We start from the raw sequence: 144,179 nt of genomic DNA, 5'->3' as shown, positions 1-144,179 counted from the left end.
GTCAGGGGAAGAGGCAGGCAAGAGCACAGACTGTCCAATCTCAAGTATAGTTAACTCTCCAATTGGGCCCGGTGAAAATCCATTATTGCTATTCCTCAAGCCTGTATAATTATTATAATCAATGAATAATGAAGTAATCCTAGCCTAATAAAACATAATATTTATACATTTCTTAATAAAACCAGTAAATCCACCATAAGTGTACCCTTTCAAAACCTTATCTAATAAAGACAATGAGTCTTATGCTAAATATATGAAGTTAGGACTGAAGGACAGCATTTTTTTAGACCCCCTCCCATGTATCCAACATCTGCACCTATAATGTAAATCACAACGTGGTCCTGTCCTATCCCGTGCTAAAGAAGCCTAAACACTTAAAAGAAATGCCTAAGGGACCAAATACTGCCTACAATGAAATTCGTAAACCTTTTATTAGGATAAGATTACTTCATTATTAATTGGTTAGCTTTGAGGGTTTTAGTAGCTATTTGAATCCTATCTTCATTTATTAGCTATTAGAGACACTATTTTCTTCTACATATAATTATTATAAAACTGCTTAAATTTCACACCACCATCACACTACCCACAGAGGTGAAGAACATCACATGCTACTTGAACACTTCAGAAGCAGTTGGACTTGCTTTCTCCAGACAAATTTAGTTTTGGCAAAGAAGCCAAGCAAGAGGTTGATTCCTGACCTGTCCGTTTGTCTTTTGTGTTGCCTAAGAAAGGCCTCCCTTGTTCCCTGTCTGGTGAATGATGTAGTGTGTTAAAATACCTAAAAATAATAAAAATAAAAAACAAAACAAAAACCCCAACTATTTACCACACCGCTAAATCCCTTAGGAAGTGGGGGATAAGGTCCATCCAAGCATCCTCTTGGTGCCAGGTAGGGCTCCCACCAGTCCCACTTTGACCGGGGCATTTTCAGAATAAAGTAGTAAGTGCCAAGTCATGGATTTCCTGGAAATCGGTAGCCTGGTAGTGGTCTCCGAACAGAGGGGAGAGGAATGTTTAGCAGGGTCTCATAACATAGAGCTTCATGACTCTGCAGTAGCAGCATGGCAGCTAAAACCATGGGCAAGTTGAATTGAAGATAGGTTGAGGCTTCAGGTTGAGTGTTAGCTTAAATGTGTCTGTGTGTGTGTTAGAGTTAGTGTGTGTAAGTCTGCATTTCACTCCTTTTTCCTCTCCTTTCAATTTTCTCTATTCTGTCTTTCTCTCTTCCCTCATACCACGTTTCTCCTCTACTTTTCCACTTCTTCTTTTCTTTCTTGTCTTTTTAACATCTCCTCTCAGTTCTCGTCTCACTTTCCTCTTTCTCTCTTCTGTCCTTTCTTTCCTATCTTTCTTTTCCTTTTTGCTTTATTTCATCTTTTTCTCTTCTCTTGTCCCTCTCACTTTCTCTCTAATGAACATTTACATTTTTGCTATAAATTACGGTATATAACTACACCGTCTGGTCACACACCTGTCGTAGTAAACTGCAACCCAGAAGTAGAGACTGGACAGCGGAGAACCAGGATGTGGAACAACTGATAGCCGTATGAAGAGGCTAGGTCGCAAACAGTCCAGGTCAGGAAATGCAGAATCCAGCAGAACAAGATCAAAAAGGGTAAGCTGGGGTCAGCAACTGGACAGAGCTAAGCTGAAACAATGCATGGAACTGTGGTCACAGGAACAAACTGAGTCAGGAATACATTGGACAAACTCACCCAGAGAAACCAACAAAAGACAAAGGGAAAGTGTAGGCCTGAAGTTTAAAACTGGGGGTGATGGGGCGATGACAAAGATTTGAATGTAGTATAAATCCTGTTCTGAACGATCTGCAGTCTGTTTGTCACATTTAGCTACCATCCTTTGTTCATTTTGGATACTCGAAGGTTCTATTCTACATTTTCTCTTGACGTTCTTAATGTAACATGCTAAAAAGTGATGCAAATAGTGGTAACTTATAAGCATTATTAGTGTTATTGCTGAAATCACTGTCTATGCCTACAGCACTGTGACTCCAAAACACTTAATGTAACAGCACCTATGTTTCCACAACCCAGTTTAACAGGTTTTTTTTCCAGTGACTGGTTCTCTGTACCAAAGACAAAAGTTTTGAAAATATGCATTTACTGTGTTACATCACGGCTGATGACCTTATTTCTTTAAAGGTTTTTTCTGTGTTCATCGCCACCTTTGAACAACTTTCACAGCGGAAAAAAAATTCTCAAAACGCTCCCACAAGTCCCAGTTTTTTCTGGACAGTCTTGATTTTGGGGCCCAATCCTGCGCCCCAAATCATCTTCCCTGACTGCCAAGGAAAATATTAATTCAGTGGAACAACAGCAAAACCCCCATTGCAGCTCCCACATGGCCTCCTTATGACACTCTAAAGGCAATAATATATCCTGCCATTTAAAAGAAATGTATATATCAATATATTAATTAAAATTAAAACTATTCATATTGTGCAGATGAGAGCATTGTGTAGGCTGACAGAGTTTGGTCCGTTGTTACATTTTCGGTTGTCTTTAGTCCAAGAAACTATGTTTTCCTTTCATTCACTTTGCAAGTTTCAGTTTCTGAGACATTCTTGTTTCCACTCTATGTTTTTTAGGCTTGTAGATACATCAGGCCACGATACACAAATTGCCTGTTATTTTGGGCTGGTAGTCACTTTCCAAAAAATGAGTTTGTTTTTGCAGTTCCATCTGTGTATACCATGTAATTAATGTATGTGAAAACCCAATCACCCGATACATTTAGATTCTTCCAAAAGAATGAAATGAGTGACATAATGAATTTAGTATAGCACATATATTACAGATCAAAGATGTCTTTGAAGTGACGAAAAACCCTAATCCATAAACTGCTAAACTACTTCCTTTCCGTCCACAGCAGCTTGTTGTCAAATAAAATGGAAGTTAAGGAAATTATGTTTATCTGAAAGTGCCCAAAAGAAGCCATCACTTAATGACAGACTTGTCACACATGACTATTGTTAGGAAGGCGAGGCCTAACGATTTAAGGAATAATCTTGGCTGGGCGCACTAATCTGGTCATGCGACTCTACACTCAATACCAGTCAGATGGCAGTGTGAAACAGCGAGGTCTTTGTCAATGTTAATGGAGACTCGAAGAGCTTCTCCGTCATGAATATGCATTGCCAGCCCTACAGACTCTTGTCAAGTATAGCCTACAAACACAGACAGTCTTAAGCGGACTAACCTAAAACCCATGCCAAAATGCAGGGAAATAATGTGAGCCCATGCTTCTGGAAATCAAGCTGGGGGGAATCCTTCTCAACCGAGAGCTTTCACTCCCTGCTTTTATCTGACTTCTATTGTCGGCAGCCCTTAGGAAGCCTCTCTGTGAGGCGGGGGACCCAAGGGACACACGACAAGATTAAACCTGCCAAAAACTTTCACTCTTATTTGCCAACACAACAGTGATTGAATAGTTTTTTTTTGTTCCCTGCTTTTATGTTTGTAATTCTGTACAAAAAAAAAACATTTCTACTGAAATAATCTGCTTTTTGAAATTAGAATTTTTTATTTTTTTTTAGTTTTTTAGGGTTTTGCCAGTTTAATTTGTTTTTTGTAGGGCTGCAACTAACGATTATTTTAATAATCGATTAGTTGGCCGATTATTTTTTCGATTAATCGATTAATCGGATAAAAAAAAACAATATGCAAATTTTTTGTTTATTTAAAATAATTTAATGAACTGGATGTTAAAAAACAACTTAAAATTTACATTAACATTCTTATTTTGTTATGATGTAATAAAAAAACAATATTTTCAAAGTACAAAAACCCAAACACAATATTTATGAAACAAAATAACCCCAAACATTCTGAAAAGAGGTGGACTATTACTGTTCAAGAAACTTTGCACCCGGCACTTTGCACCCGGCACTTTGCACCCAGCCCTGGCACTTTGCACCCAGCACTTTGCCCCACCCCTGGCACTTTGCACCCGGCACTTTGCACCCGGCACTTTGCACCCAGCCCTGGCACTTTGCACCCAGCACTTTGCCCCAGCCCTGGCACTTTGCACCCAGCCCTGGCACTTTGCACCCGGCACTTTGCACCCGGCACTTTGCACCCAGCCCTGGCACTTTGCACCCAGCACTCAGCACTTTGCCCCAGCCCTGGCACTTTGCACCCAGCCCTGGCACTTTGCACCCAGCCCTGGCACTGTGCCCCTGCACCCAGTCTCCAACTCTGCCCTGCACCCCCACTCTGCCCTGCACCCAGTCTCCTGCCCTGCATCCCCACCCCCTGCCCTGCATCCCCACCCCCACTCTGCCCTGCACTCAGTCTCCTACCCTGGCCTGCCCCCCCACCCCCACTCTGCCCTGCATCCCCTGAAACCCCACCCCCACCCCCGCGAATCGCTCTGTGCCAGTGGCTCCGTTCGCACAGAGCGGTTCGCTCTGTGCGAACGGAGCCACTCGCACAGAGCGGTTCGCTCTGTGCGAACGGAGCCACTCGCAAAGAGCGAACCGCTCTGTGCGAACGGAGCCACTCGCACAGAGCGAACCGCTCTGTGCGAACGGAGCCACTCGCAACTAGAAGAAGGCGGAGAGTGCAGCGCGTGTAGCGGAAGCGGGGAACGCTCGTGGAGGTAAGTAAAAGGAGCCGAGTGCTCCAACAACGAATCGATCACTCGATTAATCGATAACGGAAATCGTCGACAACGATTTCCGTTATCGATTATTATCGATTTTATCGATTCGTTGTTTCAGCCCTAGTTTTTTGCATTTTAAGTTATATGCTATATACCTTATTAACAAAACATATCCATGTTTGTGTGTGTATATATATATATATAAGAGAGAGAGAGAGAGAGAGAGATTTATCAATATTGTAAAAACTGAAAAGTACAAGCTACAGGTTGTTTTAATTAACAATTTGATAGAGCTAAAGTCTGTGTTGGTGACTGTTGTTCATGTCATTTTAGAAATTGTGTACGTTTTTTACAGCTAGACATAGAGTAAGCTATGCTCCCCACTGTGCAAAGGTGGACATGGGGCACTAGAATGGAGATCTTGTCTTGCAACAACCATGGTTGGTCATGCAGGTGCATCCAGTGAATAGTGAAAGGTACCAGAAGCAGACAAGGGTTAGCGAGGGTGACACGAGGTCCATAAATGAAAAGGGCACAGCAGGTGAGTTTCAAATCTAGTCAGAAAATAAAGCAAGGCCAAGATTACATTAGTTCATCCAAAATTAATATCACACTTTAGGATATAAGGAACTGGTGTGTGAGAACAGACATGTGTGACGCTGCATAACGGAATCTACGTACATTGTGTCCTTTGCATTCGAACCACGTGCACAGCATGGACTATAGCCCGAGGACTAGCAGAGATCCTGACTGCCTAACGAAAAAATATGCAATATCTGACCTTTGGAAGGAATATAATTTTCCAATGTAACATCCATATTAGCAGCCATATTTATCAAGGGAAAAATACAATAATTACTCGTATAGCACATAGAACACGAGATTTTTGCAGCTGAATTTTCTCACCCCTTCCACTGCCATTAACAGTATTAGTTAATGTGTACTCCACTAGATGGTGCTCTGCAGGTTCCAATTATGAAAAATAAAGTTATGGTGGGGGTAAAGGCGATGGAAAACCTCTCCAAATTAAGGGGGTAGCAGAGGCATTATTAAACACTAATCTACATCCACCAGGCAAGCCAGAACACTTGGTTTTTCCCACAGAAATCTTGTAGTTCTGCCACAACTGCAAATGACTCTCAGTAGGTATATGTAGATATGTCCAACAATGATCACCTTTTGTCTCTATATGCACTTTATACGTGGATCCCTTGGAGCAAATGTCCATTATACTACACAGCCTTTAAACAGCCTTTAAGTAGCCAGATCACCACTCATGGACAGCGGTTTCATTCTTTATGGGACTCATCAGCATGGGGTCGTTATACTGGCTTACTGCATGAGGCTTGGAGCAATACCTGAAGCACACGCAACATATGTTATGGTGGGTAAAGGAGAGGGAAAACCCCTCCACTTAAAATTAAGGGGGTAACAGAGGCATTATAGAACAGTGAAAGATTATCGGGTCAGATAACCTACTCATCTTCCTGTAGGACTTTGTACTTAAGGACAGTCTTTCGATAAGAAAATACTTCAAAGCGGGGATTAAAAATTAACTACTCTAATGTCTGAATAAAAACTTTACTTTTACCCATTTTTATCTATAATAAATCTATTGTGCAAATTACAATCAGAACTGGCATACTGTCAATTAAATTTTAATTTAGGCATAGAAATGTAAGAATTATTGGTATAATCAGACACTTGCTGTAAATCTATGACAATAACATATATGTCCTCAATGAGATTAATAGAAAATAAAATATATTATTTATGTTTTTACTGTAGGACTTTGTACTTAAGGATAGTCTTTCGATAAGAAATTACTTCAAAGCGGGGATTAAAAATTAACTACTCTAATGTCTGAATAAAAACCTTACTTTTCCCCATTTTCTATAATAAATCTATTGTGCAAATTACCATCAGAACTGACATACTGTCAATGAGATTTTATTTCTATATGCATAGAAATGTAATAATTAGTATTCGTATAATCAGACACCTGCTGTGAATCTGAGCAAATAACATATTTCCTCAATAAGATTTATAGTACATAAAGATATTGTTTATGTTTTTACTGTTTTTCTGGGGATTTTGTTGTACTTATCCCCACTTTGTGGGTGGGATTAGGTGACCACAAGCATAAACATTTTAACCTGCTGGAATAAGTAGGGTATGATGAAAATTATGATTTACCAAAGATCCTTGTGCCTAAAATCATAATAAGTAAGGTCGCTGCAGATGCATGGTAAATCAGACTGTTTTATACCCCATTCTGCTCAATCCCAGACTATAAAAAAAAGAATGCTGAACTGTTATATGATATAGAATTGAAAGATATATTTTGAGATCTATGGACAAGTAATCCATTTATATTCAATATTACTTAACATTTTAATTTCCTCTCCCTACCCTTATGCTAACTTAACCTCATCTACCAGCCAATTGTATTTTGATGCTTTTGTATTTGTCGAAATATTATAATACAGAGATGGGTGGTACGCTGATTCCCTGCAGCAATAGCGACATTGTCCTTAAACCCATTAAAAACAATGCATTGTGAGCTTTACACATTACAATGTGGAAACAGAATACAAATGTGTAGACGGTGTTGTGCAATAAATAAACAAGGTGATATAAAATAAACATACCTAATGAACATGAGGTGTATAACATCCCTGTTCTCGAAAGGGTTAAACTCATAAATAAGGAGTTTATACTGAGCAAGGTATTTGTAAGCAGACAAGTCTTTCCTTTATGCCACACTGCCACTTTGTGGACGAAAGGCATACTGTTCAATTTAAAGGAAACATTGACAAGACTTATAATATAATTAACAAGAATTATAATAGTGTTAATACTACTGCTACTGCTACTACTGATAATAACAAATGTATATGTGGCACAATAAAGTCAAACTAAGGAGCAATGTAGTAAAACAAAAAATATGAAAAAGTGAACTATAAAAGCAACCAGCAATTGCAGGAACATTTGTGTATGCAGGTAATGCAGAATATACTAATTATTGTGACTTATTATTTGTGACACTTGATACACTTATAACCACCAAACAGTCTGGGCGCCTAGAAAAGGGGAACATCAATGAAGGAAACAAGGACAAAAAGGTATCTGGGCCATGCAGGGATTCTGTCTCTCCTTAATAGGGACACTTGAGAGGTATGCTATTACTCTAAAATCCTAATTTCAAGATAAATAACTGACTTTATTGAACATCATACTTGGGAACTTCTAGGCTCCAACCACCTAGATTCAGCCTTTACCGTCCAAGATGCTGCCAGAGCCCGAGTGGAATGAGCTTTCCAACTTGTAACATTTACGAAGAGCTTGAGTAATCCATCTCGCAATAGTGAGTTTAGCAACTTTTTTAACCTTCCTGGAATCCGAAAAGGCCGGCATAACGTCTCAAGGGCTGATTCCTAGACAAAAAAATCTGCAGACACCTTCTAAGATCGAGAGTGAAGAACACATTCCTTATAATTCTTGGGAGATGGACAAAGTGCAGGGAGGATGATTCATTAAGATATATGAAAGGACGACACTATTTTGGGTCTTAATTCTGGAGGCAGCCTAAGGATTACCTCGTCCTCATGAAAAACCAAAAGCGACTCCTGAATAGACAATGCCTGCAGTTTGCTAACCCTTCTAGCAGAGGTGAAAGCCACCAGGAAGGCCGCCATTAGGGTTAGAAGGTGCAAAGAGGCAGTGGCTCAAATGCCGTCAAATGATCCAGGACTAGATTTAGGTCCCAGGATGGAGATTGTACCGTTAGTTTAGGTCTAAGTCTGAAGGTAGCCAGAAGAAAACTCTTCACCCAAGGAAGTTCTGCCAGTCTGGTACCCTGCAAAACCATAAGGCAGATACTTGGACTCAAAGCTTAGCTGGTTGCAGACGCATCTAGGATCCTCATTGTAGGAAATCCAAAACATGAGCCAGGGAACATAAATCAAGCAAGACCATGTGAGACCTGCACAAGGAAGAAAATAGATTTCAGATCTTAATATACTTCAAAGAGATGAAACAGTTTCTACGACTGTAGAGAAAATACATTTTTTTTGCCTTTAGGGCAATTTCTGTTGAGTTTCTAGGCCATCAATTTCACCATCCAGCCCAGTCACTGGAGACAACAGTCAAATGATCTTGCAAGTGTGCAGCTCACACTGCAATGATGAGCCATGCGTAGACGTAAGGGGCTAGCTTTATTTTTTGTAAATCATAGATTTCTTGCTACTACCGAAAGGATTTTCTTAAAGATTTGGGGGGCTGATGAGATAGTGAAGACCTGGAAATGAAGCTGCGAAATTCCAGAGAGCGCAGAAACTGCCACCCTCAAAAACTGCTGGTGGTGGTGGTGGGGCTTTCAGGACATTGAAATATACGTTCTGTCGAGCAAACAGTTTCCATTTTGAAATGGACATGGCGTATGAAGCAGTTGACAAGACTCTTTTCTCTGCCACTCTTTCAGAAAAAATGCATCCCAGGGAACAGGTCTTCCACTGTAGCCAAAGCTTCATTGATCTTGCGCTAGAGGCTGAGGCTATACTCGGACAAAGATTGCTAGCAGCTGCCTCAAAGGCTTGTCAAAATGCCCTTTCAGCCTTTAGAACCATGGTGTCCGGAAGGTGAGAAGCATCCTCCAAGTGTAGGGTAGTACAATGATTATCTTTAACAACAACGGCATCTACTTTAGAGATCTCCTACAGCTCAGACTACATCTTTGTAGTACGTCTGGACATACTTGGTGTCTTTTCGGTGTACTTCCAATCATCCATGATATGAGACAACGCATCATGCACAGGATAAGTCTAGTAACCATAAAAAGACGGTCAACCGGAAAAAACTAGGTCTCGTCTGAAATCTCGTGCTCTTCGGAGGAGGAGAAATCATTGCTGGAATAATAGTCCGGATCAGAGGTCACAGAAAACCTTAGGAGGCTGCAGTAAAAGATGAGAGCCCATACCGTGGGTACAGATAAGAAGAAGGAAAACCTCTGGGGATACTGAAGATGGATTCAATTCAGGGGATGATGGTCTTGCTCCTACTTGCAGGTAAGGCAGGAAGAACGCTGGATATGTGGGAGGGAAGGTCCATTTTTTATAGTCTTGCTCTTCCTACCCTACTTCAGATGAGAGGAGACACAACTGTGCTGACATGGAAACGCCGCAACGAGACACAGAGATTTCGCTCAATGACCCGTCGAACCAGTGCTTCACCTGAAGAGTTCCGAGGTATGATCTAAGAAACTATGAACAAGTTGTAATCTTTTCAATTAGCCTTAGTAAACAGACCCATTTTGTGTTAACAATATATTGGAAAAATGAAATTCATACGCTTACCTCATTGGTTGTCATTCAGCTGCTTTCATTAGGAGCTGCAATGCTTGGCTTCCATTTTCTCCGCACATATCAGACTTGACATAAAAAAAAAAAAAATTAGAAATGAAATAATTAATTTACAGATACATGTTTTGTTCCTTATCCCACTTCACTATTTGTCATCAGCTGTGGTCTTGTAAAATTTGTATACACTGAGGATGCTTCTGTGTTTTGTTATTTTAGACTTTTCAACATTGTTTGAAACCTTAAAAATATATGTATCATATTATGGCTTGTCTCTGGGTCATGGATCTCCTGAAAATGTACACATAAGCGAAAGGAACAGTTTACAGATTTCTCGAATTTCTTTTTTTACCATTGTGGTTTAGCTTCCCTACATTTTTGTAACCAACCACTTCTCTTTTCTACACAATGTAATGACTAAGTGGAAAGTAAAAAAATAAAATGAACATACAAAGAATTACAGGTCGTGGTATTAGAGCTGTCAGTTGCCAAATCATTTTACAGCATTTCTTTATTAAAGAAAAAAAACTGACTCAGGAACTGAAATTCTGCTTGAGTCGGCTACCAGACAACTGGCAGCGGCAGCGATAATTCCCCAAACTAAACTCCAAGTTACCCAAACTGTCTCCATGCTGTCTTTCTTGACTTATATCAGACTAACCTTTAACCCTTTCCGTGTCAACCACATATATGGTCAGCAAAAAAAAAAAAAGGCCCAGGAAGCAAATTAAATACCATCTTGTAGAAAAAGAACACAAAAAACACTCTACTATAGAACGGTGGAGGTTGCGAACTGGCTCCTGAGCAGTCATCTCCTCACCTACCAAGGAGTCTTCTGGAGAAAACATAAAGCTGCACATCTGTCATAGACCAATTGGCAGCTTTTCTAATTATATAATAATAATAGTAGTAATAATAATAATAATAAATAAATAAGATCTAAATGAGATAAATAAGATTAGGAGAGTGCTCCTAATCTCAGCTCATTACCCGTATAAAAGACACCTGGGAGCCAGACATCTTGCTGATTGATAGGGGATCAAATACTTATTTCACTGAGAAAGATGCAAATCAATTTATAACTTATTTGAAATGCGTTATTCTGGATTTTTTGTTGTTATTCTGTCTCTCACTGTTCAAATAAACCTACCATTAAAATTACAGACTGATCATGTCTTTGCCAGCGGGCAAAAGTACAAAATCAGCAGGGGATCAAACAATTTTTTCCTTTGCTGTACTTTGCTGACACTATAATCTCCTTGTGGTTTGTCGCATTTCCTTCCATCTGTTTACACTAATTACACTTCTCCATTCTAGATACTGCTACTCTGTCCTTCCTCATCCCTGGCCCTCTCATGGCCCCCCATCTCACGGGTATGTCTCCAAAAGCTTGTAGTAACATGCCTATGTTTCACCAGATCTTCTGATCCCACCAACCTTGAATCTTCCGGCACTCAGCATTACAAGCCGGCACCGAGACCGAACAGGGAGACTCGCCGCAGAGGAGAGAGAGAGGGGCACCGAGCGGGTACTGACAGCTTGGTAAGCGAAAACCACTCGGCGCCCCTTTCTCTCTTTAGCTTTTTTTTTTTTAAAAAAAAAGGGCTTGGGGCGGCAAAGTGCCGCCCCTTCAAAAGTGCCGCCTGGAGCGGTTGCCCCACTGGGCTCCATTGTCGGGCCGGCCCTGCCTCCCAGCATTGAAACATCTCAAACCCCACTTCTTCAGAGAATACCGACTCAGTACCCAGAATTAACCTGCCGCTAATACAACCTCCACACTACCTCTCCCCTTTCTCCATACCTTATCTAGCTCCTGCTAGATTGTAAACAGGGCCCTCTCCACCTAATGTATCGATAATAAATAAATAAGCACTATATAAATAAAAGATAATAATAAAAATAATAGGAGCACATGAAGAATCCAAGTGCGGCATAAAGACTGACTAAAGTCATACATATATATATATATATATACACATACATATATATACAAACCACTGGTGTATGTGGAGTTACAGGTAGAAACTATATGAAATGAGAAAGGACTTCAGTTTGGGAAATCATTCCACGTATCTGACTTGGGTGATATTTGACATCACTTGAAACTAAGAAGTTGCTGCAAGTTGCTGTAGAGCTAGGGCAATGGGATGTAACGGGGCTTTTATTATGCCAGTTTAAGAGTAACAGGTACATGTACCGATAAGGTTTTTTTTGTTTGCTTGTTTTAATTAATGTATTAATTTTTGCACCTTTAGGGACCTCTTGAACATGTTATGCATGCCAGTGATGTCACAGCGACATCACTTAGCTCACTTTATTGCTTATTTTTTTAATTATTTTATTGATTGATTAATGTATTTTTTTAAACTTTTTGGGATAAATTGGGAAACATTATTTCTTGTCCTCTTCCCTGTGATCCCCATGAGCTGATCACACTGTGGTCACCAAGAAAGTCTCCAGACGATCGGATATCACAGCTGGGCCTAGAATGACCCTGCGGGGGGGGGGGATATCCTGTCAGAATAATAGGCGTTATCGCTGGTGCTCAGTATATGTGTGTGGTCATGTGATTCTGTAGCCATCATTTAATACTACTATCATGATCATATCATGATTAAGATATTAAACGATAGCTACGGAATCACAAACATAATCTTTGTATCACTGAGACACAACCACAGTGTTTTCTGATTGTCATGACACCCAAAGTTTCACTCTGCAAGCAGTGTTAAAGTCCATTTCCTGCTTTTTCTCTATTGTTTTTGGCGCATCTCTCACTTTATCAGTTGATTTGTCCGTGTTTATGTGTTACTAGGTAGGGACACAATTCTTTTTATGACGCGACATCTGACATCATCCAATGGCTTCTTCTAGACCAGGGGCGTCCAACATGCGGCCCGCGTGACCTCGAGGTGCGGCCCGCTTGAGATCGGCAGCCAGGATGACAAGCCCTGCCGCTTACTTGTGGGAGGGTCTATTCTCTGCTCCAGTCCTGCCTCCTCTGTGGGGAGAACGAGGGAGGCCGCGCCCCCTGCTGAAGTCTGTGAGCGGCATCGAGAGCTGTAGTAGGTAAGGGGGTGGGGGAGGTTGTTGTAATGAGTATGCCTGTGAGGGAATGAATGTGTGAATGAATGAGTATATGAATGAATGAGTGTGTGTGTGATAGCATGGATGTGTAAGTGCTGGAACCTAGGCATGATGGGACTGTGATTGCTGTTAACAATCACACTCCTATCATGCTAAGTCAGCCAGTACATGCTGAAACCTGGCTAGCTGTCCCCCTTGTGTATTGATGCTGCCAGCAGTATGGGGTCTAGGCCCAGAAATCAGTGAGAGGAAAAGTAAAGGTTTTGTGTCATTTAATTTATTTTATTCTGCATATATTATTAAAGGCCATATTTTCACACAGTGAAAAATGAGTGCGGCCCGCACACGTATACAATTCTGATGAAGTGGCCCACTGCAGAAAAAACTTGGACACCCCTGATCTAGACCGTCTGTTTTTAGGAAATCGGTCCCAATTTCACTTGTAGGGCAATAATGACAGATATTGCACCATTCTGGAATTTCCTGCTTTGGGTTTATAAAACCAAACACTGCCCTCTAGTGAAAGTTATTTGTATTTCTCTTCAACATGACCAACATACTCCTCTGCTGATATTCCCCAAAGTTTTAGTAGTGAATGGGAGTGTAAGCTGCGTCACCACCGCAAACGACTGTGAATATATTTGGATACGGGGGTTTATTGACGAACGCATCATTTTGGCAGAAGAGTTCAGCTGATTTCGACACGCTAACTGCAGAGCATTTCTCCAGCAAGAACAGCTGAGCTGGCCCTGTACTTTTTTAAAGTTTAATCAGCCGGCTCATGTCCCAACAAATAAACAAAGAAACAGAACGACACACAAATAAATAGCGTCAATAAAAATAAGACCACAAAACGGGGGTTCGTTAACAGAATATGTGAAAACCATCTGAACACCTTTAGACCTCCTAAGCATCCCACGTCGTCCTTTCTTTTCTGAAACTTTAGCCATTTACTTTGTGTTCGGATGGCATTACACGCGTCTCCTAACGGTTCCTGTATGTTTAGGTGATGCCAGGCAAGGTGACCATAAAGCTTGTTTCCTAGAGAGCTAGAAACCTTAGGACAAGCCCTGCTGGAACACGGGTGAGATCATCAACTGGCATCATCTTTAACCCAGCTAGACGCAAAGTGTTACAAAAAAGAATAGATTGTAAAGAAGAGTTATGCAGGGCCCTCTGCTTCCAGCTTCTGCTACAGGAAGAGCTTGGAGGGCCCTGTATCATGTGTAGTTAAATTGGTGAGATTTCTCCCAGCTCCACACTCATTGAGTTATGTATGATACAGGGCCAGCTCAGAGACTTGCTACAGCTAAAACTACAGCTCTCCTGCCAGATCTACCTTTTAGTGAATAGACTCTGTTTTGAACCATTACAGACCATTACAACAGATTACATCACATTCCAACATTCTACACAACCGAATAGACTGCTCTGGGTGTCGTTATTACACCAAGAACATGAAGAATAATGCCCAAGAGCCAGCACTTGCAGGAAGGGGATTTCCTCTACAAAAGTCACTCTACGGTCACGTGTCCCCCCCCCCCCAATCCCGTATCCCCCATGTATCAGCACAGTGTATATACATACAGGGGATTGTGGAGTCCGTCTCGCTATAAACACAGCTGATTTCCAGTAAAGCTCTTCTGAAGGCGGAGCCCCGGGGGAAGAGCAGGATGTGCGATCACATGAGAGGTGGCCCTCCCAGGCTCCCGTATATCTTCTTCACTGCACGGGACGGCACCTGATAAGGAGATCTGTTATAGACTGGAAGCGGATCTGTGCGAGCGAGCGACTTATCTGGAGCGAAGGTATGAGGTTCCCAGATCCATCAGTTTATATTCTATTAGTGGTCAAAAAATCATAATGTGCGTTTTTGAGCATGCCTTTTTTTTCACTTTTAAAAGCAGGTCAGATACATTATTATTATTATTATTTATTGTTTGATATAGCGCCACCATATTCCGTAGCGCTGTACAGTGGGTAGATCGCACATAAGTATGTGAATAACATAATAATTTGACTTACAGAATCAACAACAGGTGAGGAGGGCCCTGATCAAAAGAATTTACAATCTACAGAGCTATAAGCCTTTTTTGTTAATTATTATAATTGAATGTTATAATCCCATCATTCTCATCTAGCAGCTGGACTGATTATTGCTGGGAGTTGTGATACTGGCATTGATTTGTAAACACTTAAAAAAAGTGTTACATTGAAGCACCCAAAAAGTGTTTTGTTTTGTTTTTTTAAAGAAAAGTGTTTTAGGCTTCACCGAAGTCTCCCCAAACACTTAAAAAACCCCAAGAAACCAGAAAATACAAAAAAATGTGTCTGTGACCAATATATACATATATGACCGCGATCACATCACACGTGTGCTTAAAACACAAATGTTATGTATGATGCGGTACAGTAGTGTACAGTATAGTCAACTGCCAATGAAAAGAACACTACACTATAGTTATATCTGTGTGTGCTTTTTATCATTGTACAGCGCTGCAGAATATGTTGGTGCTATATGAAACAAATAATAATATTGTACACTATGAACACCACATAAGGATGATTGTGTGTGTGTGTATTAGTGTTAACCCCGTGTGTATGTACTATTTACAATCCACTTGCTTGCGTTGTGTGTTCTGTAAGCGGACACTCTACCCTCTCTCGCCTGTATATTCTTTCATGCAATTGCTGAAGAATGTCTTGGAATTTCCCAAGGTGGGGGAGGGGGAGTCATCGGCTGTCTCAATGTCTCAATGAAGCTGCTTAGTAGTTGGTTTTTGACTCCATAGTTCAGCCTGGTGTGAACGACTTCGTATGTTAAGAGTAGTTGTGGAAATCCTGTCCCCGCTTATCGGCATTGTACTATTTACAGAACAGGTTCCTGCTGGCTAGACTAAACCCGTATCATTAATTGGTCCTGTCTTAGATTTAGAATATGCCATGCATGTGTAACTTTCCTTGCTGTGTAAACCTCTACCGCTTCTGCTGGGAGGCTGTTCCACTTGTCTACCACCCTCCCGATAGACCCTTTATAAGACTCCACAGTGAAGCGCACCGGTGGAAGTGTCCTGCACTACCTCGCAATTCATAAAGAAGATGTTCTGTTATAAAGCAGTTCAAGCACTGATATATATATATATATATATATATATATATATATATATATAATATAATATAATTAGTATGGTATGTATAGTATATAGGTTTTTGGACTTTTAGCCTGTAGTGTTTGCTATTCGAGTTGAATAACGCTGTTTCGCCTTTACCTGGAACATATGGAACATATCCAATGTAAATGTCACTTATTCCAGTAATGCCGATACGGCTGGACCTGCCGGCGTGTCCGTGCTGCCATCCTTGAGATTGCTTTATTATTGGTACATGAAATGTTATCTTTGGCGCTCGTGACTCGAGTGATTGTTTGAACTGTGGAAATAAAAATATTCACTATTTATCTACTTGCTATCAGGATTCAGCAGAGAGAGTCTGGTTGTAGAATCTGGAGTATTGTTGTATACTCCTCCGGTTTACGTGGGCACATTTTTCTTACCGTTGACTTATCTCATAGCGTCGTACTCTTGGAAGGTTCTCATTCGGTAGGAAAGTCCGCTAGCTTACTGGTGGCTGCTAGCACAGGTAAGCTAGCGGCAAGCCTCCATGAGGAACGTACTTGCCCATTTCACTATGCGTTATGAGCAGATCCGAGCCATTGGGCATGGTGGCCAAATGCCACCATAAGTGGTCATGTGTATCCAGTGGCTGGCTACACACGTGACAAATAGCCTGCTGGCCTTAAAAGGTTTCATTCTTATCCCCAGTCTTTTCCTGGTCATGAAAGGCCGACCTTGCTGACTTTCTCATGCAGAAGGAACCAGCTCGCCCGGTATACTGCATTGTTCAACCCCCCTTATCTCTCTCTAATTTACCGATGCTAACCAAGGTCTCCTTAATAACATGGGATGTTTCCCCTCTCTCTTTTAGGAATGGCGCAGGCACCACTGACCAATGATGCCGAAACTGAGCAGACCCTGACCTGCTTACATCTAAGAATGTACCATCCGCAGCAACACGGCAAACAGATATTTAAGTCCATTAAGGTAGGCCACAGACAAGAAATAAAGGCAGAAGAAGTAGTGACCTTCGGACGAGACTTCAAAATTTGTAGCTACCCGTTGCTTAGCAGTACGGCTTCCAGGATTCAGTTTGCGTTGGAGTTCTTCAAGCCGTTTCAAAGCGGCACGACAGCTTTTGCGATCAAAAACCTGAGCAAGAAATCCAAGCTGTCCGTTGACCATTTGGAGCTGGAGTACCTGAACAAGAAGGACCTTCCAGACACGTGTCTGATTCGTTTTGGGGAGTTTCAGATCCTGGCAGAGAAAGAAGACGGGGAGTCTGAGAATATGTTTGAGATCTGCTGCGAAGTGTCACGCGCTCCACTCTTCCAGGAACACGTAAGGGTTCCCATACCTGAAAACGGTGCTTTGAATGGTGCGGCTCCAATCGCAGAAGAAGTTGATGAAAATGAATTGTAAGAAAAGGGTCTGACCCTAAAAGTAAACCTGGAACTTGCCGTATTAAGGGGCAGCCTCCTGCACGCCAGGGAGTTGACCAAAATTGGGTTTCTTTTGTAAAGAAAATAATATGTAAAGCAACCAGAATATTTCACGATCCCATCACAAGGTTTTAGAAACCATGTGACCAAAACAAAAATTGAGAAATGGACAATCTTTCTTATTTTTTCGTGCACTGTTCCAGTAAGTGTATCATTAACCACCACAACTTAATCCAGGGGTGTCCAACCTGCGGCCCTCCAGCTGCTGCAGGAATTCATCTCCCCTACTCCTCTACCAGGTCCTTAGCTAAAAGATCATTATGGGAGATGTAGTCCTGCAGCAGCTGGAGGGCCGCAGGTTGGACGCCCTTGACTTTTTCCTACGAACGTGTTGTGGCAAAATATAAACTCTTCCTGCGATGTTAGTTTTACATTTGCCATATTTACCTCTTATCGATTTAGATAGTTAACCGTGGCATGTAATTTGCTGTTGATCTACTGCGCCTATGATCCTCAATCACACCTGGGATAAGAGACTATATTGTATGTGGGAATGCAATTACTATATTAATTTTGTAAATGTTCATATCGTTTGTATATATAACAATTTTACATTTTTGTATCTGATTTTTTTTTTTTTTTAAAGCCGTATATGCTTGCCATGCATTTGTATATAAGTTTTAACGCATAGTGGCGATTAATGTACGGAGAGTCACACAAGCCATCTATATATCAAGATGTAGTTGGCTCCTAACCCCTTTTCGGGTATGGCCTTATAAAACATTTTTGGGGCAAATGTTAGAGAAAATGATATTTGAGGACCGTAAACTCATATTTATATAAAATCTCCATGACTTTTCTCCCATCATATTCTTCTTCCCTCTATCTGTCGGTGGAAGAGGAGAGAGGTGAATGAGTCTCAGCAACAGGATGTGTTTTTGTCCTCGTTGCCTCCAAACACGTATTTTACAATCAAACGTTCTACAAAATTAATAGGGGGGATTTAATAACTATGTATAAATATATAAGGGGACAGTACAGAGATCACTCCCAGGACCTATTTATACCCAGGACTGTATCTATAACAAGGGGACATCCTCTACGGCTGGAGGAAAGAAGGTTTCTACACCAGCACAGACGGGGGTTCTTTACAGTAAGAGCGGTGAGATTATGGAACTCTCTGCCAGAGGAAGTGGTTATGGCAAACTCAATAAAAGAGTTCAAAAGGAGCCTGGACGTGTTTCTTGAAAGCAATAATATTTCAAGTTATGGATATTAGATTAATAGGGACAGAACGTTGATCCAGGGATTTATTCTGATTGCCATATTTGGAGTCGGGAAGGAATTTTCCCCCTGGTATGGGGCAATTGGCATCTGCTTCATAAGGGTTTTTTGCCTTCCTCTGGATCAACACAGTAGGGACACAATATGTATATAGGTTGAACTTGATGGACTTTGGTCTTTTTTCAACCTTATGAACTATGTTACTATGTTACAAAACAAACATGTCTGCGTGTTCTTGAACATCTACAAATCCTTTTTTGTCCAAACAACTCCTAGCCTACCTAGAAAAGTGTTTGGAGACCACATGGTGAAGACGGGGACAACGACCAATCCTGGACTGCAAGTCCCATCCAGAGATGATGACTTGAACCGTTGTCTTCATGAGATGTACCCCTAACTTTTATTTCATATAGCTTGTGCTTTTTATTTGTAAATCGGTGTAAATGGTTGTAGATATTTGGCTTTAACTTTTTTGTAGCGCGATTTACAATCTGTATATATTTATTAAACAGTAACAGTCTTCTATGTGGCGAACACCTGTTGACTTTTATATTTCAAAATAAAGATGCTAAAATGTTTTTTCTCCCATAATATGTTTTAATATTGCATATCTGAAACCTCACAGAACTCCCTGTTATATATTATGTAGCAAAACTGTGTAAATAACTAGTAATGTAACTAAAGAGTCCTCAAGTGTTTCCTCTTAAGCCTATCATGTATCCGTGAGAAAACAGCGGGCAGTTATAGTTCTGAAGGCTATACTGACTGCATACAATAAGCACAAAAGTACCCCCCCCCCCCTCAATAATCATGACAAAAAAGTAGGTGATGCAATCAGTCTGTTATACTATAAATAGGCATTGCATAAGCGAGAACAAATATGGGAAATAGTATATTTCTTTTTTAAAAGACAAGCGTCATAGCCAATGAGAATGTGAGTCTGCGATTAACTCCAGTACTGATGAAACGCGTGAGACGTTCTCATTTTCTTATGTCCTTGTAAATCAATAACGTTTGATATTTTTGGATGGACACGTACGCTTGGTGATTTCTGTTCCTGATGTCGCGCCCTATCTCTGCTTCTGTTTGTGGCTGCACCAGGATTGCCGACTCTGCTAGTTTACAACAAGCGGACAAAACCCTTACCGTTCGGTCTATTTCAATAAAAATTTTACTACAACTGTACTAATATGTATCAATTATAATTAATAATAAGCTGCCATTCGACTCCATTGCATGATCTTTGCTTGCAGTGCTTTCTGGCAAATCACAATTATTACACCATGGTATCGGTTTAATGACACAAGTCATTTTGGCTCGAAGTGCTATCTACATCTTAGTTTATAAAGTAATGACTATTAAACAGTATAAATCACTTGGCTTATTGATATTTATTATTTGCACTAGGCTTAATAATCAGTTTGTCTGGTAGATAAGGATGTTAGTTTTCATTCTGTGTATACAATCTTATCTGACGCTGTACTGACTACGGTAGGTAGAGCCTCTTTCATGGCGATAATAATTCTCAATGTGTGAAAATATTTTAGCGGGAAAAGAGCTAGCTGACCAAATCTTCCACATGGGATGAAGTCTAGGAGGGCTACTTTATCCAATGAGTCATTTGCCCATAGCCATATTTCAAGAAGAAAGACCATATTTGTGCTCAAATTGCATATAAACTCTGCTTTGTTCACAGGGACAGTCATGCTAAAACATGAACGGCTCTTGACCAGATGGTCACCACAAAGCTGGAAGCACAGAATCATGTAGAATATTATTGTAGTATGTCTCTTTACTGGAAATAAGGGCTCTAGCCTTAACTATGAAAAACGAGTCTGATCGTTATTACTCCTTCACTCCAATCTTTACAGCAGGCACTATGCAGTCAGGCAGGCAGCACCTGATCATTGTGAAGGCCCATAGAACATCGTTAAGACCCCAGTAGACGTCCACCATGAGCAATGTTGGTGCCTATTTCCGTTTTACACACTATGTGCTTCAATAATCAGCAACCCTGTTCTGTGGGTTACTCATTGGAGGCTAAGCTGTTTCTCTACGATATTTCCCCTTCATTTAGGACTTATAGTTAACTAGGGCGGTTCTAGAAGAGATGAAGTGACTTGTTGGAAATGTTGCCATATTGAAGTCACTGGTCTCTGCAGAGCGGGCCACTATATTGCTAATGTTTGTCTATGGAAATTGAATAGCTCGCCGGCTGTGGCAGAAATAGAAGAATCATCTAACAAGGAGGGGTACCTAAGTACTTTTGTCCACTCCTACGCCCTGGCCACTTAATGATGTCACACTTCACACATTCCAAGAGAGTGAATAATCGAGTGGGTGAGTGCGTGTGTGTTTGTGTGTGCGCGCGAATGAAAGCACACGAAACTGAAATTGAAACAAATATTCAGTGGCTACTCCCTGGCCACTTAATGATGTCCCACTTCACACATATCTAACATTGCCCCTTCATTAATCTTCTTCCTCAGAAGAGAGACAACTGGGTAGACTACCCTGGGAAGTTCACAAGTATGACCGTGAAGACAGCTTCTTAACTTTTAGCCCAACAAAATTCATTTTTCAAAGCTTCTACTTATTCTAGGTTTTCATCAAGATAAGTAAAGTGGAACTATTTTAAATCAAGGAAGCCAAGATTCAGAAAATATGGCTATATTAGCACCTCTAAAGAATTCCATGTCCTGTCCTTCTCCCCCTTCTCATCTCACCTTTAGCAAATGCTACCTGAACCAACTCATTAATCATCAACTTAAGACAATAGGGAAGAATAACTTAATGGGGAGGAATAATCATGCAGATACAGAGTAGGATGGTTGTTCAAATAGTAAATACAGAAGGTAGGGTTTTACTTTAACTTCTTCCTTAACCAAAGTATATAAGCCAGCAGTTTTTTTTTTTTGCTGTTTTACCATAAGCTTTAACTGTGAATCCCTTAATTTTAGTGTATCCACACAAGTTATATAGTTTTTGTTTTTAAAAACAAATAGAACTTTTACTGTTAGATGCATAGTGCAATATTTAATATGAATAATATGTTTAAAAATGAAATTATCTGCGAGCAGGGCCCTCATTACCCAACATATCGGTTTTTCTTTGAATATCCATTGCATGTATAGTACTGTGCATTTTTGGCAAGTGTGCTGTAAAGTAAGAATGCTTTCAAAAATAGACATGCCAATAGTTAATTTTTTTTAATCATTTAGCAAAGTACAAAGTGAGTGAACAGAAGAAAAATCTAAATCAAATAAATATTTGGTGTGACCACACTTTGCCCTTCTTCTAGGTACAATTGCGGTTGGCAGAGAAGACATTCGGAGAGAGTGAATTATTGAGTGGGCGAGTGTGTGTGAGTGAAAGCACACAAAACTGAAATTGAAACAAAAATTCAGTTGGGTCCCTTCTTGTTTTCAGGGGAACCGCACAAATTATTTTCATTAGCGACTCCCCCAAGATGTTTGTAACAGGTGCTGCCTGTGCAGTTTAGAACAGGTTCATGCTGGTGTTCGTTTGTGAACTTCTAAACTTGCGCAGAAAGAACAACGTGGGTGTTCATCGGTCATTCGAAATTATGCTAAAAATCTATAGCAGGTTTTTCCCCCAGGGTACAACGTAACTTACGTTTTTATCTCTCATGTTACAGTACATAAGCACCCCAAAAGTATGTGGACACCCCTCCTACCTACTGAATTTAGGTATATTAGCCACACTCATTGCTAACGGGTGTATAACATCTAACATACAGGCGAGCCATCTCTATAGACAAATACTCTATTGGCAGTATTGGGTCACACTGAGGAGCTCAGCGACTGAGGATAGCACTGAGGATGCCACAAGTCTGTTTGTGATGCTTCTGCCCCTGTCAACTGTAAGTTCCTGTAAAGTAGGTAGACAGAGGTAGACCATGCGCAACTTATAGAGAGTGACTGAAGGCCACATCACGTAAAAATCACCCGTTCTCTGTAGAATCATTCATCACAATGTTAAACTGCGTGTAGAAGCAACATCAGCACTGTGAGGCAGGAGCTTCATGAAATGGCTTTCCATGGCCGAGCACAAGCCAAAGATCACTGTGCACAAAGCCAAGCATCAGCTGGAGTGATGTAAAGCACACAACCACTGGACTCTGGAGCAGTGGAGACATGTTCTCTGGAAGTCTGATGCATGGATCTGGCTTTGGCGGATGACAGAATAGCGCTATCTACCGTAGGCACCATGCATTCTGGTAACGTTTGGTGGAGGAATATTAATGGTCACGGGGTGCTTGGGAATTGGTGGAATGGTATACATTTTGTAAAGCATGTTTAGATATTTTAAAGCCTTAGGAGGATGAGCAAAGACACTCCTGGAATCTCTTTTAGTGTAGAAAATAAAAACAAGCAGATTTCACTTAATGCACATCAACATCCTTCAACTTCACAACCACTGAACAGCCTGCCACCTGCAGTATCCTTTGAAACAATCAAAACTATCAACGATCACAGAGGAACGTAGGCACAAACACAACTTTTTCAAATAGTGCACATAGTTTATTAGTGAAACTGGACAAGTGCCAGGAAACCTTGAAACGTGACCCCCTTTATTATCAGTGGAAAACAAAACTTTGCAGAGGGTGATCAAAATTGCACTTACTATTTCATTTTCCAGTTACATATTTCTACTTCCTTATAATTTAAAATTAAAAAAGAAGGCTCCATTAAAATCTGTACATTCATTTCAACCCGTGAGGGAAAAAGATTAAGCTTTTTTGTTTTTTAAAGTTTGGTGATCTTAGGATTCTGTATCCCTCGTCTCTTCTACCTGTCCTGGTGATCTGCAGACAGTTCTGTGACTGGGTTTACAAACCCTGCATACTCAGAGTTCCCGTTATCATCCATCTCCGCGCTGACAAAATCGTTTTCCCACTCCAGGCCATTGGAATCATCGGAGGCGGAGGCGGTGTGACTCCCAGACTTCTTGCTGCTAAATTTTAAGGCTGCGCGCAGTATGTCCTCTTCGGTTTTTGAACGTTCTCTCATAGGAATTAATCGGTTTATTCCTAGGCAAGAAGGGAATTGTTTAATGGTAATATTTTGATAACCAAGAAGACATAGAAGTATGATTGGCTCCGAGCATTTGACAAATTAACTTTGGGACATTTCATACAAACCTCCAAAGGCGCACTCATTTTCACATTGCAGGGTTGGATATTTGGCACAAATATATATATTTCCGTGAACGTATAAACACACTTGACTATAGAATATCCGAGTGCTAAAAATAATTAAAAGCAGCAGGCATATCTATTGACTTACTCCATATACATGCATACAGGAGTCTAGCTGAAGTTGATACATTTTATTGGGCTAACATAGATAAAAAAAATGTAAAAGGAACTAAAGACGTCTTGAAGGCCATTTTCATTTTAGGGTTATATACATACTGTATCTACATGCGCTCCCCGCATATAAATACAGTTGTCAATATACTAACAGAGATGACCATTAAAATAATATGCCCATTGTATAAATCTTCTACTTAAATGTAAAACAGAATAGTGTGAACTGCAACTGTACACTTACTCGCTTTATCTCTTCACAGTATGATCCTAACACAACATGACGTTCTATATAACCAAACACACATTACATTTTCACATTCACTTCTTCGGGGAACAACACACCCTAACTTTTCCATGTGGACAATTATCAGAGACTAATAGATATTACATGCTGGGCATCTGACCTGAAGAATTCAACCTAGCGGAACACCGTCATGACGTGATTGGACTTCTAGTTAAGCACCACGCCACTTGACGGACAATTTTCATGGTCACAAGCCATAATATATTATATACACACACATTGTGGTTTTTAGTAATATTTTATTTTAATATATAAAACAGATGTGTATAATTTCTCTTCTATGAGTTGGTCACCATGAAACAATTATATCACCCAAAAGGTCATCAACCTACCTTCTTCATCCTCCCATTCTAGATCTAAGGATGTGCTATCATCATTCCCGCTTGTTGACTTTGTTTTATTAGTAAGATCACAACTGCTCTCTGTGTTGGGAGTTAAGATGTTGGCATCAGAAGAAAGCCCTAGACAAGAAACATACATAAAGATTAATGAGAAGAAAAAAAACACTATCCTGCCTATATCGGAATGGGTGTACACGGGACAATCTTCTGAGGGGTGAAGACAAACTTAATAGGACAAAAAGCCAGACTTGCACAAAGTCTTTGTCGCAGCCAAACTAGTAACATCTATAACGTTAATGCAAGAAGAATCGGGTGGCTGTAGGTGGAAACAAAATTGCTGGGGTCATGAAGATCAGTAGATTCTAACTGTTTTCTGATATAAATAAGACGGATCAGTTGAGAATTACATGTCACATAATACTCAAAGGGATCTAACCAAGCACAGGAAGAACGGTCCGAAAGGTGCCTGCTTTCACATTCTATGTTTTTTATGTTTATAACATTCCTCTTTTACAATCATTTCGATTGGGAAATTAGACATTTGACGGTTTTAGCAGAAAGTGATAATCGGAGGATATGTCGCAAGGTTTCCGTTCCATTGAATTTCAGAACACTCTCTCGGAATGTAAAATAACAAAATTAAAGCAAAAATAAAAATACGGCATGCTTCATAACAAGTAGCACTTTATCAGCTTTCTATACCCATTCACCCATAATAAACCCGAACAGTATGCCACCACATTATGAGTAAAGGTCACTTATGTGCTGTAAGGCAATAGGATGCTTAAAGATAACTTTACAAGATGTAACTACCAGCATGATAACCCGCCAGAAGTGTTTGTTAAAAGTTGGGGATCTTTAGCATGTTTTACTTAAACATTGAATCTTGCCGCTACTTTTCTCTGCACCCAATCTACCAGCAGCTCTTGCTCTTCCATCTAAGCCCACATTTATAATTAGCGCTACTAAAATGATAACGTGTATCGTGCGATTGTGGCTTGATCCTGCTGCGGACCAGCCGTATTGAGTCGAATGAGAATTAGATTTAAGGTCGGCTCATGTACATGATGTTTTACGTGAATGCCGCAGAGGGCTTGGGGAGTGTTTCTCTGTTAAGTCTTCATTATATGATGCCCAGACCCGTCCCAGATTCAATGTAAACGAAACTATTGTACCTATAAATCATATCAGATTTTTTAAATACCTAAAAAAACCTGAACATTTGACAACTTACTGCTACTTCTGAATGCTTCATATTGTGATTTCACACTCTGCAAATAGGATTCAAAATCCTCTGCCACGGAGCTGTAATAAAAGAACAAAAACATAACTCAATGCTGTAATAAAGTAGGTAAAACACACAGAAACACATTTCCTGTTTATTTCTTTATGTCACACATGGACAGAAGACGTACTGTTAGGAAACAATGTTATGTCTCCAAGGTCTTGAAGAATTGAAGGAATGCAGACTTGTTGAGTGATCATATACTGTTACACTTTGTTTAATGACTAACAGATTTCATATGCAAATACAGGGTCAAAAATTACCTTTTGGGATTCTCTCCACTGTTTGCTGCTTGAGCTCTTAGTCGGATCCATTGTAATCTGTGTCGCTAAAACACAACCAATAAGAGGTTAAGATTCGGTCATATCTTTTTATAGACCTGATCATGTCATTTTTTGGGTGACTTTTTTTTCCCCCCTCAAACACCACATTGATCTGATTCTTAATAGCAATCCTGATGAAGTCCATAGCTCTGTAGACTTTAATCACAAGGTAGTATAATAAGGAGTCAGGGTGTCCGTCTAGTAGATTGGGCTAAAACAACACAGCTACAACAAATGGCTAAAATAATACAGCTTCAACATATGATGCAAAAACTAGAATCGTCCTTTTTTTTTTGTTTAAAAAAAATGTAAAAAAGGTATTTTGAATCTAATCCTAGTAATGTAAAAATGCTGGGGGATCCCCTTTTAATAAACACCACAGAGTTCAACATGCAACGCTTACGGAACGGAACCAAAGGAAAGGTACATTATCCGGAAAACAAAGCGTTAGAGGAATCACAAACCAAAATTCTTGTTCCGAATACGGATCTAATTCTAACGGTGTTTAATAGAAATTGAACCTAATTATATGTTATATTCTAAACAGCCTGTGTTGTTACCCCCTGGTTGTATGAACACTCTAGATGTCTGACACGCTCTGCACCCGACGTCCTTTTATTGCTTGCAGGATATATTTACCGTGTACAGTTACACATGGCATTACTACACTGGGCTCGGCTCGCTAAGGCATGAGCTGACGGAACAGCTGTGCCTTCAACTCCTCAACTCCACTATACATTATGAGGGTCCAACTCCAGTGTGTTTCTGTTCCAAGAAGAGCTTTGCTGGCCCTGTATAATGTATAGTTAGGTCAAGGTGATTTCTTCAACATCCTCACCCTTTGAATTATGCATTATACAAGAGCAGCTCGTCCCTTTCCCGCTGGAAAAATTTGCTGGGGTCGGCGTATCTTAACAATTAGTGAAGGAGACAAAACAACAACAACCAGGGCCAGACTGGCCCACCGGGATACCGGGAAATTTCCCGGTGGGCTAGTCGGTCCGTGGGCGGCCCACAGACCAACACTTTAAAGTCTCCACCTGAAAATACCACTTCATATAAACTGGAAATATGTAAGCAAAATACCATCGTAAGCAGTCATGCATGCTGAAAATCACAGAAAAACAGGAACTGCTTTAAGACAGCATTCTGACATCACCGACGATACCACTATAGAGAATACTCTGGAGGCCATATACAGTTTTGAGATAAAGTGCTATATTTTAAGCAATAACTAGTTCTCCCCAATTAACCTGAAGCCCCCCCCCCCCCCCCCAAATAACACATATTAACCTAAAATGCAAGCAGATTCTCATAAACACAGTTTGAGGACAGGCATTCTGCAGCATGTGCACTAGAGCGCAACCGGATGAATAATTCATTTAATGGTATACTCTGCTTTAATGCAAAAGATGGCTGCCGGATCCCTTGAATCATTTTTCCCTTGTAAATACATTGAGGGATTCTGCAGAATCCCTCTTTTTGCATTTTCCTCTTTGCTTGCCCATTGAATTGTGCGTTATGGCAGCTCAGCTCTTCGTGCTAGAATGAAGGAGTTGATATCACAACAATTGGATGTATCCCATTATGTTTTGGGAACGTTAATATAAACCGCACGGGTAACATACCAAGATCACATTAATCAACACGCATATACATTGAAATGTGCTGCAGCATTAATATATGTTAAACAGTTAATTAGTAATGACATAACATACGTTATTACCCTTTGGGAAGCCTTACATTGTTTTCAAATGATGGCGTAGTTTTAACTTAAAAACGTTTATAAATGAGACCGTCTCACTTCTCCCCTACAAGTAGGGAGCATTTCTCAGAAGGCTTCTAGTACATGCTCAGAAGCATGCGGTCAAAGGAAGCTGGGCTCCCATTCATAGCAATAGGAGTAGCAGCATCCAATCAGATCTGAGCACTCATGTTTCTCAGCATACGGGTGATTGGCTGCTGCCACTCCCAACCATTTCAATGGGAGCGCATCATCTACGAATGGGAGTGCTGCTTGCTACGTGCAAGAAGTGTACACGCCAACATTTCCTCCCTTCCGTAGAGACAAAAAAAATCCACAAAATAAAGAGTTATAATTACACAGTTATAATTACTAGACTATTCGTTTAAATAAAACTTAACCCTCCGTTACTAAACGGAGCGAAGCATTATGGTTCCTTAACACATAAATCGGTTATCGTGAAAAACCTTTCAGGTTTCTTCTTGATGGCATGAAATGACAAACTCAAAGCACTAGTAAAAAAGGAATCTATAATTTTGGGGTTATTATCCCCTCACCTCCAAAAGCTTTCTTTGCTTGGCTGCCCTGGCAGCTTCACGCTGTGCAGCATATAAAGCCTCCTCTTCTAGTTTTAACTTCTCTTCTTGTAAGGCTAACTGTGTACGAACAAAATAATAAGGGTTAACAAAATACAGAACCTGTCTAGCTGTCCTCCATATTAAAAAATATTAGAAATCAATAAAAATAATAAAATGCACACACAAAAACAAATAGAAAATAAATCTTTAAAAAAAAAATCAAAACATGTAGTATACATATTATGAGCGACACATACAGTGAATCTAGACAGCCTGTAAATTATGCATTATCGTTCTAAATTGTATTAATAATTTGTATGATTATATCTAGAACACAGGTTTAACACTTCCAAGTTGATCCAAGGTGATTCAAGGAGAAATCCAAGTGCCTTTTGGAGTCAAGAAGGAATTTTTCCTCCTGATGGCAGAATTCGAAGTAGCTTAATTAGGGGTTGTTTTTTTGCCTTCTTTTGGATCAAGAGTAGGAAGGTTAGGTAGAAGGGTTGAACTTGCTGGATTTAGGTCTTTTCTCAACCTTACGTACAATGTAATTATGCAACTTCTTGCAAGAATCCCAGTCCATGATGACGTGACATTCAAACAGGATGTATACCTTCAGCCATGGAAGCTTTGGACATGCAGATGAATGAATGAAGAAGTGTGAAAGTGTATTTTAATAAGTTATTAATAAATGTCAGAGCAACCCTGCTTTTCCCTTCAGGAATCTAAACTCACAACTCTGAATGACAATTAGGGAAAGGCGGCTGATCAGGTTAAGGTGGCCAAAACCCACCATCTCTACCGGGAAGCGGTGCTTACATTCCTTTACCTTTATTCTCTCACAGAATCGAGGTCTACAATGTGCTAAAAAGAGCAAGATTATGCAGCGCAATAAATGTTATTTCATTATATTGATAAAGACGTCAGGAAATGCCACTTGTTTTGTTTTATGTATCTGCCAACTTAGAAAGAGAGCAGCCATTTTACTTACCAACAAAACTCTTATGAGGCAGCATTGCATGTAACTATATCCTTGCACTTGATTAAAGCCCCAACGTCCATTGTTCTTTTTTTGTCTTTATACTGCCAATTTGACTTACATATTGGGCTTCATACTGAATCTAATAATAATGTCATTAAATGTTACCACTGGGACCTGCTACAAAGAAAGCTTGTTGCAGACACACTTGGTAGGGTTTGGCTGACACCCAGGGTCAATGGTGTCAATGGATTTCCAGGTGTACCTTTTAAAGTACCCAAGAACACAATCTTAAGGCTTTATTCAATAGAAAGGTGGGATGAAGAATTGTGACTCCATCCACTACGCTTTATGCAGGGTCAACGTGTTTATGAGAATAGATTATGTTTTAACCAGGTGGGAAACTATGATACTCTAGCACCACCTAGAGGCACCATTTCAACATACACCCCCTTATTTAACCATTCACTCTTGACAGGAGTAGTTCCAGAAGACTAGAAGTTGGCAATCATAGCAGCATAGTAGGAAGACCCTGCCAACTACAGACCAGTAAGTCTTACACTAGTGGTTGGGAAATGAATGGAAACCATGCTAAAGGATGGAAAGGATCTGGAAGTAAATGGTTTGCAATATTAAAAATTAGCATTTGTTTACTTGATCTAGAGCAGTAGATAATGCCTATCTAGATCTCAGTAAGGCACTTGTCAGTGTCCTTCAAATTAGACTGCATAAATAAATTGCAGTGTTTGGATGTTAAAATAGTTGAATGGATAAGGCAGTTGTTGAGTGACAGGAGGCAGAAGGTTGTAGTTAAAGGTGTATCTTCAGAGGGAACACTTGTTACTAGTGGGGTACATCAGGGATCTGTATTAGGACCCGTACTTTTTTAAATATTTTATTATCAATATTACAAAAGGTCTTAATGGCAAGATATGTCTTTTTTTGCAGACCTGCAACAGAGTATATATATCTTGCTGGTGGAACATGTCAAATGGCAAGTAAATTAGAATGATCAAGAGCATGGCAACTGCACTTTAATGCTGATTAACGTAAAAAAATGCATCTGGGACGTAAAAGAGACAATGCAATAAAGCGTCGGCAAGCAGGGTGCTGGGTTGTATAGCTAGAGGCATTAGTTGCAGAAAGAGAGAGGTGGTTCTGACCCTTGAAATTTGGAATACAGTTGTGGAATTAAGACCCTCAGGGGTTCCCATTTCCAGAAGGCTGTTGTAGAGAGATCAGAGGAGAGCCACTAAAATAAATGACTTGCAGGATAAAAATCATCAAGAAAGACTAAGGGATCTTAATATGTATAGCTTAGGAGGGAGGATGTGATAGAAACATTTACATACTTAAAGGGAGTACAAGAAGGAAGTGTGTTTCAAAGGAGAAGAGTGTCGGAGATATAGATGTAATGAAAGAAAGTTTCGTTTTACTGAGAGAGTGGAAGATACATGGAACAACCTTCCATCAGAAATGGTAGAGGCTAATAATACAGTGAGGGAATTTAAACATGCATGGAAAAAGTATAAAGCTATCCTGAACCTAAGACGAGATCACGGACTGATTAAGGTCGGAGTCTCTACATCGGGAAAAATGGGCCAAAAGGTTCTTATCTGCCATCAAATTCTATACTTCTATGTTTACCCCACAGCCTCTGAGAATTGTACAGTGTCATGGAAAGAAAATTAGCAAATTTATTAAGAGGACACCTTTAATTGGCTAACCGCATTGCATTAGATTGCAAGCTTTTGAGACAACTTAGGGCTCTTCTTCAGGCATGTTGTTCAGAATTATGTATAACATGCTCAGTCATAGAAATAGTTTTTTATATTAAGTAACTTTTTTTTCTTTTCTTTAAATACCCTTTAAATACCTTGTGATAGTTGAGTAACAGTTTGTTTAGGAAACATCAACAACATGTTTAGAATTTAGCGTAAGCCATTGGTGATTGGTACTGGTGATTTTGTTTATAAAAACGTAACAAATTCTGTTAGAAGTTTCAAAATGAAAACATAGAAAGGGTATACTAAATACTGTAGTCTACCTCAATAATTAAAGGGGTAAAAGCTAATGGTCAAAAACGGGTTTCTGCATCTCCAACCAGCGGACTCTTGCTGAATAATAATGCTTTTCCCTTACTGGAAATAAATACCTTTGCAATTCTGGTCTTTTTACACAGTTTACTAATAAATAATGGAAAAAAAAACTAGAATAGCAATGAAATTATAAAATAATAAATTGTTAGGATATGATAGCTGGAAAAAGGGGTTATGTAGAAGAAGCCATTCTGGTGCTAGTGGTGAAAGTAAATCGATTTGCATTCTATTAGTTTCTATGGTTGTTGCCCCACACTTGAGCCAGATTTGAATGAACCTTAAAAATATTAACAATGAAGGATAATGTTTAGATTTTTGCCCTTTAGACAGACTAACTCACAACCTGTTTGTTCTTATTGGATTGTTGCAGAATTAAGACCCCCTGAGGCTTATAGGCATATTAAAAGATGATCCTCTACCAGGAAAAAAAAACCAAACACACACACTTTCTGATACCCATTTCACATTCAGCTTACCTGCTTCCCACCACTGAGTGGCTCCTTCAGCTGCAGTGTTACATTGTGACCAGTAGGTGGCGCTCTTCCATAACAAGGAAGTGTGATAAGAAGGTTGTGTGTTTGCAGTGCAGTATGCTTCTGTAAATCGCCGGGTGGCCCCCACAGATCTGGGGCCCAAGGGCATGTGCCCAATGTGTCTACTGTATAACCCTGCACTGTAATGGACTAATCAGTATACTCATGTTCTCAAACAACCATTTGTTATTGCAGACATAACTCTTTTACACTCATCTGAGGACAATGAGGGTGCTAAGATCGGGGGTTCAGAGTTAGGACTGCATTAAACTCTTATAAGCGCCAAATAATTTATATTTTCTATTAGGCTTAACAGATGGGCTTGACTATGTTTGAAGATAATGGAGGAAACCCCTTTGCAATACCCCTGCCAAAATACTGCACTATTGATGCACTAAGCAAAGCATTAAATATAAAGGCAGCCCCGTCAGCAGTTTATTTACTGATGCTGACCAAAGAGACATGCACCCTGCACTATTCTCAGGCACTGAATGGGTTAAAGCCCTGTGACATCTAAGAATGATGACATGGAAGAGAGTAGTTATTAGCAGAAATATTTCCATTACCTCATTTTGTATTCTGATGTCATCAACCCTCTGTCTCTCGGTGATAGAATTATAATGCCTTTCCTTTAAATCACCAATTTCTTCCTCGCTTAGAGGCCTGTGGATGTTAATGAAGAAGTCAGCAGGGTTGGCACTGCCACACAAACACCAGATTAAACAGAACACATAGGCGAGGCACTGAACAGCGTTAGAGGCCATGCAATTAGCAAACAAATTCAAGAGGCAAAAAAAACAACAAGGTTTCCGTTTTTATGTTTTAAATAGTGTACAATAAAGTTCACAGTTGATAGTGAGGCACCAAGACAGTGTTTTCAAGTTTCCACACCTGGTAACATGATGTACACTAAATATATATATATACCGTATTGGCTCGGATATAGGCCGCCCCCGTATAAAGGCCGCACCCTAAAAGTTTGGTGCTTTTTTAAAGAAAGTTTTTTTCTTTAACCCCTTCGTGACAAAGGCTGATTTTACTTTTTGTACCCTTCGTGACAATGGCCTTTTTAACATTTCTGCGCTGCTTGTGTTTAGCTGTAATTTTCTTCTTTCCCGTTTACTGAACCCACACACATTAGATATTGTTTTTTTCAGGACAAGAAGGGCTTTCTTTAGATGACATTGTTTTGATTGTATCATATTATTTACTACTAAAAAAAGTATAAAATATGGTGAAAAATTTAGAAAAAAATATGGTGAAAAAAAAAAATGACTGTTTCTAACTTTTAGTTGAAAAATCTTTTACTCATCTATAAAAGGTAATGAAAAAACCTGCTAAATGGATTCTACTATTTGTCCTGAGTTTAGAAATACCCAATGTTTTTATGTTTTTTTGCTTTTTTCTACCCATTATGGGGCAATAAGTACAGGTAGCGTTTTGCTATTTCAAAGCCATTTTTTCCAAATCTGGTAATTCTTTCCCCCATGTGCCATTTCGGGTATCTTTGAACCCGGCCAATGCAATTTACCCCATCAAATCATATATTTTTGAAAACTAGACAGCCCAGGGTATTCCAAATGCTAGTATTTTAACTCTTTCCATGCACCATATCTACCACCAGTTTTTGTCAAACTTTGTGGTAGTCATTTTTTTGCATTTGTTTTGTCACACACATTTTACTTCAGGTATGAATTAAAAGGTTCTCGTTTATGTCACTATCACAAAACACCCCAATATGTGTTCAGCAACATCTCCTGAGTACAGCGATACCTCACATGAATGATTTTGCCTGGCCGTTTGGGGGCAAAAGGGCCACATTTGGGGCATGCGCATTTTTCAATGTTGAACTTTGGCATTTGGGGATCCACTGCCCATGCCCTATTTGGTACATCTTTGAGCCGGGCCATTTCAGTGTGCCCAACAAAACCATATATTTTTCAAAACTAGACACCACAGGGTATTTTAAATGCTGGTATTTTAACTCTTTGCATGCACACATTTTACCACCAGCATGTTTTCAAAGTTTGCAGTAGTATTTTTGTGTGTGTATTTTTCCCACACACACCTACTTTATGTATGAATTTACAGCTCCTGGTATATGCCGCTGTCACACGACACCCCAATATGTGTTCAGCAACATCTCCTGAGTACAGTGATACCCCACATGCATGGGTTTGTCATTTTTGTGGGAACTAAAAGGCCACATTTGGTACGTGTGCATTTTTCTAATTGGAAATTAGGTGTGTGGCCATCCTTCCCCCGGTGTTAATTGGGACGTTGTTGAACCTGGCCAATTCAATTTACCCCATCAAATCATACCTTTTTTAAAAGTAGACACCCCACGGGCATTTAATATGCCAGTATTTTAACTCTTTCCATGCGAGAATTGTTTTAAGCTAATATGCTAATTTTAGGACTTGCTCACAAAAATATATTTTTTATTCCACTGTCCTCCTCCCCCCCGAGATATGCTGCCACTGTCCTCCCCCCCGAGATATGCTGCCACTGTCCCCCCCCGAGATATGCTGCCACTGTCCTCCCCCCCCCGAGATATGCTGCCACTGTGGTCCTTCTCCCCCCCCCGAGATATGCTGCCACTGTCCTCCTCCCCCCCCGAGATATGCTGCCACTGTCCCCCCCCCGAGATATGCTGCCACTGTCCTCCTCCTCCCCCCCGAGATATGCTGCCACTGTCCCCCCTCCCGAGATATGCTGCCACTGTCCTCCTCCTCCCCCCCCGAGATATGCTGCCACTGTCCCCCCCCCCCCGAGATATGCTGCCACTGTCCTCCTCCCCCCCCGCCGAGATATGCTGCCACTGTCCCCCCCCCCCTGACTTACCAGAGCAGACTCCCGGGTGTCTTGCGGGGCCGGCGGGGGACATTACGCAATACGCGTATACAACTTCCGGTGCCGGCACTCAACGGAAGTTGTATACGCGTATTGCGTAGATGTCCCCCGCCGGCCCCGCAAGACACCCGGGAGTCTGCTCTGGTAAGTCTTGGGGCAGAGGTAAAACGCATCGTGCGGACGGTCACCGGCTGCGGCGATGCGTGTAAACAACCTCCGCAGCCGGTGACCGTCCGCACAATGCGCTTAGACAACCTTCCGTGCCGGCACCCCCCGTGGAAAGTGCCGGCAGGGGAGGCTGTCTGAGCGTATCAGAGAGTAGGATGCAGGTCCCCTGCACCGCTGCGGGGGATCTGTATCCTAACCCCGCTGCCTGCCCGGCGCCCAGGACTGCATGTCCCGGGTGTCGGGCGCTAGACCCCGAATATAGGCCGCACCCCCACATTAAAGACTTAAAGTGGGGGAAAAAAGTGCGGCCTATATTCGAGCCAATATGGTATATTTTTTATTATTATTATTTTTTTCCCAACTGGCCTGATCATTTGTACAGCCAAAAGAATGTTATTAACAGTGTTTGCGGTTGCAGAAGACCTTGTTTATAAAAAAATCACAAAATAAATAATGCAGATTTTCTCATTTATAAGGTTAACAACATCTTCAACATCGCAGTGACAAGTTCTTCATATCCCTGAGAGTGATTAATGCTCACATCTGGGAGGCAGATCTCCGTCACATGCTACTCGGTTAACTACGGCCATGAGCTTAGCACTGACAGCTTGTTCGCATTTTCAAGGACACTTAAAGGCCACTTGAATATACTACTTTAGAAAGGGAAAATAGTTTATTTGCTTATTAAAACATATTAAAGTGAAGTTTTAAGACTGTTACAAACCTGGCATACATGGAGTGGTTTTTCACAAGCAGGAGAACGGAGACCTAGAACGGTCCCTTGCTAGAAGAATTGCATGGAAATTAAACTAGGGCTGCAACAACTAATCGATAAAATCGATAATCGATAATGAAAATCGTTGACATTTTTATTATCCATGAATCAAATCGATTTTTATCGATTATTAAAAAAGAGGTTTTTTCAGAGCAAATGCTCTGAAAAACTCCTCTCCTTATATAATCCGACCTCAAACAGAGATCGGATTATAACACTAGAATCCAGTTCCCCCGCAACGCTGCAGGGGACCTGGAATCCCCTCACTGTCAGCCAGTGGGTGTCCATGCGATGCGCACAGACAACTTCCATCTCTCCCCTCCGCTTCCGCTGGGGCTTCTACGATGCAGCGTCAGCATCACATGATGTAGAAGCCCCAGCGGAAGTGAAGGGTAGTAACGGAGGCTGTCTGTGCGCATCATGCAGACCCCCACCGGCTGACAGAGAATCGAGGTCTCCTGCAGAGGATCATCCTCTGTCAGCTGGTGGGGGTCTGCACGATGTGCACAGACAGCCTTCGTTACTGCCCTTCACTTTCGCTGGGGCTTCTACGAAGCTGCAGTGAAAGTGCCTGTCAGCAACAGAGGTTCACAAGACACCAGGGAGTCGGGAGAGAAGCAGAGTGGTATATGGGAGGGGGGAGGAGTCAAAGGGGTGTATGGGAGCCACCCTCCCATATGCTTTAGTATTTGCCCTTTTCCAAAGTAAGAGGCTCTGGCCTTTTAGTTTCATAATCTGGGTAAAAAGATTATATATTTAGGAAACAGAAAAACTGTAAAATGACCTTCAGAATACTGACCAGCGAAATGGCCACGTCGGCAAAATATAGCATATATTTAGGGCTGAAACAACTAATCGATAAAATCGATAATCGATAATGAAAATCGTTGTCAACGATTTTCATTATTGATTAGTCGAATCGATTTTTATCGATTTTATCCTTATATAATCCGACCTCAAACAGAGATCGGATTATAACACTAGAATCCAGATCCCCCGCAACGCTGCAGGGGACCTGGATTCCCCTCACTGTCGGCCGGTCTCTCACTTCCGTCTCTCTCCCCCCTCCCATACACCCCTCTGACTCCTCCCCCCTCCCATACACTGCTCTGCCTCTCTCCCGACTCCCGGGTATTTTGTGAGCCTCCGTTGCTGACAGGAGGCAGAGTGGAGTATGGGGGGGGGGGGGGAGGCAGAGTGGAGTATGGGAGGGGGGGGGAGGCAGAGTGGAGTATGGGAGGGGGGGGAGGAGGCAGAGTGGAGTATGGGAAGGGGGGGGGAGGCAGAGTGGCGTATGGGAAGGGGGGGGGGCAGAGTGGTGTATGGGTGAGTTATAGTGGTGTATGGGGGGTATAATGAATTTCAGGGAGTCAGAATGGCATATCTTGGAGAGTTAGAGGGGTGTATAGGGGAGGTAGAGTGGTGTATGGGGGGTATAATAAATTTCAGAGGGGGAGGCAGAGTGGTGAATAAGGGAGGATTTCAGGGTGGTGCAGGGCATTTATGGGGAGAGGAGTGGCATATCAGGGTGCACAGTGGCATATAGGGAGGTATAAGGCATAAATGGGGGCGAGTGGCATATTTGAAATTATAAGGCATATCAGGGGGGCATAAGACATATCTGGGGGTAAAAGGTATATCAGGGGGCTCAGTTGGATATCACTGGCGTATAAGGAGTATAAGGCATATCGGGGGCACAGTGGCATATCAGGGGGCACAGTGGAATCTCTGGCATATAGGAGGTATAAGGCATATATGGGGCAGAGTGGCAAGCTGGGGGTCAGATGTGCATAACTGGGGGCAGTTTGGTAAATATTAATATTAAATATGAAAAATAGTTAACATATGAATTAATATTTACTAATAACTTTGTATTAAAACCTAGTTTGAGAAACACTGTGTTTGGGTTCTTGTAGCTTTTATTATTATGTCAGTAAAATAAGAAGGTGAATAGCGAGAGGCCATTGCAATAAAGAGATGAAAGTGTAAATTGTACGTTAATAACTATATTTTAAATTAAAAAAATTGAATTTTTTATCCGATTAATCCAAAAAATAATCGGCCAACTAATCGATTATTAAAATAATCGTTAGTTGCAGCCCTACATACATTATTTAGATAAATCACTGCATTTTGGGAAAAATGTATACGAATTTCCTTGTTTCCTCCAAACTTAAATTTACAGTTTAACAAATATCTTACCTTTGACTACTTCCTGGGCTCTCCCCCTGTTGGAAACACAATCACAATGATTTAATACTGTATACACCATTACATATTTACTAGCTTTTCAAACAACACATTTCTCTTCACTATCTTACACTTTTAACATTACACATTGTAGTTACTTTGTGAAACATAGGCTTTGTAGTGGCAGTCAGCCACCTTCATTTCCCTAAAGATAGGTAAGCATGGCTACTGAAGCCCTATTATGGCTATTCCTGTTTGAGGGAGTCATATATGCCTAAATGTAAAAGGAAAAGATGACATTTTAACCAGACGTATTTCAGAACAAACATAAAAAATATTTTTTAGGGTCTTATGTGGATACGGTTGGATCCTTGTTTGTCCCTTTCTGCAGAGCTGAACTCAAAAGCTCTTTCATTAATCTCACTTTCCTTACGATCATCAGCAGGGACAGGTAAGCCAAACCTTCTCGCTCTCAGTAGGTAGAAATCTTAAACTGGCTAAGCATGAGAAAAAGAAGAACCCTTCTTTGCGAATGCAGTTATCTGCTGAAATGTCGGTGGCAATGTGTGGTTTTGAACAATCCCGATAAGGGTCAACTTATTCACAAATATTTACCAATGAGAACGTACTCGAAAATATAAAAAGCACTCACCTCATCACTGTCTACAAGATTTTCAAACTGTTAAAAGAAACAAAAACACAGTTATTTTCTACTACAATGTACATTAATCCAACACATGGGAGACTAGGTAGTCATACAACTCATACAAAGAGAACCTTAACGACTATTAACATTGTCCAGAACGCACAATATACACACTGTGCCATCTTATACACACACAGCAGGCTTTATTTCTTGTACTGAGCTCTGGTGGCAAAGAGCAACCATCAGAGACAACAAGCCGCATATCTGATCAGCCACGGTTGAAGCACAAAGAACATTGTTACGGATTTTTGTCAAGATACTGCCACCGCATTATTCTTGCCGATCGCCGACGACACCGTGCTTATTAGAGACCCACTGGACGTCATAACACTAAGGTTTGATTGTTATGTGAATGGGAGTCAAGAAGCAGCAAAAATGGACCATGTGAACCACCTTTGCAACAATCAGCTTGTTGAATCATTTGGCTTAAAAATATTTTGGAACAAGCCCTGAAACTACACATCCCATGAGGCATGGCAAAAAAAAAAAAAAAGGTAAATAATAAAGCTGGTCACCAGTTGGATAATCAAGTCCCACCAACAAATCAAACAAGTACTCCAATACCCTTTTATGGTATAATTCCCATCTTTTATTGAGTAATAAACTTAACAAAAATATTGTTGCCCAATTCTTCTCTGGTTTAGATTGTCTGTTTTTATTTCCATTGAACATTCCGTGAACTGCTTTAAGACGGTCTAATTTTTCGATGCAACCAATTCCATTCCATGCTTACCTGTATACCAAATAGATGCAAACAACACAAAAAGATGGCATCACTAACCTCAATAGTAAAATGCTCTCCTCTGGAACATGTCCTGAAATACTTTGACCTGCATAAGAAAGTAAAAACAGGGGAGATAACAATGTATGTGTAATATATGTATATATATATATATATATATATATATATATATATATATATGTATATATAGTATTCAAATTGGTATAAGAGATTGCTTTAAGGCTGTGTGCACAGTTCCTTCTGGTTATTATATATGTATACAATAGTGAGGGTGAAGTTAGGACATGCCAGACCTTTAACGTATCAAAGCATACAAAAAACAAATGCACCAGAAACCTAATGAACTGCGGTACCACGGAAGGCTGCAAGACAAACAATTACAATCAAAATCACTTAGCAGGATAACTGCCTGCAAACAAATATGAACCCCAAAAGACAGTGTTTGGTGATCACACACATTGGAACCTTAGACCGTGATATGTGTACATCTTATGAGAAAATTAAAGTATAAGCCCGGTACAGAACAATTAGACTTCTGCTTTATCCACTTGTTAATTCAAATCAGTACATTTACTTTAACTTAAATTACATTATTTTTATTATGCAGTGTTGTAGGTGTTTGTTCAGAAACCATAATGAAACACTAGAGCAGACCTGGGCAAAGCACGGCCCGCGGGCCACATCCGGCCCGCTGAATAGCTCGGACCGGCCCGCAAAGAGTGTCCTGGTGACTCACCAATGAGTCCGGTGTCCCCCCCCGCCCCGGTCACTTACCTTAAACTCCTGTGTTGGAAGCGTTTGTCTCGGGTGCCGGCGCTTTACGCTGGGCGCCGGCATATGACGTCAGACGCCGGCGATCAGCAGTGAAGCGCCGGCACCCGAGACAAACGCCTCACGCTTCCAACACAGGAGTTTAAGGTAAGTGACCGGGGCGGGGGGGAGATCCTGAGAAGGGGGGGTTAGGGAGTTAGAGGGGAGATACTGAGAAGGGGGGGTTAGGGAGTTCGAGGGGAGATACTGAGAAGGGGGGTTAGGGAGGGAGGTCTTACTGTGTGTGTGTGTCTTACTGTGTTTGTGTGTGTGTGTCTTACTGTGTGTGTGTGTATCTTACTGTGTCTGTGTGTGTCTCACTGTGTCTGTGTGTGTCTTACTGTGTCTGTGTGTGTCTCACTGTGTCTGTGTGTGTCTTACTGTGTCTGTGTGTGTCTCACTGTGTCTGTGTGTGTCTCACTGTGTCTGTGTGTGTCTCACTGTGTCTGTGTGTGTCTCACTGTGTCTGTGTGTGTCTTACTGCGTGTGTCTTACTGTGTTCATAGCTTATTCAGTTATTGTAATAAATATTTTAGCCCATTTTTTAGCTCAAAATATTTTTTCCTTTTTTTTCTCCTCTAAAATCTAGGTGCGTCTTATCAGCAGGTGCGTCTTATAGAGCGAAAAATACGGTATGCACTCCGAAGCCTTGTTCATTTTGTTCACTTCTGTGCTGTGCTAATAGTTATTCAGGCCTTACTTATTCAAGCACCTCTACCAATGACGTAGGCTTGAATAACTTTATTAAACAGCACATAAGTTAACAAAATGGACAAGGCTTCGGAGTTTGTAGTTTGTAGAGGTCTGGCCCTCTAAAACCATTCCAATTTCTCATGTGGCCCCATGGGAAAATTAATTGCCCACCCCTGCACTAGAGGGATGTGTCAGATATGTCTCCCAATTACCGTATTGGCTCGAATATAGGCCGAACCCGATTATAGGCCGAACCTCATTATAGGCCGCACCCTAAAAGTTTGGTGCTATTTTAAAGAAAAATGAATTTTTAAAGAAAAAATACACATTAGTGGATGAGCTGTTGAGGGAATGCCTGAACCAGCATCAGACATGCAAGGAAGATCAAGTGGAGGAAGTACCATGGCAAGCCAAGACCCTGCATGGGATGTACCATCGACAATTAGCGAAGGTGGCTGACATTGAGAAATCCTACCAGCAGCTGGACAGGGCTGTACTCAAAGACAGCACTGAGGCACTGATAATGAAAGCATACGAGCAGGCACTAAGCACCAGATCCATAGAGGCAGGGCCCAAGGTGCAGGCTATGTAGAGAGGCTTCTGAGACAGCCCAAAACAAAGATGCTCGCAGGAACAGCGATCACTGAACTGGCATTGTGTACGGGAACATCTGCACAGAGTATGGGCTAAACCCTCCAAGTCCAACTTGCAGATTCCACAGAAGGTTGTGGAGAATAGCAGGGCTAAGATCCTGTGGGATCCAGACGGACAAGCAGGTACTGGCCAATCAACCCAACATTGTGGTGGTAGACAAGGACAGCAGTAGTGATAGATGTAGCAGTGTCAAGTGATAGCAATATTACTGCTATGAGAACCTGGAGAAGGGCCTGAAAAAAGAACTAGAGAAGATGTGGAGAGTGAGTCATAGTGGTCATAGGAGCACTTGGGTCTATGACGCCTCAGTTGGTAGACTGTATCCAACAGATTCCGGGAACGACATCAGAGTGCAGTGCTAGGAACAGCTAAGTTACTGCGCAGAACCCTCAAACTCCCAGGCCTCTGGTAGAGGACCCGAGGTTGAGAAGAAGACATACCACCCATAGGGGTGAAAAGGGAATTTTTATTTTTTATACGCTATGAGCTATGGCTCCCAATATTATTATACATATCTGGTGCTCCGGCTTACATCTGTCTTCTGGATGTGGTTTTTAACCAATAATGAATAATTATTTTTAATTAATAATTTTTTTATCGCCTAAGTGCCTTTGCGTACCAAAAAGTGGCTTTTACCATACCGCTATATGTGCAACTAAGTGCAAAATTACCGTATTTGCTCGATTATAAGACGACCCCCCAAATCTGAATATTAATTTAGGTAAAAAAAAGAAAAAGCCTGAATATAAGACGACCCTATAGGAAAAACGTTTTACCAGTAAATGTATTGTTTTTTAAATAAAAGCTATGATTGAGAAAAATATTTTGGTTTTATTTCCTTCCATTTTCCAACCTGCCCCCCAGTTATGCACATCTGCCCCAGAAATGCCTTATACCCCCTATATGCCACTGTGCCCCATGATATGCCTTTTAACCCTCTAAATGCCACTGTGCCCCATGATATGCCTTTTGACCCCCTATATGCCACTCTGGCATTTAGAGGGTTAAAAGGCATATTATGGGGAAGGGTGGCATCTAGGGAGGTTTAAGGCATTCAGGAGGCAGAGTGGCGTATAGAGGGTTATAAAGGCATTTCAGGAGGCAGAATCGCATTAAGGGGGTTACAAGGCATTTCACAGAGCACTCGCCTCCAGAAATGCCTTATGCCCCCCCAGGGGCGTACCTAGAGTATTTGGCACCCGGGGCGGATCCTGTAAGTGGCCCCACCAAATGTAAAGACATCTACAAAATTATGTTAAGAATATTTATTGCACCAATTTGTAAACTGCATGTCAACTCTAAACGACAAGAAATCTGAAAAAATAAATAATAACTTATAAGTAAAATAAATACATTTAAATAACATTTACTGAACATATAATAGTGCTTTCTTTCATAACCCTCCCAAAAAAAAACAGCGTCCACATTGCCCACATAGAACCTGACCAGCACCCAAATTACACACACATAGGACGTGCCATCTTTGTTCCCAAACACCCGAGTGTACGCCATCTTTGTCCCATGAACACGCTACCTGTGCCATCTTTGTCCCATAAACACCCTGCCTGTGCCATTTTTGTCCCATAAACACCCATCTTATACCATCCTTGCCGTTTTGACAAATCAACTATACACCTATGATTAACACCAACACTTTTACAGTCACTCACTAATTCACTTTCATTCACACAATCATTTATTCTTTCACACAAATTATTTACACATATTTATTAATGCATTCTCACAAATTCATTGATTCTCTCACTCATTCACACAATTCATCCACACATTAATCCATTCATTTTCGCTCTCTCATTCTGACTCTTTATTTTAATATTCTTGCTACCCTCCTTTCTCCCTATCTACCCATTATCACCCCCTTCTGCCCTATCTACCCCTTCTCACTCCCTTCTCCCTATCTACCCCCTATCCCCCCGTCTCACTCCCTTCTCCCTATCTACCCCCTCCTAACTATCTACCCTCTGCCCCCTTTGAAGTTCACTTACCTTTCAGGAGTCCTGCGGTGGGGGTGCAAGGCCGCTGTCTCCCAGCTCTGCCACTGTATGGAACAGTATAGAGTGATGGGAGTTATGATGTACTTTAGAGCATAATTATAATGAAAAAGACATTGGAAATGGTACAGCATAACACCCATCACTCTCACACATTTACCAATCCAGATTCCACACATACCAATCCAGATTCCACACATACCAATCCACACATACCAGTCCACAGATTCCACACATACCAATCCACGCATACCAGTCCACAGATTCCACACATACCAATCCACACATACCAATCCACAGATTCCACACATATACCAATCCACACATATACCAATCCACAGATTCCACACATATACCAATCCACACATATACCAATCCACAGATTCCACACATATACCAATCCACAGATTCCACACATATACCAATCCACACATATACCAATCCACAGATTCCACACATAACAATCCACAGATTCCACACATAACAATCCACAGATTCCACACATAACAATGTCTTCTTACAGCAGTCTTCCTCTTCGCTCCTCTTCTTCTGTCTTCTTCCGGGTCAGAGGGCACTGTGGGCGCGGCTTCAGTGCCGCCGGGATCTGACAACAAACCCCGGCGCACAGCAGCAGTTGCCGCGCGGATCGCAAGGGAGCAGTATCGGAGGTCTGTTAAAGACCTCCGATACCGCTCTCTTGCGAGCCTGCTCCTCCAGCGGTGGACATTACTGTCCGTCTCTGGAGGGGTGCCGGCAAGTTGGCACCCCCCTGATGAGCGACACCCGGTGCGGACCGCCCCCCGCTAGGTACGCTACTGTGCCCCCCGTTTAACACTCCCCCGCCCCCCCCCAAACTTACTCCCGGGGAACTCTGATCTCTGATAGTCTGAAAGGTCTGCGCAGACAACCCCCGCTGCTAGCCACACCTCCTTCCTGCTGCAGCGGATGTTGTCTACGCGAATCGCGTAGACATCTACACGCTCCCCCAGCTACACACCGGGGACTCAGAAGTATCGGTGAGTGGGGCGCACGGGGGGGGGGGGTTGGAGACAGGAGGATCCAGGTCCCCTGCAGCTGCGGGGGATCTGGATCTTAGTCGTCTCATAGTCAGACCTATTTGAGGTCTGATTATAAGACGACCCGATTATAAGACGAGGGGTGTTTTTCAGAGCATTTGCTCTGAAAAAAACCTTGTCTTATAATCGAGCAAATACGGTATTATTTTTGCTGTCTTGTTAATAGGTCCTGATAATATTCAGGTCAAGGCATGAAACTAAATAAAATAAAAACAACTGGCCTAACTCATCCTTAAATTCCTCTTTGTAAATATGGTTATTCTACATGGTTACAAAAGGTTTTTATTTAAGATAATGAGTAACTGAAGCATTTGGGAATAATCAGTAGGAAAACCCATTAATTAATAAGGTACTTGCATAAACAATTAAAAATTCTAAAAACAGAGTAAGAGATGCAAATGTAAGCTTGACTAACATCAATTAAAAATATATATAATGGCATGTGACCCCTGCATGGGACGATTATCAGAATACCATAGAAAGTTATAGTTATTACTGCACACTAGTGCGTGCTTCTACGGGAATAATAGATGGATAGAAAAATGTTGTGGCTTGGCTTTAATTCATGCATTTTCAGAACATATTAGAAGGTTTAACAGGGTGTAGGGCTCTCACTGTTTTGACTTTAATAAAGTGGACTTACTATAAAGATGTGTCACCTTCCCTAATGTAACACTTAGCTGTTCCGTACATTTATAATTAGGTGGTGTTTGTGTTGTATGACCCACGGATGCAGCTGCCTTCATGTCCTGTTCTAAAAATTCACAAGGTTATTACCCCGATTATATTATTCCACCCTCTTGGTGGAAGCAGAAGCCAAAAGCAACACTGGGGACAGCACCAATGAAAAGCTGGAGGATAAAAACTTCAATAAAGAGCACTGTGTTCATTCTGATCAATACCTTATAGCTATGGTCCATTTTCAATTTATCCTTTATGATGTGCTATGTCATCTAAAGCAGTGTCTTGTTATAAATTAAAGTATCAGCACCACTGGTTGGGGTAAGATTATCACCAGCAGGAATTATATGGTTTATCTTGTGGATAAGGTAGATTTCTTGAGACGGGCAGGCTTCCAATAGGTGTTATCACAGGCTATTGTATTTATTGCCTCCTGCCATTATATGGAGGCCTGGATACAGGTACTAAACGGTTAAAAAGTGGTCCCAAATTGCTTAACATGTTTTAAAACTGCCTCCTTGACGAATGGAAGTATGAAATATAGTAATATTTCAAACAGCCGGGTGTCATGATTAACTCATATAATGTAGTGAATGCATAGAAGGGTAACCCAGCAGAGGTGGTCAGTTTCTTTGTTTAAGCATTCAATGAGTTAATCTGAGGTTGATTTAATGTGTTTCTTTGTGAATGCCCTCTGTATCTGTTCTGGCTAGAGGTGTCATCTTCCCAAAGGACCCCTGTGGTCATTCATGGCCTCACAGATAAGGACCCTGAGTTATAGGAATTCCATTCCTATCTTAAGTGGAGGGGTTTCCATCACCTTTACCCCACCATAACTTATTGGCACATCAAAGATGGGACCCGATTCTTGGGGATGGTGTCATATAATCAGTCATGTGGCCAGAGGGGCGTTTGCTTGCAAAAGTCTGATTTAGGGACAATGCAGCGACCTCAAAGCAGAACTCCATGATATACTCTGATCGGAACAACATCATAAGAAACCATCTGGACTTAAGGAGTTCCCACAGGCCTGCTTATTGGAGAAACTCGTGAGTGAGGGTCCTGTGTTTAAGTCCCATTGTTTTTAAGAACTGTTTGCCGTTTTATTTTTCTTTTGTATGTCTTGTTTTTTGTAATTCTGGCACTGTGTAATCTTTGTCTTTTTGTTATTAAAATATTCATAATCCAAGTCTGTCTTTGGGCTCTAGTATCGATATCCACGAACCCTAAGAGAGGATAACACGTTACCGTATTGTTATTAAATTCTACAGGATATATATATGTTGGTTGCCCAAGGTGGGTTGATATATATATAGAGATAGAGGTTCTAATTCGGATTTCTCACGAATCCGGTATCAAAATCGTGAGTGGTGGCAGACTACCTGGGGGGATACAGGCAGGATTTGGGGGTTAATTTGGTGTAAGTTATGCCTTGTTAAGGGGTCAAGTTAGTAAATCCAGAGGCCTGGTGCTATTAACCCCTTCATGCCCATGCCCTCCACACAGTCAGGGCTTGGCAAGTAGTCCTGACCGTGACACCGGGCAGCTGGATTTTTATGGAATCCGATGGCAATTATGGTTTTTAATGGAATTGAAATGTACTGTACTCAACTAAGTGTAAGCAATTAATTATAGAAGAGTAAAATGCACATTATTAACAGAAAATTATATGATGGTTAAATGCTTTTATGTGCAGTTAGGCAGTTAAAATGGTATTTCAAGAAGGCAGAGATGTTTCCTGGAAGAGTATGCACTACTGGTTACATTAGATATCAATTTGTTTTCCAGTCTATTCTTTGTGTGTGTGATATATATATATATATATATATATATATATATATATATATATATATATAGGTGGTGACAAGATAAGTCAAGATAAGTTCAAACAAGATATTTTACTACTCCAATATTTAGAAAATATAAAAGGCAGTGAAAGGCACCGGTCTTATCAATGGAGTACGACTGCAGCATACCTTGTATAACTGGTATAACTGTAGAAGCAACCTGCCTGGTTTCAGGGATTTATTCAAACCTCAACGACACAAAACGCTGTGAAAGATGTGTGTAATGGGTTGCTTAGTTAGGGTTATAGATACCCTATGAATCCTTCGTCTGTCCCTCAAGGATAGTCAAAAAACAAAATACTGTCTGCGCTTCTCACCCTAATAAAGTTGGCAACAAATATATAAACATAATATAAATGAGAGGTTTTGGTTATATGAATTGGCCAAAGCATAATTAAGCTCACCCGCCACGTCAAGGCACACTCTCAATAGGGTGAGATCTGGTAGGCCTCATATTATACATTTGTATTATTTGAGCCTGAGACTAGCTTAGCGCACCGACATTTTTTCTTTTCCCTCCAGGATAGTCTCCAGCCTCAAAAGGCTAATAGATGGATCTTTGTCTTAGATCACAAAAGTAGTCACGACCACCATGATTGTGAATAACAAATGGAACATTTTATTGTTGTAAAACATAGCCTTATATATCCACATAATTGAATTAACATTAACAAACAGGTACATGTAGACGATCCAACCTTTAATCCCCTTTGGCTACTGAATATCCTCCTGGCAGTAATCCTATTAATGGGATTTGTTAACACAATGGAGTTCCTGCTTGAGCCATGTTTGTTATGCAGCCAGGCCGGAGCCATCTCTGTCTACCTTGGGGCCCTGTATGACAGGTCATTCTGTCACAGTGTGCTTCTGGGTCAAAGTAAGCAAGGAACTATCTCAGAACGAAGCACACAAGAAAAATAAAAGGACATATAAAATGTGTCTCGGCTATAAAAATTGGTCCTATCTCAAACTCAGATTGCACCAATGTCAAAAAGTTTTGCCACAAGCCCACAACATTTTAATCAATTCACTACTTAGCAAGTGTGATTTTGTCAGCACTCCTCTAATCGTGATCCTCTCCTAAAAAATGATGAACTGCCTTAAAACCAGAATGAAAGTTCATGTTGCTGAAATATTTGTGGGTTATGCCAACCAAGCTCTCCTTGGAGGAAAATATTACTGGTATGGATCCTCCTTCAAGCAGCCAATCAGGGGCAAGAATAGTCGGACCAAGAAGGAGCAGCAGATTCTACCGAACCTAATTACTGGTACATATATTTCTTCCTCAGTTGGGCTGTTGGGGCCATTAAACTGACCCTTTAGCGATTTACCTCCCAGCGCAGCTAAATTACCTAATAAAGCAGATCATCTATTTTGAAGAGAAATTCACATTTTCCACCTTCCTAGCTCTCTATCCAACTTGCGGCCCTCCAGCTGCTGCAGGACTACATCTCCCATCCTCCTCTGCCAGCCCCTTAGCTGAAAGAGCATTATGGGAGATGTAGTCCTGCAGCAGCTGGGGGGCCGCAGGATGGACACCCTTGCCTAGAAGAGGAAGCACCTACAAAATAAGTGCTTCAAAGCTAAAAAGACAAGGGACGCGTGAGAATTTGCAAAGCTCGTAAATATATTGAGTAGAAGCTGTTTGAAACTACAAGGCTGCTTGTGAAAATGATAGTGATATAGATAAGAGTAGTAATTAATTATGCAAAACACAAACGAGAAATACTTTACACACACATTATAAACAAGAGATTTCACAACCCTCTAAAAACACAGAGGATTTTATTTAGGAGACATGATGGTCCTTCCTGTGCAGTATCTGGCCTACAGAATGAGAGCATAACCTAAACAACATGTTAATTAAATATTTATTAGTTCTGTCCCACAACATGACAAGCAATAGGTGATCAATCAGCTTTAAAATGGAATACCATACAACCTAGTTACTACTCAGGATCACAGATTTTGTAGATTAATGACCTGACCTCAATGGGTAGTAATACCAAATCAAAAGCCTAGGATATGACATATAACCTTTATTATGTGTACATTAATAAATCTTAGATATCAAAGTAAAAACAAAAATCTTTACATTTAGTGGACTCGTCTATCTAGCTCAGATTTTGAATGTACACATGAGAAGATTATATCATAGGATAGGATATTTTGGTGGGTTTTATTACCCCAGCCTTCCCTTGATTGAGCTTTACGTTAACACGTGTTCCTCTTCACTGTATAGGGTTATACTTCAATATAAACCTAATTTTAAAATGTATTGGAACTTGGACCAGATGTTATTAATAAGTAGTTATCGGGTAACAAAGTTTCACAAATAAGGTCAACAATGATCACCTTTCCCTCTATATCCACTTTATACACGGATCCCTTGAAAGTAATTGCCCGCCGTACAGGACAGCCTTTAGACAGAACTCGGGTAAGAGGTGCAGTAGCCAGATCACCACTCATGGACAGCTGTTTCTAAAGTGGATATATAGGCAAAAGGTGATCATTGTTGACCTAATTTGCATGCACCTACCCAGAATCCCTTGTGGTCGTGGCAGCACCATGAGATTTCTGAAGAAAAAAAAAACAAGCCTTCTGGCTTCTCTGGTGTCTGTAGATGGGTGTTTAATAATGCTTCTAACTACCCCCTTAATTTTAAGTGGAAGGGTTTTCCATCACCCTTACCCACCATAACTTGTTATTGGTATTTCAATATGAATAAAGTAAGTTAAATGGCGCTTCACAGGAAGAATACTAAGAAATGCTGCTTTACATGTCATTTGCAGTGCAGAATTTTACTATAAAGTATTAAAGGGATATCCTAATTAGTCTTTACGCTCTACCCATTTGGACACAGTGTCTCCAGGACTGTACACCCTATGCAAAGTCTGACCAGAACCACCTCCCTCCTCCCGCTACTAATGCCGCTAGCTATACAACCCAGCACATTTCTTGTTATTTCAGACATTTTATTGCATTGTCTGCTTACCTTAAAGCAACGATCATACAAGTTAAAACCATTAGAAGTATCTTATTTACTAGCATTAGGTATGGACACTTTAAATGGAAATAATGAATACATAAAAAAAAAAAAAAAAAATAAAAATCAATCAATACCCTTTTTGTTTTTTTTAACCATACAGAATATGATGCATACACATAAAGACACGCGTGAGCTATACAGATGTAGACACGTGTGTACGAAGCATCTCTTCATGCTCTTATCACTGAAGGGTTTCCAGTAATACAAACATCAGTCGTTTGGCAGATTGTATTTACGGAGATCTGTCTACGCTGTCTAAAAAAGTCAATAGCCAACCTGAAGTCAAATAAAATATGCAGTAAATGAAAAGCTTTCCAATACCTGAAGTCTATACCCTAAAATTCACTGTACTTGCCTTCACAACTCATTACTTTTTGCTTTCAAAAAGATTTGTTTGTTTGTAACTAAATATATATTATTTATTCTCCATGATATTTACAGTTGCATTATTGAATTTAATTTGGTGGTGGAGGTCAGAATGCCTGAATAAATATCTTAACTTTTTCACGGATAATTTTTTTACGTAAAAAAATCAGTAAAGACTAAAGGATCTTTGTACGTATATCATCTGAGAAAATAGAGAGAAGCGAGATATGATAAACATTTAAATTAAGCAAAAAGGGAAGTTTCTTCCAAAGAAGAGTTTATAATCTAAAACTAGAAGGTCAAAGAAAGTTTTCTGAAACACCTTTCATTACATTAATAATCATCATTTAAACTAAACTACCACTCACTATAAAAGTGACCATAAATATTACTTAAGGTGGCTAGTCAATTTTAAAAATGACATTTATTATGAATCATTCTTAAGCTGCAAGTATACCGAGTTCATATTTTATTCACAGAACAGAGCTTTTTTCTGCAAAATTTTGTAAAATGATTGAACTCTCTAATGTTAAATGAAGAGACGTGTTTCTATGACTAAGCAGGATCCAATCTATCCGACTCCTGGTCACTTTAAAAAATACAACATGAACTCAAAGAGGTGAATCACTGGCATGATCCTGTTTGCAGGAAACACACATCCATTGACAGGACAAGCCATGCTGCTGGTGTAGGGATGTGATCACAGAGGAGCACATATCCTGCTCATGGGCTAAATCTAGGGGCTAGTGTGCTCTGCCTGTCTGTCACTCACAGGACTAGGTGACATCTCTATGGTACCTGCCCATGGGCAGTGCTCCAGCTCAGGTGTCACTTCCAGTCCCCTGGGGGCCAACCTCCCTAGCAGCAGGAACAAAAGAGTCAGCAGACACAATGCTTCAGACAACCCAACCCCACTGGAGAGATCCATAAACCAGCCCTGCTTAACCCCAACACCGCCTGGACACAAGAAGCCACCACTGTCCCTCAGAGTAAAGCCCTCTCACCCACCTCCATTTACATCCAGCACCCCAAGAGGCGAAGATAACCGCCCACCACAATCCCACCTTACCCTCCTCCCGCTCTCTGTATGCGGGTGCTCTCTCTCCTGAAGAGGCTGCAGCACCGTGTCCAGCAGATCCCCATGGCATACTGACCGGGGCGCGCACCCTGCTGCAGCCCAAGGGACGCGGGAACGAGCACAGGCGCGCTCACCCACACTCAAGCAACGCAGGGAACGCGCCGTCTTACCCGTCGTTCGACTGGAGCGGACAGCCCCTGTCACGTGAGAGCCTCGCAACGTCATCCGAGAAAACATGGTCTTTCTGCATTCTGTGCCCTTATCAAAGATGGCGGCCGAGCGGGTGGCCGATGTTGGGACGGTAGAGTTGTCTTTTTAGGTGATGTCCTTCCAGCCTGGGAGGTTTTGCCGCCCTCAGGGCAAGACTAGCCAAGTGGCCTAGAAATAAAACACACCTTCTTACATTAGGCTGTCAACATTATTTCTATAATGCATGGAATCCCCATGAAAGGAGTACAGAGTGGTTCCAGTCATTATATAAATGTTGCCTAAAATCATTGTTACCATAGACACCACAGTGGCCATATGTAGAATAGCTGGCAAAACCACTGATGTATTTACTTCTGGTGTTGCCATAGGGCTGTCCTCTCTACAACAACCCAACTTACTGCTGAGCCAAGGGGTGTTCTAAGTTATAATAAGCTAATGATTTGAGATCGGATATAAGAGTCCCGTGATAAAGGGAAGAGTGCAATATTTTTTAAACATGTTTGTGCCACTTTGTTATTGTCTATCCATGTAGAGCCGAACTACTGAAATTATGTTGCCTCCAGTTCCAGGATTTTGAGGTTTTTCACAGAATTTCATTGTTGTTTTAGATGCAAACTCATACAAACACGCCAACATGAGGGTTATTTATTCAGCAGGGTATTGAAGAGCATAGCCTTTGGAAGCATGCATGTGACGCCTCCGGACTGTTTGCTTTATTGCAGGATGTCTGCAGCCACAACGTGTCAGAATGCACAGAAGAGTCACAGCCTGTTCATTTTCTTAACAGTCAAGTTACATAGAAGTCGCCATCTATGGGGTCTATTGACTAAAGGCTGATGGCTGATTTGTGGATTCAACTCCCTTCCTTCATTAAAAATTATGAAGGGCCAACACTGGCAAACTTCTCCTGCAAGAATGGCTAAAATGGCCCTTTGTGTAATCCATAATTTTGTACATTATACAGGGCCAACCATGCTGTTCCTGCAACAGAAACTTATCGGGTTAGTCCTTCATAATGTACCATGGCGGCAAGGAGCACAAACACAAGTCTGACCAAACTCTCCTGGTAGTTCTCCCTTTAGTAAATAGAGTGTGTGTGTACCCTGCATAAAAGGGCAGACTGTTACGTACTTCTTTGACCCTCATTTTATTCAGCAGTAACCCACACCATAAAAGAGATATTTTCATAACCAAAGGACGCTTGTATCACTCCATAAGGAGTTGAGGCTAAGGAGATTGTCCTGAAGTGTACACAAGTGGAAGTAGTATAGCTGGGGGTTAGCCATTAGGCTGACAGTGACAAGTGCCAAAAAGACTCCTTAGTGCCAGGGAGTCCAACATGAGGCCCACCAAACAATGAGCTGCGTCCTGCATGAAATCTGCAGCAGTAACTGCAGCCCCAATTGGTGGATCCATGGGGGGGAGAACAAGGCAATTCCGACTCAATATAGACGAAGACATGCTTCGATAGTAGGGATAAAGAAGTCCCGACACCTAGACTTACCTCTTTATCACCCTAATTTCCAGACAGTTGCATCAAAGACAGGCTAAGGCTTCGCAAGGTCAGTTGTGTGTGCATACATGTGTGTGTTAGTGTGCATTACACAGCTAAAGGGCCATATTTTCTGTCAATTAATGCACACATACATTTCTGATGAAGTAAGACACCCCTCCCTTAGTTTAAGTTTTTTAAGAGTTGGTAACAGAAATAAAACCTATTGGTGTGATATAGTTATCACAAAGTATATGTGTTTCATGTGCAAAATTGCACACCACTGTCAAGGAGTATCCGGCAAATCTACAAACGGCTGATTCTGAGGAGGATAAAACGGGTCATTGAGACCAGAACTACCGCAGATGGTGGAAGATTTGTCTTTTTTTCACCCTCATACTGTGGATGGTCCATAACAGTTTCTATCCAGTCAATGTCATTGGTGGTGGTGGAGTGGGCCTCGGCAGTACATATAGGATACACAAAAATACACAATACCAGAATATGTGAGGAATCAAGCTTTTTATTGTTACAAAACCAGTGTGTGGATCAAACAACATAACTGTGTATTTTCACTAAGGTTTCAAAATATATACCGAGTTTTCACCAGCGTTTGGTCAGTTGATCGATTGGCATTTTACATCTCAATTTATAAAACCACAATGACTGCCAAAGTGGCTCCTAATCACTAGTCGAGTTAATTATACATTATTGATGGAACTTGATAGGACCGAGTATGTAACAGCAGTCAATGAATACAAATCTCAGCTAGCCAAACAGATAGCCAACAATCATGTGATATGGTTAAGCACCAGCCTGCCTGGTGGCTTCTCCCTGAATGGAGTATCAGTAGTTCTACCTTATTTTTAATTTATTTGGTTCTAGAATACCTATCACAGTAAACAATTGCATGAATGTACAAATCTGGATTTAACTATTGTACTACCATTGAGTTAGTTCTGAGAAAATGTGGTTTTAGTTGTACACTAGCCGCTTGAGCTCCTATTTCACAGCAACTACGGTAATTAAAACTACCAAAATTGGCTTATTCCAAAGAGTTATTTAGACCCATGTTAAGTATGCCCTAACATGGACAGTTAAGTAAAAACAAGTGCGTATGATCCAACACAACTGTGCCAGGCTGGTTGACGCTACAGCAAGTGCCTCAAGTAACCTCTATGTCACACTTCATTTATAAAAGTAAAAAACTTCCTGAGAATGCGGATCAAAATAGCAAATTGTTACAGTATTCAAGTCTTTTTAAAACTAAATTCATCGCAAAATATGTATATTAATTCAGATTTTTTCCCCCCTTATATTTCTAGGGCTGTACCCGATATATTTTATGGTCCCAGTCTATAACAGAAACTCACTTGTAGGTAGTGATTAGTAACTAATTGACTCTTCTTATGATGGTCTCTGTATCTTAAAAGGCATGTAAACTAATTTAAGAAGGCCATTGTGCTCTCACAAGTTAGACAGGGTAAAGCTCTCACATACACAAAATGGGTCTTTTCGTGCGGGGCCCATAGAGTTATACTTGACATTTCCAGTACTGTTCTGGATACTTGAAGAAAGGAAGACTGACTTATGGAGAAAAAAACCCAACATTTTCACAGTAGGTTCCCTTTTAATCCCAATGCAAATATAAGGTTAATTATGTAAAAACACTAAAACTGAGCTTATTGCTAGGGACACCTTCACCTAAAGAGGGTTTACATTTTGAACATAGCACATGTATGCTGCTGTATAGATTGTTGTAGAACTTAATAAACCGAGAGAAATGTGTACGTTTTCTGGCTCTGACCTCATTTGTAACATCACCATGTGGCACAATATGCAGATATGGTATTCTCCATTGCAGTAAATAACTTGCATATGGTGCCTCAAGGTGATGTCATTTCAGAGACAGTGTAAACCTATTCAAAACCCTTTTTTGGCTATTCTGTTTGGAAAAAATGTATGATTAACGTGCACTTACTAAAGTAGTATTTAGTCCTTTAAAGGAGGAATCAATGTAGCCCCAATGGCATGATTTTACGATGACTTGAAATAAAGCTTTTTTGTTAACATAGAGGCAAAGCATGGGACTTGTTTTTTCCCAATTGCGTTGCGATCAGCGCAATTTTCGACTGAGCGCATTGACACCTTTCTGTTCACCAGGGTAAGAAGCTCTGTGAACTCCAGCGTCCTCCCATATGTTCGAAGTATTTCACAGAGATCCTGTATGTACCAAGAGCCATATATGGTTTCACGATGTGAATAGTAACCTGTTGTACAGAAATATATTAAAAAAATAATAATATTAATTTCCTGCCTCGACCTGGACATGCTATTGGTTTGCTTGCTTGCTGAACAAACTTTTGTGCCATCAATTAAGAACAGACAGGCTAAGCATCTCTGGTTTGTTTAACATGGAAACACGTCTTGTTTAGTATATGGACACCAACTGGCCACCAACCAACCTAGCATGTGCATGGGGCGCTGTATACACACACAATGAACATTCACAATCTTCCAATGAGTTCTTCCCCAGCGGCACAGTGCAGAATAAAGCCCTGCCACTCATCTGTGCCAAAGGCACGCTAGCCGGTTAAGCATGCTGGTGGGCAATCAGACCGAAAGGAGTGGTAATGAGGAGGGTCTTTTATATTTACGCAATATTTTGATTAATGCTAAATATTAAGTTTTAAAGGATAGCGATACCTTCTGCTACAGAATAACACATGATGAAGTCAGCGCCAGCCGGCAGAGTGTACACAGAGGCGGCATCCACTTCCACTGTATTAACCTCAGTGGCGGCATCAGGGGCGTCCATAAATGTGACCGGTTCATCATGCTGGTTTCCTCGACATGCCTGGGTGACAGATGCACAGTAGCAGCAGATTATTTTAAAACGATATACCGTTATATGCTATTTCATCTTTTTAAAAGAAGTCACAAACCCAAAGTTCAACTCTTCGCGTAGTATGCATCAGTACTGTGGCAAACCCTAGAGCGGAAGTGGGGGGGGGGCTCCTTCAGCATGAAAGAAAGTGTTGTATATAGAAATGTAGGAAAGCATTGATAAACAAAAAAAAAAAAAGAGGCAGCCATTATTGCTCGATAATCCTCGATCAACCTCGATAATCAACTGGCTGGAATATTAGGATTTTCAGACACGGTTACCTGGATAATGAAAATTTTTGGTTTCCCCACTAAGCTCTGGCATTTGTCTCCTTTGAACAGACAGGTTAGCTTCTGGATTTCAACCTTGGCATCAAATGCATAAACATGATTATCTTCTCCGTGGCTCAGGAAGACACAGAGAAAGCAGTCAGCATCACTGTGGTCTGCCTCGGACGCTGAAAAGTTCAGATTATACTGGTCAAATTGGTGTGAGAAATATATATTATTTATAAATATATTTTATATACACACACATACTTTTTTACTGATTAAATTGGTTACCTAGCACGGGATAATGCACCTATTACAACCAGTTAAATTAAGGTTTCCACAAATAATGATAAAGCAACAGTTTACTGAAAGCACGTTAAAAGGTACTGTTCCACCTACTCATTCGAATTTCACACTTGTTGTTTTTAAAAGCAGCATTAGGATCAGTGGCGTAACTAAAGGGGCGAAACACAGTATGCAAGCTGCGAAATCTGCATATATGTTTGTATGCATGTGATCATGCATGTCTATGTATAAGTGCATGGATGTCTGTGTATAAGTGTATGTGATCATGGATGTGGCTATATAAGTGTATATGTAAGTGTGTGTAAGCATGTATGTGTAAGTGATGTGAGGGAGTGTGTGTGTTAGAATGAGTGTGTACATGTCAGCGAGTGACAATGATTAAGTGTGTGTGTTAACATGTGTAAATTTGGGTGTGTTTACATATAAGTGTATGTTGGGGCAAGGGGCAATAATGGCACAGACAAGCTTTTTGGGGGGCAAAGATAGCACAGATAAGCTGTTTGGGGGCACTGACAAGCCTTGAGCAAAGATGGCACAGGCAGGCTGTTTGGGGACACTGATAGGATGCTTGAGGCACTCGCAAGCTGTTTAGGGCCAAAGGAGGTACTGACAAGCTGTTTGGGGGCAAAGGTGGCACTTTGGGACTTGGTAAAGTTTTCGTACCAGGGCCCTGATTAAGATTGTACCGGCTTGAAATGGACCTGACTGATTTTCCTTTTCTCCTTTCATATTCTCTATGATAAATATAAAAAAAATGTCAAAGAGAAAAAGTATATAAATAAATGCGACATTACAAAATCAGTTGTAGAACTGTTGAACGCACAACCTTTGCCTTGCCGTCTACTCTCTCTGTAGAGTTATCAACCGTAAAACATAATTTAATAATATAGACTGTCATTACTAATCCACCCTTGTTTTCAAGTACAACCATTTGAACACACGCACGTATAAACATCAATATATACTTATTATTACTTATAATTTTTTTAAAAAAAAGCCTACATACCCTCACTGATTTTCTTAATCACTTCGTCTTCTTTGAGGTCATTATGGATCCTAACCTCAAACCCAAGGTCAAGTAGTCTAGAGGAGGAAAAAAAACAATGTGGTGAGATGGAGTGCCTAATGTATGTTTCAAAAGATGTATCTCTATGTATAGGACTGTAAATTATCCCATGGGATGAAGTACTACTCCCATTAATCACTTTAGCAAATATCCAAAATGGAGGCTGGGAGAGACTTACTGCAGGCAAATATCAAGTCTGATGAATTAGAATATAACAACGATTTATATGTCATTATAATAATAATTAAATATCCATATGCAGGGCCAATATAAAAAGCTCACTGGTGACTGGTGATCTGGTTAGAAAGAGACTTACTTGAATTAGTAGAAAGACAATTATAGCCTCATAAACATATAATTGTCCATCAGACATTTCAGAAGAACAGTTACAATGTACACCCAATATGTCACCTATTATGACAACTAAATGAGCAATTTTAGTAAAAAAAACAAAACAAAAAAACAGGACAGTGGTGCATCAGGACAATATTCCAAAAAACTGGGACTGTCCCATGGATAACAGGATGGTTTGTACATAAGTATATACATTAGGAGGGATTGATTAAATAAACAGTGAGTGGAGATGAAACATTTAATCTTGCCAACTTCGCTATGCATGATGAAGGACCGGCCTGGTGAATTTTCTCCTGTAATGAGTCCTCAAGTTACAGTTTAAAGTTGAGGGGAATGCGACAGACAATGCTGGGAACGTTGTCTAGGAGGCTGCAGTGGTGGGTTCCCCAGTTCCACCTAATTCCACCTACTTCCCATCCCTTCATGGTCTAATTGGGGCTAGCCCATCTCTATGTGATGCTTGCCCTGCCCTGTGTTGTGGCCACATTATCCTAAAAGGTGTCAGAAGATGGGCAGCTTCAGGTAGCCAGCCCTGAGAACCTCCTAGGTGTGGTGATAAATCTTTTACAAGCTGTCGGGAAGAATGTTTGTAGCTTTAAGTCCTTATAAATTGTAAAATTGTAGCATAAACTCATTAGCATCCACCGACCTTTCCACCAGGAGCATTAATACAGAAAACACTATCAGCAGCTCACAAGCCAAAACTGTAACTACTGCTCATCTTATTTATACATCTTGTCAGACATAAATGTCATTTTTAAGCTTGTATTAAACACGTAATAAAATATATACAATTAGTGTAACATATAATATATATATATATATAATTTAAGTTAACCATTATCACATGTAAAGACAAGATTTATTATGTTAATCTAGAAAAAGGAGTTTAAGGTATTTTTTCTGACTCGTTTCAACAGCTGCCAAGAACTACCTTACAAAATAAAAAAATATATTTCACTCCTTTGGGTCATATTTAAGTAATGCCAAGTGGCTAATAATACATTGACGTTTGTTCTATAAACGACTAAAAGTTACTTTTGTATTTTTGTAATTAGCATGATTAAAAGTGTCACTTATACCAAAAACATAGTACATAGTACATATACATAGTACATAGTACTGTCCTAGAAATTGATCCATGTAGAGAATTTGGCAAGGACCTGTTTGCATGCAATGCAAGCAGTTCAGTCTATCGCAACGTATGGGGGGAAAATGCAAAGCGAGACACCATCTTCCTTTACATTCCTTTGGACACTTCTAGTATAACCAAAAAATCAACACCATTAACGAGACAATAGAACTTCTTAGCCTCCCCTTTCTTTCTCACCGAGGATCGAGATGGACAATCCACTTCCATCTTGGCTGGCCTCTTAAAATTATAGTTAAAAAATAACAACAAAGCCGACAAAAATCTGGCGTATATCTAAAATCTTAAAAATAGAGAAGTCATATTTGAAAAGAAAAGACAAATCTGGTATTTAAATGTATATATTGACCCATATGTGGAGTTTGGAGGTGGCACAGAGAAATAATAACGTTTATTAACTACTTTACTGTTTAACGTTATATGGCTTATTAACCATATGCCGGACATTATTGGGGAGAGGAGAAAAATACATGTCTTACCTTCTCTGTAGATTATCTCTGTCAGCGTTTGTGCCCCGTCTCTCTGGCATAGTTAATTGCCAAAAGAACCATTCATGGTTAAAGATCAAGGCTAAACCACGTCTTTTGTGGTTCATTTTATATTCTGCAGCTGGATCCAATGGAACTGTTCTACAATAAAACATTAAAAAACAAAATAAAAAGAAAGCAGCCTTGGACGATTATGTAAAATGTGTGTATTCTTAACCCTTTATGGAGGTTACCTCTTCAAACTTAAAAGGTATACTGGAGACATTATATGCCATTAAGTGCATGATTTCTGACTGCTATCTCATACTTTATACCAATCCTCTAGCCCCTTGCTATTTGCCTTGGAGGAGATGTCTTTGATGGAACGTATATGTTAGGGTGTCTGTGTGCCCGAGTATGTTAGTGTGTGTCTGTATGTTAGTTTGTGCCTGCTATGTGTGTATCTAAGTACACAAGTCTGTGTGAGTATGTTGGCAGGGCCGGCCCAAGGCAAAATGCCGCCTGGGGCAAATGTTAAAATGCCCCCCCCATCTACCCTTTCTCTCCCTCCATCCTTGCTGCCCCCCCATTATCTACCCTTACCCCCCCCCCTTGTACTTACCTTTCATCAGTCCTGCGGCGAGTCTCCCTGTTCGGTCTCGGTGCCGGCTTGTAATGCTGAGCGCCGGAAATGAGGTAATTTTCCGGCACTCAGCATTACAAGCCGGCACCGAGACCGAACAGGGTGACTCGACGCAGAGGAGAGAGAGAGGGGCGCCGAGCGGGTACTGACAGCTTGGTAAGCGAAAACCACTCGGCTCCCCTTTCTCTCTCTTTCGCTTAAAAAAAAAATAAATAAAAAAAAAAAAGGGCAAAGTGTCGCTCCCCTTCAAAAGTGCCGCCTGGAGCGGTTGCCCCACTCGGCTCCATTTTCGGGCCGGCCCTGTATGTTGGTGGTGTCTGTGTGTGTATCTGGATATGGTCCTTTGAGTGGGTGTCTGGTTGTGTTACTGTGAGTATATGTGTGTCCGAGCATGTCAGTGTGTGTGATTGTGTTTCTGGGTTTGTAAGAGTATGAGTACATGTTCCATTTTAGTTTTATTAATCATGATATAACTTTATGGATGTGGGCCTGGTTTTGGAGGTGGTGGGGCAGCTCTTCATTCTTGTTCCCAGGCAGCACAATGTCTTGGGCCGACCCTGCATGTGGATACTGACATCCAGCCAGTTCTAGCTCTGGCTCGCATGATATTTCAATGGGAGATATTTCCTTCCAGTCATTGGCTGCTTCAACCAGACCAAACTGGTGTGTAAACATAAATGAAACTACTTACTGAGAGAATGCGGTGAGGTAATAGACTGCCTTTTTAAAAAAGAAAGTAGGAAGTGGCTATTTAAAAATATTGTGTAGTTTTCTCTTTCAAAAATGAGTTTTCACAAAATATAACAGCTATGTTATGTTTTTTCTGTGTGTTAACGTATGTTGACACAACCTACAAGCTATACTCTTATTGTAGTGCTTTGTGGTAAAAATAGAATGCCTCATTTGTAATCACCATCTGACCATCTATGTAGGAATGATTCTAAATTAACATAAGCATGACCCATTAGCATTGCCAAGTAATTCATAAACTATTTATGGCTTCATAAGACGTCTTCTTTTATGTTTAACAGCATTTACAGAGGCTGACAAAACTTCTGGTCGTGTCCACAAAGGGCACAACAGACATGTAGTCTTTGGGGGTCCGCCAGGAGAATAGACGATTGCATTGATGAGGGTCTTGGATATTCCATTATTTCACACAAAACATTTCAATAATTGCTTAAATATGTGATTTGTTTAAAACATTTTATTTACCTAGAGATCCAAGCATCAGTGACGTCTGCATTTTCATCTATAAAATAGAGAAAAATACCATAGATTTCCTATAGCTTTAAAGGATTTAATAAATATAACTACTACTATGTATACCTTTGGAAAGCAAATTTAAATACCCATTTTAAAATGATGACATTCTAAATGAAAGTTCATATAGTATTAGCCTGAAGCCACAAAGTAGTCCATTTTGTCTGGACTACAATGATGGTCTTGAATGATGGTATACACCAGGATGCTCCAATCCAGAGGAACTACTAGACCCAGGAAATGTTTCTGTTCTGATTTATCTGTTGCTTAATTGTTTTGTTACCATTCTTTTTTCTTGTTGCCTATCACCACTAGGTACACTTCGTTACACTGCTATATTGTAACTGTAACCTAGTCATATTGGTCCAAGAGAAGATGGGAGTCTTCAGTCAACGGACATCATCTTTTTATGGACCAACATTCAAAAAATGAAGATTCACATAAGCTTTCAGGACCTCATTGGTATCTTATTCCATGTAAAGATTAAACCTCTAAGGTCCCAAAAGCTGACGTGACTCTACATCATTTTACATAAAAAGCCATAACCTTCAACTAAAGACCTCACCTGCAGAGCAACATTAACTGTCACAAATATATCCAATCTATATGTACAAGCGCACAACTCACACTGTTAACTACAGAACAAAATAATGATAATACTACCTTTATTCTCTGGAATCGGTCTGCTGTCCTTTTCCTGCTGACCTGTTACTGAAGAAAAGACAGTTATTTTATCTTATTATAATTTGACATACCTTGTTACAAAATGCTTTGTGTTCATTTTTTGTTTTGTAAGTGGAACTTACTAGAAAAAAATTCAGCTTATGAGGGATTGGAAACCTCCAGCTACTTATATCACCATTAATCATATGTAAGAGGAAATTAAGGGGACCCCAATAAGGTCTAGATGAATCAATCATCTGCCTGAAAGTTACAAAAGCTGATTGAATGTCCAAACATAACCAAATATGTTACATACATATACATAAAAGTTATAATGCATATACATTATGCAGTTGCATTCATACACATACACCCCCATGTACTGTATTCATACACAATGACTGCAATATAAATGAATCACAGCTCCTGCCCGCACAAGGTATCTCTGCTCCGCAGGATCATGACACAGTAACTCTGAGGTTGCCTTTTTGTTACAATCGCGTAATTGTGCACTTTTACGGACTGTAACTTGCTAACTTACATAGCATAAAAGGTTCTTTTCTGACAGTTCTGCTGCATTTCTCACTTTTTAACTGGATATTAGAAACACTAATCATAGAACTGCTGGATGACCAAACCCTTCTTAGAAATAACTCTTTAATCATGTAAAAGTTTGGCTCATTCAGAATTTTTGGCTGAAAACACTTAACTGTGTTACACAAAAGCAGGCACGGATAGGTTGTTACTATAGAAACAAATTTAAGGGGTAGTAGAAGTATTATTAAACACTCATCTACAGACACCAGACAAGCCAGAAGGCTTGTTTTTCCCCCAGAAATTGCCCGCTGTACTGACGAGTCCCATGAAGGACGAAACAGCTGTCCATGAGTGGTGATCTGGCTAGTGTACCTCTTCCCGAGTTTTGTCTAAAGTACAGTGGGCAATTACTTTCAAGGGATCCATGTATAAAGTGGATATAGAGGCAAAGGTGATAATTGTTAACCTTATTTGCATGCGCCTACCCAGAATCCCTTGTGGTTGTGGAAGCACCATGAGACACCTTCTGGCTTGTCTGGTGTCTGTAGATGAGTGTTTAATAATACTTCTACTACCCCTTAAATTTAAGTGGAAGGGTTTCCATCACCTTTTACCCACCATAACTTATGTAATGGTATAGAAACAAAAAAAACACTTTTTTAAAGGTTTCTGGGTGTTTTGTGATCAAACCTTCTGATAAAAGAATAAAATAGCAGATCGGGTAAGCTTTCTGTGCTTAGCAGTGGAACGAGAACGGAATTATTTGTCTATGAGGAATACAACCTTGAGGACACATAGAAATGAAACAGGGAACTCATGTTTGTATTTATTTACAGGTAAAAGCAGAAGGCATGAATCATGCTTCCCTCACGAGTCTTTTACGACTGAGCAATTAGATAGCGCTGTGCCAAGAGTAAAGACTTTAAACTTCCAGTAAGAAATATAATATTTGTCTTAAAATCACTTCCAGCAGCAATTTATGTACAAATCCAGATAGACACTGATTTCATGAGAGCTGTCAGCATATTAAGCAAAACTTGCTTATTTACATTAAACAGCAATTCCATGCATGCTGTCGGTGTTGGAATATTTGCTATCAGGCAAGATAGCGGAATCACAGAGGGATTTCTGATTCAAAGCGGACATCCAGGTCTGTTCGTAACACGGACAGCCTGAGTCTTTTTATCCCTGTGGCTCCAATAAAAATTGAATAATACCAATTGGATTTACCTACCCGAGCTGTTCTCTACAGAGAACGTTTTATTTTATAGTGCAGTTATTCCCATTCTGAGAACAGGTTATTGATACATATGATTGGTGAGCAAGATGGAAATAATTCCAAAACCCCTAATGAAAGTCAAATAGCTGTTCTTCAATAAAACCTCATTGAAGTACTCATGAGGTTGGCCAGTTTGTGTGTAGGACACCCATAGGCATGCTTCAGGGTTGTGGAGCACCGAGCATCCTATTTCACACGTGGTCAACCAGCGGCTATATTAAACAAGCATGAAAAGATGTAATTGATGTAGCAGTTCAGAGACTTGATGTAGGTGAGCAAACCACGTCGTGGCATGAGACAAGCCAGATGAACTGTCTCAGCGTCTGCAGGGAGTGCTTATCATACCTGGAAACTCTCCGGGTTTCGCCCAGAGACTCCTGGTGAAACGCTGATTCTCAGAGTCACTATGGGGAAAACCCTGGGTCGCGGGAGCGGAGTAGCAGCACGCCCCATTCCTGCGACATTATCTGGACCACCAACATCAGTGGGAACTGCTACCCGCATCCCAAAAGGGAGGGCTCTGGGTACCTGGAGCTAGAAAGTCCCAGGTATTGTGCCTATGTCAGTACCAGGCCATATTCTAGAAATTTGAAATGACAATGCTCATTAATAATAATAATTCATCTATGGCGCGAGGGAACCCACTGTCAACAAAGACAGCACACCTAACGGGACTGTAAACGCATGCTTGTCTTTGGCTGATGTATCATACACATCACAGAGGAAATAAGATGACTCTCCTAAGTATATCTGAAGTTGTTTCCATTTTTATTCTATGGTTTACTCTCTTAAATTCCTTTGATCCATTAACTATTAGCTATTGAGTGTATAATTATGTTTCCATTGTATTGAACAGAAGAAAATCTTGGGGTGTCCTAACAGTTCTCATAGCGTTATACAGAATAGAGTAATTAAAGGTAAAATTAGTACCCATTGCACAGTGCTATAGAATATGATGGTGCCTTATAAATTAATAAATATATTATTATTATAGTCTCCCCATTTGGAAATTATGGAATGCTCGTGAATCTAAGGCCAGAAAATATATCAACGTAGAAATGTAATAGATGCCCACACAGATGGACATTTTGTGAAAGACGGGACAAAAACACTGCCCTTACCTGTGCCCTGTAAGGCCCATTTGCTTGCCTTGGCATCTCAGCCTAGATGGTGGCACATAGTAGGGTTTTGCTGAACCCAATCACAAAGTGAAAATGCATTAGGAACATGCGAACACATGTGATCCACAAAGCTACTGACTGATTGATGGATAACCACTGGGTAAGCGATCATGTAGCTTCTCTACCTGCTTATTTTGGGCTTAAACATAAGCAGTAAGTAATGTTTCATTGATTCCTAAAAATGGAAAAATCAGCTAAAAGCTATTGCTTATGGTATGGCTAATGTTTCCAGCTACTGAACGTTTAATGGTCAAAGGTCATCTGATGGAATCACTTGGCTATTCTTTGTAGAGTCTGCTCCCCACCCTCAGAAAGAACTTTAATAAGTCTAGGGATTATGTTTTTTTAACTCAAAACACAGGCTTCTATTTCTATTAGGCAAAACACCCTAGCATTTCAGTTCAGCATCCAAACTATCAAGAACCCATTGGTTCCAAAATACACTTTCATACAATTTTCTCAGAATTGGCACGACAAACACGCCACTACATGTTACTCGACCCATGATACAGCTCCCCCCGAGGCATTGTAAACAGCCTTGCTTTCTATTGTTTTTCTTCATAGGATGTGAAACATGTGAAAAAGGAAAAACTGGTTATATGTGAATTACCGGAAGAATAACAGATGCGGTTGTATTCCATCTAGTAGTTTATGAATTTTAATGTTGATGTTACTTTTTCCAAATCCTACATTGTATACTGCAGAACACTAAATAAGAGGAGGAGAGTGCTACACAGCCGACTATGAAGCACCCCAAAGATCAGTGTAGCCAGAGATCTGTGCGGGCGAGTGAGAGTGTGTGTGTGTATCAATATGTGCATGTGTGTTTACAATGGTTAGCGTATGAGTGGGTTGTATATATTCTGTGCACATCAGAAATGGACTGGGCATAACAAGGTGGGCCCTGGCACTCAAAGGCTTGGGGCCACCTAATGACAAAGTGCAGGCAGTGGCTAGATAAGACACCCCATACATAGCGTGTGACTGGTCAACTACAGCCGGCAGCCACCCATTACAACACCCTATCTGCGGCTTAACCCCTTCAGCCCCAGGGGTTTTAAGTACCTTAAGTCCCGGAGCAATTTTGCCATTTTTGCAGTATGTCGGTTCAGCGATTATTCCCCCCCTTACGAAAAAATTACTGCAGTTTTTCTGAAGTAATACTGCAGTTTTTTTGGACATGAAAAACTGCAATACTGCACTTTTACTGCAGTATTACTGCACATTTGCTGCATTTGTACTTCACTGTACTGCAGTTTTACCGCAGTTATTTTTTTACGGAAGTACAAATGCAATAAAGCTGCAGTACATTGAAGTACAACTGTAGGTTTGCAGTATAAAAAAAAAGTGCAGTAAATGTGCAGTAATACTGCAGTAAAAGTGCAGTATTGCAGTTTTTTCATGTCCAAAAAAACTGCAGTATTACTTCAGAAAAACTGCAGTAATTTTTTTGTAAGGGCCTTTCCTGCGAATAGTGTACACATGTAAACTATATATTGTTTTTTTCAATGAGACAGATGTCTTTCTTTTGATACCATAATTAGCTGAAAATTTAGCATGAGGAATTTAGTACAAACTAGCGAAAATTAGAAAAAAATAATAATTTTCATTTGGACAGAAAATCCCCTCCAAATTTATCAATTCAGGTGTCCTATTTATATAGACAACCCATACTATCCTGTCAGGGGTATTTGGCCACTCTTCATGCCGCCCAATTATAGATATAAAAAAAACCTAAACTACACTACCTACCCAAATGCTTAAATCTGACACTAATACACTAATATTTTTTTGTCCCTTCCTATTACCTAGAACCTTACGCTATCCCCAATTCCCTCTAACTACCCACCAAACTAATCTAAACCCTGACACTATATAATTATTATACGACGATCGGGGGGTGGGAAGGGTTAATTAGGGTAAATTAGGTAGTGGGTGTTATTGGATGAGGTGTTTATGAAGGAATCACTAACAGATCACAAAAGATAGCGGAGAGAGGCAGAACATCTGTAGTGACGGTCCATTGGTCGCTGTGATAGGTCATCGCAGTGATCACGTGATCTTGCTGCCAGATAAGTGGCACTCAGGGACTGCCTCGGATGTGGGGCAGTCCCAGAGAGCAGAAGCGGGCCAGATCCGGCGTGCATTTTGTACAGGACGTACCAGTACGTCTATAAGGGCATCTTGTGATGCCTTTTCTGGACGTACGGGTACGTCCATAGGGGACTGAAGGGGTTAGGCAGAAGATCAGGTGATTATGGGTCGTTGACAGCTGGTGGCCCACCAGCCATTTGCCTGGCCTGCTAGATGGCCACTCTGGACCTGGACCACAGTATATCATGCCCGCAGCAGATTTATGATTTTGCACAAGAGACTTAACGGCATAAGGTCAGACATGATTAATCCTATGTAATGCATTTCACAAATAAAAGCAAGAAAACCCTTGTTAAGTTTATACTAGTTGGAGCAGTCATCCTAAAGTTAACTTGTCAGCCATGTGGAAGTATGACACTTTCCACATACATCGCGCTAGCAAGTGTTCATGGTGGAAACTAACCCTTTGCTAGGGGTCTATAGCCTTGATGATAAAAATGCAGCAAATTCTATTATATGCTCTGAAAATATGGATTTATGTATTGACTATGATGAGCAATTCCAAGAAATGTAAAAAAAAAAAAAAAAAAACCCCGACCACATCAGCATATGTGCCGAAAAAAAGGCTAATGTGGGTCAATAAGGAGCAAGGGGAATTGTGGGATAAAACCTTTTTCAGAGAGATTATCCAGTTGAAGTGTGTTTTCTTGACGACCAGGCACCTTGTTTCAAGGCAAATTTAAGATCAGATTTGTTGCGTCAAACTGACTTTTGTCAAAATCTGAATGGCGTGGACGTGGAGCCATTTGCTATCCGTTCTAAAAGATTCCGTTGAGGCTCTCATGCTATTCAGGAGAAACTTTGCTCTGACACCTCCAAGAAGTATTGAAAGACCTGGAATGTGACACTAACTCGTTTGAGAATTTGTTAAGGCCCTAAAACCAACAAACTGAAGGAGACCAGGAAGGACATACTGACTACTGCGATGTACACTTACGGTAAGTAAAGTTCTATTTTCTCTGAAAATTCCCCGCCTGTATATATAACACTTTAACATTGTTGGTGCCTTACGATGACTTGAGTTTCACTTATATTTTAAATGTGTATAAGCATATAAAACAATCATTATTATAACACTAATATTATACACACCAATGTTTTTTTTGCAACCAACAAATAAAAAAAATTAGTTATTGAACTAAGACTGGAAACCCACAGGTTAAAATTGACAGATTTGTTTAGTGCCATGATGGCTCTTACACCAAGTAGCCCATATGTTGTACATACAGATCCCCCCCTATCTACACCCCTGTGCCAAGTGTCTCGAATAATCCTCAATGGCCAGTGTGTGCAGAATGGTGACCACTTACTCCTTAACTCTTTATATACCGATTGCCGGCCAAACCTCAAGCTGTGCCCAATATGTACCAGTGGTTAATATATTATAATATATTAATATAATATAAGTTAATATAATATATTATATATTAACCCTGCATTGGAAATACACTTAATGTATAAGACATATTTCTTTTGCAGACACCCAAGGCACGAACCTGATCGCCATTTGGATGCGTAAATTAGACGCTCGCCCGTAAACGGGGTTAACGCCCGTAAACGGTTTTACTATGTAAGGCAGATACATTGTATTGCCGATAGAATTGAATAATATCACGTGATCAGCAGCCTTTCGTGTTCTCCCTCCGGAGAAGGAGTCTTGCTCGTACGGTACCAACCTGGGGAGCTCGCCATGCTGCAGGTGTCCGGCACTTGCCGCTGGTTTAGAGTCACCGGCTACTCGTGTAGATAAAGTGCTAGTCCGTGACTTTCGGGTGGCTTTTGTTTTCTCCTTCGTTACTTCCTGATACAGTAGCTACCGCCCAAGGAACGTCCCCCTCCCTCTTTCCTTTCCAGGGGATCAGCGTTATTCCTTAAAGTTGTTGCTCTGGTATTGCTTTCACTTTTGGTCGGGGGTGAAAGACGCGTGTAATAAACCCGTACAGAGGCAGCTGAAACATAATGCGAAATAGCACCATAAATAGTAAAGGTGAATTCAGGGCAACGTTCTAGATGTGGATCGGTCACCATGGCAACCCACTGTTATTCTTTCATACTGCCTGTATATATTTATATTTCATTCACATTGTTGTATTTCTGACACTTTTCCGTTCTTGTCTTACTCTACTTATGTGAATTCAACTTCAATTTCAGATGTGTCTCCAACTTTCCCTAACTTTTTCTCCTGAGACCCCCCCCCCAGGTCTTATGTCAATAATCAAGTGAGTTCAGTTAGGCATTTTTGTCTTGCTAGCCCGGCTTTCAAATGTTTTTTTAAGTTTACTGTTGTTTCTCCATACAAGCCATTGTATTGAATTAGCACAAAGTCACCCGCATTGGGGCGTACCTGTGCCCCAAAATCAGCTCGAGCAATGACTATGAAGTGGGATTTATTTTATTAAAGCTTGACATGAGATCATTTTTCGCTAGCAGTGAACAAGGCTCTGATACCCATTAGGGATTTATACTTCTTGCTTAATAATATTTTCTTACACATTAAACTGTGGTAATGTTCCATCATCCACTTGATGAATCATCTCAAATCATCATTCATTTTCAGACTCCTGCGCTTCCTGATTTAGCGATGCTGTCCTAAAGTACACCTATATAATTCTAAGAACGTCAATAATCTGCAGATGAGAGTAATTTCCTATCCCATTACTCGAAGCAGTGGCCCAGGGTACAACTGGTTACATATAATGAAAGGTTACCAGGGACTTCCATGAATTATTAACCAGGCATTATAAAGGAACACAGCCCTTTACACAAGAAAAACATTGTGGGGGTCCACCCTGCATGAGGCATTAGAAAGCTCGCCATATTCATTTTTTCCCATTAGATCACGTACAGCCATGTGCTGAAATGACATTTTAGTGATTAAATCAGATAATATACAAATGATTTACACTTTAGCATTTGGATGATTACTATAAAATGTATTAATTTAACAGCGGCAATAAAAATAATAATAATAAAGTCCGAATTTATACCCACATAAAAAAGCGTGGGTTTGTTTAATATGTTGCAGCTTTTGGTATCCTCCAAGAGTTTATACGTGACATTCTTTAGATAATTCTGCAGGTATTCTGGCGTTCTTCTTCATGTCTACTGGCTATTAATGATGTTATTTGACCCCAGAAGGGTTAGATTGTCTCATTTTATTACAGTAGTTCCTTGTGACCAAATACATTTCAATTTCACCCAGCGCTGTATTTTTATTTGCAACCCTCACAAAAATAACGACTATTGCGCTCCGCTGGAACAGCAGAACATTCCCTTTACATATAGTATATTGTAAACACTACACTACACTAGCAGCAATGGTTGAATTAATAATAACATTAATTTCTCACTATTCAATACAATCTCATACTACAAAAATAGAAGAATATCACATTTAAATAGAATTATCTCAAAATAAATTATCTGTATTTTTAGTATTAATTATATTAGGATTTTCCTTCATTGTTTAAATAATATCTAATAGATTTGTTATAAAACAGTCTTTACAAATATGGCACGTTGGTTTTGTCAGAATGATAGCTCAGATTTACAAGTCAATTTTTTCTTCGTATTGGCAGAAACAGGCCGCTCTTTGACTTTCCATGTATGGTTTACAGCCCAAGTGTATGACGGCTTCGAACAGGAGCGCCACGGTCGTTTCGCACGCTAAAACAAAAACAGATAGACGTTAACAGTGATTTAAGGCAAATGGCACCGAGGGCCATCATAGTCATCATTTCTCTGTCCTGTTTCTACAGGCTGGGATATATTAAGAACGCAGGAGTTTTCTGGGGAAACCCAAAGGTTTCTCCTGCAGGAGGAACTTAGTTATCACTGTATAACATATAGTTAAATCAAATTGCTTTACGTCTATAAATTATACAGGAGAAACTTTTCCGGGATGTCCCTTTAAAAAGCATATAGAAATTGGGGGTTTAAATTAAAAGTCCGGTATAAACTTGCCACTTTAGTGAATAAGCGCTTCTGGGCAGCTGCTTATTAGAGGAGTCTAATCCTGGCCTGGTTTATGATCCTTTTCATGAATTCAGATTAAGAATGAAATCAGGGTACGTGGTTCCCATAACACATTGCGTGGTATTTCAGCTCCCGTTCTCAAATCCCCTCTTTCAAAATACCTGTTGCTTGTGGCGTGGCTAGACACACTGTGCGGTTATTGCCCTATGCAGTGGCCCATGCGAGCCAGCACCAATTACAAAACAGGTTCTAAATAATTCTATGTATATACTGTCAAATATTGCGGGGTTGGAAGCAATCCGAGAAACCAGATAGGAAGGGGAGTTCTGGTGCTCATTTCACATTAAACTGCAGAATTTGTTCAAGAAAATATTAAAAGCATGTGTAAATAATTTTAGAACATGATTGAATAAAACGTGCTATATAATGTAAAGTATCTTGTTTGTTAGCTAGCATGGTCATTATATTTAAATGGAATAAAAAAATCTGATGGATAGAAAAAAAGCAATCAGGAATAACAAAGATATAACCTCACAACAAAACATCACCGGTAGTCCAAAATGATGCCACAAACGGTGCGTTTTCAATCACTAAACCTGCTATCTCAAAAATGCTGGAACGCCTGGTTACCTTGAACACTTTCAGAAATGCCCAGAGTTTTCTGCACGTCCCTGCAAATTTTCGAGAGGCAGCTCTGAAACTGCTCATCGCACTCGTTCTTCAGCTTTCCGCAGGTATCGTAGCAGCGATCGTGCTGATTGCAGCACTTGGTCATCGAGGGAATGCCTATATCAAACTAGAAAAGAAAATCAAGAATTTTTCTACACAAACCAGACCTTTAGAATTTTTAATCGCAGATTAACACTACCATATTGTACAGTGTATATATACCATACGGGGGGGGGGGGGATTTATATATATTATACACACACTTATATAGACTACATGGCAGTTTTATCATCAATACTTTTTGTGAAGGAGTGAGGCTTATACTCGGGACACGATATTAATACTACTGAATCTATTGGTGTTTCAAGTTGGGTTTTGCCTGCAGACATCCAGCTGGACTAAAAGTTTTCCGTACAATGAATACTTTCTGATTTTCTTTTGCTCCATAAGACTAAAGATTTCTGAAAATTTGTGAAGCCTGTTTTTATTTTTAAAGTTGAAATTTCCTTCAGAGATGTAGCTATACAATATATTTTTTTTTAAGGGAAAAAAAACAAAAAACTATAGTGTTTTGTACCAAAACATTTTTAATAAATTCTAGTTCTATATTAGTTAAAAAAGGAAACATCTTGATCCAAAGCAATAATTAATGAATTACAACATAATCCTAATAATTGTAAAAAAAAATAAAATAAACACTTACGTGGACACCGAATATGGGAGAACCACATCCGTTTGGAGGGGAGGGTTTGTAGCCGTAGCGTGGAACTGGCCTGGATCCTGATAAAGACAACCAAGAAATAAGCTTGAATATGGCTTCCTAATAACACATTTACAATAACTGATTAGAGTTAGAAGAATATAGAGACCAATGCTAGAATCAATTAATATTCACAAAGGAGAAAGGGAGACGCCTCGTAGCCACTTACCAGAAAAGAAAAAAAACTTTGTTGAAGAGCATTTAACAAATAAAGTAATCTTTTGTATATTCTTATTTATCATATTACCATTTGTTACGAACTGCATAATACAAACATTTGGACTGGAAAGTTTTAAAGCCAAGAGACATTGTTTCCTCCCTACAAATATAATGTTTCCTCCCTACAAATATAAAACACACAGGTAAGTTACATAAACAGAATATTGACTTTTCTTCTAGTCAGTAAACATAATTGATATTCTTCACCATAAGATATTATTGTTATTATACTAGCATATGTGCCCATCATTGAAATGGCGTGGCTAAAAACAAATCTTTTTTTTTCCTCCACCCTTTTCTCTCTCTCCTCTTCTCTCTTTTTCCCTTTCCCTTTCCCCCCCAACTCACCTATAATCTCCTTATCTATCTCCTAAGCATCTCTCCTAGCTTTACCTCACCTTCCCTTCCATCTCTTCACCTTATCTCATGTACCCCCTCATTCCCTCACCTTGTCTCTATTCAATTTTCCTCATCTACCATCACATCCCCTCTCTCACGCAACACCTGACCACTTCTTACTGTATTTAATTCTGTAGCTACGCCCCATCTACTACTTAAGCCCCCAAGTAGACAAGGCGTGCAGGAGAGAGTATGAAGGGGGTCAGAGCAGAGGGAGGCTGGAGCGTCAAAACGCCTGCCCTTGCGTGAAATCAACGGCTGCAGCATGTGCACTCCGATCGGACCTTACTTTACACCCCACCTAGCCTGACCGGCAAATTCCACAGCGACAAGGCTACAATATATATTAGATACCTCTCGAGTTGCTTCCGATTAACAATAAATGTGGGGATAGTATTACCAACACAGGTGAAATACCAAACCCCCTGTAGGTCTGAGAGGTTAAGTCATTGACCTGATAAAAAAAAAAAAAAAAAAAAAGAAATCTCATAGCAGATACTAGATTACTGATAAGTAGATGTGAGATTAAGTCTCAGTGCGTGATGAGAAAGAAATACAGGCGGCCAACGCACTCGACATTTTAAACAAAGGTCCCTTCAGTTAACTAAACCATTAAAAATGCATTGCTTTATTTAACGACAGGCGAGCTCATAAACATTATCATTTCTATATCTGCGGGGAACAGAATAAGCGTCTCGGTATGAATCATCAGATGTGACACAATGTATGAGACAAGGGTGGGTCAGCCCTTATAGACATCGTATTACAGAGGTTTTTATACTAAGCTATACTAGGTTTTTTTCTATTTCTTTTTTTGTGTTAAACCCAGAAAAATATGTATAAGTGAACAAGCACATACGCTTCCTACTGTAGTCTTCACTAAACGCCTGGAGTTCATGACTCGCTTTGCCTAAAAGCTATAAAATAGTAAATAATTAAACAAAAATATCAATACACCGTTACTCTACAGAGTAGAATAATGATAAAACAGCGCATGACGCTTCACTACAGTATATCTAGTGGGGGGTTTATTTTCTAACCCCCCCAACTCCTAATGATGCAACAGGCTGAGATTTATTCAGTTAAAAAAAAAAAAAGTCACAGGAGAACAAGAGTTCACAATGTAAAACTAGAGGTTCATTGTCTTTTATGGTATTTTACTTTACTGGGTGGTAGATAAGTGGAACAGCCATCCAGCAGAAGTGGTAGAGGCTAATGCAGTGAGGAAATTTTAACACGCATGGAACAGATATAAAGCTATCCTGAATTGAAGACAAGACCAAGGACTGATTAAGGTCTGAGTCTTTACTCAACAGGCAGACTAGATGGTCCTTTTTTGGTAAAAACTCGTCATAACAATATTCATTTCATGTAAAATTCTATTTTAACAAAAGTGCCCCAATTTTTGGTCTGTTCCCACGTTACCATCTCTGCATTTAAACTGGCAGAGCCCATCCTCTCCTCCCAGGAGGTCCAGGGCAGCGTTCAGGTACATGTCAATTTTATGCACCCCGTTCCTGATGGTCTTCAGGGTCATCCTCCAGTCAGGGGTCTCAGGCTGCTGGTAAGACTGATGATGTCCTGCTTCCTGAAGGCCGTGTCCCAGCAGGCAGGAAACAATCAGCCATGAAAACAGATGCCCCCAGTTGGACATTGCTAGTCAAAAGACGAGTCTGTGGCGAGCTGGCTAGCACTATAGAAAAAGAGAGACAAAGATTGTAGGGTAAGCCCTTCAGAGCACAGAACCGACAGCCGGTGCCACAATATGCCACAATACCTGGAGCTTCCCGATAGGGCAAAACAGCTGCCAATGTCAATAAGCAATCCGCGACCCACACGGCAGCGCTTATTCCCCTGTCATTATATATCACCGGATTCATCCTATCACCGCCATTGCCGGGAATGAACCAATATCCAGACACCGCGTGGATTTAACGGACACAAAACAAACAGGTCTTTCCCCCCACGGGCTGTTTCACCCTTACCCCTGTCAAAGTATGTACAACACGAATTGCCCCTCCCCGTGACGTCATCATCCGGGGACGCGCTCGTCTGAGCTGGTGTTTAGAACGCCGTTATACTACCGTGCTTAGAATCACTCCACGGCTGCCGTGATTTGCTCGTGGAGGCCCCCCCCACGTGTATCAGTGTTTCCAGTGGGATGAGCTGCTGTGATAACTACTGAGCATAACGTGGGGTGTTGTATGTTATATAGGGACTGTCTGTTCAAACCTTAAGGGGGGCATTTCCTTCCCTGAGTGTCCCACAGTGTTCTCTAGTCTTAAAACGTGCTAATAATGTGTATATCAACAGCTAGAAAGCCCTATTATTATTCTTAATAGTATAAGTGACTATAAACTACTAAACCATATGTCTGGTTTTGGACTGGAAAGTACATTATTATTTATACTACAACCCCAATCATGCCAGTTAAAAAATATTATTTAATAAAGACTTATTGTAAGTAATTGTTCTTCTGCCCCAAGACTTTTATATGTGTATTTTTGTCTTTCTTTTGAATTTTATGCTTGGTTTAACTGGTCACCCCCCCCCCCCAATACTTCCCCCTTAATGTATATTTTTCATGTATATGTAAAAAATGTCAGCCTGGTGTGATAGAATGTACAGTTCTTAATGAGAACGAGGCTTTTTATCATTCCAAACCTGATGATCTTTTTACAGCGGCAACGCCTGTGTTTGTGAGCGCCCTGACTGTTGCAATCGCGGGAGTTTCTACTGCCATAGGTGCTGGAAGAATGATTCGTTAGACCCTTAAGGACCGCAGCCATTTTTTGTGATTTAGCTTTTTCTTATTTCGTGTACCCACAGAAATTCTATATGATGAATGTTATTTGTTTTATATAGCATCATCATATTGCACAGTGCTGTACAATGGCTAAACATGACTTAAATAATAGTACATAACAGGGGTGGCACCCGGTGTGGTCTTCTGCGGCTGTAGCCCATCTGCTTCAAGGTTTGACGTGTTGTGCGTTGGACCTTGGTCCTCTAACCTCAAGGAAACTTCACCCAGCATCATGTCAGTGTGCCCATTTTTCTTTTCTGTAGTCCTTCATGCTCACTTGGACTTACCCATTTCCTTTGCCGCATGCCTTTTGTTTATTTCTGTCTTGTGTTAATCATCCGCTTTGTCCGCTATGTTCACTTCCCTTTCGCCTGTATGTGCTCTCCAATCCCCCGTGTGTATCCCTTTTCCAGCTCCGCCACGTGTCCATTCTACTGACCGTACATTACCAATTTGGAATGCCCCATTGTTTTCTATGGTCATATCCTGACCAGGGAACAGGTCATCATCCGAGATTTCCATCACTGGCACCCACGAGGAGGAGGATAAAAAACTCGCAGCCCTCATGAGTCCCTCATGTCATTTCTGCCGCAATACCACTTTTTTTTTTTTGCACCCCTGGAACTGTTTAACGTTTCTGCTGTTACGTGATGTTATTCTGCTGTTACTGTTTCTTCCTTATATACTGTTTTATTTCAATGCATGATTGAATGTTGTCCATAGTGGACTGTTTCTAGGACACAAGTGTATTATTAAATATCCTTCATTAACTTCGCTAAGCTGATGTTATTGTGTTCTGTGTCGCGTCGCATTCTTCCTTGTATATGATATGTATATACTGTCCTTGAATAAACTCTTTAAACCAAGTCCATAATGCATGCTGAATTTCCACCAGGGGTTGTTGTTTGGGTTCTCATGCAGTCTTGGATGAGGGATTATGGGAAATGAAGGAACATGCACATGAAATGCCCTGACTATGCCTTTAGTGGAAAGCGATATGATGTCAGAACTGACATTGGGGTCTATTCACTTGGGGGAGTTGACAGGAGAGTTTAATGAGAGCTACATTTCAGTTCCTATACATTATGAAGACCCATGCCCAATAAGCTTCTGCCACAGCGTGAGCTTGGCTTGCCCTGTATAACATATAGTTAAAGAAGTGAGATTTCTCCAAAGTCTCCTCATCCATTATGTGCTAAGCACAGCCAAGCTCAGCCATTTTAGCTGGAGAAACCTGCTGGTTTTGGCCCTTTATAATGAATAGTGAAATGAGAGCGTTAAAAGCACAACTCTCCTGCCAACTGTAACTTTAGTGAATAGACTCAATCAAGTTAAAATAACCCATGGAGGATGTTTTTTTTAGGACTGATTTTATGTAAAAATTTCCGCTTTACCAATTTCCATTCCAGCTTTTGAAAATCACAGTTGTTTGTGGGTACTCCTGGCCAGCATTCAGTTCATGTGTGCTTTTGGGGAGGAAACAATGCCCAGAGCTATTTGGATTTCTGAGGAAGAAAACTCAGCCAAAGTAGATATGTACAAAATCCAAACAGGATCTTGTGAAAAACAACTGTTAAGGGTTTTCTCACGTTTCATAAGATTGTTATATAACGATCTGCAAATAGTCGCATAGAACCACAGCTACATTTCCTGCTAGTCACAGTTTAATGTGACACTCGCCTGTGGACACCTGGCTCCGGTTTGGTTAGTACATTGGTTAGTCCATTTTTTCCTGTATATTCCACCTGAAACGTTACCCACACTATAAAAACAACAAAACAATCTGCCCTGAACACATGTTAATGTGGTACTTGTAATGGTAGAGTGTTGAGTAGCTAATAAGCAATAAGCCTGTCACAAGGTGCAGAATTGGTGGTCAGGACAAGCCGGACCAGGACACCAGAGAAGAGTGTGGCCAAGGCTAGCCAGGTAAGGAGACCAGAGAACAGATTGGTAAAAGCAAGAAGGGCCAGGACATAAAAGAGCAGCAAGGTCAAAGCAAGGAAGCTCGGGACACCAAGAGACTGGTTTGACTTCAGGAGAACACCAATAAAGGTTTAGTATCCCTAGGTAGTCGGAACAGGATGGTGGGGGGACAAGGCCATATGGCATCCATTACACAGGTGTTGGCTGCACTCCTCCCACCATATCAATGGGAGATGGTGGATAAAAAGGCCCTTCTTGCCCATCCAAATAAAGTCTACCCAAAAAAGTGTTACGCAGGTGCAGAAAATGCAATGTTACAAGGAAAATAAACAAAAAGATTCTATACAGACTCAGTCTATGGCTGGCATTATTAAAAATATTATTATTATTTCTTGATATATATATAGAGCCGGCTTATTCTGCACAATCTATCCATCACTATTTGGCCAGGCGAATAAGTAGAAAAAGGGAAAGACAGAAGCTGCTGCACAACTCCCAGCACGGCCCCAGTGAGTGCGTATGTACCCCGTACCAGGTGAGTCCGTATACTTACCGATACTGCCAGCACACGCTATGCAAGTATAAAAATGTAAAGCGTGTGGTTAATCTTGCTAATGCCGGCCCCTCATAATGAATAGTGGTGTAAGAGAGTTAAAACCCCTTTGTATGCAATGCATGAATTTTAGGTTATAATCTAGAATTCTTTATTCACCTATCCCCACTCCCCCGTTTTGACATATCCAACCTTATTGCACTTAGAATCATGCCCAGTAGCACAAACCCTCCGTCACGCTATTTTATTGTAGTTAGAAACACAAAGATTAAACTTATTACAGGTAACATCATGAAACTGACTCCTAATAGCTGTTAGTAAATGTTTATTTGCCTCAGTCTGCTGTCATATATATTACGTGCCGATATTTGGCGAAATACACAATTTCATTAAAAAAACTAGATGCTAACAAAATGAGCGATGCCTGATGTTTAATAAGTTCTAATTTGGCACAAAAAACATTTTCGGGATAATGTGTGTGTTCACTGTGAGAACAGAACAAACATATCTCTGAACGTAATCTGCGAAGCTAGAATAGCTCAGATGTTATATTTGGCAATGAGTGTTTTTCCAACCTGTCTGCTTATCCATTCATAGTAATGAGCAACCTTTGTGTACACACCGGGGAAACCGGCAACTCCACAGTTCTCGCCCCAGCTCACAATGCCCCACGCATAGGCAACATTGTTAACATCTACACAAACCAACGGACCTCCAGAGTCACCTTTGCAGGCATCAATGGAACCATCATACGTGCCTGCGAAGACAAAGGGGAAAAGGGAAAATAAAACATTATACCTGGCGGGCAAAAGTTAAAATAAGTCATGTACAACCAGAAACGCACAGATATTTGAGGCAAACACTATAAAGGTGTGTATTACTTAATGAAAAAATAATGATTGGACATTTATGTTACAGATTGTTTTTTGGAAACTTTGCCAAAAAGCCAATTATAGCTTGTTAAGCTTCTGCGACTCCAATAAGTGTAACAGCTGCTGATTTACTGCTGACAAAGCTCCCGGAAATTGTGGGACGGACAGACCAAATTAACCACAACAGACAAACCAAGGAAGCCATTTCAAATCAATATTCTGAGCTTTTTTGTTCTTTTCAGTTGTTTTGTTGAGGGGGGATCCATCCTTGTTTTTGGAGATTCATACAAATTTATACGTTAAATTCGTTAAAATTTGTTAAAATTCTAATTGGTATGGCTCCCAATGAACTACTAAGACATACGTTCTAAGTCTTACCTGCACACTCCATTTTGTCAAGGAACCGGTCTTTGTAAACTTCAGAACAGTTATTCATCAAGTTAACGTGACCGTACTTTAGGTGAAATACTTTAGCAAAACCTAAAAAAAATATAAACAGGAATAAATATCTTTTCCAATTGTTCATGCCCATAATCTAGTTTAACTGTTGTTGTGTAATACTGAAAAGACTAATTGTTGATAATAATTTTATGTTAAGCCCCCCAAAGACTGCCCCTACCTATTCATGTTTTATGTATTTAAGCCTCCCCACTAGTCTTCCATCTCATCTAATGAAGAGACCTCTGAGGTCCAGAAGGCTTATGTGACTACATTTTCAGTCCTACATTTTATGTTGGCCCAATACAAAAAGTATCATCTTCGAATAAAAATGTAATCTTATCTTGGACCAATAAACATTCTTCCATTTTCCATAAAATAATGTGCATATCAACAGAAGAAGGGGTGTTTATAAATTAAGGTATTCTAAATGAAACTTTAAACAAAAATAAGATACAGTATTTATCTAAATACCCACTTTCATAAATACCTATTAATATCAAAATGATTCTTTCTAATGTTTGACGATCAATGCTCACTCTGAGCCAATTATTATTAATTACTGTGTAGCAGCAGCTATTTCTTGGCTCTTCCTGACTTCCAGCATTGGAAATATAGGATAGCATTTCTAAGTTGTAAATATCTTTGAATCTTAAGTCCATACCTTCTTGTCTTCCCCATCCAGAAACGGTACAGGTGTCCCCTGTTGTGAACTGAAATGGGGACCACGGCACACAGGCGGCTACCAGGTTATTATCCACCTGCATGCATTCTGGTTTCTTGTATATGTTGATTACCTCTAGCAAGGCAATGTCATTTTCATATGTGTTAGGGTTGTAAAGTTCGTGAACCTTCACAGTTTTTACAGGGAATGAGTCGATGTCATCGTCATAAGACAGCCGATCAAGAAGCTCGATGATAATTCGGTATCTTTCTGGTTTATTTGCCCTGCAGTACATTAAAAGAACACCAAATTATTTTTTATGACAGCACTTATTTCTATGTAGTAAACAGCAAACAAATTTATAGTACTATTGGGTTATCAGGTAAAAGAATATGGTATATAAATTAAGTACTTCCCTGAAAATATGTTATAGTTCAATCCAAGAGAGCCACACAATCAATAAAGTTATTTATATATTAGCGAGAGACTCAAACAGTTTGATAACACATATTACATTTGTATGATCCAAAAGAACTAAGGCTTTTACAGATTTTGCTGTAAAATTGATTAGAGTCAATGGAGTGTTTCTTTAAGAGCATATTTCAGCATGTCTGCCTCATAATTTTTTAGGTTTGTTTTTCTATCACCAAAGCATAAACACTAAAAAAGCTTCTAAAATGTCTAGCTAGTCTTATGTATAGTAGAGCACTAGTGCAAACCATCCTTAAAACAGCTCTGGGCCCAGAGGTCATCCAAAATGGGTCCAGTTAGGCAAAGAATAACCCACAGACAATGATACTTAAGAATTAACATCTCAGAGTATTCTTGAAAGCTGCTGCAGTCAGCTACGGAATGAAACTAACCACGATTTCTCTTTAAAGTTGAACCCTGGCAAGATTTATCAAATAGCTTCAACAAATAGGGTAATAAGACCTTCAACTGATAGAGCCCTGAACCAAAGCGAGACAACCACCAGGTGGCATCAAACAATAAAAGGATTTACCAAATCTATGAACTCTTAATACTTACATTAACTAACAATTATACCTGAAACAACCCCAACGCTCACATTTTAGCCATATACACTTTGATGCTAATAGTAGTACTTGCAGTACAATCCGATTATTTGTATTTCACTTATCAGTCTCACACTGGCATCTGGAGAATGACTAGACATGAATGCAACTCAGGTTGTTGTTTGGGTTCAGGACTCAACTCAGGTCTTTGTTTGGGTTCAGGACTCAAGTACAAGGTCCTATTGATTTTGCTTTTTAATTCTCAAATGATTGAGGCGTTGCAGCCTATGTATACAGTTTCCCCTTTCCCTGGATGTTATATGTCCCCATTTTATGGGGAAATCTCCATGGCATCCTTGGTTTGACAACCTTCCAACACGTTACACACTTGAGCCATTAAGTTGAGTTAAGTAAGTAGACCTATACGTGAAAGGCTAAGAAACGACAAGTTCACGTAGCACCCATAATGCATTGGCGAGGCCAATATTCTGCCCTGTGCCAAAGACCTCAAAATTCTATTTTTATAATGGCCTGAATTGAGTGCTGTACTTTTCCTTTCTGCGGTCGGCCAATAATAAACATTCTTTAAACATTGTTAAAATAAAAAAGTTATATTTTTCAGCTTGTAACTTATTAGTTTGCAAGTTCAACAGATATAAATTATATATATATATATATATATATATATATATATATATATATATAATATATATATTTATTCATTGTAGAGATTTAAGTATTGAGCACAAGTTCAATATTTATAATAGATTTAGACAAATAAAACAACCATGTTTAGGATGACTACCGGAGATCAGTATTTTTGATCACTGCTAGGTATTTTCTGTGGTCTGTACGTTGCACCAAGAGCTAGACCGGCCTATGAGGATACCAGTAGAAGTGTAGGGGTAAGATGCATGTTTTGGAATGTTTGGACCAGTCTGGCTGGCAGTGACATAGATCGCTTTCTGATGCCTCCTTGGACCAGATAGTGCTCTATGTTATTGATTCCAGGGCTAAATTGTATTTAAAGAACGTTATTGATAGTCTGAAATAGTCTAGGTGGACATACCTGACGCAGTGAGCAGCTGTCAGTACCCAGCAGCCTCCAATATAAATTCCACCACAGTTTAAACTAGACCCATCTTTTATTGCCACCTGCCATGGGAACTGGTTCTAAAGACAGAACAGAAGAATTTTATTAGTATGTGTTACACAGATAATAGAAAAAAAAGTTTTTATAAATAATGTTTCAAAAATAAAATGCATGCACCAGTTTCAACCACAACAAATCATAATGAGTACGATTCTGTGTGTTTGATTGTTTCCTTAATACTATCAAGAAAAACACAAAAAGTAGGGTTTTATTTGTTCATGTGTGACAAAATCATCCTATTACATATGATAAACCAAACAATGTTTCTAATTTATATAAACCTTAGATTTGCTATAAAAACTTGACTACTTGTTCTCGGCACATGGATCAGTAAGTAGCCCGATTCAAGTATCAAACTTTGCATTGATCAAAAACATCTACAATGTTATTATAAGCTAAATGGGAGAGGTTGTTGTGTCCCAAAAAAAAAAAATTTGTACATGGAATTTCCAGGGAATTATTGTGTAACCTATACAGTTCTGTTCCTGCAATATCGAAAATGGTCTTTTTGGTGTTTTTCCAGAGGTCCATATGTATGTACCTGCAGGCTGTGGGCATGGTGGCTGATTCCCATACATTCTGGAGGGATGGAGGAAAGTGATGTATGTTGTTAAGCCCCACATAGTGCTTGTGGTGCTTTCGACTTTGTGACCCCTTTACCTACCTGCTCTCAGTCACACCCCCAGCAGCCTAGGTCCGCCCCCTCCAAGCTCCCACATGGGGCAGAGTTGTCCTTTGTCCTTAACCAACTTAACCAAACCCGACTGTGACAGGTGCAATAGATAAGAAAAACATACCTTATATGCCTTTTCTCCTCCAATGATTCTCTTTTGACGAGCATGCTTTTGAGGTGCAATGCCACAGTTCAGTGTTGGAATCAGATTCCGTAGCAGCTTCCTCTCTACATGTATAAAACAGAACTTTGTATCATTGATGCTTGTAATTCATGGTATGTCTCTTTTAAAATTCTAGTTTGCATGTCACATGACAAGAACATGTAAAATGTAGACAATACATAGGTGAGATCAGTCTGCGTACCTGGTCACTTTCTGGGTTTGTCCTGGAGGGTCCAGCTATAACAGCTGGATACTTTGTCTCTTGCTGACGGAGTAACGTCTAGCTATGACCACCTGGTTCTCTCACCTTGAATGCCAATACAACTAAGAACTTTAAAAGGTAAGCACCTCTGAGCATGGGCGTAGGAACCCCTAAAAATCTGGGGGGGACAGCATTTTCCCCCATCAGATCCCCACTTTCTCCCCATCTCTCACACTATCTACCCCCTCTCCCCCTTCTCACACTATCTACCCCCTCTCTCCCTTTCTTACTATCTACCACCCTCCCTACCCTCCCTTCTCACACTATCTACCCTCTCCCTATCGCCCCCTTCTCACTAGCTACCCTCTCCCTACCGCCCCCTTCTCACTAGCTACCCTCTCCCTACCACCCCCTTCTCACTAGCTACCCTCTCCCTACCGCCCCCTTCAAACCAGCTACCCTCTCCCTACCCCCCCTTCTCACTAGCTACCCTCTCCCTACCCCGTTCTCACTAGCTACCCTCTCCCTACCCCCCCTTCTCACTAGCTACCCTCTCTCTACCCCCCTTCTCACTAGCTACCCTCTCCCTACCCCCCTTTCTCACTGTCTATCCCAGGGGTGTCAAAGATTTTTCTGCAGTGGGCCACTTCATCAGAATTGTATACGTGCGTGGGCCGTACTCATTTGTCACTGTGAGAAAATATGGCCTTTAATAAAATATGCAGATTAAAATAAAGTAATTGACACAAAGCCTTTACTTTTCCTCTCACTGATTTCTTGGCCTAGAAAGTTTTGTGACTACAAATTTAGGATTCTGGATGAGTAAAAATTAAATAGTTCTATTTATTCTAGGGATGCACTAAAATGAAAATTCTGGACCAAAACATTCACGGTTCACTTGGCCCAAAACCGAAAATGACCCCCCACCTTTAAAAATAATAATAAAAACTCTTTTATAAAAGTAGGTAACACACCACAATTGGACAAAAAAATTAGCAATTAGCTAACAGCAATCACACTCCTATCATACGCAGACAGCCAGTACATGCTGGTACAGGGTGGCTGTAAGTGATGTGCAGACCCCATACTGCTGGCAGCATCCATAGACAAGGGGAGCAGCTAGCTAGGTTTCAGCATGTACTGGCTGACTTGGCATGATAGGAGTGTGATTGCTAACAGCAATCACAGTCCCATCATGCCTAGGTTCCAGCACTTACACATCCATGCTATAACACACTCATTCATTCATATACTCATTCATTCACAGATTCATTCCCTCAATCATGCAAAGACCCTCCCCACCCCCTTACCTGCACTGCAGCTCCTCGATGCCGCTCACAGACTTCAGCAGGGGGCGCGCTCTCCCTCTGCGTTCTCTGGTACTGCACAGAGGAACCGGAATGTGATGTCACGTGCTGGGTTCCGCTTCCTCTGTGCAGTACAGAAGACCCTCCCACAGGTAAGTAGCAGGGCTCGAGGTACGCACCGTGTAAGATCGGTTGCCATGGCTGCCGATCTTACGAGGGCCGCACCTTGAGGTCTCGCGGGTCGCATTTGCGGCGTTTTTATTGGGGGGGGTTCCTACGGCCCTGGGGGGGGATTTCTTCATTATCTGTCCCCCCCGCATGAGTTACTGGGGGGGATCTGTCCCCCCGTCCCCCCTGGTTCCTATGCCCATGCCTCTGAGGTCTATTTTCTTTAGGAGGCGGACACATGTCTAATTGACACGCAAGGGGAGAGAACCAGGTGGGTGGTGGGCATAGCTAGACACCACTCCCTTAATCAGAGATAAAAGGCTGTCCAGGAGACGCAGAAGCCAGTTGTGTTGGCTGGGGTTTCCAGGACAAACCCAAAAGATGCCTATATAGAACATATATATAGCCACAACAGTTTTACCTTCATCCATGTCTTTGCTTCGTGCATTATATTGTTCTGTACATAAAAAAAAGAAAATTGCATTACTCTTACCATTGAAATGTAATTTGACAGGAAGAGGACATTTTTAAGTGTCACGTAATGAATGGGTTTACTAACATGCATGAGTTGTGCCTCCAGTATGTATTTTTACATAGCTTTGCAATGACCTAGATCTTATATAAATGTAGAAAAACACCTTATGGAAAGTAGCTCAACTTAGCAAACAAGATCCTGATCCTTTTATGTATCCTTTATGGATGCCAGTCCCCATACATGATAGCATAGGATGAATTTGGGCCCCTAAAAATTAAATGGTCAATGAGGCACAGACAAGCATACCATCTCTACCATCTACCATCTCTAAGTCTTAATGTTCTAGACATTCACTAACAATGGCTGCCCTCAAAAAGGTGATATTGCAAATGTCATGTTTGGCCTTTGAATGCTTAAAAGGTTTAATTTAATAGAAATCCCCACTACTGTGTAAAGTTCCCATAGTCAGCTTATTTTAACACTATATGCTGGATATACATTCTACGTTCTTGTAGGCATAAAGATTACAGGAGGCCCACCATGCTTTCTAAAGAAAAGTTGTGTAGGTTCCAAAAAACATGGAGCCAGGTCAGAAGCCATACCAGTTTGACAGCCAAACTAATAATCACCCCTCCTGTTTTTAATTCCCACTGGTTGGTAAAACAAGTGGTCCTCTGTGCGCACGTCCGGCCTGGCATATGGGAAATCTAGTGTTAATCATAATGTATTTGGTTTCTCTGATAGAAAATATAGCAATGTATTTACCTTCAGAATTTTCGTTTTCTGATCTAGTCTCTGAAATAATAAAATGGAGGAAAAAAAACAAAAAAACAATGCATTCAAATAATGTTTTTTTTATGTAAGGTGTCACAGTGAGTAATGAACGAATATATACATGATCTTTCTTTTGTGACAATATTTTCTAAAAGTGTAAAACTTTTGCTGGCAGTTTAAATCTAAATAGCCACTTATTTTGTTTTTACATGTATGTAATTACAATAAACCAGCTTATTATGTTCCTGACATGTAAACAACATTTTGCCCTCTATAACGGTGAGACAACAAAACACAAATCTACCAGAATTCCCTCAACCTCTGCTTAATGACATTGTTCAGTTTTGTTTCATAAAAGTATCCCAAATATAACTCCGGGAGAATTTATTGAGGAGGTTTAGAGTGATAAGAGTAGCATGTAACTATGACCTCAGTCAATATTATTTAGAGTTATAATGCAAACATGCATAAATATACATTAACGGCATTAATGTTATATGTCTACTTTTGGTACCTGTTAATAATCCTATGATTCACATCGGTGTTTGTTACAGTGCTATGTTAGTAAGGATGTTACATTCACTTACTTGGTTCAATTTCTGTTTTGGTGTCTGCAAAGATAAAAATCAAGAACCCAAGTTAAATGTGAAGAGTGGAGCAGCTAGTTTCCACCCTATTCCTATTTAAAACATAACTGATAATTAGTGGAAAAGGGCGGTAGATTCCATGGGGCGAAAGGGGCAGCTGCCCGAGGCACTGCAATGTTAGAGGTACTCTTGAGCTGCCTGGTGGCCATGCAGCTCCATGGCTTTCTGCTTCCTGAAGCCAATGTGACCATCACAGGATCTCCCATCCCTCTGCAGATGCCAAGAGCCCAAGTTATGGCTCTGCCCCATGTAGTTTAAAAAATATCACCTGAAATTTCATCGGGTGACATATTTTCTCCAGCTCTTGCCTTCTAAAAAAAACATGAGGAGGACAGCCAGGTGTACTCATGTGACTCATACGTACATTGACAAAGACACATTGGGTTTTCAGAGTTTCACAAGGCAGACTAATAAAAGTCTTTGGCAACATAACCCACCGGGCTCACTCACCGTTACAATTTGCCTCATCATCTACGCTGATGCAGTCCACTTCCTTGTTGCACTTATATTTTAATGGAATGCACGTGTCTGACTTGCAGTGAAAGCTGTTATTGCAACCTGAAACAGCATGATTGTAAACATCTTATATAAGCGACATGATTTGGCCTGAGAATAACATACAGTATTTCATCACACACACAGGTCACTCCACCAAACAAGAAAAATAATTATATCCTACGGCACAGCTCCATTAAGTAATACATATACCTGGAAACTTTCTAGATGAGCTGACGCTGGGATTCTTCAAATATTAACCCTGTGCTAGTCCATTATACAAGTATCCTTTAGAATCGATGCCCTAATAGTGGTAGCCAGGGCAAGACTGTGGAGTACTTGGCGGCTCTGGCACTCTAAGACGTGCTGCCCCTAAATGAAGTGCATCTGCCAGCTGAATACGCATGGCCATACGTTATGTTTATATACTCACCCACACTGGTGTAACTACAGGGGCCCGGGGCGACCCCTTGTTCCCGGCTCCTTGTACCGATTCAAAATAGTTTAGAAAGGGCCCTTTGTGACCTGGACTGTACTACTTCAGGTCGGAAGGGCCCTTTCTAAACTATTTTGGCCCCACGGTGAAACCGAGGCTGCTCGCACAGTGTGAGAGCAGCCGGAGACAAAGCTGCAGGAGTGGTGACAGGTAAGGGTGAGGTTGTTGTTGATGAGCATGGGTGCCTAACTGCAATTGTGTGTGAGAGCATGGATGTCTAATTTGTGTGTGAACATGGATGTGTAAGTGAGGTGAGATGGAGTGTGTGTTAGAATTAATGTGTATTTGTGTGTTAGTGAGTATGAATAAGTGTGTTTGTTTACGTATGTGTGCCAGAGTGTATGTTGGAAGGGGGGCAAGGGGCAGTTTGGGGGCAATGATGGCGCTGACCAGCTGTTGGGGATCCGGGGGCAGTTTTCGCACCAGGGCCCTGTGGTTTCTAGTTACACCCCTGCTCACACAGCTGGTTGCTGCACATTGCAGAACTTGATCTGCCATTGCAGCCGTTTGGGTGAATAATTGGTACTGTGGACCAGTAGCCCACCAAGCATTAAACCATGGCAGTGTAGATTATGTGCTTAGTAATACTGGCTTCTTGCTAGAGAATCCAGTATTTCATCTTGTCTTAGACATTTGATACACATAATCTAGAACTAAAAGGTTGGAGGCTTCAGTCTAATGTAAGGAAGTTTTCATTTATAGAGAGAGGTGTATTTCCCCCCTCTAATGTCCCTCCTCTCTTTACATTTCTGAGTCTCATTATCTCCCACTTATCCATAACTGCTTACATATTGTATAGATAGCACTCAAATATTATGCACCAAATTATGGTGATGCACCAAAAATACATTTTAATTTTGAACAAAACATCTAGGTTAAAGGTCTGCTTAAAAAACTTACGTGTACAGCACAGCTCATCGCTGAGATCCCCACAGTCATTTTCTCCATCACAGGATCTGAAGGAAGGGATACATTTTCCATTCACGCAGCTAAACTCATCTTTATTACATTCTGAAACAGAAGTTGATGATAACCATTGAATTCCTTTAAAAATGAAATTATCTATGAGAAAACATTAAATGCATACAAGAACAAAGACCGATTTAGGGCTGAGATCTTTCACACTCTCTCCCTTCATGCAGGAATAATACGATGACACCTTCACACAGCATGGAGAAAGTTAGATACACCACTTCTGCAGGTAAGTGGAATGTGTTTGAGGGCAAGTATGGCTCATGCAAGCTATTTGGGGGCACTGGCAAACTGTTTGGGGACAAAGATGGCACAGACAACCTGTTTGGGGGCTCACAAGCTGTTTAGGGACAAAGCTGGCACTGTGGGACATGTTGCTTGGTTAGCTCTGAGAGACCAGGGCAATTTTCACACTGGGGCCCTGTGGTTTCAAGTTACACCACTGATATTGTAATAAATATTGATTACTGCTTGGGCATAAAAACATTGCATTGGCAAGAATTCATATGTTATCTCATTTTCCCCAAATACATTTCCTTTATGGAAAAAAAATATAGTGGGTGTCACCAAATCTGCCAATAAGCAGAATTAGCTTATCAACCTTGCGTGATATTGCTGCAAATCAATGCCTTTTGTGCCAGTAGGTTGCTATAAAACAATGGCCTTTTATAGAAAGCACTTGTTTTGTGTTTGAGTCATACCAGTAATCCCAAAGACACTCAATGGTATTGTTTAACAATTATGTATACAGTGTGTCTGTTACCAGGTGATTCCAGATTAATTTCGTGTCCTTCTATTTCTGGTTTAAAAACCATTGTTACTATTACTTTATTCTTTTGCTGTGAGGAATACAAGCGATAGGTGGACCATTTTTAACTCTAAGGTATTAACATCCTGAGTGGGAGCCCAAGACCCCTAAAATTCCTTTCCAGGAAAAAACTATTATTTTATGTATTTTTTTTTTTATTAATTTACTTACATTCTGGCTTTAAAAGCATTCATACAAATGTACTTATAGAATATTCCTTACTAACCTCCTGCTAACTAACCTCTCAATGTAGGCCTTTGAGGTTATTTGGTTTTGAAGAATATTACTAAAATACCGTATTTGCTCGATTATAAGACGAGGTTTTTTTCAGAGCAAATGCTCTGAAAAATACCCCTCGTCTTCTAATCGGGGTCGTCTTCTAATCAGACCTCAAATAGAGGTCTGATTAGGAGACTAAGATCCAGATCCCCCGCACCGCTGCAGGGGACCTGGATCCTCCTGTCTCACCCGACTCCCCCCCCCCCATCATACACACACTTACCGGTGCTTCCTGCTGTGTTGCCGGGGCAGCGGGTTGACGTCTACGCGATCCGCGTAGACAACGTCCGCTGCAGCCGGAAGGAGGTGTGGCTAGCAGCGGGGGTTGTCTGCGTCCGTCGCATAGACCTTCCCCGACTGTCAGAGATCAGAGTTCCCCGCACCGGTGCGGGGAACTCTGATCTCTGACAGCCGGGGAAAGTATACGCGACGGACGCATACAAACCCCCGCTGCTAGCCACACCTCCTTCTGGCTGCAGCAGAAGGCGACGTCAACCTGCTGCCCCGGCTGGAAGCACCGGTAAGAGAGGGGGGAGAGCGGGGGAAGGGGGGGGGAGAGTGTGTGTGTGTGTGTTAGTTAGTTAGTTAAATGGGGGTATAGGGTGTGTGTGTTAAATGGGGGCATAGGGCATTTCTGGAGTGGCGTTAAGGGGGCATTTAATAGAGCACTCTGCCTCCTGAAATGCCTTATACCTCCCTATATGCCACTCTGCCCCATAATATGCCTTTTAACCCCCTAAATGGCAGAGTGGCATATAGGGGTATAAGGCATTTCTGGAGGCAGAGTGCTCTATACAATGCCTTTTAACTCCCTTAATGCCACTCTGCCTCCTGAAATGCCTTATACCTCCCTATATGCCACTCTGCCCCATAATATGCATTTTAACCCCCTAAATGCCAGAATGGGATATAGGGGTATAAGGCATTTCTGGAGGCAGAGTGGCACATAGGGGGTCAAAAGGCATACCATGGGGCACAGTGGCATATAGAGGGTTAAAAGGCATATCATGGGCCACAGTGCCATATTGGAGTGGCAAGCCTGGGGGCAGATGTGCGTAACTGGGGGACAGGTTGGAAAATACAAGAAATAAAAACAAAAAAAATCTTTTTCTCAATCATAGCTTTTATTAAAAAAAATAGTTTACATGAATTAACATTTACTGGTAAAACTTTTTTCCTTTGGGGTCGTCTTATATTCAGGCTTTTTCTTTTTTTCCTAAGTTAATATTCAGATTTTGGGGGGTCGTCTTATAATCAGGGTCGTCTTATAATCGAGCAAATACGGTAAATGTGAAAGGCTCACTGGGAAGCAGGACTGTATTAGACTGAATGAACAAACGTGTTTGCATTAGTTTAAATTGGTTGATTGGTTGTATTTTGAATATAAGTAATAGACATATCTGGCAATTCTCAGGGTTTCCCCAGGTCAGCTTCTTTTACCTCCAGGCAGGGGAGTGGTGTTTAGCCATACTCACTTACCACCTACCTCCTTCCCACTCACCACACACTACAAGCTGTTTGAGCCTAGCCACACTTATTTGTGGAGCTTCTCAGATGAGGAGAGCTCCAAGTAGTCTTATATGGTTATAGGAAACTTTTATGAGGCTAGTAAATAATAATCTTCTGGCTATTCAGTAACAGTAATGTTTAAAACTTCTATATAGAACTGTAAGCAAAATACACATACGTCGAGACCCGGTGTAACACACTACTCCAGCTCGCTGGTCCCCACTCTCTGTGCTTTCCTCTAGATGGCACTCTGCGAGTGTGGTCTCCAGACCCCTGCATGTCACAGACAGGCAGTCTGATGATTGCTGTTCCGCTGCAGGTAGGCTGAAGGTCTGCTCTGCAGATGCATCAGCACCTCTAATAAAAACAAACAAATTGGAACTGAAAGTTGGCAGTCATGGCAAACGTCACTGTTAGGAAATAGTAAAAATTAAACCATTGTATTAGTTATGATTCTAATAAGATAACTTTTCAGACAACACCCACAGCATCTGGTCAACTTCTATAAAAAGTCTATTGACAGTTGCTTAAATGTTTACCAAGGTGACAAGTAGGGACCAAGTTGTTACAAGTAGGGAAAACTTTGAAAGTCCTCTGCATCACTCACTACAGAGTTCCAAACTGCTTTCTGGACTCTGGAGCAGTTGAGATGTGTTCTCGGGAGTGATAAATCATGCTTCACTATCTGGAAGTCTGATGGACAAATCTGGGTTTGGCGGATGCCAGGAGAAGGTTACATATCAGAATGCATAGTGCCTACTGTAACGTTTGATAGAGGAAAGATAATGGTCAGGTGCTGTTTTTCAGGATTTGGGCTCCTTCTAGTAAATGTTAGTGCTAATCATAGGTGTGATATATGATTTTTGGTCATATAGTGTATATTCTATGCTCAATAAAATAGATTGTTCACACTGGTTTTTAAAGTCATTCATATGGTTTAGCCAAGCAGATACAGAAACAAATGATCACACAGCTGTTTTCTCAAGCAGTTGGCCACATGAATACAAATACACTTTTATTCAGACATTATAAATAAAGGTTATTATTTAACACTAGTAAACTATGCTATGGACTAGTAAACTAGGCTATAGGGATTATGGACATACAGTGTTAGGTCCAGAGCTATTTCAACATATATATATATATATATATATATATATATATATATATATATATATATATATATATATAAATCCGAGAAACATGTGTTTGTACGTATCTCACTACAACGATACATATTAGAAGTCTGCCTAGGGCAGAACTAAGACATATGGATATTATCCACAAACTCTATGCCTGCCATTAGAAAAAGAAAATCAATTTGTCTCTCTGATAAAAACAAAGTGATCGTAAATTGATCAGACATTTGAAAACACAGGTGCAACAGAACAAGAAGAGATGTCTGGGGAACTTACTTAGTAAATGCAAGCTGTCTACAGGCCACATTTGCTTCCCGTAAGCTCCATCCTTTGCTGCACAGGAATAATGACTTCTGAAGCGTGGGTACTTTTACTTTCAAAATTCCAGCTGAGTCTTTTTTACTTGCTACTAAAGACATTTCAAATGTCTCTGAAAAACAAAGTATAATGTGTTTTTGAAGAGCACTGCCCTGAGCCTAACCCAGAGAAGGTCCCATGGCCTTGTGGAGGGGGCTCTTTGTACAGAAATCCAGGGCATGACATCATATCTCAGCACTCTACCTTCAAAGGTAGCACAACATGAAGGAGAAATGCTCTGGAACCTTGTGTCGGCTGAAGCACAGAGCTCCACAATGAATATGGCATAGTCCATTGAGTTGTGGCCACCCAGGAGCCTGATAGTAGACTAGGAAAAAACTGTCCTTGTTAAGCCTGCTTGGACCTGCACCATTAGGCCTAGTTGGACTAGTCCAGAATAAACCACTGATTGGGTATGGCAGAACATTTAGACAGAGTACCACGCTTAACTTCTTGTGTTTCATTTGCTTTTTCAAGATCGGCCAAATCAGATTAGCTGATTTTCAAGATCAGTCTAACAAATTAAACGTCATAACTTTGTATATATAATAAAAATAAATTGTATGCACATTACTTTTGCATTTAAATAAGTAAACAGGTACCCATGAGAAACAGAACACTTTTATCAAGTCAAAAAAATTTGACCATTGTGAAATTAGAAGCAATGGAGACCCATGATGGCTTCTCATTCTGACAACTACTTACCAGTGCATGGAGGCTCTGAAGAAAACCTGTAAATTGGGTTGGAGCACTCGGCGCTTTTTAGTTGGCAGTAGTTCTGAAATGTCCGTTTTCCTTCAGTGCATACACGTAAGGTACTGTTTCGGGGACACTGATAAGGAAGTTTACAGATGCACCTCCCATCCACGCACCTCTGCCATGGGGCACAGAACACCTTGTGGCAAGAATTTGAGTTGTACTTTTGCTCCAAACATGCTTTTGTTGCATCATCTCTCTGTAATACAGAAGGAGAAAATAATTAACAAACATCCCTTAAATTCTATAAATTATTTTAAGTGAACAAATAGTGTACAAAACCAACTATTCAGACTGTAATATGAGTCATTGACTAGGGTTAACCGCAGGGGAGGGCTGGCACCTTCTAGCCTGGGGGCATGTAAAGACAAGTGGCTTCTATGTCCCCAGGCACCTCACCCCATAACACACACAAACTTACTCTAACACACACTCACTCACTGTAACACACAATCACCCATGAGCAGCCCGTCCCTGGTTTAATGGGCTCCTAATGGGTGTGGAAAAATGTTGTATGACTAATCATTAGAATGCAGAAGATTCGTGATCTAAGTGACCATGGAATGATTGTTAACTTAAGAGGTGGTAGATCCAGCATCTCAGAAACAGCTGATCTCCCAGGATTTTCACACACTACAGTCTCTGGCATTAAAGAGATGGTATGGTAAGGAAAAGTGTCCCGTGAGCATCAGTTCTGATAATGAAACTAAACAGGTGTACCTAAGAAATTAAGCAATATGCAGTATAGTGTATATGAACCCTCAAAATTCTTGGATATAAGATTGCTCCAATGTGGACCTGAGTCTGATGGTTCTCCCTGCAATAGTCTGGAGTTTACTGGTCCCTTCACCCACCTGTACTTTATGACATGCTCTAGGCATGTAATTTATAACATTGTGCGCAGGGCCAGACTGAAGCAGCCTTGGCCCTTATCCAATGTTCAAGTAACTCATTGGAGTCCCATCGGGTATTTGTCCTGTGTGCCAGGTGGCCATTCTGAGCACGACTGTGAATTACAAAATGCAGTAAATGACAAGAAATGTGAGCATTACAGAAACAAATCGGTCTGTGAGAAGTGGGTTCCCTGAACAAACCAAACCTGTAAAACGCTCAGTTTAGTGCCAAGACAAGCAGAACATTATGAATAATAAAACCCAAGCATTCCTGCTTCTATGGAAATCATTCTGTAGAGTCCTTATGTCACTCCTGGCACAAGCCTGTTCAGCAGATAATCATGCCAATGACCCAATGAGAGCATGCCAATGACCCATTAGATTAAACCCTAAACCCAGTCAAGAAGGATTAGTGTGCATACAATTACAGACTGCATACACACCACAGCATGTGCCCCCCAAATACATTATACACATACCCCCCAAACATTTCTGGTGTCCATTTGTGTTGGGGTCGTGGCAAGAGGCAAGAAGGGGTGGGACTGGCACATATGTGGGTGTTCTTAGTGCCAGTGGGACGGGTTGGGGCTCAGCTACATGGGAGTTGTAACAGATCTCCCCAACTGACCCACAGTCCCCACTGCACACAAAAGAAGGACAGTGGGACGGCTACCTGGGCAATGCCCAAAAATCGGTCTGTCCCTTGAAAATCAGATCTGCTGAGAGGTATGCTATACACACTCCATATGGACACATTATACATCTCATAGACACACTTCAATGTGCGTCCAATGTTTAATAGGCTGCCTGGGACACTGGACTGCTGAGCCTGTGGAAGAAGAATGCTTCTTCCCTCTAGATTGTAAGCTCATTTGAGAAACCTGTTGTTTCTGTAAGTCAAATTGTTGTTATACTTGTTATGTTCTTTCTACCTATTGTACACAGCTGCAGAATATGATAAATAAAACAATAAATAATAATGTATGCTTCCAATATTCATTTAAGAATGTGCAAAAAAGTTGCGAGTAGACTGTTATCTTCACATGATCTTTCTTGCATTTCAGGCTTTTGCCTCTCTGCATGTATCTGGTACACAATAAGGAAAGAATCCTTACACATGGGTGTGCATCAGGTTAAAAAAAAAGTTAAAAATATACCCCACTACATCAACAACTCTACATCTACATTTTCAATGTAATTTTATTGTATCTCTCATTCATTAATGACTCCTGGGAAAGTTCATTCATGAATTACTCATTCTCTCATTCATTAATTTCTCCTGGTTCTACTAGAGACCTTCTTACTCAATGGAGTACAAACATTTTAGAGCAGACTGCATAAAATAAAGCAGATTAAGAACCATAGTTCCAACGTTTGTTCAGCACTTTTCTGTACACATTCATTCATACTTCTTGAGACAGTCAAACATGTTAGATCCCTGAGCTCCTGAGAGTGCTGGGACTATGTGGATTATTATGTATTATGGAAAGGACAATGCTAGAGATCAGACTTTTAATATTGAGTTTTTATTGCATAGTAACAATGTACCTTAACAACTGACTGATAAAGGATGTTCAATCACTTGTTTACATTACAGCTCATGCGGGTTCTGAATGTCCTTTTTTTATATGTTGCAAAATCTAAAGCTGGAAAATCAATCGAATACTGTAAAAAAAAAATGGCACTATTTTGTCTGCAGATAAATCAGCAATGCTATTGTTCGATGGCCTTGGTTATTGAAACATTTAAAAGGGAACATATAAAAAGTGCAGTTAAATAGACACATTTGTTTCTTGTAACACTAACAGTAAAATAGGAACAATAGTGAATGTTGAAATGCAGAAGAAGGTTTCAGGTAGTGCCCAGCTGGTATGGACTACAATCCTGTAAGAACATGTCTACAGATGGCTAGCGAATTAACCTCTGATGTGTTCTACTTAATGTAGAGAGCTGCGTGTTTGCTTTCACTGTTAAAATGCATAACAGCCAGATGAATTATGACATATCTGAATAGATGTGTGTGTGAAGAGCATTAGACACCAAGCAAAAATAAATTATATGATGGGCTGATATAGTTATTACTTGATTTTTGACTTCTGATCCCATAAAAGTGTGTATTATATAATGCTTAAAAAATGAAATCAGGTGTTTTTATTAATAAGTTACACACAACACACACAATCCACAGCTTTGTGTACTAAAATCATTTTAATATAAGCCATCCTTGAAGCACCCCTTTTGTCCTTTATTCTTCAAACAGTGAAGAATATCAAATCAGCGCAGAAAATTAACCCCCGATCTAACAGGGAGGCGCTAACACAACCCTTACCTTCAGTTCTTTTATTAAATTACTGCACACAGCACTGCGATGAATGTTAAAAGAAAATATATGTATATCTCCATAGGACTTTAGGTTAAAGACCATTAAAGGTTCCTGTTATTTACTATGCTGAGTTTTAGTTGTTCCCGGTAGTTGCTCACCTTATCTCTTTGCCAACATGACCAGAGTGGATTATTTCAAAATACTCCCTGCTGAATGTGTATTGAGCAATCTAAATATTAAGCCCAAGGATTTGCTCTGCAATGTTTTTGTGTCTAAAAATCAGATACGATCTGGTAGCCATGGTGCTGCGTGATATCCTGTTATTTAATATGGCTATACGGTATGTATATAATCATGGCAGCCAATGGCAAATGAACTGTAAGTGAAAGAAAGCCTCAGTAGCGTTCAGACGCTTGCTCTTTCGGTAATGTCTTTGCGAATGTTACACCTTTGTGTATGGAACGGTAATCCAATATTGTTTTACCATTTCAGTATTATCTAAATTCTTTATACTGATAATTTGTTCATGCTCTGCCAATCTGCAGCTACTGAAAAATGAATTATACTATAGGTTTAAGGAACAATCTCCAGCAAACCTTGAAAATGCGTGCAACACCAACTCAAGACAAGCAGCCTTATGGCACCATGTCTTTTAAAGATATAGTTTATTATCCCGGACAGCCTTACCAAAAGAAAAACCTATAGTCTATCGGAGGAATTTATTATGCATTCTGTTAAAATTAAAAGCACTAGCCTTAGGCAAAAGCTACAGCTCCCTATCGCCTCTGGCGTCGGACAATTCTCCCCACTGATTGGCTGCTTTAAGGGGCCAATCAATGTCAGGAAAATGCTTTCATTAAAATATTTGCACTTTCCAAGCTGGATATGACTGGCGTTGCGTATATCATGTACAAGAAGAGGTTATCTGCAGAACACATCAGAAAACAGCTGGGGGTGAGGAAAGGGGCAAATGTATAAGTACGGGGAGATCACATAAATTTAAAGGAACCTTTGATCTGCAGACAGAGGCGAAGAAGGTCCTATATATTGCCATAGCTTTCATAAAGTCAGTAACAGTTTAGCATAAATTGTGTTATCCAATTTTTTATATACAAATCTGAATGAATTAGCATTATGAAGCAGCCTGGATGGTTTTGTACATGGGAAGAAAAGACAAAAATTGATACTTTGTTATTGCAACTATTTTGTTGACAGTACAAATATAAGCAAACCCAAGGAAGCAAATTTTGTAACGCACACAATGGAGCACATTTTCAATTTCTTTCTAAATAGCCTTTGGCAAAACACTGGGTCTTACACACTGGGTCAGAGGCAAACTATCACAGGGACTTCTATACATAAACTCCCGGGTGCTGATTAAGGTTCTGGACAACGATCTCTCCTATTGACTGTCGGATAGGACATTGGGTAGGGCTCAGCTAAATGTTAAACTGATAAAGATAAAAGTCAGCAACTGCTGGGGAGCTACCTCTTGGACAGACAAACATTAGGGGTGCCTTCATTGATTTATTTAGCAAAATGATGTGATGTGCTAAATAATCATATATCACAAAAACAGTCAAATAAGATAAAAAAAAAACAAAGTAAAAGTCATGGAGCATACATCACAAGTATATTTTACTTTATCAAATGTTTTGGACCAAAGCCTGTCGATTGTGTTAAAAAGCCAAGTCAGGACAAAGCAACCTCTACCACTGTCTATGGACTATATTATAGCTTTAGGCAGACCGAGACGTCTGCCAGGAGGAGCCAGAATGATATTTTTGGGGTCTGGAGCGTTATGCAGAAAAGAGTATGACTTCTTACCTCTGCTGTGGGTAACAGGAACAAGCAGAAGAGGATGCATCCACACACCAGGGTCTTCATGATGTCCAGTCTGTCTTGTTTTCAATCAACAGAATCTATTTGAAAGTTTTTTTTGTTACACAGGAATCACGGAAGTTTAATTTTTAACCACTGTTAAAATACGTGGGAATCGGTCTTGTTTGTTAATCTGAGAGGAATGTACTCAGAGCGCACTGGAATCTGAACCCCACAGAGCTAGATCACAAATGATGCTGATTTAGCTTAATCTAGAAGACAAATAGATACAACAAAGATAACATTCATCAACTGCCTCCGATCAGAACTCACAAAGAACTACTTCCTTGTAACAAGGAGCTTGGAGAGGCAGCGGCTCTTATTACAAGCTGCAGATTTATTTCCGATATAATAGATTGTAAGAACCTCTACTGCTTCTGTATCATTATGTCTTAACATGTGTTAACGCTATTGGCGTAATATTATTTTATGCACACATTTTTTTACATATGGCGGCCCCTACGGCCATACTGTGTCTATATGTTAACAGCAACCAAGCATCTCTCATTATGCTAACGTTTACCACCCCTTTAAAGGTGCGCTGGGGCAGAACAATAATTGCACTCTCCTAAACACAGGACCCTCACTCACGAGTTTCTCCAATAAGCAGGCCTGTGGGAACTTCCAGATGGTTTCTTATGATGTTGTCCCGATCAGAGTATATCCTGGAGTTCTGCTTTGAGGTCGCTGCATTGCCCCTAAATCAGGCTCTTTTGCAAGAAAACGCCCCTCTAACCACATGACCAATTATATGACACCCTTTCCAAGAATTGGTTCCCATCTTTGATGTGCCAATAAGTTATGGTGGGGTAAAGGTGATGGAAACCCCTCCACTTAAACTAGGAATGGAATTCCTATTACGCAGGATCCTTATCAGTTAGGCCATGAATCACCACTGGGGTTCTTTTAGGAAGATGACACCTCTAGCCAGAGGGCATGTACAAGAAACTGATTTAAATTAACATCAGATTAACCCATTGAATGCTTACACAAAGAAACAAACCACATCTGCTGGATTACCCTCCCATGCATCTACTACATCATATGAGTTAATCATGACAAGGTGTACAAAAGTCAGGGTATCATTTTAGGAGATTTAGGTGTATATAGTACCCTGGATAGGGGGTAAGTACTAAAATGTGACCTATTGATGGCTATTGGTGTAAATGAATAAGGCATGTAAAAGAAGAATAACGTATTTGCTCGATTATAAGACAAGATTTTTTTCAGAGCAAATTCCCCCGAAAAATACCCCTCGTCATACCAAATTGAGTTCAGACTACAAGACTAAGATCCAGATCCACCACAGTGCTGCAGGAGACCTGGATCCTCCTCTCAACCTACGCTGCTGCCGTCACTTCTGCCGGGGGTTCTATGATGGAGCTCTGTGTGGCATGACCTTCCGGTGCTCCACCATAGAAGCCTGGTTGAAGTCCCGGCCACAGGGCCGGCCTTAGGGGTGTGTGACCTGTGCGACCGCACAGGGCGCCATGGCAGGGGCGCCTGCACGGGACTTAACTTAAAACATTGTTTGTTTGTTTTTAAACTTTATTTAACATCATTAAAAAAAAATCGATGCTTTAACCCCTTCGTGACAAAGGCTGATTTTACTTTTTGTACCCTTCGTGACAATGGCCGTTTTAACATTTCTGCGCTGCTCGTGTTTAGTTGTAATTTTCTTCTTTCCCGTTTACTGAACCCACACACATTAGATATTGTTTTTTTCAGGACAAGAAGGGCTTTCTTTAGATGACATTGTTTTGATTGTATCATATTATTTACTATTAAAAAAAGTATAAAATATGGTGACAAATTTTGAGAAAAATTACTGTTTCTAACTTTTAGTTGAAAAATCTTTTACTCATCTATAAAAGGTAATGAAAAAACCTGCTAAATAGATTCTACTATTTGTCCTGAGTTTAGAAATACCCAATGTTTTTATGTTTTTTTGCTTTTTTCTACACATTATGGGGCAATAAGTACAGGTAGCGTTTTGCTATTTCAAAGCCATTTTTTCCAAATATGGTAATTCTTCCCCCCCCATGTGCCATTTCGGGTATCTTTGAAGCCGGCCAATGCAATTTACCCCATCAAGTCATATATTTTTGAAAACTAGACAGCCCAGGGTATTCCAAGTGCTAGTATTTTAACCCTTTCCAAGCACTAATTCTACCATCAGCCTTTGTCAAACTTTATGGTAGTCATTTTTTTTGCATTTGTTTTTTCACACACTTTACTTTAGGTATGAATAAACAGGTTCTGGTATATGTCACTATCATAAAACACCCCAATATGTGTTTAGCAACATCTCCTGAGTACAGCGATACCCCACATGAATGATTTTGCCTGGGTGTTTGGGGGCAAAAGGGCCACATTTGGGGCATGCGCATTTTCAATGTTGAACTTTGGCATTTGGGGATCCACTGCCCATGCCCTATTTGGTACATCTTTGAGCCGGGCCATTTCAGTGTGCCCAACAAAACCATATATTTTTGAAAAATAGACACCCCAGGGTATTTTAAATGCTGGTATTTTAACTCTTTGCATGCACACATTTTACCACCAGCATTTTTTCAAAGTTTGCAGTAGTATTTTTGTGTGTGTATTTTTCCCACACACACCTACTTTATGTATGAATTTACAGCTCCTGGTATATGCCGCTGTCACAAGACACCCCAATATGTGTTCAGTAACATCTCCTGAGTACAGTGATACCCCACATGCATGGGTTTGTCATTTTTGGGGGGAACTAAAAGGCCACATTTGGTACGTGTGCATTTTTCTAATTGGAAATTAGATGTGTGGCCATCCTTCCCCACGTGTTATTTGGGACATTGTTGAATCCGGCCAATTCAATTTACCCCATCAAATCATACATTTTTTAAAAGTAGACACCCCATGGGCATTTAATATGCCAGTATTTTAACTCTTTCCATGCGAGAATTGTTTTAAGCTAATGTGCTAATTTTAGGACTTGCTCACAAAAATATATTTTTTATATATATATTTTAATTTTTTTTTGCCTTTTTTAAAACATTTTTAAGATTTTTTTTCAACTTGAAGGTTCCCCTGATAGTGACATCAGAGGGAAATTATTTTTACATTTTACTGGTTTTTTACTATTTTTTTTCTAATGATTATTAATTTTATTTTATTTTTAATTTCTTTTTTTCAATCACACTGCGATTAGAAAGCTGAGCTCCATTGACTTGCATGGTTGAATGCAGTACCTGTATTCAACCTGCAAGTGGAGCCAGAGTTCTCTAGAGGGTCAGGAGACCGTCTAGCGAACTTTTTCGTCTTTATTATTTTTTTTCCCGGGTCGCCACCATCTTGCTGATGATCGCCTCCTAAACGCTTTTAAAACGGGCGTCCGGGGAGGGGCCAGACATGGCCCCTGATTCCGATCATGGCGTTGCTGAATGCCTCGAGGTCGAGGCATTACAGCAACGCCGTTTGGGTAAAAAAATCACGGATCGATTTTTTTTACCCGTTTTAACAAATGATGGTCCTGGCACGTCATTTGTCGTTAACGACATGTTTTTCCGTGACGTGCCCGGACCGGCAATTGTCATCAAGGGGTTAATCTAAGTCCCGGGCAGGGGCGCCGAGTGGTTTCTCGTGAAGTTCTCAGCAACCGCTCGGCGCCCCTCCTCTATGGCAGTGGGTGAACGTCTCCAGGATGCTCACAGACAACCGCCTCTGCTACCCAACAATTCCACCGGGGCTTCTATGATGGAGCACCGGCGTGACCTTCTGATGATCAGTCATAGAAGTCCCAGGTAGCAGTGGGGGTTGTCATCGCACAGACGTCCACCAGCTGCCCCCACTTGACACCAGGAGCACAGCGGACAAGTCTAGGGATGCATCAGTAAGTCGGGGGAGGGGGGCATAAAGGGGATATAAGGCATATCAGGGGGCAGATTGGCAAATAGGGGATATAAGGCATATCAGGGGCAGAGTAGCAAGCCATGGGGCAGATGTGCATAACTGGGGGGCAGGTTGGCAAATAAAAGGAAATAAAAACAAAAAATGCATTTTTCTCAATCATATTTTTTATTTAATAAGAAAAAATTGTTTACATGTGAATTCATGTTTACTAATAAAACTTTTCCCTATAGGGTAGTCTTATATTCAGGCTTTTTCTGTTCTTTCTAAACTAATATTACAATTTAATTTGGGGGGGTTGTCTTATGGTAATACTGTATATCTTTTTTATACGGTGGCTGCTATTATATACATTATTGTTATCTTTTTAGGGCTGTAGTACACTGCAATATATTCATACCAGACATTCTGAAAATTCTAAACGTTTCTAGAAAAAAAATTCACATCAGGTTAGTAAAGAGGGACTGAGGGTTTTGGGTCCCAAAAGGGACTGTTTCTTCTTTAGAAGGAGGCTTGGGAGGTATGGCCTTTATGAAGAGGTTTTGAGAGGCAAATATTAGGAGTTTAAGGGTCAGGTTACTTAGAAAGTTCCCATATTTCTAATCTAATCTAGATGTCACCACACAACACGTAAATAATAATGCATTTTGAGTGCATACAAAATATATACCGGTACTCTATAAAGACATTGGGGCGTTTATTGGAATTAATAATACAGAGCCATCTCAGAGTAACAATGTTTCCCCGACATCCCGCGACACCAGTGTGTTTTCTGTTGTCGTTCTAGCCCAAGCGCTTCACTTGTGAATGTGCGCGTCAGAACGCTTTCAATAAAGTTTTCTTTCAATGTGTGCGCGCGGCGTGATGACGTAGCCTCTGTGCGCTCGCTGTAGTTTCCGTGCGAAGCGCAAAGACTCCACGTGTTCTGAAGGGAAGCGTGTGATCCCGGTTCCTAAGACTATAGGTGAGGGTTTTTAACGGGAAAATAGCGGGATACAGACATACTAGCGATTATCGGTTTGCATGTGAATTAACAATCTACTTTAACATTGGGGGTTTTTAGGTGACTTTTTAGACGTGCCCTCAAAAACCTGCTTTAGTCCAGGCGATTACATTTATTATAGTGCCAGATAAAGTACTGTTTTAGTCTTCTACTAAATCAGACATGCTAAGGAAGTCACCAATGTTGGATTTGTCTTGCAAACGTGCTCTTAATTCTTATTTTATTTATGTGGCTTCATGAGGGACTGATTTACGTAATGTTTCTACGTCAGATATTTCTTAATTTATGAAGCTAGCATATAAATATCCAATTACTCCAAAGCTGCTCTTCCCTGTCAGGATGGGTGTTTTATAAGTAAAGATGGTAAACTGTATATGCATATAAATATATATATATATATATATATATATATATATATATATATATATATATATATATTGTAATTATATGCATATAGTTGTCCCCCTTTTAAGCACACTTTGTGAGAGGTCCCATAAGTGTTTAAGCATACCTGAAAATATGATTCTCTTTTTCATTCATGAAAACTGTTGGTTTTAAACCGCTTGGAGCGTCTGTTGTGGCTTCATTAATACCTTAGAGTTTAAGTATGTTTGCTTGCTACTTTTTGACATAAAATAGACATTTCCCTACTGTAAAATATAGGCTAGAGTGCAATAACACGCAAGTCTTGTTGAAATTGGGCTTTCCCAAAGAATTTAGGATTTACATACAGCAAATTTTAGGTCTTTGCCAGTTTTCGTGGCATAAGCTATATGTTGTATTAGGCCAAATACATGTTTGTTGAATTGTTACAGCAAATATTTTATGCATTTACACTGTTTATTTTTCCCTGTTTTAGAATGTCTTTTAGAGGGAGAGGTGGCGGCGGCGGCAACTGGGGAGGTAGAGGTGGTGGTGGTGGAGGCAACTGGGGAGGAAGAGGTGGAGGAGGCAACTGGGGAGGAAGAGGTGGCGGCGGACGCGGTGGTGGGAGAGGCGGTTTTGGAAGAGGAGGAGGACGTGGAGGATTCAACAGAGGATATGACCAAGGACCCCCTGAGAGTGTTGTCGGTATGTTTGGGCATTCTATTTGTGTTAATGCACATAGGACTATGGGAACATATTATATATATTATACACACATATATAATGAGAGAGTAGTTTGGTGCGCATTGTTAATTTTACCTTGGTTTGCAGTAAACTAAAGATTTAGTACAGTAGCTTTTTAAAAGCAGTGTTTTTTTAGTCTGTTTATGCTGAGTTTATTTTCTAAACTAATTTGTATGCTTTCAGTGGCTGGGGAGTTCATGCATCCATGTGAAGATGATGTAGTTTGTAAATGCACCACAGATGAAAGCAAAGTGCCTTACTTCAATGCCCCCATCTACCTAGAGAACAAGGAACAGATTGGAAAAGTAGATGAAATATTTGGACAGCTCAGAGACTTTGTATCCTTTCTAATGCCAAAAATGTGATCTTTGCGTATGTTACCAATTTAAACATGCACGGTATAGGCATACAGCTATCCTGAATATAAGAAAAGATCGATAACCGATTATTATTATTGTTTTATATAGCGCCATCAAATTCCGTGGCGCTGTACAAAGGGTAGACAGGACATAACAAGTAGTATGTAACATAACAATTTGACTTAGAGACAATCTAGATGTTTGAGTATTTACCTCGGAAAAATAGGCACGCTAGATGGGCCGGATGATTCTTATCTGCCATTAAATTCTACGCTTCTATAACAAATGTGTAAATCTAAGCAGTATTAATACCATGAGAACAGTTACCCCTGATTATTCCCTATTAAGTTATACCTCTCAATGAAATAGGTAATGCAGAATCTCTTAGAGGCAAATGGTTACATTAATAACCTATCCCTGATGTTCATAATAGAAATACACAAGCAGAGTCAAGACATCTATGTACACAAAACCGTTGTTTGAAATTTTGCTCCAGGGCCATAGCCGTAGGGAGATTTGAATCTCCCTTCTGCTGTTCTGTCAGTGCTATATGGAGTCTGTTTCAACTAAAATATCAGTATATCTGTTAAGTATTTATAATAAGTGTTTTTATAACTTATCTACTCACCACATGTATCTTTGGGTGAGAACCTTTTGTGTTAGTATTACATATTTTTTTCAATATATTTTCTTAATAATTGTACAGTATTTTTCTGTTAAGCTATCTGACAATATGAAGGCATCATCATTTAAGAAGTTACAAAAGGTAAGATGTGATTTTCAAAGTAGCGATGGAAGTTTAGTTGCATCAGATTTTCTGTTTTTGCACTAATGACCAGATGCCACTAAGGTAGAGGTTAAAATGTCACTTGTGCAGTGTGCTATGAATTTTTGTAGCAATTGTATTCGTAAAATTATTGCAAAGTTTCATTATTAAAAGAGTCCGTCCACTGCCATATGTGTTTAGATGTGCATTCATTGCAAAAGTGGATCTAGCATTATGTAGTAAGTTCGGTCAGTCAGAGTATGTGATATCTCTTGTTTATTTGCAGTTTTATATTGATCCGGCAAAGTTACTCCCACTTCAGAGGTTTCTTCCTCGTCCTCCTGGTGAGAAGGGTCCTCCAAGAGGTGGTCGTGGAGGAGGAAGAGGAGGATTTGGAGGCAGAGGCGGAGGAAGAGGAGGTTTTGGTGGCGGTAGAGGAGGTGGTTTGTCTTATTGTATACTTTTGTGAAGCAATTTCTTGGGTCATCTCATTAACTTAAAGAAAGTCATACCAATTTTTGCATGCTTTCTGGGCGGTAAACATGAATCCTAATTTAGGTACCTTGTCCGTACAAAATTCCTATACTAGCAAAATTACTGATTTTGTACACAATTGGTTTCAATGGACGCCAGGGAAACCTTTTACATAATGTCTATATACACTAATAGGTGACTATAATGTCTAGGTACAATGAGTTTTGTTCATGTGTTTCCAGGTGGTTTCAGAGGAGGACGAGGAGGTGGTGGTGGTTTCAGAGGAGGAAGAGGTGGTAATCGTGGATTTAGAGGCAAGTGAACATTTTAATCTTGTTTATGGTTCTCTACCTGTTGCATAGAGGATGATGGATACTTTCTGGGGATTTCCAACTGGTATTGCCAAACACTGTAGTTTAGCAAAACTGCAAACGGCGTCCAGCTTTCCACATCCTATTTCTACTGACAGTAGTACGAGTTCCATAGCTTGAGGCTTTTTTATTTTTTTTATTATATGCAAACCATACACATGGTGGCACTGAAGTGATCGCAGGTTTGTGTTGAAGCTTCCTTTCAAAGAACCTTGGGGTTTATTCCCTAGAGCAGAGGTTGCAGGATGATTACAACTGGAACTTATTAGGGAACAACCTTGGCAGGGTCATCCTTCCGGAATGACCAAGTCTGGTAAAATGCGACATCAGTGATTTATTAAGTTAAAAGACAATTTAAGTGATAGCAAAAAATATATCACAGACCTTTAGCATAATTTTATAATTGTAACCTTTTCTAAAGACAAAATATAGGCAGAAAGGTTTAATGTCAATGTCACCCCTTTTGCTCCCTTGGTTCTTTTGTGGGTTACAGCCCCCATCACTCATTATTCTCACTGATGGTGATGGGATTTGTAGTCAAGAAAAGTCATTGGTATTTTTCTAACTTTTTAATTGCAGCTCTTAAAACAAAGCCAGTGTGTGGCTGCCCCCCTGGGAAGTATGTTGCATACTGATAGATTGCAAAACTTCCATTAGAACCAGGAAGATGGCTGCCAGTTGGCTCAGGAGCCAATTGGCAGCATCCTCTACATCAGTGGTTCTCAACTCATGGGTCACGGAGGGTCAGGGCCCACTTTCTTGGGGCTGCCTAACACATTCTAGCGGCAATGCGCGAGCAGCAGGCTGTCAGGACCGTGGCCGCAACAATCAGGGCCATCAGGCAGCCTCTGGTCCGCCATGTACTTTAGCATTACTCCCTGACCGCAAAGAAAGCTGCTTGATTGGTTTGCGGTCGCTGCCTGTTCCTAGTGGGAGCTGAATGAAGTTTTTCTCTGACTGCTCCTCCCCTCTTCCTGCTTCAGCCCGCGGACAGCCATTCAACTCCCTCATCTTTTCTGAGGTTATTTTTGGGTTGCGACTTAATGACCAAAGACAAATGTGGGTCCTGAGGATACACGGGTTGAGAACCACTGCTCTACATTGATATACGTGGTTGGCTCCTAGGGTCCGCGTTGACAACCGCATAACGTATACATGATTTGCACTGGAAGGGTTAATAGTTAAGCTCTGCTGGATTTTAGGTGCAGCGTGGCATTTCACATCTGGGGAAGATGGAGAGTAACAGATTGATTTACTAAAAATCTCATTGTGTGTGTATAACTTGTCAGTTGTAAAGTTCATACATTGGAGTTATATATATGTTACTGAAATTGTCATAATCTGTAGATTAAAGGATTCTTTTTATTTTGAGATTAGTAATATTTGGCAGTATAAACCTCATAATCCACTGTTTATTATCAATGTGGTGATGTGCTTCGAAAAGAAAAATGTGGCTTTAGACATTCACATGCCTAAAACGTCTTCAAATATCTAGTGTAAACTACCCCTATTCATTTTAACATCTTTTCCATTTTATCCATTTTCTTTTTTCTTCAAAAGGAGGTCGGTAATGAGAGCTGTTTATTTTGGAGACGGTTGCTGCTTTTCACAGTTTACAGATTTTAACATTGAAGACCTGAAATGCTGCCTCTTTCTTTGTTGATCTTTGAAATGGGACTAAATCATGACTGTAAAATGCAGAACCTCTTCCGATACTTAGGAAGCCTCTCAGTATCTTCTGTTTGTATGGTTGAATAAATTCAACTGTGTTTTTGGACCAGAATATTTGCCTGGTTTTTTTATTTTTATAACTTGAAAATGTTTTTAACCTGTGGCTACTTGTTTAGCATGAAATCAAGTATTCTATAAAAAAAAAATAAAGTAATTTAAGTAAAATGTTAGCAATTGTTCTGGTTTATAGATGAGAGAATGGACTTTTTAAATAATTCACACAGCCTCCTGTTAACTGTTTGTAAATATGAAAACCAATTCCCTCTGTGATGCCAATAAAATATTTTCAAATCTTGGTTGTTGCATTTTTCATTTCTTATCTTAAAAACATTGTTCTTTTAAAGTCCGAAGGGATGTATGTTTCCACAGTGAACTACAGGAGTTCTTGAATAATGCCTCGCGTACATTGGATCAATCTCTCCCCGTAAATGAAATGTGCATTATGCAGGCTGTTCTTACCAGCCTTGTACTTTAATGATAATAAACTAGTGTTTCTTTGTATGTGAGGGTATACAGTGACTATAGTAATGTGGGGCCTCAAGTTTGATTGTGATTACTGATCTGATGATTAGAAAGGGGTCTGTGACAGATAAGACATTATGCGTTTAGTATATCCATAGGTGCCCATGGTTGCCTCCATGGCAAAACAATTGTAAAAAAAAAAAACCCAAAAACAAGCACATGGTGCTTTTGTATTTTTATATAAAGAAAACTCCCTGGTCTGATTAAGATATTTTTTGATCATTGTACTGAAAAAAGGAAAACAAACTATTAATTCCAAGAAGAGCAAAATAATCCATGTTTAATGGTGGAGCTACCCTCTAATGAGTTCATGTGACTGGTTTAAGCGCCTAGCTATGAATGGAGTTTTAATGCTGCGTTGTTGAATGACTGAGCTTCTGTGCTGGTCTTTGTTTTGCTAAAAAGCTTAGCTGCATACAGACGCAAAGTTGAGGTTCTTTGAGACATGCAACCAATTTAACGCTTGAAATAAAATAACTACTCCCAACTTCCAGTGCTTGCTTGAAGACAGAAGGTTTGAGATGGATAAAACCTCAGATTATTTTACAGTCTTGCCTCTCGGATATGGCGTACCAAACGTTTCTCTCGCCTCCACGGAAGGCCATTCTGTTTTTTCCCAGAAGGAGCATAATATAGTAGCAGCCTATCTGATCACTGCAGGTATGAATAGCTTCAAGAATTCATTATTTACATTTTTAAGGATGTAGCTGTAAAATTGGTTATTTTGAGTTGCTAAGGATATGTACAAACCTTGACGCCAATGACTTGCCTACAAGCAAACACTCGAACTGCGGAAATTTGAACAATGACTTAAATATCATACCTGTTTTTTTAATGCTTTGTGATCCTCTCCTAACACTTCCCTTCAAAGCCCCTAATCCTCTATATGTACCTACAATTGCAGAATCACAACAAACAGCACAGGGGGTTACTTATAAAGAACGATTGTGTTGCCGCGTTTTAGTGGTCTTATCATTATAGAAAGCCGTGGAATGTTGACATCAGCAGGATTGATCCTCGACTGCTATGATGATAAAACTGCTTTTCAGACTTCGTCTTTTATAAGTACCGTAGCTGCTTTGGTTTTCTCCTCTTTTGTGATGCAGGTCACCTTTTTAGTTTTTTCTTTTATCATCTTGGCATAAAGCCCTATTCTAGCATTCATTATTCACTCTGTATTCACTGAATGTTATTTTTCCCCAATTTATTTACCTTGGAGATATCCATAAAATACTTGGATATTAGTGTTTTTTTGTACTCGTATGTTAAAAGTTTATAGCAAACACTTTATGTAATATCAAGAAAAATACAGAGGTAGACTGTTGCTACTATAAAAGATAAGGTAGCTACTTAGCATCCCTGTTGATTTAAGTGGCCTCCTAGGATGTGGTAATATATTTTTGATATCAATATATAACGTATATAAGTTAATTTAATGTATAATTATTTTTCTAACTATTACAATTTAGTTTTGTGCAATACATTAATTTAAATGAAAGCAGAAAGCGTATTTTGTACTGATATTAAGTAGAAATAAAATAGGTAGGTGAGGCAATCTGTGAGAACATCCCTGGGTTTGATTACAGAATGATCCAGGGATTAAAGGGAGGTTGGTGTATGGAACACTTGCAAGTCATCATTAGCACTTTGGGGTCTATTCACTACGAATAGTTACGTTTCAGCTCTGTGACTTTACTATACTTTATGAATGCCAATCTCTAATAAGTTTCTGGAACAGGTAGAGCTTGATTGACCCTGTAAAATGTATAGTTAACACATTAAGCAGGGCCATCTCGACCCTTTCTGCTGGACAAACTTGCTGCTGTTGGCCCTTCTTAATGAATAGTGAAGTGAGTTGAAACCACAATGTTTTCACAAGTTTGGACATGATCATTACATATAGATTATTGGTTTAGGGCCCCTAAAACCCCGGAGCTTCTTGTAAAAAAAAAACCCACCTAAAACTATTAAAACATAAGTGTTATACTTGTTGTGTTTGTTTCCAAGGTGTAATAAGCCTTTTGAGCAACATTATTGTACTTGGAATCTTTGTCAAATACAAGGAACTGCGCACAGCAACCAATGCGATCATCATTAACTTGGCCTTCACCGACATTGGTGTCAGCGGGATCGGGTATCCAATGTCGGCTGCCTCCGACATACACGGAAGTTGGAAATTTGGAAACAACGGATGCCAGGTACAGTAGTGACATGTTATTCTCTCAAACCTATACTGGTTTACTACTAAAAGATATCTTGGTTTGTGTTTGTTTTTAATGGGTTGAATAAGAAATAAATAAATTGAGCTTTGATTTTACTTTTTTATTTTTAATTTACAGCGTCTGACATTGTGTTACAAAAAACCCCTTTAGATACTGCATGGTTTTGGCAGCCTGTTTTGGAAAGACTTTGCTCGCATAATTGGGCATGGAGAACAAGAACTTTCATCTGTCTTCTTTCTTCGTCCACTTCTCACTGGTGTCAGGTCCGTTACCAGGCCTCTCGGAGCACTTCTGCAAAAGGGTGGAGCCTCCAAGCACACCCTCTCCCCTAATTGGAGGAATGGAGAGAGGCTGTCCACGTGGCTACGCCCTTTTGCGGAATTACTCCGAGAAGCCAGAATAATGCAGATTAATTTGCCGAGAAAGAGAGGTGCAAAAGATGCCGCTTTTCTTTCTCTGGAGATCCATCTGCATTATTTGGCGTCTTGGTGTACTTCCTTTTGTGGAAGTGGTCTAGGTAACAGACCTGGTACCAGGAAGATACGGATGCAGAAAGAACAGACAAAAGAAAAAGAAGAGGCAAGAGAAGAAGTGGAGCTGTGTAAAAGATGACAGGTACATTTTTGCTGAGAACAAAAAACACAAAATACAGCGCTTAATTTAATGTGAAAAAAAATATTTTGTGAGAGAAAAAAGAGAGATTCACATACACCTCTCAATAACAAGGTCGAATTTCATTTCTGAAATGGGAAAAGCCCTCCGAAATGAACTTTATCTGAACTGAAAGGCCAAGAAACTAAATTTGTTGTCTGAAAACGAATGGACAAACAACGCAAGGAAAAATGAGTACTAATTGTTTTTTTCTCCATTTGCACATGCATGAGCACAACGTGGTCTCATTAGACCCCCTGCAACATTCGCTGAGCCTGCACTGGCAGGACACCATGGGCCTCTGGGCTATCATATGCATTAAAGTGCATACCATGACTGGAGGGTCCCTTTAATGTCTTAAAAAGACGTTGAAGTGAAAAGTTCAGATTTAGTTGGGCCCGATATGTCAAATATCTTAATTAAAGAGTGCTCGGTCTGGCAATTTATGGCCCAAGTCCTAATCCCACCTGACCAAAATGGTGATATTGCCATTCAGAAGACAGCTTGGCAGTGACAGACAACCCCAAAGGCACAAAAGCCAATTCTCTCTAAAATACTACGGTATTTACTTAGGCTTTAAGAGTTTTAGCCCAAACCTTTCACCAGTTATATACAATGCCCTCATTTCCTACCCCTTTCCCTCCACTGAATTGCCCCATGCACTCTTTGTCAGATGTACAGCTAGATGAAAAAATTGGGTTTTTGTCCCCAGGGAAAACATTGCAATTTCAGCCCTTCCACAATAACGTAGGAAAGTGCTGTCAGTTTCCATTCTTTTTTTTACTGAAACGTTGTGTATATTATGAAATAAAGTTCATGCCTCATGTCAGAGACACATATTTTCTTGTCCAATTAGAATTTTCCTGCTGTCACGTGATATGACATTCATTCATATCACATCATTTTTGCAACCGCTAGTCAGCTGTACCTCGAGTGTGCTCGTGACTTTAACTTTTAAGTTAAATTGGCATTTAGCAAGAGGTCATATCTTTGTAGGTACATGTGTACAAATAACAGTAGGAACGCACCAATTAAATCCTATGTAATAGTGTTTTCAGATTAAAACAATGATATATATCTATTAGAAACCCACAATTTTTATACACAGTGGAGAGGCATATTTTGACTAGGCACTGCTCTAGGCCTGACCCAAAATAAAGCAGCACCCCCCCCACCTTACCTCTGCAGTCGCTGTCTCCTATACTGAGTGTTGGGATATGATGTCATATCCTGATGCACTGCATTTTGAAGACGTGTGTCATGGAGTAATTGTAATATGTGTCTGTGCTGGCTCCATAATGTATATAAGATGGTTACAAGGAGATCTCCCCAACCGGTCCAAGTAAAAGTGGCGCCCCAGTAGGGCAATCTGCCTCTGTAGCTGAGGCTGCCCCCTGAAACAGCCACTGACTGTAGGGACAGCCATTTTAAAGTCCTGTTCTCAGGATCTGCATTATTATCATATCTGGAGGCTACCCGGAGCCTTCCCTTGCAGGACACGGCAAGGACTGATGTTGGGGGGCAGTCCTGCTGACGCCGGCGGGCGTTCCCGATGACGTCTGGGGGTGTTCCAGCTGATTGCAGTGGACATTCCTGCTGACATCACGTGAAACACCCCCATTTAAAGGGAAAATTGGCGGGGAGCGGGGCGTGTCAAGACCCCGCTTCCGCGACCCCGAGGATTCAGGTGTTGACCCGAAGAACCCGAGAAGCGGTGCTTCACCCAGAGATCTTTGGGTCAAACACGGAGAGTTCCCAGGTATGATTATTATGTCTCCCCATTAAAGTGCTGCTCTGCTATTGTTGAGTTACAGATTGTTGTTATTTGGCTCAGGCAGCCCTTGTGAAGATAACTTCAGGATAAGAATATACTACACTTTTTTCTAGTCTTGCCACCTTGAGCTGCAACAGAAAACCAGAACATATAGACAGAGTTAATACATTCATTTAGTTACGGATAAAGCTGTGGCGACAGTTTCCTTTGTAATATTGTAAATTTATTTTGAGATTTCTTAATTTCATTGTCTATTAGTGTGACACTTCTTTCTTACTTACAGATATATGCTGGCCTGAACATATTCTTTGGAATGGCAAGTATAGGACTTCTGACTGTTGTTGCCATTGATCGATATTTGACAATCTGTAGGCCTGACATAGGTATAGTATGTACCAACATAATGTATTTTTTAATGATCGTAATTGGTTTTACTATCGTACTTATGTTACCAAAGTAGCCAAATATAATTAAAGAAAATGTTTATGGCCCATTGGAAAACTAGATAGCAAGCAGCAGTCGTACAATTACTCACAATATTTGTATATTGTTCAATTTATTACTAAAGCATTATGATAAATGTTAAATATTGTACATTATTGTCATCATGGTGATAGTATTCATCAACGTCTCATTCGTACTTGCTCTGTTTACCTTGAAAAAATAAAATTGGGGCCAAATATCTTCCCAACTATAGGAAGAAGAATTACAGCCTGTCACTACACCGCTATGATCCTTGCTGCCTGGATAAATGCAGTATTCTGGTCAGTGATGCCCATAGTGGGGTGGGCAAGTTACGCTCCAGATCCCACTGGAGCTACATGTACCATTAACTGGAGGAAAAATGATGCGTAAGAATGTTTTAATAGTATTAGTGAAAATCAGTACTGGATAACATGATTTGTTTAGGAATTTAAGTGCATCTGTAAGGTTTCAAATCTATTTTGGTTTAGAAATGATAAATTATCAGTAAACCCTGACAACATGTCGGTATTAATGTTGGGGCATAGTCTGTCAGATAGACATAGTCAAACAACATGTGACATCAGAGGTTAAACCACCTCGTGTGAATAGTGAGGTACAAGCCCGGACTGGGAACTAAAACTAGACCTGGAAATAATTGAATGCCAGCCCCATATTTCAAAAATGCCATTTTTGGGCACACTGCACATGTCGGGTTCTGGCCCCAATACTTTTTGTTTAGAATAGGGGTAACGCCTGTATTTGAAAGTATATTTGAAAAACCCATTAGTCTTATTAAGATGCAAATGAAAACACATAGTTCCTAATATCACTGCGGCCATGACATCATGCAACGAGAGACCAAATGAGAGAGCACCGGTAGAGCATCTAAAGTATAAAATTACTTTATATTTACTCTACTTTATATGTAAAGTATGTGTATATATATATATGTATGTATGTACTGTTTATGTAAGTGTATGGTGTTAGAGGGGTTGTGTGTGAATGTATGTGTAATTGTATGTGTATGTTGTATATGCATGTATATGTAAAATATATGTGTGTGTGTTAGTGTAGATGTCCCTGACCATCATCCTAATTAATTCCAATACCCAACTACAATTATTATCCCCCAATCACCATAATTATACCCCCATCATCGTATTCCTCCTCACCATCCTTTCCATCCCCTACCATTATAATATATTAATTATAACCCACATTGCACCACACTCATACCCCTCCATCTTCATGCTCCCTAACAAAACTTCTCATCATCTCCATACCCATCCTTTATTTCCCTATCATCTTAATACCCTTCCCTTAGCATGCCCCCCTTTATATTAATTTAATATTGAACAATAATTTTCAATTTAACACAGGGGCATAAGTATAATTAGATGACCAGCCTTAAAACTGGCGCCAGGGTGGGAAGCCTATCCGGAAATCTTAGCCGGTATCCTAGTAGGCCAGTCCAACCCTAGTGAGGTAGCAGACACTCGTGTCTCAAACTTCCTTGCGGTGATACTTGTGACCTAATGATGCAAAATGCCCCACAAGGCACTGTTCACAATCCCAGAAAGCAATGCATGTCAGGTACACAGTGGGTGTTAATGGATACATATGCAACCCACTGAATGAGTGAGGGACTATTAAAGTCCAAATTTCATGAACTAGCATTCTCTATAGCCATACTTATTTTTTTTGGCCTGAAGCACACCGTTTTGTCCACAGATTCATTTATAGATGTGCTGCTCACAGCTTTGTGAAGTACACTTTTAATATATACCAATTCTAGACATGATTTTTATGAGACAGGCAATTCCTGTTTAATTTTTTTCCACTATGCCTTTCCACGCAGATCATTTGTGTCATACACCATGACCGTGGTTGGAATAAATTTTGTGGTCCCTTTGATGGTGATGTTTTACTGTTATTATAACGTGTCCAGGACCATGAAAGGCTATGATAGCAGAAATAGCCTTGGGGGCTCCAACGTAGACTGGTCCGATCAAGCTGATGTAACCAAGGTATGGGTAAAACTAATCAGAATTGATGTTGGGTGAAAAAAAAATGCTGACGCTTTCACCGTTCTTAATGGGTATGTTCCATATGCTGTGTTTCCTGCTCTGCAATTTAATGAGAGTATAGTAAGCACTGCATAACAAGAAAATCAATCAAGATCTAAGAATGTAAGATGCTCCTGATCCATAGATCTTACAAGATAAATAGCTGTGAATAAAATAATGATATATATGAGGATAAGTATATATAGACTTCTTCTGGTCAAAAACAGTGCTGGAAGGTGTCTTAAGTGCAGATTTTAATTCTGTGTTAATATTTCTGAGAGATTTTACAACTAACACACACACTTTGTAGGACTGCTAAGGATCTTTACTTTTTTGCTTCAACACCTTGGCTTCTTTTACAATTCTCCAAGTCATTGTATATATACCTATATTGATGTACCTAAACATATGTGTTTGATTACCATGTTTTCATATATTCTAATATATTTCAGATGTCTGTGGTGATGATTGTGATGTTTCTGGTGGCTTGGTCTCCTTATTCTATAGTTTGCTTATGGTCTTCATTTGGGGATCCCAGACAAATCTCTCCAGCCATGGCAATAATAGCACCTCTGTTCGCCAAATCCTCAACTTTCTACAATCCTTGCATTTACGTAATTGCAAATAAAAAGTAAGTAATACTGAAATGATTTCTGCTGCTATTAGTTGTCTTACTCAAGCTGCTTTTACATATTACCTGATTTCTATACACTTACAGTATCCTTTATTGTTTTTCCTTATGTTGAAGGCTTTATTATAAATATAATTAACAGCATATGAAAAATCCAGATAAAGTCAGAAAACGAGAAAACATTTTTTTACAAAATGGCTGCAATGAGGTGGATTTTGCATTAGGTGACGATTTACTCATTTATTACGTTTTCATGTGCAAATCTGCAGACATCGTGTGTCACAGAGATAATTTTATTAGACTGAGGCAAAGAGAGCCTTTATTGTTTGGCCCTCTAAACCTTGTCATAGTCATTGACAGTGCCAAACAGGTAAGCAAAGTATCCATTTAAGGTAACTTTTTATTCACCAAGTGGAGATTATGCAATAGAGTTGCTATTTCATCTCCCTTACTTCACTAGTCATTATGAAAGGCCAACAATGGCAGGTTTCTCCAGCAAGAAGGCCTCAGCTGGCCCTGTATAATGCTTAATGCGTTGGGTGAAGAATAAAACTGAATTTTATGCTTATTTGATGTCTTCTTCCAGGTTCAGAAGAGCAATATTATCCATGGTGCAGTGCAAGGCACGACAAGAAGTAACTCTTGATAACCACTTCCCAATGAGTGTCTCCCAAAGCACTCTGGCATAGGGATGACACCCTTATACTCTGTGCCTTCATATGCCAATAAACAAGTGACAATGTTTAACCTGCTTCTCCATGTGTATGATTTTTGTGATTTATGAGGTGGATGGAACCAAGCAGGAAGAGGGTGAGGGTAAGCTCCTCTCTCCACACTTGCCTATCACAGGTATTGCCCAAGATGATGTTAATTAATTACCATATATATGACCGAAAGTATGTTTCTTATTATTGAGTTTAGGTGTTTCAGCCACCTAAGAGGTGTATAAAATCGAGGAAGATAGGCAGCCATCTTCATAGACAAACACTGGCAGTAGAATGAGCCGTACTGAAGAGCTCAGTGGCTTTAAACATGGCTTTGTCATAGTATGCCACCTTCAGCAGAAGCGCTTTGAGTTGAGAACTTCATGAAATGGGTTTCCATGTCAGAGTAACTACAAAGCCAAAAATCAATGTGCAATGTCAAGCAGTGGCTTGAGTAGTATAAACCACACCTCCACTGGACTCTGCAGCAGTGGAAGCATTCTCTGGAGTGATAAATCCCACTTCCAGCATCAGTGCCTGACTTCACAAATACTCTTTTGGCTGAATGGGCATAAATTCCCACAGGCACACTCCAAAATCTTGTGGAGAGCTTACCCAGAAATTGTTTTCATTAAGACATCTTAAAAATTGGTCTCTACTGCTAGTAGCAAGAAACTCTCCAAACTATGAAAATGGAATGATCTCCAAACTGAAACCTCCAAAAGTTCCCCAATACAGATACCTGGAAACGATCCATACTTTGGTGTTTCCGGCTGAAGTAATGGTTCTCCAATATTGCAAGCCCTGAAAACTAGAGTCCAAATCCAGCTCTGAATTTTTAATTGGTTATCCAGTATTGTGTTCAATAAACCACCAAATGTAACCTGCATAGTTATGAAGTACAGCTTACTCTGCTGAAGTTACAGTATGCAGCAATGAGTAGGTAGGAAACACATTGAAAGCATGCATGGGCATGGGGTATTATATTTATTAATATACCACCCCACAGTATATTGAAAGGGGAGAGAGGACCCATAGGGTTAATTACATTTTTAAGCGCATAGCATAGGGAATGGGGAGGGGTATTGGTGACCATAATGCCTCAATAGTGGATAGGGCTGAAGGAGCACAGGTGGTACCCCTCCCATGGAAATATTATTAGCCCACAGTAGAATACAGGCAACAATGCAGAAGATCTGCCATGTCAATAAAGAGAGGGTGCTAAAATCTCTATTTATCTTCCTACCTCTCAACAACCTGTCTTAATATGATCACTGATCCTTACGCAGAAGGACTTCCGCCCAAACACTTGTGTCCATCTGGCAGGTCTCTGGTGAGTTATTTATACATATCTAACAGTGATGGTTTCTTTTAGACCATGGCCCTATGATCCTTTGAAGAATACATTCCAAGGTTAAGTAACTCGTAGATCTTTGTTAATCCCGTGTAATCTTCTATTACTAAATGAGTGTACACTGTTCAGGTTTCCCATCTCCAGATTGCATCTCACACGATTTTGACAATGATCTTCACAAAAACTGTTGATGTAGTTCTCATTGTTTAGGAACCATGTGTCTTTTTCTTTCTCTTTATGTTGTAACACTATTTTTTGGTAAACTGGAAGGTTTTTGTCCATCACAATGCACTTGTATATTCCATGGAAGAAGTGATGGAACAGGGGCAAGGTATGTGCATTGTAGCTACACAATCTATCTTTGTATCTAACCTTCATCATGCCTTTAGATACATACACTTACTTCAACAAGGAACCCTATTGCTCCTAATATATTTTACTCCATGGTTAGCTATTAAGTATCTGCCAATAACTGTACCTAAGGAAATGTATATATTGATGTATTTTGCATTGTTTGCTCTCTATGATTATTACACTTTTTGTGTGTAATTCAATAGGTTAACAATTAACACAAGGGTCTTTCTGACCTCAATGTTAACTATATCCTTATGTCATTATACAATTGAAGCATTTCAGAGTCTGACAGAGCATCATACCAGAATCTTAATGCATGCTTTTATACGTAGAAATGTGGATACGATTATTTACATAGCATGTTCTCTTACATTAGGTCTGTTCTCTGTAATGATCCTGACATGTTTGATATTCCTATTAATGTTCCTGTTGACACTGTGAAGCTTCGAGTAGAAAAGACTGTTATTCGTAGAATTCCGACTGAAGCCTTCTACTACCTGGTGGATCTAAAATACCTTTGGGTTACCTATAATAGCATTTCCAGTATTGATTCAAGTAGTTTTTACAATCTGAAGCAACTTCATGAATTACGCTTGGATGGAAATATGATATCCGTTTTCCCATGGGAATCTTTAATGGAGATGCCTCGTCTACGTACATTGGACCTGCATAACAACAAGATAGCAAGTATCCCTGCTGATGCTGCACGCTATTTGAGAAATATCACTTATCTAGATATCTCTAGCAACAAACTCACAACTTTGCCTTCAGATTTGATGGACATCTGGCTTCTATACCCCGATATATCAGCCAAAACGAGAGACTCCATATCGCAGAGAGTTATACTGGGTAAGTTTCTAAAAGCTCTTTGTGAAAATCAAAATATTAATGTGACAAATGTATACCACGAAGAGTGTAAATATTTTTGAATACACAATCATATATTAGAAGTGTAATTATAAAAAGTGTTATATGTTAGTAACAGCCAAATGACATTTTTTACTAGATTCTGTTGCCTAGGAAATGTTTATCATAGTTTTTATATATATATATATATATATATATATATATATATACACAGATACACAGATGCAGTGTGTAAGGGCCAAAAAAAAGAACATTGATTTCAGGTTATCTAAGATATTCTGGTACTGTATTATCCGGGCACCACCAAGGAGTCCACACAATGTCGGCTCCAACTTTCCACTTTTGGCACCTGGATAATACACAAGTACCGATATTCCTAAATGCATTGAGCCAGACAGAACAAAATCCCCCCTAAAAACTACACTTATATTCAGTGAATACACTGGTAATCAATTCTTAACAATAAGCACATTTAGAGGGCTAGAGGTAGGTAAGGTTGCAATATAACTGCCCCTCCGCTGTGCTGCCACTCAATGGGTTGGTTAGAAGAGAGATCTCTGATCTTCTCCACTGACTGGGTTATATTATGGAGGCTATGCTGCGTACCTATAACAGGCCTTAAAGTCGGTGGCTCAGGGTGCTACCCCAGGTTAGGCTTAGGGCAGCGCCCAAGTTAAGTACATAGCTGCAAGCATGTTGTACATTTCTTGCATTCAAGCTTCTTTACTTATATGTAAATACATGTTTTAATCAGTTTCTTTGAAAATAAATACAATTCTTCAACCATGTCTTTATGTTCCTTGCTTTGTGTAGTGGGGCACAGTCATGCTGGATCTTTCCCAAATCGTTCCGTCAAAGTTGGAAGCAAAATGACTTGTGATGTCCCCTTCCGCGTACCAAGACATTTTAGATAATGCTATGCTTCCAGATGAATAGTATAGCATATGAATCCAGCTCTCAAGATGTGTCTTGGCAAATTAACTGAGGCATTAACAGGAAAACAAAATAAAAAGAAAAAGAAGTGGTACAAGCTTTTGCTTCAGCTTTTGTAACAATATTTCACTGTGCAGGAGGGAACTTTCATGCCACTGCAGCTAGAGTGACAGCCACTGCACCACTGTGATGCAATATACTACACATTTCAGTAAGCTGAACATGCTTCATAAAAATTATGAAATGGGTCAGTCACAGCACTTATAGTGATGGGGTAAGGCTTTGTTTGCCAGTAAGCTAACAGGACTACAATTACCATTAAGACCCACCCAAGCATAATAGTAGTTGCAGACCACAGAAGTACAAAGGTCCCAAGTCTCCTGGAAAGGCAATAGATTTGCTTGCTTCTCTGACGCATGCAAGAATATCCTTGACACTAGACTTGTGCATTCGTCTTCGGGCGAACATGAAAACGAGCACGAAGAGGCCGTTTTTTTGTTCGTTCCGAAGGAACGTAGAACAGAATACAGTGCCGGCAAACCGTAGGCGAAGACGAAGACTCACAATCACGAAGATTCGAAGATTCTTCGTGATCGTCTTCGTTTTTGCCGCGCAACCGCCAAAATTTCAAACAGGAGTGAGCTGATCCTCGTCTGTCCAATCAGCTCACTCTTGTGACGTAACGCTAAGGGTCTCGTCCAATGCCTGTGCTGCTGTTTTTTTAATTCTGAAGGCGCCTTTATAAGACCAGAGCTTGCCTGAGAGATCCATTCATTTTTCGCTGTGACTGCTTTGGCAACACTGCTGTGCTGCATCCGAGCGTTACAGAGAGAGATTGTTCTGTTCTGTGTGAGACTGGTAAGCCTTAGCCTGCCATTTCTCACTGTGTACTTCATCCTCACTTCAGTGCTACTTAATTAATATATTTAATAATAATAATTTGATTAATTTAATTTTTTTAAAATTAATTTGTCATCAACTTTAGTGTAAGTGCTGTTGAGTTGACAGTGCACCCAGTGCCTCAGTGGCACTGGGGTGCCCTTGCCCTGGGCTGGCACTAGTGCCTATTGCCTGTCCTGCTTAAATAAATTAAATAGAATTTATAAATTACAATTTAATAGAATCTATAATTTAATAGTTCATTATAATATTATATATATATATATATATTTGTCAGTCATATATATATATATATACTATAGTATACTAGTGTAGAGTGTACTGTAGACATTCATCTACTAGTGTCTAATTTAAAATCAGTAATATTAATTAATATAATTAATAATTGAATTCATTATAAAATTATATATATATTTGTCAGTTATAGTTAGTAATAGTATACTAGTGTAGAGTGTACTGTAGACATTCAGAACATCTACTAGTGTCTAATCTAAAATCAGTAATATCAATAATTCTCTAATTCTTTCTTATCTTAATAGTTAATTAAATTAGCTATAAATAAAAGTAATAATATTAATTAATTACTACTAGCGTATAGTTCAGCTAATCTTATTAGTACTGGTGCTGCAGCTCTATAGTTTGTGCTTTGTTTTAGCAACAGTAAGAGACCAAGTCAATTTTTCTTAATTAATCTTTCATTTTATTTCATTTGTTTTGCTCACCTCAGTCCATCAGTGAAGTGAACTTGTTGGGCTAGTGAGTGCAGCCGCATAAGTGCTGTGTTTTTTTTTGATCAGCAAGCAGTGACGTTAACTGTTTTGCAAAGATTTTCTCATTTATTTTACATTTTATTTCAATTTTATTAAAAGTACCCTTAGTGTTTTGCTCACCTCAGTCCATCAGTGAAGTGAACTTGTTGGGCTAGTGAGTGCAGCAAGCAGTGAAGATAACTGTTTTGCTGTGACATTTTATTTTATTTCTAATTCTTTTCAAGAAAAATTGACTGTGACGAGCTGTACTAAGCAAAGCTTCAAGCTACTAGCTGTAGTACTAAAATAATTCTAATCTTCTTTAATCTTAATCTATAATATATTATAAATAATAATATTCTAATTCATAATCTATAATATAAGTAATTCTAATTCTAAATTCTAATTCATAATCTATATTCTTCTATCTATAATACATAATATATAAGTAAATTAGTTCTAATCTATTAATATTATATAACTTAATATTAATTAATAAATCATATACTGAATCTGATTTAACCTCACTTTAGCTTAGTGGGTTTGAGAGCGTCTGCCTAGAGGTAGACTTATAGTAAGGAAATATAGCTTTAGGCTAGCATAGTGGTAGGCTAAGCTCTTAGGCCCGTGTAAATTCAAATTAAAAATAAAATACTGCTAGTTATTAAATAGTTAATCTTGAGTTAATAATTTCAATAACTTTAGGATTTTGGCAGATTGCACACAGCACAGTGCAGTAGTGCATAGTTTTACTTTTTAAGCAGTAGCACTGAAGAGAACTTCCTCTAATTTTTTTGTCTTTAATTCGTTTTTCCTTTTTTTTATTTTTATTTTTTTATTTTTTTTTTTATAGTTTTTTAAACACTACACTACACTACACTACACTACACACACAACACAAAATTTGAAATGGATCCTCCTTTTGGGACTAAGGAGGGACAAGCTCCATCTACCACCACCACCACCACCACCAGCACCACCACCAGCACCACCACCAGCTCTAAGATGCAGCCTTTGCGTCAGTCTAGTCGGCCAAGTAGGCCAAGCTCTCGCTTATCATTTGGGGAAGCATTGCTTGAAGGATCATCAAGTAAAGGAAAGGCACCAAAAGCAGGCAGTAGTAGTGCGGCTAGGCCCACAAGCTCTATGGTTTTTTACGGAAAGCCTAAAGCACCAGAAGCACGTTCAAAGTTAAAGGGTAGCACAAGTAGTACCAGCCCAGTGACTAAAAAGAAGTGCCTTTTGCCCCAAGCAGCATCTTCCCCATCCACCAGCAGCATGCAAGGTACCAAGCAGAGCCAAATTAGCAGCAAGACTCAGAGGGGTCCCAAACCAAAGCGATCTCATTCCTTTGTAGGGAAAACCACCACCACCACCACCCCCGCCTCTACCACCACTAGTGCTGCGCCTACTGTTCCCACTGGTACCACCACGCCATGTCCTCCTAGTACCTCTAGCAAGCCACCAAGTCCTTACAAAATTTTTGTAAAGACAGTTAGAGAGAGGGCTACACATAGTGGAACTCCACCTAGCGAGGTAGCAGAGGAGCCTGAGACTGAGAGGCCAAGTGCAGAGTCTATTCTTCCTGCTCGCACTACTACTAGTCACGAGTCTCACGACGATATCAGTCTTAGCTCCAGCCTAGCAGGAATTCCATTCGATCTGGCTAATGAAGAGCTAGACTATGAGCCAGAGGAAGTAGAGGAGATGAGTGGTCAGGAATCAGATTCCTCAGGGAGCAGTGTCCAAATGACTAGTGCACAATTTCCCCCTGAGCCTCCACCTTCTCCGCTACGATCATCACCATCACCACCACCAGCAGCAGCAGCAAAACCTAGCAAATCTAAAGCAATTAGCAGTCCCACTATGGCCAGTACTGTTACCACCAGTCCCACCACCACTAGTTCTGCCTCTGTTCATCCACCCCGAGCAGTAAGAGCAGCACCCAAGGCACACTCCAAGGCTATGCGCGCCCCAATTTGGGAGCACTTTGAAAATGTTGAAGAAGGGCGCTATGGAAAGTGCAAACATTGTGGGAAGCTAATAAGCAGAGGGAAAGTGTCTGGCCATTTTACCAGTGCTAGCATGAAGCATCACCTCAGCACTCAACACAACGCTGTGCTATTGGGGAAAGATGCAGAGGTAAAACTTAGTGCAGGCAGCATAGCTGGTGGCCGTGGAAAAACCCCAACAGCTTCTTCTTCTGAGCCAATAGCAGCAGCAGCAGCAGCAGCAACTAGTGCTGGCAGCCAGAGACCAAGGCAGGTTGGAGCACTGCATGCCCAGCCCACCCTGGAAGAATTTGGGGCATTCCACTCCAAGAGAACGATGCCCAAACAGCAGGCCAATAAAGTAACGCGACTTATTGGTCAGTTCATTGCTGTTGGAGGGGCATCCTTCTCCATGATTGAAGGGGAGCCTTTCAAACAATTGATGGCGGCTGTGGCTCCACAATACACAGTATCGTCACGTTCCACTTTCAGCAGGAACATTGTCCCCTCGCTGTATCGGTCCTGTGTTGCAGCAGTGAAAGAGGAGCTTTCCAAGGCTGCTGGTCAGTGTGTTCATTTCACTACAGATTTGTGGAGTGCACCTAGCGCCCAGCATGCCTTTCTTTCTTTGACAGCACACTGGTGGCAGCCCGGTGTGTCTAAGGAAGTTGCTGCAGCAGGCTACCGATCATTCCTTCTCCATGCAGAAGTGATGGATGAAAAGCACACTTCCCAAAATATTCTGCATGCGATTAGGAAAATGTTTAGCCTTTGGGTGGGAGCAGAGGCGGGCACCAATGTTGAAGTTGGTTTTGTGGTAACTGACGGAGGTGCCAATATGGTGAAAGCGCTGCGAGATGGTCATATTGTTGGTGTGCGCTGTGCAGCCCACATCATCCATCTTGTAGTGAAGGCAGCAATGTCAGAAGGAACTAATGTGGCAGCAGTAGTTCTGTCCCGCTGCAGAAAGATCGCTGGGCACTTTCACCATAGTGTTAAGGCTAGCCAACTTTTGAGGGAAGAGCAAGAGAGGTCAGGTCTTCCCGTACACTGCCTACGTCAGGATGTCAGTACACGGTGGAACTCCACGTTAGACATGCTAGAGAGGATTTTGGAGCAGCAGAGGGCAATCCATAATCTTGCCTCAGAGCACAATATTGGGATTACCTCTCCATTGAATAGGGAGGATTGGACAGTGATCGCCCAGCTAGTGGCAGTCCTTAAACCATTCAGGGATGCCACAGAAAATTTAAGCTCAAACACTGCCAGTCTGGCCCAGGTAATCCCAGTGTTCTCCCATCTAGGCAGCAAGATGGATGTGTTCCTTGGAAACCGTGAGGCTGTTCAAGGTGGCACTCTACATCCTGACGTAGCAGCCATAGTCAGGAAGCTGAAGGATCTGCTAAAAGTACACCTTCGCAAGCGAATGGAAGAGAGTCCCGAAATGATGCTAGCGTGCCTTTGTGATCCAAGAATTAAGGGAAAGCTAGCTTTGAAATTCAATGTTCTCAGTAGCTACCGGGAGCAATTGGTCAACAAGGTGCGTGACTGGCAGCGTAAAATGGGAATGCTGTCCGAGGAGGGTGAGGTGCAGGAGGAGGAAGAGATGATGTGGTCTGCTACCCCTAGCAGCAGCATCAGCAGCAGTGCCACAAGCAGCACAACACAGCTGAGTGGAGCAGCTGCGTTTTGGGAAGAGGCACTTGGCAGTATAGTTGGACCATCTGACAGAGCTAGCAGCAGAAAGGAGAGTAGTGCTGCTGAAATGGTCAAACTTTACCTCTGTGAAGTTCCTTCTGCTCCTAATGTTGATCCTCTTAGCTACTGGGATGAAAAGAAGAGTGTGTGGCCTGCACTCTCATGGGTTGCGCAGCAGCTTCTATCATGTCCGCCAACCACTGTTCAAAGTGAGCGCGTGTTTTCTATGACTGGAAACATACTGAGTCCACAGCGCTCACGCATGGCACCTCATCTGATGGAGCAGATTGCCTTTCTTAAATTCAATCTGCCCAAATTGGGTTACCCAGCTCTTAGCTTGGAAAGTTAAATTTTTTCTCTCTAATGTTTAAGGTAGTTTCTCCCCCTGGTTGCACTTGCTGCGGTGTGGCAATGCCTGCTACCTCCGCTGGTGTAGCCAATTTACGCTAGGGCCTAGTGTCTGAGCTCTGTAAGTCCGCTCCCAAACGCCTAGGACTGACAGTCTTTGGATGCTTTGCCCTGGGGTGAAACAGGTGAGTGGGTCGTCAATTGCCCACTCATTCACCTTTTTCCGTTTCCAACGCTGCTGCTGGTGGTGGTGCCAGTATCTTTTGCCAGTTCGCTTCCTGGCTGAAATCATGCCTCAGATGTCCCTAATGGAAAGGGTAGTTTCTCCCCCCTGGTTGCACTTGCTGCGGTGTGGCAACGCCTGCTACCTCCGCCGGTGTAGCTAGCTTATGCTAGGGCCTTGTGTCTGAGTTCTGTAGGTCTGCTCCCAAACGCCAAGGACTGACAGTGCTTGGATGCTTTGCCCTGGGGTGAAACAGGTGAGCGGGTCGTCAATTGCCCACTCATTCGCCTTTCCCAATTCTGCTGCTGCTGGTGGTGGTGCCAGTGTCTCTCTTCAATGCCAGTTCGCTTCCTGGCTAGTGTCATGCCTCAAATGTCCCTGATGGTAAGGGCAGTTTCTCCCCCCTGGTTGCACTTGCTGCGGTGTGGCAACGCCTGCTACCTCCGCCAATGTAGCCAGCTTACGCTAGGGCCTTGTGTCTGAGCTCTGGAAGTCCGCTCCCAAACGCCAAGGACTGACAGTGTTTGGATGCTTTGCTCTGGGGTGAAACAGGTGAGTGGGTCGCCAATTGCCCACTCATTCGCCTTTCCCAATTCTGCTGCTGCTGCTGCTGGTGGTGGTGCCAGTGTCTCTTCGATGCCAGTTCGCTTCCTGGCTAGTGTCATGAATCAAATGTCCCTAATGGTAAGGGCAGTTTCTCCCCCCTGGCTGCCTCTGTCTGCGGTGTGGCAACGCCTGCTACCTCCGCCGGAGTGGCCAGCTTACGCTAGGGCCTTGTGTCTGAGCTCTGGAAGTCTGCTGCCAAACGTTTAAGACTGACAGTGTTTGGGTGCTTTGCCCTGGGGTGAAACAGGTGAGTGGGTCGCCAATTGCCCACTCATTCGCCTTTCCCATTTTTCAATGCTGCTGCTGGTGGTGGTGGTGGTGCCAGCATCTCTTCTCTGCCAGTTCGCTTCCTGGCTAGAGTCATGCCCAAAATGTCCCTAGTGGTAAGGGCAGTTTCTCCCCTCTGGCTGCGTCTGTTTGCGGTGTGGCAACGCCTGCTACCTCCGCCGGAGTGGCCAGCTTACGCTAGGGCCTTGTGTCTGAGCTCTGGAAGTCTGCTGCCAAACGTCTAAGACTGACAGTGTTTGGGTGCTTTGCCCTGGGGTGAAACAGGTGAGCGGGTCGCCAATTGCCCTCTCATTCGCCTTTCCAATTTTTCAATGCTGCTGGTGGTGGTGGTGGTGGTGGTGGTGGTGGTGCCAGCATCTCTTCTCTGCCAGTTCGCTTCCTGGCTAGAGTCATGCCCAAAATGTCCCTAATTGTAAGGGCAGTTTCTCCTCCCTGGCTGCCTCTGTCTGCGGTGTGGCAACGCCTGCTACCTCCGCCGGAGTGGCCAGCTTACGCTAGGGCCTTGTGTCTGAGCTCTGGAAGTCTGCTGCCAAACGTCTAAGACTGACAGTGTTTGGGTGCTTTGCCCTGGGGTGAAACAGGTGAGCGGGTCGCCAATTGCCCTCTCATTCGCCTTTCCAATTTTTCAATGCTGCTGGTGGTGGTGGTGGTGGTGGTGGTGGTGCCAGCATCTCTTCTCTGCCAGTTCGCTTCCTGGCTAGAGTCATGCCCAAAATGTCCCTAATTGTAAGGGCAGTTTCTCCCCCCTGGCTGCCTCTGTCTGCGGTGTGGCAACGCCTGCTACCTCCGCCGGAGTGGCCAGCTTACGCTAGGGCCTTGTGTCTGAGCTCTGGAAGTCTGCTGCCAAACGTCTAAGACTGACAGTGTTTGGGTGCTTTGCCCTGGGGTGAAACAGGTGAGTGGGTCGCCAATTGCCCACTCATTCGCCTTTTCAATGCTGCTGCTGGTGGTGGTGCCAGCATCTCTTCTCTGCCAGTTCGCTTCCTGGCTAGAGTCATGCCCAAAATGTCCCTAATGGTAAGGGCAGTTTCTCCCCCCTGGCTGCCTCTGTTTGCGGTGTGGCAACGCCTGCTACCTCCGCCGGAGTGGCCAGCTTACGCTAGGGCCTTGTGTCTGAGCTCTGGAAGTCTGCTGCCAAACGTCTAAGACTGACAGTGTTTGGGTGCTTTGCCCTGGGGTGAAACAGGTGAGTGGGTCGCCAATTGCCCACTCATTCGCCTTTTCAATGCTGCTGCTGGTGGTGGTGCCAGCATCTCTTCTCTGCCAGTTCGCTTCCTGGCTAGTGTCATGCCTCAAATGTCCCTAATTGTAAGGGCAGTTTCTCCCCCCTGGCTGCCTCTGTCTGCGGTGTGGCAACGCCTGCTACCTCCGCCGGAGTGGCCAGCTTACGCTAGGGCCTTGTGTCTGAGCTCTGGAAGTCTGCTGCCAAACGTCTAAGACTGACAGTGTTTGGGTGCTTTGCCCTGGGGTGAAACAGGTGAGCGGGTCGCCAATTGCCCTCTCATTCGCCTTTCCAATTTTTCAATGCTGCTGGTGGTGGTGGTGGTGGTGGTGGTGCCAGCATCTCTTCTCTGCCAGTTCGCTTCCTGGCTAGAGTCATGCCCAAAATGTCCCTAATTGTAAGGGCAGTTTCTCCCCCCTGGCTGCCTCTGTCTGCGGTGTGGCAACGCCTGCTACCTCCGCCGGAGTGGCCAGCTTACGCTAGGGCCTTGTGTCTGAGCTCTGGAAGTCTGCTGCCAAACGTCTAAGACTGACAGTGTTTGGGTGCTTTGCCCTGGGGTGAAACAGGTGAGTGGGTCGCCAATGGCCCACTCATTCGCCTTTTCAATGCTGCTGCTGGTGGTGGTGCCAGCATCTCTTCTCTGCCAGTTCGCTTCCTGGCTAGAGTCATGCCCAAAATGTCCCTAATGGTAAGGGCAGTTTCTCCCCCCTGGCTGCCTCTGTTTGCGGTGTGGCAACGCCTGCTACCTCCGCCGGAGTGGCCAGCTTACGCTAGGGCCTTGTGTCTGAGCTCTGGAAGTCTGCTGCCAAACGTCTAAGACTGACAGTGTTTGGGTGCTTTGCCCTGGGGTGAAACAGGTGAGTGGGTCGCCAATTGCCCACTCATTCGCCTTTTCAATGCTGCTGCTGGTGGTGGTGCCAGCATCTCTTCTCTGCCAGTTCGCTTCCTGGCTAGTGTCATGCCTCAAATGTCCCTAATTGTAAGGGCAGTTTCTCCCCCCTGGCTGCCTCTGTCTGCGGTGTGGCAACGCCTGCTACCTCCGCCGGAGTGGCCAGCTTACGCTAGGGCCTTGTGTCTGAGCTCTGGAAGTCTGCTGCCAAACGTCTAAGACTGACAGTGTTTGGGTGCTTTGCCCTGGGGTGAAACAGGTGAGCGGGTCGCCAATTGCCCTCTCATTCGCCTTTCCAATTTTTCAATGCTGCTGGTGGTGGTGGTGGTGGTGGTGGTGCCAGCATCTCTTCTCTGCCAGTTCGCTTCCTGGCTAGAGTCATGCCCAAAATGTCCCTAATTGTAAGGGCAGTTTCTCCCCCCTGGCTGCCTCTGTCTGCGGTGTGGCAACGCCTGCTACCTCCGCCGGAGTGGCCAGCTTACGCTAGGGCCTTGTGTCTGAGCTCTGGAAGTCTGCTGCCAAACGTCTAAGACTGACAGTGTTTGGGTGCTTTGCCCTGGGGTGAAACAGGTGAGTGGGTCGCCAATTGCCCACTCATTCGCCTTTTCAATGCTGCTGCTGGTGGTGGTGCCAGCATCTCTTCTCTGCCAGTTCGCTTCCTGGCTAGAGTCATGCCCAAAATGTCCCTAATGGTAAGGGCAGTTTCTCCCCCCTGGCTGCCTCTGTTTGCGGTGTGGCAACGCCTGCTACCTCCGCCGGAGTGGCCAGCTTACGCTAGGGCCTTGTGTCTGAGCTCTGGAAGTCTGCTGCCAAACGTCTAAGACTGACAGTGTTTGGGTGCTTTGCCCTGGGGTGAAACAGGTGAGCGGGTCGCCAATTGCCCACTCATTTGCCTTTCCCATTTCCTTTTCCATTTCATTATTTTCCTTCTGATACACAACCAACCAAACATAACACACACAATAACACATATAACACATATAACACACAGTGACATCACACATAACACACATACACACACACTTACAATGCACAAAACACAAGGACCTTTTCCTTGTTATTTGCCCTGGCCTTCACTCACTAATAGCATTACATTAACACTATAACTCACACTTCACCCTATAACATTTTTCCATCCACATACCTGCCAACAGACCCAACTTTTTCAGGGACAGTCCTGCTTTTTTCCAGTCCTGTCCCATCTAATTTAGCTAAACTAGGTATGCAAAATGCAAATACACATAGGTAGTTATAGCTCGGTAGGTAACGCTACTATAAACATTTAATAAATATAATCAAGTACTAAATAATAAATCTAACTTTAAAATACATTTAAATAAACCCCTATTTTTTTTTTAAAAAAAACATTAAAATTAAATTATTATTATTTAGACATAATCCATCTTTAACCAAACCAGTGCACTGCTACTAATCTTAAACATAACCGTACATTAACCCTAAGCTATTTTTTAGTTCTTGTCCAACATTTTTCCATCAGCATACCTGCCAACACACCCAAGATTTTGGTGGACAGTCCTGCTATTTTCCAGTCCTGTCCAATAAGTAAGTTGGGTTGTTGCAAAGTATGCCATTGTAAATAGGTAGCAAATGTTAGGCATGTAAAGTGGTCCAAAATCAATTTAAAAATGTAAAATATTCCCTATTCTTTTATTAAACATCTATGGACAGTACACCTCGGTATGTGTGTGCAACTCTATTGGTCGTTTCGGCAGGGGGCTCGCCTGCCATCAACGAATGAAGTGCATTCTGCAGTTCTGCAATTCACTCGTTGATGCCAGACCAGCCCCCTGCCGAAACGACCAATAGAGCTGCACACACGTACCTTCACGGCAGCTGCTGCTGCTGTGATGTGTTATTAACCCCGTATTAACCCCTGCTAGGCAACCAGGAGGAAAACGAAGATTAAACGAGCACGAAGAATGTCCGCGAATATTCGCCCGAAGAGAAGACAGGAACGGGCGAATATTCGCGGAATACGAAGATTTTTTTTTCCCCGAAGACGAGCACGAAGACGAACACGAAGAGCCCCCTGGTGCCCAAGTCTACTTGACACATGCTGTCTCTCCCTACCTTCTCCACTGACCACTTCTGTGTCACCTTCGGCTTTTCTGCAGCTCCGCTTCTTCTCTTGCGTCTTGTTCTTCCTTCATTATCCGCTCCTCACTGGTATTAGCTTTGTTAACCAGGCCTCCTAGAGCCCTTCCTCAAAAATGACAGAGCCTCTGCACACACCCCCTCCCCAGCCATGACTCTGCTTTTTTGCTCCAAAAAGCCAGAATAATACAGATAGATTCTTGGAGAAAGAGATGTACAGAAGCATGTCTTTCACCACAAATCCATCTGTAATATTCTGGGCCCCTTGGAGTACTTCCTCAAAAGGGTGGGCAGCCTCTCCACGCTACTTCAATGATGGAAGAGGGTGTGCACGGAGGTTACCCCCTTTCGAGTAAGCATTCCAAGAGGTCTGGTTCAAAAGAGCTGATATTGGGGAGAAAGGCACGAAGAAATAAGACAGAAGAACAAGAAGAGGCAAGAGAAGAACTGGAATTGTGGAAGAGGGACACAGAAGCAGTCAGCGGATAAGAGAGCGAGCAATAAAAAAGCGAGTAATAGTGAAAAAGCAATGAAATGCAAACGGAAATTCAGAACTTTCAGCTTTGTTTGTTTTGTTGGGCTTACTCCTCGTTCTGAGACATTCGTACAAATTCACGAAATTTGCCAAAATGAAAATTTGTACGAATCCAAATTCAAAAGTCTAATTTTGATTCTGTTACACTCAAAAACTTCTCCAATGTGCTGAGCAAACAGCAAACAGCTAAACAATCCCTGATTGTCTTTATGTAGGAAGGGAGGTCTAAGCTATTCCTTTGTCTGTCCAGACGTTCATATCACAACTCTCATGGGCTGGTTGAAGGAAGACCTCTGTCTTCCCAACCTTCTCTGCTCTGCCCCGGCCTGCTAGTTTCACCCAGGTGCGTTGCACCCCAGTACTATGTTTGCAGCCAACTTTGTAATACTTGCTGATGGCCCTTTTAAGAATACATATGTCTCAAGCTCCAGCTCAAATGGACCCTGTGTTAATCTGTCCATAAAGTAACATAGTAACATAGTAACATAGTTCATAAGGTTGAAAAAAGACCAAAGTCCATCAAGTTCAACCTATATACATATTGTGTCCCTACTGTGTTGATCCAGAGGAAGGCAAAAAACCCTTATGAAGCAGATGCCAATTGCCCCATACCAGGGGGAAAATTCCTTCCCGACTCCAAATATGGCAATCAGAATAAATCCCTGGATCAACGTTCTGTCCCTATTAATCTAATATCCATAACTTGTAATATTATTGCTTTCAAGAAACACGTCCAGGCTCCTTTTGAACTCTTTTATTGAGTTTACCATAACCACTTCCTCTGGCAGAGAGTTCCATAATCTCACCGCTCTTACTGTAAAGAACCCCCGTCTGTGCTGGTGTAGAAAACTTCTTTCCTCCAGCCGTAGAGGATGTCCCCTTGTTATAGATACAGTCCTGGGTATAAATAGGTCCTGGGAGTGATCTCTGTACTGCCCCCTTATATACTTATACATAGTTATTAAGTCCCCCTAAACCGTCTTTTTTCCAAACTAAATAACCCTAATTCTGATAATCTCTGGTACTGTAGTCCTCCCATTCCCCTTATTACTCTGGTTGCCCGTCTTTGAACCCTCTCCAGCTCCATATATCTTTCTTGTACACTGGTGCCCAGTACTGTACACAGTATTCCATGTGTGGTCTGACTAGTGACTTGTACAGTGGTAGAATTATTTCCTTGTCGTGGGCATCTATGCCCCTTTTGATGCACCCCATGATTTTATTTGCCTTAGCAGCAGCTGCCTGACACTGGTCGCTACAGGTAAATTTACTGTTAACTAAAACTCCTAAGTCCTTTTCCATGTCAGTCGTCCCCAGTGTTTTCCCATTTAATACATATTCCCAGCCTGGATTTTTCTTCCCCATGTGCATAACCTTACATTTATCTGTGTTGAACCTCATCTGCCACATCCCAGCCCAAGCCTCCAACCTATGCAGATCCATTTGTAATCGTGCACTGTACTCTATTGTGTTAACCACATTACAGAGTTTAGTATCGTCTGCAAAGATTGATACTTTACTATACAATCCCTCTACAAGGTCATTAATAAATATATTAAAAAGAATAGGACCCAAAACTGACCCCACTAGCAACAGTCACCCACTCAGAGTATGTACCATTAATAACCACCCTCTGTTTCCTATCACTGAGCCAGTTACTTACCCACATACACACATTCTCCCCCAGCCCAAGCATTCTCATTTTACGTACCAGCCTTTTATGTGGCACCGTATCAAATGCTTTGGAAAAATCAAGATATACGACATCCAGCGATTCACCCCGATCCAGTCTTGAGCTCACCTCCTCATAAAATTAGGTTAGTTTGACAGGACCGATCCCTTGTAAACCCATGCTGATAGGGAGTCATACACTTATTTTCATTGAGATACTCCAAAATAGCATAATTCCCCGGGTCACTTTTTGAATATTGGCACAACATTTGCTATGCGCCAGTCCTGGGGAACAGACCCTGTCACTATAGAGTCCTTGAATATTAGAAATAGGGGTCTGTCTATTACATTACTTAACTCCCTTAGAACGCGGGGGTGAATGCCATCTGGACCTGGTGATTTGTCTGTTTTGATTTTTTTTAGGCGGCACTGCACTTCTTCCTGGGTTAGACAGGCGACATGTACTGGGGCAGTTATCTCATCCTGCTGTATATTGCCTGGCATTTCATTTTCCTCTGAATGAACAATGATTTCTTTAAAATACACATTCACACAAGCAGTACATAAGAATGACAAATGGGGTTAAACAATGGAGATGAATAAACATTCACTTTCTGCAAGATTAACATAGGTGAAACAATGTCTGAATTTTAAGGATTTAAAAAAAAATAGAAAATAATCTAAAATTATAATATAATACTGGTAATTGTAATAAAACTGTTCTGATTCTTATTGTTTTGTTATTGATTTGTTTGATGTTTTGGGGGGGTGGTATTTCATAAACGTTAATGCATAAGAAAACTATAATCAAGAAAATTATTTTTTTTTACCAAAAGTAAACTGAGAAGCCATTGCTAAATTGATAAAATCCATTTTTTCTTATATAATGGATAATAATACATAATAATAGTATGGTATAGCTTGTTTACAGATCCCTGCCTCAAACAGAGACGCATTGTTTTCAAGGTAGGGACTTGTAACATGGAAACAAAAGGGGAACTGTATTTCTTTAACAGAGGGCCCTAGAAGAATGAACATTATAGAAAGCATCAAAGTGCTATTATAGAAAGCATCAAGACTCTTATTAAAAAAATTCATGCCACACATATGTTTTTTCAGAATCTGAAATATATGGATGACTACCACCTTCTTGTAAACATTTACCATAAATAACCTTTTGCCCTTTTCTCCTATTTCCTTGTTTACTGCCATGACTGATAATGTTGCTTAATGTGAATATTGCACAATACTTTAGTTCATCGATCCAAGCAAAATAACGTTCCTCTTAATATTTGCAAAATATTCTTAGTGCCACTCTTAAATTGAATTAAATTTATGCTAACTTTGTCCATCAAAGCAAGTATGGAGTCATGGGAAAAAACAGAGAAGCCTACAATGGTTTTCTCAAAAAAATCTTGATCCACAAATTATTTGACCACAGATTATTGGTACTGTAGAGGAGGTAGCACCTTTTAATCTGTTCCTCTAATATACACAACAACTGTATTCCCCCAAATTGCATAGCATTGTGTACATACTGACACTATGTGGCAGTAAATCCATAGTTACTGAAAAAAATCAAAGCTTCTTAAAAATATAATAAAATTAAGTGCATTTATACAATCTGTCACAATTAAATGCAAAATGAATGTAACCATGACAAAGCACACCTGCTTACATGCCACATAAAGTCACTTTATGGTAGGTAAGAAAAATATGGTGAGCTAACGTAAAAAGGCTGGTCTTCCAGACTGAATGATTATCTGTAATAAGAAATAACCCGAAATATGGTGCTCAAAAAAAGAACCATTATCATAGCTAGGCCCACTGTCAGACACTGAATGTATCGCTGTCAGTGGATCTGATCAGAGGGTCTCTGCCAAGGCCCACCTGTGTCTTTGAGTGACCGTAAATATATACTATTATTTAACACGTGTATTATTCCAATTTAAACATAAATCCAGAACACACATATTGTTTATGTTATAGACCTGTGTTTATCGTGGAACAAATAAAACTCATACAACTTGATGGATTAGCCCTGTAGAGAATCCACCACCACTCTCTCCATAATGTCCATTCCTAAGAGTTGCTTAAATTTGAGAGTGTCATTTTCCTGATATCCAACAAGAAGCCACCTAAAACACTTCTGTGGCCTCTGGATATGTAGTATTCTCTGATGCCTATACACAGTTAATACAGTGTTACGAAAGGCAGGATTATCAGGGATTTCCCAATTAGTAGCCTTGTACTTCACAAATCATTTAATCCCAGCCATGTGCTCAAAGCAGGCAGCCAATACAGAGAGCAATTTGGTTATTAATACCCAAACCTTAATTCCCCTTTCTTTTAAAGCTTTGTAATTTTAGAATGATTTTAGTCAGGCAATGTGGTAAAAGCTTGTGATACAAAATCTTTTAAATACCGGTAATAAAAACCTGATGATTTCAGTATGCGATGGCAAAGCAGTTACTCATTTTCTTATACATTTAGTTATAAAGAGTTGGCATGTGTTTTAGGTACTGGAACTGGACAGGAGGACATGGGGCTAATTGCCCCTAATCTGCTCTGATTCTAAGATTTTGGGCCAGTACCTGAATATTTTTTATTTATTACTTGAAATGAATGTATGGAGTTTTTAAAACATGATTGGATCCTTTAATACATTCCCTGTGCATCCCTTTCTGTATTGTCAACTTCAACAATAAAACATACATGCACAGTATGTGTATAAAGACAAATAACACAAAGAAGTCCTTCATTTCGGACCCCAGCAGTTTCTATTCAGCAACCCGGGTCACAAACTAGTCCCTGAAACAAATGTGTATTATTAACTGTAACTTAGTAGACGAGTGAACCCCAGTGGTGAAGATGTATACAACAGCTTGTTATTTGCAAGCTTCCTTTTTTCCCATTTAATAAGTTAGGTTATGACAGGGTTTAAATTGAACACTACATTTTATAGTTTATAGACATTATGTCAGGAAAAAAGGCAAAGTAGATGTGCCGAATGGTTCTTATCTGATATAAAATGTTATGTGGTCAGGTTCTTGGTTCAAATCAATATATTCAACAATTTTTAGTTTTCACATTTTCCTGTATTTGACTCCCATATTTAATAGTTCCAAAAATATCTATGTATTAACTGTGATTGTGTATACTACCATAAATAGAGGTATTCTCTGTCTGCTACAGTATAGTCTTCATGTTAAGCGCTTAACTTAAATGACAGCTCATGCAAATAGCCCGTGTGCTTTTCTTTTTTAGGACTGCAAGACAATCCTTGGTTCTGTGACTGTCGCATTTCAAGACTGATTGAGCTTTCAAAACTTGTAGATCCCCATGTGGTATTTCTGGACCCTCTTTTGGTCTGTAATGGACCCGAGTCTCTAGCAGGCATTCTATTCCAAAGAGCAGAGCTAGAGCAGTGTCTGAAACCATCAGTGATGACATCAGCTACCAAAATTACATCACCACTGGGTAGTAATGTGTTGTTAAGATGCGATGCTACAGGCTCTCCAACCCCACAATTACTGTGGAGCAGGACCAACAATACTGCCTCAAATTACACAGGTATATATATTCTTTATACAAGCGTGCAGTATTTTCTATTATGTGTTTCCACAATATATGCTGCAAAACAGGAAAACAATGATCTGGTATTTTTATGTTTAAGAAATAGTAATAAAATTGAGATTAAATACCTTTTATAGTCAAATAAACAAGCATATTTATTATAAATGCACATGAGCATCAAAGCTGTCAGGGCCATACAAGGTATGAAAAGCGACCCTGGTGCTATGCCCTAACACCCTCACAAAGTGGCTTGACAGATCACCAAGTCTGGTGATCCTGTCTGCTGCTGAGCCATCGTCTGTTTATTTGTCATGAAGGGTCCTGGTGGAGCCCATCTTGTGCACCTATTGATTTTTTGGTGCTGGTGACCACCTCTACTATTGAGATCACCAGTCTGGACCTGAATGTTCTTTAGAGGTACACTCCAGCACTTTAATGCATGTGATATTCTAGCCTGAGTACTGTGGGGCAAAATCTGGGATTTTTGTTGGCATGACTGTATTTTACAATTGTCTAGATCTGCCTAGTGTACCATATTTACATGGGGTGGAAGTGCTGGCAACTGCCACCTATATCCAGTTTGGTCGTGCTCTCCCACCTTTACTCATACTCATACTTTTTGAGAGATATAAGTACTGGTATATACTCTAAAAATTTAAAAGTTGTAAACATGGATATAAACCTAGTTTCAATAACAACTGCAATGACTTGGCTAGACTACCAATAAGGTTTGTTGAAATAGTTTTCTATATGAAAACTGCAGAAGTTATGTTTGTTTCATTTGTACAGTATGTATTTTCTTTCTTGCTTATACTGGACAGGTCTAACCCTTACAAAAAAATTACTGCGGTTTCTCTGAAGTAATACTAAATTTTTTGGACATGAAAAAACTGCAATACTGCACTTTTACTGCATTTGTACTTCACTGTACTGCAGTTTTACTGCACATTTACTTCACTTTTTTTTTATATTGCAAACCTACAGTTGTACTTCAATGTACTGCAGCTTTATTGCATTTGTACTGCCGTACAAAAATAACTGCAGTAAAACTGCAGTACAGTGAAGTACAAATGCAGTAAATGTGCAGTAATACTGCAGTAAAAGTGCAGCATTGCAGTTTTTTCATGTCCAAAAAACTGCAGTATTACTTCAGAAAAACTGCAGTAATTTTTTTGTAAGAGAATAGAAAGCAAAATAACTGGACATATTTTGGTCCACAAAAAAATCAGCTACATTTCAATTTCGATGGTTAGATTTGACTTTATTGTGTATTAAAGTGGATTTGTTTTTATACAGCCAGACTATAAAGCAAATTGTATATGTATATACTATAATATATATATATATATATAATGTATAATGTATAATATAGCTGTTACGTTTCTTGTTTTTCTTTCTGTCGCAGTTATCCAGGAATCCCCATCGGATGGCGTCAGATGGTCAATTCTAAGTATGAATGGCATTTCTTACAGAGATGCTGGAGAATACCGATGCAAGGCCAAAAATCTGGCAGGTATGGCGGAAGCATCAATAACTGTCATAGTACTCGGTGTGGTCACCACAACAGTATTTCCACAACGCGAATTGCGCAGATTAGAATCAGAACAGCTCAATACTGTTCGAACTGAAGGGAAAGATGAATCAAATAAACCAACAATCACTCCTTGGCTTTCATTTTGGTCAGTAACATCAGTATCCATAAGAACATCAACAGCACCACCCACATTAGTGCCAACAACTGTTGTATCTACCACATTAAAAAGTCCAGAGAGGAAACAGCAAAAACTATACCCAGAGATGAAGAAGAACCGTGAGGGGAATACACAAGGAAACAAGAAAAAGTTTGATTTGGTCAGAGAGCAAAATGGAATAATAGCAACACAACAGAACTCTGTGGTATGTAACCTGAAAGTAAGCATAGAGTCGGAAGATCGGGTCACCTTAACCTGGAAGACTCTCAACACCACAAACACCTCTACTTTGACTGTCCTGTACTCAAAATATGGTGATGAAGAGATGCTGAAGCTGAGCACGGATCTCAGCAAAAACAGAGTAACCATCGATGGTTTACAGCCCAGCACAAAATACATGGCATGTGTTTGTCCCAAATCAACTCCACCCAAGAAAGACCAATGTATTGTATTCTCTACAGATTCTCTACTGACTACTGAAAGTGGCTCGCAGGTGTCTATTCTAGTTGTGGCCAGCAGTGTGGCCTGTGTTGTTATTTTACCAGTCATTTTCATTTTACTTTACAAAGTTGTGAAACTGCAATGCAAGCCACAGAGTCCTGGGGAAGAGGATCTCTTAAAAGAGACTTACGTAAAATTTGAAACTTTGTCCTTGAGGCCACGTTCCATAAATACTGGAACAGAATTATGGACAAGAAGAGATACAACAGAATCAGAAAGGCTTCTTCTGTGCTCTAGGTCAAGTATGGAGTCCCAGGTGACTTCTAAGAGTGAAGGATCCAGGCCTGAGTATTACTGTTGACTTCTGAATATTTTACCTTGGAGTTAAAATGAATTACATTTAAAAAAATGGAATTATTGTGAAATGAACATTAAGAGGAAAAACTGTTGGAAATTTGTTATAATACAGTTGTTTGACGTTGAATGAGGGTTGTGTTTTTTCTTTTCTGTTGGTTTTGATTAAGACTTTCTTTATAATAAAAGTTATTTTTTTAGTTGAATTGATCATAAAATTGTTATTTCTGAAACTGTTGAGACATGTAGCTCCATATTTATATTTATTGGTTTTGGTGGGGTTTGTAAATACTATTGTGAAATAAAATGAAGTAAGTTCAGGAAAGTGTGAACAATATGAAAGGGGGTATGTGTTTTTGTCTAGTAAATTAATTTGAGCCTAATATGTAATGAAAGGAAATTTTACTTTACCAAGAAAGTGGTAGATAAGTGGTGAAGCCTTCAAACAGACTTATACAGTGAGGGTTGGCTTTTGCAGTTGCATTTAGCTTGGACACACAAGCGAATCTTGAGCTGGGGCGAATCTCCTAAGTGACATCTCTAAGTGAGGAGTTACAAGCAAAGAAGGAGAGTATATTCATTACTATTGCAAGGGGGAGCACTGTGTTTGTTTGTGTTGTGTTCAGTGTAAAGTTTTGTTGAAAAAAGCAAAAAAAAGGGGTAAGGGCTATTTCAGGTGTGTTGCTAATTAAGTAATTAAGTCTCTGTGAGTTCTGCTTGGCTTTTGCAGTTGCATTTAGCTTGGACACACAAGCGAATCTTGAGCTGGGGCGAATCTCCTAAGTGACATCTCTAAGTGAGGAGTTACAAGCAAAGAAGGAGTTAAAAAGCAAAAAGGAGGGTAAAGTATAAATCCTTGTGATTCCATATATTTATATATATATATATATATATATATTGCACCTTACTGTCTGTTTTTGCCAGTTATTTGAGCTATCCCCATTGCCAAGATGTCCTCCATGTTTGACAATGCGGTCAGGTGTACATCTTGCTCAATGTATGCAATCCTTGATCAGCGCTTCGAGGGTGCATATTGCTGTGCGAGATGTGTGCGGGTTGCTCATTTGGAAGCACAAATCCTGAGTCTAGAGGAGCAACTGGCAACACTGAGATCTATTGACAACTTGGAGAGGAGTCTGCTGCTCACTGCGGGGGTAGAGGTGGGGGAGGATAGCGGGATGGAGGTACAGGACAGTCGGGCAGCTAGCTGGGTTACAGTTAGAAGGCGGGGTAGGGGGAAAAGCGCCAGGGAGGCTAGTCCTGATCTAGCACACCCCAACAAGTTTGCCCGGTTGGCAGATGAGAGGGATGTTAGTTCAGAGTTAGCAGTACTGCAGCAAGTCACTGCCTCTGACCACCAGAGGGGTGTCTGCTCCAGTAAGGAGGGAAGGAGGAGCGCAGGGCAGGCCAGACAGGTGCTGGTAGTGGGGGACTCAATTATTAGGGGGACAGACAGGGCGATCTGTCACAAAGACCGGGATCGCCGAACAGTGTGTTGTCTGCCTGGCGCTCGCGTTCGGCACATCGCGGATCAGGTTGACAGATTACTGGGGGGGGCTGGAGAAGACCCAGCAGTCATGGTGCACATTGGCACCAATGACAAAGTGAGAGGTAGGCGGAGTGTCCTTAAAAATGATTTCAGGGACTTAGGTAGCAAGCTTAAGGCAAGGACCTCCAAGGTAGTATTTTCTGAAATATTACCTGTACCACGTGCCACACCAGAGAGGCAGCGGGAGATTAGGGAGCTAAACAAGTGGCTCAGAAGCTGGTGTAGGAAGGAGGGGTTTGCGTTCATGGAGAACTGGGCGACTAAGCTGGGGCTTATAAATGTACCTGGGGGTGGAGCGGAGGGAGGGGTTAGAATAGTCAATAGGGATAGGCTTCATAGGGAGAAAAACCATACACCTCTAAATTGTATGCTTACTAATGCCAGAAGTCTGACCAATAAAACTGACGAACTGGAGTTAATAATGTCTGAAGAAAACTATGACATAGTGGGTATAACAGAGACATGGTTGGATGATAGCTATGACTGGGCGGTTAACATACAGGGTTATAGTCTATTCAGGAAGGATCGAAAAAAACAAAAAGGGGGAGGAGTTTGCCTTTATGTAAAGTCCAGCCTAAAGGCCACACTGCGGGAGAATATATGTGAGGGAAATGATAATGTGGAGTCGTTATGGGTAGAAATATATGGAAAGAAAAATAATAAAATACTGATCGGGGTTTGCTATAAGCCACCAAATATAATGGAAGCAGCAGAAGATCAATTATTAAAGCAAATAAACAAGGCAGCAAATCACAATGAGGTGGTTATTATGGGGGACTTTAACTATCCCGACATAAACTGGGAAACAGAGACCTGTGAATCTCATAAAGGAAACCGGTTTCTGACTATAAGTAAGGATAATTATCTGTCCCAAATGGTACAGGACCCGACCAGAGGGGGCGCCCTACTGGACTTAATATTAACCAACAGACCTGACAGAGTAACTAATGTGCAGGTCAGGGGGCATCTAGGAAATAGTGATCACAATATGATACATTATAACTTGTCCTTCAATAAGGGAACTCTTAGAGGAGCCACAAGAACCATGAACTTTAGGAAGGCAAAGTTTGATCAACTAAGAGAAGCCCTTAACACTGTAAATTGGGAAAATGGCCTCAAAAACAAGAGTACAGACACTCAATGGGAGATTTTTAAGGATATCTTAAATTCTCACTGTGAAAGGTACATACCGTATGGGAATAAGAGTCAGGAACGAGAAAACCAATGTGGATAAATAAAAATGTAAAGGGGGTAATAAATGGCAAAA

At 40.7% G+C, this 144,179-nt stretch overlaps 8 protein-coding genes across 8 annotated transcripts; 4 read left to right on the top strand and 4 right to left on the bottom strand.

The window, feature by feature from the left end:
* Positions 1 to 9,769: 9,769 nt before the first annotated feature.
* LOC149289343 (TRAF-interacting protein with FHA domain-containing protein A-like) lies at positions 9,770 to 17,605 on the top strand. Its single transcript, XM_089490731.1, has 3 exons — positions 9,770 to 9,872; positions 11,301 to 11,357; positions 17,055 to 17,605. The coding sequence occupies exons 1-3, from the start codon at positions 9,770 to 9,772 to the stop codon at positions 17,603 to 17,605; spliced, it is 711 nt and encodes a 236-aa protein (XP_089346857.1).
* Positions 17,606 to 23,720: 6,115 nt separating this feature from the next.
* On the bottom strand, positions 23,721 to 52,195 carry LOC149289342 (AP-1 complex-associated regulatory protein-like). Its single transcript, XM_089490789.1, has 10 exons — positions 52,122 to 52,195; positions 39,904 to 39,952; positions 39,069 to 39,095; positions 38,429 to 38,454; positions 32,997 to 33,093; positions 28,799 to 28,897; positions 26,438 to 26,502; positions 26,124 to 26,194; positions 24,881 to 25,009; positions 23,721 to 23,962 (listed from the first exon to the last, which is right to left on the bottom strand). Exons 1-10 carry the CDS (start codon positions 52,193 to 52,195, stop codon positions 23,721 to 23,723), a joined length of 879 nt encoding a protein of 292 aa, XP_089346915.1.
* Positions 52,196 to 55,869: 3,674 nt separating this feature from the next.
* On the bottom strand, positions 55,870 to 65,223 carry LOC149289341 (caspase-6-like). The gene is made up of 7 exons (XM_089490730.1): positions 65,065 to 65,223; positions 61,534 to 61,637; positions 60,347 to 60,496; positions 58,304 to 58,380; positions 57,001 to 57,176; positions 56,539 to 56,689; positions 55,870 to 56,102 (listed from the first exon to the last, which is right to left on the bottom strand). The coding sequence occupies exons 1-7, from the start codon at positions 65,221 to 65,223 to the stop codon at positions 55,870 to 55,872; spliced, it is 1,050 nt and encodes a 349-aa protein (XP_089346856.1).
* Positions 65,224 to 71,601: 6,378 nt separating this feature from the next.
* On the bottom strand, positions 71,602 to 75,730 carry LOC149289340 (group XIIA secretory phospholipase A2-like). The gene is made up of 4 exons (XM_089490729.1): positions 75,502 to 75,730; positions 73,402 to 73,478; positions 72,660 to 72,825; positions 71,602 to 71,720 (listed from the first exon to the last, which is right to left on the bottom strand). Exons 1-4 carry the CDS (start codon positions 75,728 to 75,730, stop codon positions 71,602 to 71,604), a joined length of 591 nt encoding a protein of 196 aa, XP_089346855.1.
* A 4,170-nt stretch (positions 75,731 to 79,900) lies between these two features.
* LOC149289339 (complement factor I-like) lies at positions 79,901 to 99,827 on the bottom strand. Its single transcript, XM_089490728.1, has 11 exons — positions 99,768 to 99,827; positions 94,674 to 94,923; positions 93,888 to 94,041; positions 92,651 to 92,829; positions 89,805 to 89,915; positions 88,364 to 88,471; positions 84,302 to 84,405; positions 83,421 to 83,524; positions 81,336 to 81,619; positions 80,612 to 80,713; positions 79,901 to 80,118 (listed from the first exon to the last, which is right to left on the bottom strand). Exons 1-11 carry the CDS (start codon positions 99,825 to 99,827, stop codon positions 79,901 to 79,903), a joined length of 1,674 nt encoding a protein of 557 aa, XP_089346854.1.
* A 4,026-nt stretch (positions 99,828 to 103,853) lies between these two features.
* LOC149289337 (visual pigment-like receptor peropsin) lies at positions 103,854 to 118,543 on the top strand. Its single transcript, XM_089490794.1, has 8 exons — positions 103,854 to 103,872; positions 110,619 to 110,705; positions 112,053 to 112,243; positions 114,976 to 115,075; positions 115,390 to 115,543; positions 117,016 to 117,184; positions 117,676 to 117,854; positions 118,441 to 118,543. The coding sequence occupies exons 1-8, from the start codon at positions 103,854 to 103,856 to the stop codon at positions 118,541 to 118,543; spliced, it is 1,002 nt and encodes a 333-aa protein (XP_089346920.1).
* On the top strand, positions 105,573 to 107,743 carry LOC149289338 (H/ACA ribonucleoprotein complex subunit 1-like). Its single transcript, XM_089490657.1, has 5 exons — positions 105,573 to 105,783; positions 106,006 to 106,160; positions 106,888 to 106,947; positions 107,234 to 107,387; positions 107,664 to 107,743. Exons 1-5 carry the CDS (start codon positions 105,573 to 105,575, stop codon positions 107,741 to 107,743), a joined length of 660 nt encoding a protein of 219 aa, XP_089346783.1.
* Positions 118,544 to 120,127: 1,584 nt separating the features above from the next.
* On the top strand, positions 120,128 to 141,370 carry LOC149289336 (leucine-rich repeat, immunoglobulin-like domain and transmembrane domain-containing protein 3). Its single transcript, XM_089490799.1, has 4 exons — positions 120,128 to 120,243; positions 120,643 to 121,115; positions 138,569 to 138,874; positions 140,283 to 141,370. Exons 1-4 carry the CDS (start codon positions 120,128 to 120,130, stop codon positions 141,368 to 141,370), a joined length of 1,983 nt encoding a protein of 660 aa, XP_089346925.1.
* Positions 141,371 to 144,179: the final 2,809 nt, after the last annotated feature.

The sequence above is a fragment of the Sceloporus occidentalis genome, unplaced genomic scaffold (genome assembly GCF_023333645.1).
Source record: "Sceloporus occidentalis isolate IW3139 unplaced genomic scaffold, rSceOcc1.0.p SCAF_46, whole genome shotgun sequence".
NCBI lineage: Eukaryota > Metazoa > Chordata > Lepidosauria > Squamata > Phrynosomatidae > Sceloporus > Sceloporus occidentalis.
Note: the sequence above shows the minus strand (reverse complement) of the source record. Positions and strands in the feature narration are given on the sequence as shown.

Bases quoted from the DNA above. Each gene is read 5' to 3' on its own strand.
- LOC149289343 (XM_089490731.1), top strand. From the start codon at position 9,770: ATGAGAGGAGACACAACTGTGCTGACATGGAAACGCCGCAACGAGACA. The intron at 9,873-11,300 runs GTATGATCTAAG...TCTCCATTCTAG, and splicing joins TTCACCTGAAGAGTTCCGAG to ATACTGCTACTCTGTCCTTC. The intron at 11,358-17,054 runs GTATGTCTCCAA...TCTCTCTTTTAG, and splicing joins CATGGCCCCCCATCTCACGG to GAATGGCGCAGGCACCACTG.
- LOC149289342 (XM_089490789.1), bottom strand. From the start codon at position 52,195: ATGGGGATCTGCTGGACACGGTGCTGCAGCCTCTTCAGGAGAGAGAGC. The intron at 33,094-38,428 runs GTAAGATATTTG...TAACATCCACAG, and splicing joins AGCCCAGGAAGTAGTCAAAG to GCCTCTAAGCGAGGAAGAAA. The intron at 25,010-26,123 runs GTAAGTTGTCAA...TTTCTTGTCTAG, and splicing joins TGAAGCATTCAGAAGTAGCA to GGCTTTCTTCTGATGCCAAC.
- LOC149289341 (XM_089490730.1), bottom strand. From the start codon at position 65,223: ATGCGGGTAGCAGTTCCCACTGATGTTGGTGGTCCAGATAATGTCGCA. The intron at 60,497-61,533 runs GTCGGCCCAAGA...GTTTTATTGTAG, and splicing joins TGTCAGTATCCACATGCAGG to AACAGTTCCATTGGATCCAG. The intron at 56,103-56,538 runs GTATCGCTATCC...TCTGTACAACAG, and splicing joins GTGTTATTCTGTAGCAGAAG to GTTACTATTCACATCGTGAA.
- LOC149289340 (XM_089490729.1), bottom strand. From the start codon at position 75,730: ATGTCCAACTGGGGGCATCTGTTTTCATGGCTGATTGTTTCCTGCCTG. The intron at 73,479-75,501 runs GTAACGTGGGAA...TGTCTTTATCAG, and splicing joins CCAGTTTAAATGCAGAGATG to GATCCAGGCCAGTTCCACGC. The intron at 72,826-73,401 runs GTAAGTGTTTAT...TTTCTTTTCTAG, and splicing joins CTCCCATATTCGGTGTCCAC to TTTGATATAGGCATTCCCTC.
- LOC149289339 (XM_089490728.1), bottom strand. From the start codon at position 99,827: ATGAAGACCCTGGTGTGTGGATGCATCCTCTTCTGCTTGTTCCTGTTA. The intron at 92,830-93,887 runs GTAAGTTCCCCA...TGTTTTTATTAG, and splicing joins AGACAGCTTGCATTTACTAA to AGGTGCTGATGCATCTGCAG. The intron at 83,525-84,301 runs GTATGTTTTTCT...TTCTGTCTTTAG, and splicing joins GAGGAGAAAAGGCATATAAG to AACCAGTTCCCATGGCAGGT.
- LOC149289337 (XM_089490794.1), top strand. The intron at 110,706-112,052 runs GTATGAATAGCT...TTTGTTTCCAAG, and splicing joins AGCCTATCTGATCACTGCAG to GTGTAATAAGCCTTTTGAGC. The intron at 112,244-114,975 runs GTACAGTAGTGA...TCTTACTTACAG, and splicing joins TTGGAAACAACGGATGCCAG to ATATATGCTGGCCTGAACAT.
- LOC149289338 (XM_089490657.1), top strand. From the start codon at position 105,573: ATGTCTTTTAGAGGGAGAGGTGGCGGCGGCGGCAACTGGGGAGGTAGA. The intron at 106,161-106,887 runs GTATCCTTTCTA...ATAATTGTACAG, and splicing joins TTGGACAGCTCAGAGACTTT to TATTTTTCTGTTAAGCTATC. The intron at 107,388-107,663 runs GTGGTTTGTCTT...ATGTGTTTCCAG, and splicing joins TTTTGGTGGCGGTAGAGGAG to GTGGTTTCAGAGGAGGACGA.
- LOC149289336 (XM_089490799.1), top strand. From the start codon at position 120,128: ATGTGTCTTTTTCTTTCTCTTTATGTTGTAACACTATTTTTTGGTAAA. The intron at 120,244-120,642 runs GTATGTGCATTG...CTCTTACATTAG, and splicing joins AGTGATGGAACAGGGGCAAG to GTCTGTTCTCTGTAATGATC. The intron at 121,116-138,568 runs GTAAGTTTCTAA...TTTCTTTTTTAG, and splicing joins ATCGCAGAGAGTTATACTGG to GACTGCAAGACAATCCTTGG.